The following is a 144179-nucleotide window of genomic DNA, read 5'->3' on the forward strand; positions in this document are numbered from 1 at the left end:
AAGGATCTGGTGGTGACCGACTTAATGTGGATTTTTCAAAGGTGGATTTTTCAAACAGACAGTTTGCAATGAAGGAAGTTGTTAAAATTTCAGGAGCGGGAGCGGGAGGGGGAGGTGTAACTAAGACACCGTTCTTATTATACTTTCTAAAACTATTTTACTGGAAACTGGTTCAGGAAACCAGTTTGGAAAATCGATTTGCTAGCGATCCCATTTGATCAACCGAAAGTGGTTTTCAAAACCACTTCCCATAAAGCAATATTGTTGCTTTCAATGTCACAAACTTCTTGCAAAGCCATCACCTTGTTCATATTTTATTTTACTGTGAAGAGGGGGGGGTTACAACACACAGAAGAGTGTTACACATGACATGATTCCTTCATCCACTGACCAAAAAAGAAGGTGAAAAAAAAACAGAAGCGATTTTTTTTTCATACAGGCTTATAGTATTAAGAGAAGTAGAAGAGAGGAGGGGTATTTATAAAAACACACAGTGAAGTACAATGTTTCATTGAGAAAAATAAACATCTATTCCTTTTCTTACTTATTTTTGTCAAATAAGACTTTAACAAAATTTTGTTTAATCCCACTCCAATGATTAGCTTATACCCTTTTTAGACAGGCTAAAATTTCCTTAACCCCGTACTATTGGTGGGGCTAAATGGCAATTTAGCCCCACCTATAGTACGGGGTTAAGCTTAGCCCACTTTCATATTTTATTTTACTGTGAAGAGGGGGGGGTACAACACACAGAAGAGTGTTACACATGACATGATTCCTTCATCCACTGACCAAAAAAGAAGGTGAAAAAAAAACAGAAGCGATTTTTTTTTCATACAGGCTTATAGTATTAAGAGAAGTAGAAGAGAGGAGGGGTATTTATAAAAACACACAGTAATGTGTAATCTTTAAATTGGAATTACCTTGAGACAGAAAGTATCTTATAAGATTTGCAACTTAGAGCCACAGGAGAGTAATGGAGGACAAATACAGGTGAATTTTGATGTCAGAATCAACTGTGATAATGACCAAAAGTATATGGGCTCACGAAAGTTATGTGAACTTTAATAAAAGAGGGGTGGACCGTGGTCAGCTTCAAGAATAGGGTGTATTTCCTACAGTATAAGACCAAGGGGGAGTTGCAAGAAAATATTTGCAATCAATTGCACATTTCTGTCGCTCATTTGTGGAGCGTTGTGGCCCAGAGGATTAGTCTCCGGACTTTGAAACAGAGGGTCGTGGGTTCGAATCCCAACCATGGCGTAATTTCCTTCGGCAAGAAATTTATCCACATTGTGCTGCACTCAACCCAGGTGAGGTGAATGGGTACCTGGCAGGAATTTATTCCTTGAAGTGCGGCTGCGCTGTAATCTTCGTAATTACAGCAATAATATCCAAGTCCTTAGGAAGCGCATAGAGACATTATTCATAATTGTGATATGCGCTACACAAGAGCTATATTATTATTATTATCAATTGATATATCAGGGCTCGACATTAGCAGTGGCCCAAGGCAACCAAAAATGAGAGACGGGCCACCAAAATTATGTAAAAGCCCACAATTGGGGGCCCAGCCAGGCTACCAAAGTTTTGATAAATTGTGAAGTTTTCTATTGTTTTAGGACCACCAAATTTGCATTTCGGGCCACCAAGAATATGAAATTGATGATTTTGGTGGACCGATCGGGCCATCAAGAAAAAAGTTCTAAGCAAACTGATTTTTACTATATTTTTTTCAAGATACGAAATAGACAGTCTGCATACTAGCATTTAAGAATGAATAATTTGCAATTAGCTGCTATACTTATGACTAAGTTTAGGATTAAAAATTGACTTGCAAATGAAAGCAAGTTTCTTGCAATACCCCAATGGAGTGATTGGACGTTGTCTGAATGAGGTAAGAATTACAAATGGGGGGGGGGGCTTATGTCAGCATATACAAGTACAATGTTTCATTGAGAAAAATAAACATCTACATGTATACCTTTTCTTACTTATTTTTGTCAAATAAGACTTTAACAAAATTTTGTTTAATCCCACTCCAATGATTAGCTTATATCCTTTTTAGACAGGCTAAAATTTCCTTAACCCCGTACTATTGGTGGGGCTAAATGGCAATTTAGCCCAACCTATAGTACGGGGTTAAGCTTAGCCCACTTTCGTTTTACACAGCGTTTTTGCAAAGTGGGCTAACCCCACCTATAGTACGGGATTATTTGGCCCTGCAAAAAAGCAGGGTTATCCCACCAATTGCGGTGCTAAGAGCAATAGTACGGGGTTAAGATCGCATGTGTAAAACGAAAGTGGGCTAAGCTTAACCCCGTACTATAGGTGGGGCTAAATGGCAATTTGGCCCCACCTATAGTACGGGTTAAGGAAATTGTAGCGTGTGTAAAAAGTGTACGAGTGAAGCACTTGTACTACGAATGATCGACAAAAACCACTAGTCCGGGGTTAGCGAGTTTCGTGTGTAAAAAGAAAGCATTCCTTATCCGGGGTTAGCAATAACAATTTGGCATGTGTGAAAAGGAAAAAAAATAGTACGGGGTTAAGGATAGTACGGGGTTAAGGATAGTACGGGGTTAGCGATAGTCCGGGGTTAAGAAAATCCTGTGTAAAAAGGGCAATAGTGTACAGTGGTGCTAAAAATTTGGTGAACCAACCAGAAAATGAACACATTTAAGTGTTCAAGTTCTGCCATGTTTTAGATAGTCAATTGTGAAGTCGGGTGATAAATTACCACATTGAACAGTTGAATGAAGTTTGTTTCTCCAGACTCACTGAAAATTGTAATGCTGTTGTCTATATTCAACACTTGGCATGGAGGTGTGCATTTTGTTGTGGAGTTCACTATTAACTTTTTTAGCACCACTGTAAGTATCATTCTATTACTTAAAGAAAACTTAATATTTCCCCTGTGTTTCCTACAATAAATCCTGAATGCAGGAGTGCCACTATTTCAGAGGAAATCATTCACCTGCATTGTATGACTACTGGTGTAGAAATATGGCAATACACAGGAAATCATAAAACTTCTTGCCATAACCCAGATCATAAAGCTTCAGTGTGAAATAATCCAAAGAACAAACAACCTAGGAGCAAAAGTTTCTATTCAAATATTGACCTGCTGTATATGGTGGATATTGAACAGAAGTAATAGTTAACAAAAAAAAATGGCATGAAACTTACTAAGAATGCTAAAAAAGATCACACATCAATCATTTGCCTATTACACTACTGACTCCTGGCACCTACACTGGTACTTCACTGCACAAATTGGACTGGAAAATATTTTCTAAAAATTATTTAGTTGTCATTGTTTCCATACTATTCATATCTGAAAGATATGACAAAGTAATGACATAATTTGTTTCAAAATACAATGTTATGGAGCCTATTTCTTGAGAACTTCTTTGTTCAATGTTCATTTACTTGATTTGAATAAAGGTGACTTTACTTTAAAGATAAATGAAAGTAGTTGCAGTAAACACTGATTTCACGAGATATTGTGAAAAAACAGGATTATTTGTCACTATATTATTGAAGATCTAGATCTGGTAGTTACATAAACATATCGAACTCTATGGGAAAGCCAAGGATAAAGAAACACTCTAATAAAAAAGAGGAAAAGGGTTGGAAAGGGCCAAGGAATGGCAGCATTTTCCAGTGCCCTATTATTTAAAAAGTACTGTCACTTCTCTGCCCTTTTAAAAGGTGATTTAGCCCCTTCCAACCCTTTCATTTTTTTTAAGTGCATGAAATAATTCACTTGGTTAACATAAGATCTTTCAAGAAATGAATAAAAGAGATTAAAATTATCTACCTTTGTAATGGTTTGTGACTCCTTGTGTATGGTCTACAAAATACATCTTGGCAGACTTATATGTGGATTACCTGAGGTGTGGATGAAGTAATCCTTATGGATTACATGAAGTATCAATAAAATCATTGGATTACATGAGGTACTATATATTAATGAAGTAATCTTTAAGGATTACATGAGATGACATTCTTGAAATAATCTATATGGATTGCATCATTTGCATGAGGCATACATCTATAGAATATTGTCTGGATTTGTTTGAGGTATCTACTGTATTCATGGACCTAGCATCAGTGGCAATTTTTTTTTTGCTTGTCAAATTTTCCGCGGACGACAAATACGTGAAAACCTTTTTTTTTCTTCTTAAATTTTATGACCTTTAATTGTAGGTGAAAACCATTATTTGTTTTGCTTGTCAAAGTTTCATTGGGAAAATGTGCCACCCCCCCCCTTGAAAAATCCTGGATCCGCCCCTGCCTCGCATAAAATTGATTTTATAATAAAACCCACTTTCTATGGACTCCATAAACAGGATGATTATAGGGATCAAGGGGTTTAATAGATTATTTTTCATGAATGAAAAAAAAAGTTTTACAGATTTACACAATTAATAAAAGCATAATCTTTATGGATTCTAAAGGGAGTGGGGAACAGAAATTTATACATATCTAAAGAGTATTTTGTATCTTATTTTCAAATATATTCAAAGATTATATTCCATTCAATGTTTTAGAAACGGGGGAAGGTCACTACAGAATATTTAATCCTGGCTCCTGGCAACTCTCATAAGCATCCATGATTAGTCCCCTTTCCGATAATAATTTATTCTATCCAGAATGACGGTTTTATCATGTCTCCAGGATAGAATGCTACAGACATGTTCTAATCAGTTCAATTAATTAACTATCTTTGTGATTCATCTACCAAGTCAAGTTATCTTGACAGGTGCAGACAAGCCAGCGTCACAATTTAGCCGTTTTACAATTCTGGATCTTCTTTCCATGATGTGAACACGATCACTTGAAGCATAGTTGTAAAAGCAAACAAAAAACTCAAATCCAATATATCTTGTTTTTGTTTGTTCTCTGGGACTCTACTTTTAGAAGATTGGTACCATTTTCTTCTGTATACTTTCTTCAGTCAACAAACAGAGGAAAGTCAATACCTGTACTGAAGTCAGTGTTTAGTCATTTCTCATTCCCTTAAATAGTAAACCACAGGCCAACATGTATGTTGTAAATGTAGCTCTCCTGAAAATTTAGCCTCCTATCATTTCTGATTTCATTGTACAATGATACACAACCATAGTTGCAGGTATATTTCACTACTTGAATTTTACTACTAAATTTCACAAACAATGCTTATGCCATGTAACAGAAATCCCGAAGTTCAGTGTTTCCCCTTTATTATAGAGTACAATCCACACGGGTAAATATGCACTTGGTCTTGAAGCAGTTGGCCTATTTCTCAGAAAGTCTAAATACCACTTGGGCTAAACTGAGTCTAAATACCACTTGGGCTTTTTGTTCTACTATCAATTTGGTCTAATATAGCTTTTTGGTCTACACTTTCCACTTGGTCTAACTGGAATTTAGAAATAATGGTATATGGACTAAATGGCAATAGTGCCATAGAATTAGACCATATGGGAATTGGGCAGCAGGTGCAGACCAAGTGGTAACTCACCATCCCTGGAGCAGGATGTATGTCCATGGTTTCAAGAAACCTTTACCAAACATCAATCACACCAATAATGTGGTAATCTTGTCATCTTGAAGAGGACCCATAAGAGGATTTCTTTACATGGATCAAGAAGAATCAATACAAGTGACACTATAGGGATAAGCACTTTATACCCCGAGAGCATCTAGACAGTTCAAACGCTCAACTTCTATGGACCATTCAAAGAGGTAATGATCATCCTTTCTGCCAACACCATCTGAAAGGGGGTCTTGCTTAATCTTCTGAGTCAGACAGACTTTCAACAATTTGTGGCACATCTGTGCGAGCAAGTTTATTATACGAGCCATGTCCACTCAATTTCTTCACTTATTACTTTTAAAAAAATTAATATTGAATACTGGATAAGTGTTAGTAGTCAACAGCTGGTTTATTTTTAATAGGAGCTGCTTACTATCATAATCTCTCTCCCCCTCCTCAACATGAGTCCAATTCTCCTTGTTTGTGAAAATTAATGAATAACTCTATTAAAAAAAATATTATTCAAATGACCTCTGGAGAGTCAATTTATTCACTCATTACTTCCCCCCCCCCAAAAAAAAGGGGGGAATAATTTTGAATAGTGGATACGTATTAGTATTCAGCAGCTGGCTTTAAGTTTAATAAAATAGGAGCTGATTACTATGATAATCTTCTTCCCCTTATTATTGTGAGGACTATTTCTCCTTGTTTGTGAAGATAAATGACTAACTCTGATAATGTTGCTAGATCTGATATTGGCTTATTAAATTTCAGACTTCTTTGCATGTGTCTTCTTTTTCTTTCATATTTCTTACATTGTAGTAAAAAATGTTTTATTGTCTCAGGAACCTGACAATGGGAACATAGACCATTTTCATGTTGATAACATTTATAAAGATTCAATTTTCATGGGGTGGAAATCAGAATGTTTATATTTCATGTAATGAAATACAAAAGAAATAGTGAGTGGATGACATCACCAATTCCCTCATTTTCATACCAAACAATGCAGGATGTGCAGATAGAAATCAAGCGAAACTTTGAAATGTCATTACTTTTCTTATTTTACATCCAATTTTGATGACATTTTCAGTGTTATGCTAGTTGCATTTTTCTCTTTTTATTTACAAATTGTTGGGGGTGGACTTGTCCTTTAAATATAGAATGCTGGAGAAACACTATTCACAAAATGCACTAACAGTTCATCATGTAGGCCTAAGTGATAAAGACTTGCAGTTCTTTTTCAAATATTGATAGACTTTGGCCGTGTTTATGCTTCCACTTTTCAGGCCAGAATCAGCGTTTCCAAACATGATTAGTCCAAAACACGGTTGCATCCATGCTTACTTTCATTTAAACGCTGTTTCAAAACGCCGATCGTAAACTCACAAAAAGGTGCGTTTGTAAACGTCGTTTGACCAGAATCAGGCTTTCTGGGGAAGTATAAACAGAACCACGATCGTAAACCTGTTTAAATAACGTCATTTGGTACATGCTTCCGGTGAGATGAAAATCCGCGGGCAAATACAGTCGTATTGCTCCGTGTTATCTCTACGTAATAACAACAATGGGAAAAAAACTTTCGAAAAAAAGGCGCGCCCAATTTGACCTCGCTTTACGATGTGAAGCCAGCTGGAGATCATGATTTGCTCTGAAAAGTGAAGCATAAACAGCACTCCCAGAACCACGTTTACGATCGGCGTTTTGAATCGACATTTGAAATCGCTGATTCTGTCCTCGCAATGGAAGCATAAACACACCCTTTTAAACATGAAGTGGGTGACCAAACGCCTTCTCCAACTGGTAGTAATTAGAAGAGCAACAAATTTAAATGAGGAGGAAATAAATAAAGGATGTTCCCTCTGACCAAAATGGCAACCACCCTTTCCCTCCAACAAGAACCAAATCAGTACTGGCATGTGGCAATATTCCCCGACAGTAGCCACATGTTGCGTGCTGAGAATATAAGCGGATGCGCAATGAAATATCAGAGTGCACCGACCAATGTGTCGGAAACGGCTTGTCCATAATCCATCAATCTCCATTCCTAGTTCTACTGAATTCAATTATAGCATCTAGAATGGGTTTTTAATGTTGTGAAAGGTTGCAAGGTCTATGGAGATGATGATACATAGTACACTCATTAGCTGAGAGGCAGTGATTGACTGCTTTCAATTTCCTGATTTTATTCCGAAATTTATCATAAATTTGATGAGGCAATTATGAAAAGTATAACCTTAAATTCATATTAAAACAAGAATGAAATAAAATTCAATTTTTTTTTGTATTCATGTTATAAAAAAATTCAAAAGTTGACTAAACATGAAAGATTTATGTATATTACTAACATAAAAGTTATGTTTTCAACATACTTTTACCAAAATATGAAATGAGCTGAGGAGAAAGGGCTTTGGCAATTTTTCACTCATAAATGATGAAAACAGAAAGTAGGCCTAAATGAGCTTTATTGAATAAATCCATGCATCAACAAATTTCCTGTAATTAAAACAGGTCATAATACAAGAGTAATTGTTACATTACACCACTCTACTGAATGATAAATATTATTAAGTATTACATGTATTTTACTTTAATTCCATAGAATATAAAACAAAAACCTCTAATTGTGGTTCAATAATATTATTAATCAAAACAACTCTGCATGCAACACAAGGAAGTGTATTTGGATGCATGATAAAGTGGACCATGTTGAATATTGAGTTTTTAACAGTGAAACCAATCTGCCAGGATAGTATGGTATAACGATTATATTGGCATTAAAAATCGGCCATAAACACTTGAAGATACTTGTTGAATTTTGTTGATCATGCACTCGTCTCAAACAAGAGGAAAGGGGGGAAGAAAGTGGAATATAAGGGGAGAGTGGGAGAAGGTGAAAGAGGAGAAGGTGGAGGAGAAGGTGGAGGAGGAGGTGGAGGAGGAGGAAAAGGTGGAGAAGGTGGAGGAGGAGGAGAAGGTGGAGGAGAAGGTGGAGGAGGAGGAGAAGGTGGAGGAGGAAAAGGTGGAGGTGGAGGAAAAGGTGAAGGTGGAGGAGGTGGAGGAAAAGGTGGAGAAGGTGGAGGAGGGGGAGGGGAGGAGGGAAGAAAAAGAGGAAGAAGAAGCAAGATGAGGAGGGGGAGGAGGGGGGGAAAGAAGAGGAGGTGGAGGAAGAGGAAATATAAAAGGAAGAAGAGGAGAGGGAGAAGAAAGGTGATGATGATGATGATGATGATGAAGGAAAACAAATGCAAACAAGAAGAATATCAAGATGAATAATAAAAAAGGATAAGGAGATTAGGAAGAAGCTAAAGAGGAGCTCACTACTCATGAAGAGGAATAAAGTAGGAACAGGGAAATATTAGAAAATAAAATCCAAAATTGAAAATTATATACTGATAGTGGTGTTGATCTATTAGAGTACTTAATCCTACCCATATCATATGTAAGTTTTTCCCTTGCAAAATATCATTACTGTTCAGATCTAGACTTAACATTTCTTTTTCCCTATGTGACAAGAGTAACACCTTTCACAAATTACCAGCATTTAATTACTGTAAATTTCTTTTAGTAAACTGAATGGGATACTTACAGCTATATCATGATCTTTGTATGTTGAATTAATCAGGTACAGTACACTCGCGAAGGCGGCAAGAAAAAGAGTGAAAAACCACAGTCGCTTCCTTCGAGGCATCCTAAATCTCTTGATCGTCCCTCCGCTCAAGATTTGATACCAAATCGGTCTCCAAATGATTCTCATAAAAACACACAGAGGATGCACCATTAAAAACATACGTTCTCTCTTAAAGATAAAGCACGAATATATCCATGAACAATCCAAAGTTTAGAAAACGATAAATAAACATTGCATTTGCTTCCAACAACATTATTATCGACCTCGCTAAATGTTCTGAAGTCCAAATAAGGCAAACACGATTAAGGGCCTCCACGCTGGTTGCTGAGCGAACGACCGACCATTGTTCCCCGCAGAACTCACGGCTAACGAAGTATTCGAACCTTCGCCTCTTTGTCAAGTTCACTAGAAATGAAGAACTTAGGCTTCAGAAACTTCAAAAGAAACTTGCCTGAAGTGTTTCCCATCACAGAGCACAACAGAAATATGCATATTCAAACTTCGGCAGAATTGACGAAGATTATTTAACGCAGAATATCCTACTCCGGCGGCAACGAAGCACTGAGAGGGATGCCTTTATCGTTACTGTTCTCGGCTAGCTCCGCTCCACCACCGAGAACACACGTGGTACTGGTGTAAACTGCATGAGGAGTGTATAATAATACAAGCTATCGCGACGCCGATCCACGTACGGTCAGCTGGAATGCGGTGCCATCGGGACATATCGCTGACCTGGGAATGCGGATAAGGGGGGTGGGTCTCTATTCTCATTGGATCAGTTCTTTCTGTTTAGAATTGCATCTTTCTAAGCAGATGGTATTACACTCAATAAAGGGAAATCGTCACTAGATATGGTGAAGGAAAATGAAGTGATTTAGGAATTTATTAAAGTCCACCCCAACAAAAACATGATTTGAATAAAAAGAGAAAAATTCAACAAGCATAACACTGAAAATTTCATCAAAATCGGATGTGAAATAAGAAAGTTATGACATTTTAAAGTTTCGCTTAATTTCACAAAACAGTTATATGCACATCTCGGTCGGTATGCAAATGAGGGAACTGATGACATCACTCACTCACTATTTCTTTTGTATTTTATTATATGAAATATGAAATATTTTTATTTTCTCGTCATTGTCTTGTGAAATGACGTTTCATTCCTCCCTGAACACGTGGAATTCCATTAATTTAACATTTTGTGCTTCAGGCAAGGAGGTCCTAATCATCGAATTCGTAAAAATTGAAATATTGTAGAATTCAAACAATGAAAAACAAAAGAAATAGTGAGTGAGTGACATCATCGACTCTCTCATTTGGGTGTAACTGGCACGTTCATATAACTATTTTGTTAAAAATAAGCGAAACTTTGAAATGTCATAACTTTCTTATTTTACATCCGATTTTGATGGAATTTTCAGCATTGTGCTTGTCTGATTTTTCTCTATTGATTCAAATCAACATTTTTCTGAAGTGGACTTGACCTTTAAATTTGTTTACTAAACTCTTATGCGAATATATATTTTTTTTTAAACATTATTTCTCTAATTCTGGGGCTTTTGTTTCTTACTTGTCTACTTTACCTCTGTCCCGTTTCTAATATATTGAATTATTCTCATGCAGCGACCTGTTTCACTTGATCTTATTTTAAACAGTCCTTGATTGAACTAACAGGCCTTTTTAAAAAAAAAAAGGTTGACTCGAGTCCATGTACCCAACACATTCATTGATCTGCCCAACCTGATACATCCATAACTGTGTTTTAAAGGTCTGTATACTGAAATTCACTTTTTTTTTATTGTTGTATTAAAATGCCCAAATAAGGTAGGCCTAATGACAAAAGTTGTTGCTGAAACATTGTCTACAGCGGGGTCGAAAATGGAAATAGATAATGAGTAGATGTCGTTTTAGTTTGTACACAACATCACACCATTGTTCAACAAGTGCCGATCTGCACTTTTTTCAGTTTTAGATTTCTTCGTATAAGAGGTCTGGTTTACATTTGAAATAATCTCGATCCTTTTCTTTTTTTCAATAAAGTACGGCTGATCAAAGTTTCGTCGTTTCATCAGCATCCACCCAGCATCAACGCATGCAGTGACACGAAGTAAACACCGAACGGGGTTTTTTTTGTCGTCTTTGTCTTTAATGTGTAAACGCTTTATAACAGTTACCATTATGGTAACTTTGCATGGAATCCTCGATTTTGATTGGCTATTGATCAGCGTTATCATGGTAGTTACCATTAGATTGCAAAGTTGCCATAATAGTAACTTTTATGCAGTGGGGCCTTGACTATTGATATCCTGCACGTGAGCCGTTTCATAAAGCTGTTCGTAAATCCTTTCTTGTAAATGATATTCACCATTAAATTTTTATTGGCGATTATTTAACCAGCCCGTCGTTCATAAAGTCATTCTTAACTTACCTGCTACGAACAGTTTTATGAAACACCCACCAGGAATATATCTATATTAAACAAGTTGGACAGAGGGTGCCACTCCCACTCTCCCTCACCTTTGCAATGATGCAAGTCCAACGATCCATGTGCGCTAGAGATCGAGAACATGGGGCCTAGCCTCAGACCGCCCTTTATACTCCGAACACCATCTTCTGTCAAACTTCACAGGAGCCGACTTTATGACCCCTTTATGACATCATAAACACCTAAAATGTAGGTCAAGGTCGAAGTGAAGAATACGCGCAATGTCGGTGTGACATCATAATAATGGAGGGGCAGCACGTGTCCTAAATCTTTTATTATGACATCATACTCAGCTTAAAATGTAGGTCAGGGTCGAGAGTCGAGATGATTAAGGGACGCTCTTTTGTGATAATCCACGCGCAAAGTCATTGTGACATCACAATAGGACATAATTGAAGCAGCTATGAATTCAATTCAGGCCAGGCGCACGCGCGCTACGGGGCCGGGGAGGGGGGTTCTTCTTTCTTGTCCACTGCACTAGGCCAAGGGCGTAGGCTAGGCTAGGCTGAGCCCCTCGAGGCTAGACAGAGGAGTTCCGACACTGGCAAGCAAAACTTCTTCTGCTTTCAACAGCTGATTTTCCAAACTTTAGTTCCATAGCACCTCCCCAAGATAAGCATCCCATACCCCTTTCGTTCAACACCCCCATGCTTAAACCAGCCTACGTCTGTGTAGGCCAAGGGGGAGGTTTCATGAAATGTCTTTGTCAAAAACTTCTACTGACAAATTGTACAATAATAACTGTCTTTTTCTGAGGACTTATTTAACAATTTCTGACATTTTACAATAGTCCCCGACTAGCAATGTAACTATCATCGATCAGCAGAATGACTTGTCCAGAGACTGTTGGTCTCTGACAAATCTGTTACAGCTTTCCCAGGTTCGATCGCAGGTAAGGTGTCTACTTTAAGGGTAGGCCTTTGACAACCTCTGTGGTTATTGAAACACTCTCGCTCTTCATCTACTTAAAATGACACAAATTTATAAAATCAGATTCTCTCACAAGACAATTCTATCTTATTAAAATAGGCCTACATTTTCAAATAATCAAACTAGTAACCACAGCAATAGATCAATAACTGATGGGGTACTTGAATTATTTTGTTATCAATTAAGGAGGGTTTTTTTCTCCTCAATATTGGCATTATCGACAATCTTTTCATGTTCTATCCATGAAAAACACCCAAATTTGTGTTTTTCTTGTTACAGATGCTGTCTGCTTTCCAATATAAGACAGTGACCCTCCCCCCCCCCCCCGGTAGAATCTGTAGAATTCAAAACACCATCAACAACTGGGCCCTGTTGTACAAAGAGTTACGATTGATCCGATCAATCATAACTCTATGGAAACCCATTAGTGTCATAATTTTTTCTACGAAAAATTCGCACAATGTCTTTTTATTCAAAGAGAAGCGCAGTGAATTTTCAAGAAAACAATGAATGCATGAATATACATCACAGCTAGAAAATATTTTGAACATGCATAATAGATGTTGACGTTGCTGGCCATCCATAGTTGCGACTGATCGGATCAATTGCAACTCTTTGTACAAAAGGGCCCAGGAGTGGTCGATCTGTATCACACCTAATTAAGTCATTGTAAATGGAAGTGTATACATGTAATTATCTGTGTAGTGCAGCCTCGGGAAATGGTGTATCAAATTACAATTTGAGTTTATACATATCTGAGGTACATATGAAAAAATAACACTTTTAGATTATGTTGTTTATCATATTTTTTTAATGAAATAGTTGTTTCAATAAAAAAAAGGAAAAAATTAACATTTTCATTGTTTTTACACCATGTACTCAAGATGAAAATTCACATACATATACAAGAACCGTTTTAAAACATACATCTTTAAGAAGATGTCAAACTTTAAAAACTTTTTCTGACGCTCAGAGAATTGTGACTGTAAAATAAGAACACAAGAGGGCGCACATCCACATTGGAGAGAAGCCCACATGAACAGGACCCTCTTCCTGGCTTTTGAAATGAGCAAATAGATATCTTTATACATGAAGCATAATATCCCCAAAGTATGTACAGTGCTCTGTTAATACACAGATGTACCAGTGTGATAAATCAAACAAATTTGGAGCAAAGGACTATTAACTTAGAAACAAAAAACACATAACGATTGATGAATGGGCTGATGACACAAAAGTGGTCTTGAAGAAAAAAAAATCTTGATCAAGTAGTACTGTCATTAAAGTTTGCTTGACCAATCTATACGTCCTGGTCATGTATTCTGATTTGAAAAAAAAACTAAAATAAGGAGATACAATTTTTTTGTGTTTTTTTTTTACAGCAAAGCAGTAAAACTTTCTGGAGACTTGTTTTTATGAAATAATTTTTTTCTTCTTCATAGATTATGCACCTATTGCTAATTGTAAATATATCTTCAGTTACTACTAAATATAAAAACGCACTTTACTAATATGATCTTTCACCAAATGACACATAAAACTACTTGAAAAATAGTCCGATATGGCTTTTACATATATATCTGAAAATGGAACTACTTAACAAGTCAAAACTAACTTTTTTAACAAGATCATGATTCTTCTCAGAATTTGCATGGTGAAATACACCTAATTCAAAGATGCAGACTCTAAAGAAAGGTTCTCATTTATGGGGGGGGAGGGCGTTTGTAGAACTTACAATGTCCCATGTGTATCAAATCACCAATAAGTGAATAGCTTCATGCATTATTTCATGATGATCCACAGCATTTATATTGCGCCACATTTCTGTTAAAAACATTCATACCACATTTGGAAATTAAGCGCAACGCTTGGTCACACTTAATATCTGTGAAACACCCTCCTGAATATCGCCAAACTCTACATTTCCTTCAAAAATTGAATGTAAAGGGCCATCTGCAACAGCCAGAGTTTTCAAATAATTGCGCTATTTCGGATATGGCAAATCATCCCGATTTGAACAAGCTTGAGATTATTTGTAATGGAGATGCAATTGCGATAGTTTGCTGAATTAATCTCGAGATTGCAATCCCAAGTCAACTTTGGATTATTTGCAAAATGATGCCATTTTCGAATTATCTCACTACTTCGCAGTTACAGACGCACTCGAGATTTGACTCAGGATTATTCATTCCCGGCGTCAGACCATAATGCATCAATGCCAGACTCGAGCACAAATTGCTCTTCTTGCGCTGGTGGAGATGGGGTTTCTTGAATCTCGAGAATAATCTCGAAGAGGGCTGATTAGGCTAAAATCTTGAGATTGAGCAAACTCGGGCTGGTGAAGCACCGCCTTAAATGAAAGATTTCAAAAGTATATTTCAGCTAAATATATTGATCACATTTGAGTGTCGGATAGGTAATCAGAGGTACAGATTAAAACCCAATACAGTAAAAGCTCCCATAAAGCCTGTGTAATATCTCATGAAAATGTTGAATGAGATATAAATGGCAAAGGGTATAATGGTAAGTCAGAAATTGCATTTACATACTTTGATTAGATTTCAGTGACGATCAAGCTTCTAGGCGATCTGATGAAATCATAATACTTATTCTTCAAAAACCTATTTTACAAGATCTTATTCCATGATGAGTTTGATGACTGATAAGCTTCAAAATCTAAAGGTTTTTATCTCCAGCAGACAAAGATTAAGGAGGCTTCCTTTCCTTTAGAAAACTTTGAATGAAAATGATGCAACAGATAACAAAATGACTAAATTTTAGATTGGAATAAATTTACTGTCTTTCTCCAGCAACCACAAATTAAGGAGGCGTCCTTTCCTTAATTGATGCAACAGAATATAATCAAACACACAAAAACTAAACCATCCATATATCCATCAACTATGAATGAAAAAATGTCAGCTGTATACCACCAAAGTTTCTTACTTTTAACAAACAAAACTACAAACATACACTTATATTTGCAGTATACGTAAAACAAAAAAATAAAAATCTCTTCCTAAAAGAGTTGGTACATTGTTATTCACTGGTCATATCTGATATTTTGTTCTCCCAAAATAAAAGGCGTATGCAAGAATCTGAGTAAAATGATACTTGCTAAATAAGTTAACAACTGACTAAGACAAGATTCCAAATAACTCTTCAATCACCTTGACACACAATGATAAAGTGATGTATTGTAAAGTCAAGAATTTTACGACTGCTAGGTCTAGTTCTACTTTATTTTCATGTTTTCCCACTTTAATCAGATTTCTGGGGGGTTTTCACACATTTTCTGCAAAGCAGGGACCCAACAAAAAAAAGAAAAGGGGTTATTTGTATTTTTTTAATCAATCCATCATTCCCTCATCCCACCCCCTCAAAAAAAATGTTAAGCAACAGCGGATGTTACATATCATATCTCACCTCAATTGTGCTTGTAATTGTAACAAAAATAATACAAGTAACACACAACACTGTGAAAACATAGCAACTCCATGATCAAAGCCTTTCAGTCAAATACAGCACAATACGATCTCAATCAAAGTTCCATCATCTTTTTTTTCATCATAAGTTGTAATCGAATGTTCAAAGTTTGGATGAGAAAATCTTGGATCCGCGTAGTCATCACTTAGCAGCTTGCTTCCTGAGCGTAAGATATATCTTCTCCTTGATCCAGTCTTTGTTCACTGGAACATACATGTTTGCAGTCGGTTGGAAGCTGAGATGAAATACAAACAAATGATGTATTCAATTATTATTGTCATATAAAAAATGGTGTCAGGTTAAAAGGCTGAATAAAGATAGACAGGGTTTATAAGAGGCATGAATTTTTGTTTTAATAAAAATAGCAAACATCCTAGCACAAAAGTTGAATACCGTATGTCTTTCAATTAGCATTTAATAACCAATATCGCGCTTTGGAGTGCCATAAGTAGGATACTCTTTGAAAACCACCAATATCAAATCTACATTATAGGGGTACTCCAGGCTGAAAATAATTATCAATATTATCTAAATAAATAAAGTAAAATTCAATGAGCAAAATGCTCAAAATTTTCATCAGAATCTGATTTTAAAAAATAAGTTATTGAATTCTTAAGTTTAGCAATATTTTGTAAGAGTTATCTGCATGTTGTTATGAATATTCATTTGGTGGGCTCATGATGTCACATTTCCACTATCCTTTTTCTTATGTTATTCCAAGAAATCATAATTATTTAATTTTTTTTTCATGCATGTGTCTCCCTTAGAATCAATAGGTTGCAGCAATGAATATCTAATGAGTTTAAATCAGTTATCAATGCAATCTTTTTTAGCTCTTGGAGGAAAAAAAATGACTAAACATAATTCAATTTAATAAAATACAAAAGAACAAGTTGGGATGTAACATAATCAGTTTGCTCATTGAATATTCATGAAGACATGCATAGAACTGTTTCACCGAAATAATGTGAATCTTCAAAATTCAATAATTTTGTTATTCATTGTCAGGTTTTGATAAATATTTCAGTATTTAGTTTGATTTCTTCCTATACTGTTATTGAACAATCATATTATTTTCAGCCTGTAGAACCCTCTTAATTTTTGGACAGTCTACAAGTAATGATACACTAGTCTTTCTGATGAGAGAAAGGATATTGGGGGATGGAAATGAATGTAATTTCCTTGCAACACCCCAAATGTCTTTGAAAGTGTGATGATTTTTAATTTGTTCTTCTAGTAATGGAAGACTGCTTAGCTACTTTGTATGTAAAATATTTAATTCCAGGGCTCGAATTAAGAATTTAAAGGGACAAGGCCTTTTTTAAAAGGGCACTTAAGGGAAAGGGCAGGCAGTTTTCACTTTATGGGACATCCAAGGCCACCAAAAAAAGGGCATCAATAATAAATGCACTTTTCAGTGGGGCACATGCACTGGATTACCGCAGGGCACCAAGGCCACAGCAAAAAAGGGCAGTTATTTTGGCCTTAAGTCTACAAATATTTGAAAGGGCATCAAGGCCATTTCTGAGGGCATCTAAGGCCATGGCCTTGGATGGCCTTGGATTAATTCGAGCCCTGTAATTCTTAACATGCATTAAAATTCATAAGAAATATACAACAGTGACATGAACTTTACATCACCAATGTTGTGGATATGAACATTTTGTGAAATTCAGTAAAATTTATGTCATAACCTTATTATTTCACATTTAATTTCAATGAAATTTTTAGTGTAATGTTTATTTTATTTTTCTCTAGTTTATTTAATCAATTGATAATTTTATGGCATTCTGAATAGCTTTTTGAAATTTTCATAATTCAGAATCAATCATGTTAAAGTCAATGTATGTCTTTTTTTCAAAACTGAAGGTTGACAGTATTTGCATCATTTTTATGTGATGACGTCAATAACTAAACGAATCATCAAATCCTGTGACATTTGCATGTCAGTGGATTTCTTGTTAGTGGATAAAATATTGTGGTGCAAACTTAAAAAAATTACCTATTTACGCACAGAGATTGAGGTTTTTGAAGTTCATAATTTCAATCACTATTGAGAATCATGCAAATAAACACAGAGAAATAAAAGGAGGAATGCTTTCCATCTCAAGACGTAAATTGCATTCAAACATGTATTGAAGTGGTTGATATATTGAACCCTGAATCTTTGAAAGTGATTTACTCTTTTGTTTCAAGCATTCAAATGTTACTTCGTGAAACAGGCACTAGTTTAGTCAACTTACACCAGGCAGCTTAGGTCTGTCAGGTTATCAATGAAATCAAAGAGTTCACTGATATCATATGTGATGGATGGGCTATTAGGATGCAATCTCTTCAGGTGTTCTTCAAAGATCCGACAAATTCCTGAATTGAAGATAAATACCAGTTGTGGTAAAAATATCAAAATAAGTTTGAGCAGAACCCCATGAAATTACCTCCAAAGTGTTTGTATGTACATGTATAAATGCAAAATATGTGCCAAATAGCTCTGGAAGAAAATGTGTAATTGCTTAGAAATTAGCAAAATAAGCACATTTTTGAAGCAATATTAACATATGTCCCACAAATTCTTTTCTGTGTTAGTGATCATCAGAATTATCGATTTTGAGCAAAGATTTTACGTTTTTACAAAGATAAGATTACATTAATGTACCAGATGTAAGTCAATGATGATATTGTGACCATTAACCTTGATTTAAAAAGACTTTCCTCACGAAATAATTGTTTGCTGCAACTACTTTCTGTCACCTTCAAAGTCAATAAAAAAAAAATGAAATTCCAGTTGAGGTAACGAACATAAAAAGAATTCAGAACACAGCAATTTTCTTACTGGTCAATCGCAGTCAAGATTTCCATGGTATTTACAAGAGTTGCAATGTTACCATCGTTACGTCTTTATGAATTGGCTCGGCATGAGATACTATGCTATAAATATCATGCAAAATCATTCTGTAATAAGAATAGTAATCGCTCAGTAATCATATTCAGCACAGCATTTTACTATTATATTGAGATGGATCATATTCCAAGCTATTATCAATGCACAAGCCCATGTATGTATGCCTGTGTTTACCCATGTTTTCAGCATATTCATGAGCTAATTTTCATTTGTCAACTTTTAGTTCAGCTATTTGTCAAAACAATGATTATATATCAGTAAAGATATATAATTCGACCTCATAAGATGAAAATGTTTGTAAATTTAATTTTTTCTCTCAACAAGCTCAGATACATAAAAGAAACATATACCTGTATACAGATTCTAACCAAACAATTATATTCATTCTCTAAAACCCCAAGTACTTTTGGACAAAATGAATATTGCTAAAAAATTATTATATTGAGTCTTATCCCCAGATACTTGAGGAATTCATGTATAACAGACTGAAGTTGAATTTTGTAATAACTGACAATTGACAGGACTGGGATCATAATAAAAATCACTGCTTTTCTCTATCCAATTTATCAGACGCATACTCACCTTCCATGCATTCTCTCACAGAATTGTAATCCGTGTAAGTTCTTGTGTCTGCTATCTCTCCTGGCTGGATCAATAGTATTGTGTGAGACTGCAATGAAAGTAAGAAACCATATCCAAACATGAGACAATCATACAGATATTCTTCAGCATACTTAAAGGTATTGTTTAACTTTGTGAGCAGCCGATTTAAAAAATTCTCAAAGATGAAACATGTGTACAAGTGCATGTATTAATAAACCCTGAAAACAACCATTATTGAGAATGAAAAGCTAAAACTACAAGGCAAACCCTGATTTTGTAAATAGGAGTCTTATAGACACCTAAATAGTACACATAAGTGTATGAGATGAAATTAAGATGGTGTTTCCGGTCACTTTATATTTCACTTTTTAAAGCACTAAATAATCATTTTCTAACTCAATTTTTTCTGGGCTTCATTTTTGGAACATATCACAGACACAGGTGACAAGAGTGACCTTCTAGCTCAGATTTTTTAAAAGTCAAACCAATGTTAACCAATCACTTTAACTATATTTTCCAAAATGATTTGGAAAAAAAGAGGAAAAATTGGTCAAAAATCTTAGTTTGTATAAGCAGAAATAATTTGTGGTGGCACAGCATTTGCTCCTGTGACAATTGCTCTGAGCTTAATTTCATCTTAGATGTAAGGTTAGTGTTGCAATAGGGTTCAATTTAGGGTTTAGGGTAGGATAGTGTTAAACCCAGGGTTGAAGGTGGGTCAGTTGATTAGTGACTGGAATTCAGAGAGGAGAAATTTTCACCACAGCAAATGTCATGGAACCTATTTGTTGTTTAATCAAGCAATTATTTTTTTTTGGGGGGGGGGGTGGATAGAGCACGATTTCATTTTCAATTGCCAAAATTAATCAAGAGTAATAATCAATGGTGTACCGTAAGTTCTGATTGGAGTCAAGTAAGCAGTGGAATTTCACACGGAAGTATTTTCGGACCCATTTCATTTGACATCTTTATTAATGATTGGAAAATTCTGTGTTCATTTCTGCTGATACCAAAATCTGCTGTCAAACTAGTCCTGTAGCTCGGATTGCTGGTTTACTGGACTGAATCCTGCCGAGTTGACATTGTCCGGCCTGGAACATTACGGGTCAGATTTCACTTTGCATCCTTCGATGATAAGATTTGAGGTGTCATCTGTCACCACAATAAAAGTTTAATACGTGATTATGAATAATTATTACTATTATTATCATAATTATTTATAATCACGTATTCACTTTTAGTATCTATAAATTGTTCTTCAAAACGGCATTTTGTAACATCGCTAATTCTAGCTACGTCATAACGAAGCCGTTCAAGGATCAGACCTATTTTATTTGCTTGTTGACAAACGGATCGAGGGATCTACACGAGATTGGTCTGGTATTAAAGAAACCTTCAATTTTTTGCCTTTTCAGTTACCGATTTTTTGGAAACCTTCATACCCGTCAGGCATATGAAGGTGTAAAAATAAATAAAACCACCATTTACGTGATTTTTATATTAAAAGATGGATTTCCTAGGGAAATCCATCTTTGTTTTGGTGAGCCTCTAATACATATATGGCAGGCTGTTCATGGCTCCATGATGTAGAAGTATATGTCAAAATATTTTTTAAAAAATCATCATGGAGTCCTCAAGGCTAGTCCAGAACTGAACCTTATGTAAACTGATGTAAAAATATTGTAAAATATCATCATGGAGTCCTCAACTCAAGGCTGGCCGCTAGGCATGATCTAGGTACATGTATGTTGCAAAATTGCCCTCTAGATGCATTCTGAATGAGGCATTGAGTGTGCTGCTTATAATCTCAGGGTGACTGTGGGGGCATTGCTTTGTATTGTTTGCATGTGCAAGGAAATGTTATTCCCAATGTTTTTACGTAGTTAAATGTTTATGGCAGCTGTCTAGACTTGAAAAAAAAATCTCAATCAGTGATCTTGCAACTCTGTGTGCTACTGGAACTTTGGCCTTGCTTTCAACCTCTTGCTATTCATATTTACAGATATCATCCCACTCTAAAAGTATTCATTCCGATAGAACATTTCAACGACATTATAATGACATTTGAAAGAAATCTACTGGCGACTGCCGCTAAGTGTGTTTTTATGTCCGTTTCGGCGATGTCTGTAATTTTGGGGAGTGTTATTGGGCACTTTCATATGCCAATGTATGCGCGTTGTTTTTTTCTATTAGTATTAGTGCACCTTGGTCCCAATTAGGGTCACAACTTTTTTGTTTTTAAAAAAATATCGGAATACATAAGAATTGAAGAGGCGATTTGTGCAAATTTAAAACTACCATAAATTTTGTTACTGGGGCTATTGAAATGTATGAGGTATTAAATGCAAGGTCTTGATGAGCTATAAATGATGCTACAAAGCAAACACATTATACACATTATTTCTCAAAATTATTTTTTTGCAACATACCTACAATTCCCAGTTCAGTTTGCTTCACCCCCCCCCCCCCCCCCCCCCCCCCCCCCCATTTAATTGCAGTAACATTGTACAGAGAAAAATAAAACAAAAACAAGTGGGCATTATCGTGATATTGCCTGGGAACCACCGTTCACTTCATATGTACAGCAGCGCTTTATTCAGTCACACGCACGGAGTATTTCCACTTCCATTCACTTTGTACACAAGTGCGCATACATGTATAGTACAAATCGACGAGTGGTTCCCAAAACCACGATTTGGCAAACAAGTGATATTCACTAGCAATATCGGCATTATCGTGATATTGGGAACCACCGTTCACGTCATACAGCAACGCTTTATTCAGTCACACGCACGGTTCCCTATTTCCACCTCCATTCACTTTGTACACAAGTGCGCGAATACAAATCGACGAGTGGTTCCCAAAACCACGATTTGGCCAACAAGTGATATTTACTAGCAATATCATACCATAATTATTATTAGGAACCTTCTGTTTGATTCTGATTAAGAAGATCCAACTGGCGAGTTGAGCGCGCGAGGTCCAGGTGCTGTATTGCCGATGCTGTAGGCTCAGATCCGACTGTGATGGCCCGTGTCGGCGGGGGTGAGTCTAGCCTAGGACAGGGTACCGTCGAGTACCGCCAGTTAAGTAGCCGAAGCCTCGCTGGAGTCAAGACAGTTGAAAAGAACCCAAGATGCAGGATCTCAAGTCGCAGGTTTCGATTCAGGTTCCGAGCTCGTATACTGTAAAATTATTATTTCAGCAATAATACAAACAAAACTAGTCAAATCTGTCCCAGGATGAGGTGGCTCACATACCATACCGCACGCACATCAAAACAACGTGGATTCACGAGTCTAGAGGGCAGCAACACTAACGAAGAACGAAGCAACGAAGCTCTCTTGCTCTCTGCGCGGCAGGAGCGTGCATGATGAGATAAAACAAGAAAATAATAATACCCATAGGCGGATCCAGGGGGGGCCCGAGGGGCCCCCTATTGGCGGAGCAAAAAAAAGAAAAAAGGGGAAAAGAAAGGAAAAAAGAAAAAGAAGGGAAAAGAGAGGAGAAAAGAAGGAAGACAAGCATAAGAGGAGGAAGATGAGTGAATAAAATACGACGAGGGGAAGACTTTGAAAATAATTTTTAACAAAATCTTTCATGTTGGGATATGAATTTTTCGCTCGCGCTTCGCGCTCGCATTGCCTTTTAGGTGATATCTTGCTCAATATGGACCTTAAACTATCAAATTTTGAAGTCAATATACAAAACATATTTCAGCTGGGAAATTGAACTTTCATTATTCTGTTTTATTTACAAATTGATTTTTCAAAAGTGTAAAAATTTCTGTTTTAATGGTCTGAATATTAACAATTTCTGCTTGCGCTGCGCGCTCGCAAAATTTGATTTGTCAGGTACCTATTATTTTCCTGTATTTCATAAAGTTCTCAAAAATCACGCTCGCATTTTGATTAGTGAGTTATGTATATCTCAATATTAATTCTAAAACAAACTACTTAAAATCACCATTTGATGACAATTAATCATAAATTTCTGCTCGCGATTTGCGCTCGCATTGATAGATATTAAACTCATGCATCTTATGCATAATACAAAAGTGCTTTAAATGTCCAGTTTTCAGGCCATAATACTGATAGATTTCGCGCTGTCATACTTAGGAAGATATTCATCATATTCTTATGATGACATAATGTCCTTATAGAATATCCCGGTCCTATGTCATAAACTCAAAGTAACAATAATGACAAATATCAGCTCTGTTTTAACTGTGATCCTTTTTCACCTCACAATTTTTCCACAAAGTGCTTGAAATACAGAGCTTAAAGTGACCCCTTTTCAGATCAGAATGTCATATATTTTAAGCTCGCGCTTTGCGCTCGCTTTATTGATTTTCATTATAAAAAAAAGGTATTTAGAATACCCAAAGTCTAGGTCGAAATCTGAAGCACACGTTTATTCAGATACACAGCTTGTTCTCCATTTAAATAATTATCCAGTTTTAGATCACAATATAAAAAAATTGTCTGCTCGCGCTTTTTGCTCGCATTATTAATGTATGAAAATTTCCAATAACTTAACCTTTTCATGATTTACAAAACATGAATAGAGTGTCCAAAATTTTTCCGCTCGCGCTTCGCTCTTGCATCAGTGTTAAGTTTTTGTCTTATCCTTTCCACGATTACAAAAAGTGCTTAAAATTTCCATTATTCAGGTAGAAATGTCAAAAATTTTCAGCTCGCGCTTCGCGCTCGCAATATTTGAATGTTGAAATATGTAACGTCTTTCATGGCTAAGTTCAAGCAGTCCATAACAGGTACGTTTTCGATCAACTCAAAACGTATATAAAAATTTCTGCTTGCGCTCTGCGCTCGCATTAATAATGTAAGGAAGATCCCCACTTCCTCATCCTTTTCATGATTTACAAAACTTGAATAGAGTGTCTCGTTCAGTAGGTCTAAATCTCGAAATTTTTTGCTCACGCTTCGCGCTCGCACCAATCGTTTAATTATATACCTATTCTGTTAAGTTACAAAAAAGTGCTTAGAATTCCATTCCTTAGGTAAAAATGGCAAAAAATTTCAGCTCGCGCTTCGCGCTCGCATTATTTGATTGGCTAACTGCAAGCAAGTCCTTTACAGTATCTTTTCTATCAGTTCATTTCTGCTCGCGCTTCACGTTCGTAATAATTATTCACTTGCATACACATCTTTTTCAGGATAACAAACATTGCCCAGAATGTTCAAAACTTTAGGAAAAAGTACATAAGATTCCCCCCCAAAAAAATGGCTCGCGCTTCGCGCTCGCATTATATAAATAAGGATAATGGTATTATATATGTTTATTCATAAGAATAAAGCTAAGAAGTGATTATTAGGACTACCCATTTAAAGAATCCAAAAATCCCGGCAAATATCATATTCGAGTGGCCGATCGGGGAAAATATGGCTGAAAAAAAATTCCGGCCCCCCCCCCTATTGGCGAAGGCTGGATCCGCCCCTGATACCGGTAATAATAATAAAAAAATGAGGGGCACATTATGGCACGTGTGGCAAAAATTTCTAAATGAAAGATTTTGATTGATTGATTTGATTTGATTTATTTTTTTCTTCTGCATTCATAACATTGGTACAATACAATTTTCATTACTTAACAAACATAATACATCGGTAATTGATTTTGGTATCATTAAGAAAAAAAAAACAAAATAAAAAAAGTCATAAACAAATATGATCTTCTTGTCTTGTCTTTCCGTTAATGCCCACAATCATTATATTGATTATTATGGCATATGAACGTCAAGATTGACTTGACTTACCAGGACCGGCAGGTGCAATACACCGGGTGAACACCTTATATACTCTTTGACGAATAGTGTATTGGTTTTAATGTGCATAGGTTGTGACTCTCCTATACACGGGACCAACATTTGCGTCCTTTCCGATGGACGGAGTGTTTTCCAACTGCATTCACACCTGCACTGAATACGTGGTGAGGCACGATAACACACAACGCTATAGCATCAGATTTTTTTTTGTTAGACGCGTTTCGGCATGAGCGGGACTCGAACCCCTCACGTCAACGATCTCATCCGAAACATGCGCTCTAACCGACTGAGCTACGCTGCCTCTAAAGAAATCTACTACCAACAAAGAAAATTCAACATTTACAGTTTGCAGGAGAAGGGTTGTGTTTATAAGCAGATTGCTTTAAAAAATGACAAATGACAAAGAGTCACGGGTGAGAGAATTGAGAGAGCTAATCCCATAGACAAATAAATATGTTATATGCAAATGTTATTTAAATGAGGCTTTTCCGCGGGTGCTACACCTTTCCGTCTACACATCAAATCTTACGCTTTTTCCTTTCCTTTATAGTCTTTTCTCCGTTTTTTAACTTTGATATATTTTTTTACATATATATTCAGTAAATAAAATGGTATCCTACACTTCTCTTATGCTTTTCTTTCCTCCTTTTTTCTGTTCAATTGTTCTTGGCCCTTGTAGAACTTTAGGGGGCCATGATAGTGCTATGCGGTTGGGCTCGGGGGGGGGAGCCCCTAGTCTACAAATGTAGACCCACATCTGCAGTGTGTGCACCTCAGCTGATTCAACGAGTCTGCATAGCAGACTAGGTCTACTGAGGCTCCAGAAATGGCTCGCTTCGCTCACCCTTTCAGGCTGGTTTGCTTCGCAAACCAGTAGCAGATCCCACCTCACGAGCCATTCAGAGTCTGCATAGCAGACTAGGGAGCCCCTGGAACTTCTTGTCATCAAAGCCATTTTAAACCTCGCAGATTGCCGCTTTTTTAATCAAATCGCGGGTATATAGCTTGAATACAACACATTTATTCAACTCATTTGCGCAACCAAATATTTTGAGGTGGCACAGCACAATGTGGGAAAATGTGTAAAAGTCACCAGTGAGCAAAGCGAGCTGGAAAAATTGCCTATTGAAATTAAATTCTAATTATGTGATATATTTTTCCATATATTCAGCAAATAACACATTTCATTGTTCTCCTATAATTTCTTTTATTTCCCCTTGCGTGTAGATCACCCAGTATACCCTCCTGTATATGCCAGTGATTGAATGAAAAAGCTTAATGTCGGAAGGGTCCCTATACAGGAGGCGTAATGAAGGTTGAAGATAAATAGCCCCTACTGCGTTGGGTCTGGGGCAGAGCCCCGGTATCTTAATTGTATAAAATTTAGCAAGCATTTAATATTATAACACAATGTTGCATGCAGTCCATCTTTCTTCCCGCTCTTTATCTTCAATCCTCGGCAGCCCAGTCTTGTAATTAAGTAATGGTTTTTCCTTGTCCCTTTTCTTCGTTTTCAAATCAAGCTTTTGGCTAACTCAATTCTACAGCAAGTTCATTTCCCGCTAATGTTTGCCATTTCGTCATCTTTTAATTTATTTCCCTTAGTCTACTAATCATGCTATTGCATTTCTTGGCCTATTTCGGAATGATTTGTTCCTTCTTAAATGTTCTTCTTTCATTTCTTTTCCCCCCAATTTTTATAAATATTCTTTTTTCGTGGCTTTTATCACTTTTCCCTTTCCTTTTCCTCCTTTCATTTTCTCCTTTCCTTCCCCTTTTCCTTTCTTTCTCCCTCTCTTTTCTCACTTTCCTGTTTTTATTTTCCCGGTGATATCCGCAGGGGCGCGGGGCTCCCCCTGCCCCCGCCTGTAATTACGCCACTGCTCATTGCTTTCTGGTTTTCTTCCCCCCCCCTCCATCTCTCCATTTTGCCATGCTTTAATTCATTTCCCCTGCATGTCTCACTCATTTATTATTATTTCGATTATTTTGATTAATTTTGTTCTTGATTCTCATAAGTTCCTTCCCTTTTCCCTATTTCCTCCTGTTCTCCCTTAGGCCTATTCTTTTCTTGACCCCTTTTTCATTCTTACCCCCTTGGAGGCCTTTTATTCCAACCTCTTTCCTATTTATTTCCTTTCTTTCACTTTCCCTTTCTTAATTCTTTCTCCTCGGTTCCCCTTTTTCCCCATTTCGTTTTTAATTTTCCGAATCCGAAATCCTCGGGGGGGGGGGGGGGCTGCACTAGCGTACCTAAGGGGGGGGGGCAAAGGTAGCAGTCTGCCCCCGGCCTGACGAGCTTGAAAACCTATTATGCCCCCCTGACGAGCTTGAATACATATTTTGCCCCTCCCCATGGCTGTTACGCCACTCGAAGGTGGGGCCGGGGAAGGGGGAGGTGTGTGGGGGAAGATAGGAACGTGAAGGACAAGGTTACAGTTTTGGTGTGTGGCATATGTGCGGGTGTATTCTTCTTTTTTTCACCTCTATTTTCTGTATTCACATTTCTTACTTCTTTCAGTGCATTGTAAAAATGAATGGATCAACTTACAAATTTATGTGTGTGTTTATGATTTACTTATTTTACTGATACCTTGATGTATTATTCATGCAAGTATGAAGTTATTATGATGTATTTTTTATGAAGTTATGAAATGAATGAAGTCAGTCCAATTCACTAGCTGGAAGAAGCAATAAAAGAATACTAAAAAGAAAAGAACTAAAAATTTCCTTTGGCCTTAATATGCTTGATTTCAAGTACTTTAAACATGATTTCATATATTTGTGTGTAATTGTCTCTGCCCTCGCTCCTTGATAATTCATCATCCTCCATAAGCATAATTCGCTTGAATCATAGAGATATATCAGAGAGATGTATACTAATTACGTAGGCCTATACATATACTCATCTCCGTGGCTTGGATTGTATTGGCATCATAGAGATATATACATGTTGTGTAGTTATAACAGAAAATACCATTGGTCAAAAACTCTATGTTTATAAAGCTTAGGCCAATCAGAGGAATCGATCTAAAACCTAATGATATTCTCACATTTTTTGTATGGAGCTCGCATCGTCAAGATCTGAGCGGCAGAGCTAGCCTAAGTTATGGATGAAAATCTGGATTTTACGTCTCAAAAAAGAGTGAGTTTTGTACTTTGCGATAGATTTGGGTTTATAATAACTATTTTAAGGTACAAACAATAAATTGTTCAGTGCTGTCTCTGCTCAGTCGTTTCGAGATGGCTAAGCTAAAAACCCACGGCCCGCTTAGCTACACCGACTAACCAGAAACCGGGGAGCTCCCCCGCCTGCGATGCCGGCGTCATTGAACCCTGTTCTCGATACCTATTCGTGGGTGCGACGGTCGACGGCGGAGCTCCCACTGAGCTGTGTGGGTGATTTTAAAGGTAAATTCCAGTTGTGGTAACGAAATCAAAATGAGTTCGTACAGAATCCAATGAAATGACGACCAAAGTGTCTGTGTTAATAAAACATAATTATGTGCCAAAGGATTCTGGAAGAAATTGTGTAATTGCTGAGAAATCAGCAAATAAGTACAGGATTCGAGTCAAACGTCGGGCACAACATTCAAGGCAATATACACTGTCCCACGTGCGCTTATCTGTGTTGATGATCTTCAGTGTGAACATTTTTCAGCGTATACATTTCATGATTTCACAAAGTTCAGCTTATGTAACTGTACCAGATCTAGAAGACTAGATCCTCGATATAGCCTTGTTTTACAGACTTTCTCATGAAATCAGTATTTACTGCAACTACTGGTATTTCTCTTAAGTCCGGTGTAGATCCTATTGGTGAGTGGAGCCAGCACAGTTCAGCGTACCTCGGGCGAAATTTGTGCTGGCTCGACTCCACTTCACTACCGCTACACTACGCTCCACCTACGTGAATTTCGGGACGGTGAACTCGATCGGATATCCGAGTCACAAAGGTGGGATGGAAATCATGTTTATTGTAAAATGAACGAAAAAAATATAACAAGAAAGATTAATAACTTAATATCTTACTCTACATCCGTATTTCACTCCTCGTCCAGCCTCCGGTTATCCTAAAAATTGGTGATTTTGGGCCAGTATCAATTTCCTTACACATATTACGGCCGATTTCAAAACATCGCATGCCAAGCGATGTCTTGAAAACGGCCGTGAGAACGCATACGATGGCCTGTGTGTGAGTGCAGTGAACCAGAAGTCTGAAACCCTGGGGTTAGTTGATTGTACATCACATCGCAGTAGGATACGGATGAATAGGATTTCTCCTGTAGATATCCTGTCTTAACGTCGAGGTTGATAGTAAGCTTTTTCGGTATTGATATTTTCAATACCGGTATTACTAATAGCTTCAATACCGGTATACCGACTAATACCGAGTAAATTCCCAATTTATTGTGCAAACAGTGTCCAATGTTTATTTAGCCCTGATATGGCCTCGGATAAAGAGGGGATGCTTGTGGTCAGCTGAGGAATGCTCAGCATGGTCCGTTCTCATTGACAAAAACTTTCTCTTTCTTTACCAAAAGTAAATACGATCATGCTCTCTCCCCAACGAGAGCTGTGAATTACCTGTGCATGGGTGCAAAATTATCTCAGCAAGCACATGGTACGAAATCAATAAGTCAAGTTGCCAAATGCTACACCGCACAAACTCACTGCTACTTACTTTGCTAAACGTGTGTAACATGCCCTAACTTCCAAGCACCAAAATTCCCTGCTAAAACTGTCAAGGATATATGCGTGATTTTCCCTTCACCGATCTGGCCCCACTCATTCACATTCAGATTCGCCCCTTTTGTTTACCACTCACATCAACACGTGTTCGTCGAAGGTTCAAAGTTTGTTGACCTCAAATTTTGACGTCTCGTACATAACTTTTCTTATAAATGTCCATTGTGTTGAACCCCCCCCCAAACTTCTTATCCCCCAGCTGCCTCTTTCTCACTCATTTTTTCTTGCTTTTGTTTTTCTTTATCTCCCCAGCCCCTTAATTCTTCACTCTCTCTCTCTTTCCCATCGGCCCATTCTCTCCCCGTAACCACCCTCTCTTACCACGAACAATCTACATCCTCTTCTCTGAATCTCGATCTTCCCCTCTTTTTTTGTCAATTTCATCTTTCACACATGCCAAATTTTAGTTGATCAACTTCTTATCACCCCACGAGACCATCATACAATCAATCCAATAGTTTATTTTATTTTATTCATGACAGGACATGCACAAAACGGATACAACACCCATCACAAATCACACAAATATTCTCAGCCACTTTCTTCCATTTACGATCACTTCACAGATCAAAATAAACAAAGAGGGATGGCGTAACATTTTTTTCCTGTTAATTTTATCAACATTTTCTGTCTTTTTTTATTTTCATATTTAATTTATTTATTCATTAATGTATCTATTTTTTTTGGGGGGGTCAGACGATTTTTGTAGCAGGCTTATAGTATAAAAGTAAACTTGTCATAATTGAAACAAGTCAAGAGCAGTCCAGAAAAAAACATTGCATAAAGAAAAAAAAGTGTTAATCCCTGTGGTTTGTCAATGCACAGCACCCCCCCAAAAAAAAAAAAAAAAAAAACTCAGTGGTCATTCCCATTGATACAAGTTAAGAGCAGTCCGAGAAAAAAAAAACTTGCATAAAGAAAAAACAATTGTTAATCCCTGTGGTTTGTCTGTCAACGCCCCAAGCCAAGGTTGATAGTTTGTCGAAGCCCACAATACACCACGTGGTCAAAAGGCAGGCTAGGGAGTGTTTCAAAAAGAGTTTTGTCAGTGATTTTGTTTGTGTAGAGGGATGTTACAAGCTAGCAAACCCTCGCATGTGATTGGCGGAAAGCAATCTGTTGTTGAAACCACTGAAAAAAACTCTTCATGAAATGCTCTCCTTCTCGGTCGACTTCGTTGTTTACTGTAGCTGTGTACACGAGTGCATGGAGCTGAGCCGACATGCACCCCAGTATCAGTAGCGGTGGGGCCGAGGCCTTATGCAGCGGCTAACGGAGCTCAGACAGTAGTTAAGGGGCGATGTATTCATTTCGAGGTTAGATTATTGGATTCTGATTTCATTAAATACGTTGAGAGAGCCAAAGAACTTATTGTTTTGACTTAATTTTACTGTAAAAATACCCATAAATGACAATACAGAAGAAAATACCGGTATGATATTTTCAACTTTTGGTATGACGGTATTTCGGTATTGAAATTTCAACGGCGGTATCCATACCGGTATGACTTTCATACCGAACGGTATTACTAATACCGGTATATCGAAAAAGCTTAGTTGATAGTAAACAAGGCTGCCTAATTCAAACTTGAGAATCTGCACCTGCCATCTGGAATTATAAATCTCATTCCACCAAAATTTGTCAGTCTGAGGATTTTTAAAACTTTCCAATGACTTTGCCTCTACCATTTCTCCAGGTACATTGTTCCAATCTCTTACAACTAATTGAGTAAAAAATTTACTCCCAAAAAGTAACATCCAAAATCTTAACATGAAAAGTTTTAGATTTTGTCCTATAGTTTGTAATGTTAGAACAGAATTCACCTAGTGTCGGGCTCGCTTGTTGGACGCATTACATTGAAACATTAGGATGAGGGAGAATGCACTGTTTACTATACCACTACCAGTCACAATTCTTTGACTCACTAATATTACATGTACATGTATCTGTTAAAACTGCTTAACTACAGCATCTAGCGCGTTGAGAAAAGGGTGATCTTTTCTACTGCACTCTTCGATTTCTCCTTAACTACCCCTTTTGACGGAGAAAACAAAGCGTGTGAATGAAAATTAACATCCGCATAATCTGCAGGTTGGATATCGAGTTGGAGGAGTTTCTCTAAACAAATATGATTAATTTTTAATTTTTGGTCTTCAGACTTCCCTAGACTTCCATGATCTGTATTTATTCTGTACAATTAGTTATTCTGCTGAACTGCGTTGGCTACACCCACAAGGCAGTACATTAGACTGATATATTTTTGGATGCCTATAACGTTATGACTGCGTTTAAAAGCAGAGGAAGATTTAGACGCTGCAGACTTTGTTTTCCTGGTATTGTTTACTTTATTCAGATCACTGGAATTTTGTGTAAAATTACATGTACGCTATTATAAGGAGAAATGATGATAAGCTTCAAATGACCTGAAACGTACTCTACTTTGATTAAAAAGTGATTTTGAGCATTTTAAAATTTTAATGCGCGCGTACATGTTTGTTGTGACCTGTACATGACCTTTGATGACATGGACAGTTGACCCTTGATCTGAAGTTAATTTGATGATAATATTGTTTATTTTTGATGATTGATGATGAAGATATGATTGATAATGTGATTTTACAAAATGGCGCGTAGATGACGTCACGATGACCATTTGACGTTGAACTTGTTTCGTACACATCGCATGATATTTAAATATTTTGATGAAAATTGATAGAGCACTTTTTCTGATTTTGGTGGAACAAGAAAAGGGTGGAAATAAGAAAAATAAATAATAAAAATAAATAAATAAAAAGAAAATTCGTAGAAACATAAGAGGTGATCTGTCATTAGACAGATCATCTAATTAAAACATCAATAACACAAATAATCTTTAAAAACAATATACCCTTACATGTACCTTGTCTCTGCCTTCAAAAATAATTAATGAATAGGTCACTGTACATACATGTACATTTGTGAAAAATAACTACACTGCATATACATGTATATGTACTTAATTTACTATAACTAGAATAAGGAATGATAGCATTAAAACATGCCTACTGATTAACTATGTGATTTGTCTACATATGTTAAAGTAGGTACATGTAACTGAAAGTGTGAAGAGATTATGATTTATGGTAAAAGGTACATTGTGGCAATCTCAAGAGCAATTTGTCTGAACTACGTGTTGTTCTTGTAGAAACATCGACAAAAGATTGTTTATCGTATAGAATGGCGGGCGATAATTTGTCAATGCGTTTATACATGAGAACACAGGAGGCTCTAGGGAAAAAGTTCTTGCGATGCAATTTTAAATTTGGACCATGTCATCCATGTGGGATTTAACACCAAGTACGGTATGCTGCCCATTTATGTAATCTGTTCAGCGTGTCATAATTTCCTTCTGATCTGCCATACCAAACAATAGAACAATGAAATATATATGGGGAAGGACATATTCCCATTAAAGTTTGTACTCTCGTTCACGTCACTCAGTTCTGTCACGTCATATGTCAGTTCTAGTTAATGCCAGGTTGAAGAGTGTTCTATATGGTTTGTGAATAATTATGTTGACGGAATTACATTTGCGTGCTGTTTTAGTTCCCATGAAGCATTTTTCGTGTATGTTGTCATGTGACTTTATTATTACTACCCCCCTCACATCATACTGAAGATGCTGAAGAAAATGATGAATTAGCATTCTTAGTTCAGAAAAGTGACATTTTTTAGAGAAAAAGAGTGAGAGAGAGGGGGGGGGGGTGAGGGGGTAAATATGATGAATAGAAGCGATTCAAGTGTCACAACAAAGAAGCAATAAAAGGGATATTGATATAGTCAATTGCTATACTTGTGTAAGGTTTCAATATGCGAATAATGTTTTCATATCGTTCAAATTGAAGCTTTGCCAGAGCTTTATTAACAAACTTTGAATGAAGAAATATCGAGATAGGGTTGCTATCGAAAAAAAAAACACTTGAAACTATGGATCATGGACATTGATGAATTAGATCGGTTGACAGAGGTGTCAGATTCCCACATGATGACACATTGAGTATACATTTATGTTCATTTATTCAGAAGTAAGAAAGACTTTCCATTTAAAATTTATACAATTCATTGATTTTAAGACATGATATGAACTTTAAAATGAAAAAGGTTAGACAAATATGTAGAAAGAAATTATTAATGTGCATTGTTTTTTCTAAATTTGACAGAGTGCCAAGCAGGGCCGCAGAGCACGCAAAGCAGCCCAAGAAGCAGCTCAATCTAATGGTGACATCGGAGGGGATGAATCGGCAGAAGATTTGGTAGGACATCCCCCTCCTCCACAGAATCAGGTAAACAGATCGGTCCTTACACCCCCCACCCATTTTAGGGGTTACTCAACTTTATTAATGTGCACCGGTGTAACAAGAAAGTGCGTTAAAGAGGTAGTTTTTGCTGATAAGATGCAGTGCAGACATGACAAACTAAAAAACGTTTGGATTTTCTTATTATCAGAAGAAAAAATAAATGTATCTGGAATTTGGGGGTTAAGTAATTCATTTTATAGGTTTTTCTTTTCTCCACACTAATGTGGATTTCCTTGTGGAACCAGAATTTCCTTGATTACCACTTGTGGTTTCTTCTATGAGCTAGTTTACACTCATTTTCTATTTATATTTTTATTTTATTTTATTGCTATTATTATTTTTATTTATGTTTTTTTTTTGGGGGGGATGGAATGTAAACAGAGGATACAGGAAACGTTTACCTACTGCTATGTATGATGTGTTTTGTTTGTGTACGTGCATGTGTTTCTGTGTGTGTGGGTAGAGTACAAACTTACACAACAATTCTTGCTGACAGATTTTTATTGGATGTTGAGATTTAAAATCAATCTTGTTTTCATCTTACATCCATCTGCTTTGTCACAAATGGATTTACGTACACATCCGGTAGCTGTATCACATATATGTAATTGCTTATACATGTAGCTGTTTGTCATATTTCAAGTATACATGACATTGTTAACGACTGAAATATACCAAGCTAAAACGTTCTTTAAACAAATATTTATCGTAATTGTTGAGCCAATTCAAAACATCTGGGGAATATTTCATGAAACAAAAGCTAACAAAATCCTTGCATCTGATTGGCTCAGATCACAATTTGTCAGTGTAACTGTAAATCACTATTTTGCTTTGTGAAACCCTCCCTACATGTAGGTGTTGATTTGAATTACAAATAGCCTTGAAACAGCAAACATTTGAGGGTTTAATGCATTCTATTAATTAATAAGTAATGAAATATTTTACTCTGTATGTATTATTTTTTTGTGAAGCATCCCCTCTTTCCTTTCTTGTTCCTTCTACTACCTAGAGTTAATTAACAACATTTTTGCCTGATCATAGGCTCACAGTAATCACAGTTATTTAAGTGCAAAGAAGCATTCTGCTTTTCACTGACACCTGTTATAATCTACTGAAATCCTTGAATCTGATGGCTCAGAACAAACAAGTCGATGCAAATCACTGACTGCTTGCTAATTTTGCTTCGTGAAACCAGGGAAGTGTTATGTAGACATAACACCTACATAACACTTCCCTGGTGAAACACTTCCCGTAATTGTGTTCATGAAGCTTCATATATGATCATGCAACCATTTTCACTTGGTAGTAAACAGCAAGGGGTCTCTTGACAGCAGAAGAATTCAGCTCTCATTAATCCTTTGAAGCAAGAACTTCTTTATACACTATCGGGAGCCATTGTATTTGCATGTCTTCTTTACATGCCTTATCTCATCAGTTTGATACAGGGTAGGCTTGTGTGTGCTTGTGTGTGTATTAAGGCAGTGATCTTACCAGGGTAATGTACATGTATGTAGATTTCCCTGGTTACACAATGCCAATCGCTCCAAGTTCTCTCTGCTACAGTCTGGTAAAATGTAGGTACAATGTTCAATCCAGCTTCATTTTTGCTGTTGCCGTGGTTTGAGGAAGCTGTTTCTGTTCAAGAATGCTCATTAGTGGTTTTGGAATGGAATGATTTCAGCATGTGGCCAGATTTTGAGACAGGTGGTGTTTCTGTTAATACAGGATGACATCAATCGACTTTTTCTTTCAGAAAGAATTTGCTAAACTCGCCAGGAAAAATGTAAGATAACATTAATGAGGTTATTAACCTATTTAAGAAGATATACATGTATGCACACTGTATTTGTATGTGTACCTAAAGTAGAGACAAACTTTTGTGTTAATCTAATGTAATGATGGTTTAATAAAAATGCGTATAATAATTGTAATAAAATGTTATTTACTTTGCAACTGTTAGTTTGAGACATGTGTATATATTTTTTGCTTGAGTTCAGGGGGGCGTTTCATGAAAGGACTTGTCAAATGTTTTATCCGACAAGTCCCATTTTATCCGACAGTTACCATAGGAACAGTGCCTCTCAGCCAGCCAAAATCATGGAAAGATGTCAGATCTGACAACTTGTCGCATGAAAATATTGATGAAATGCCCCCCAGTTTATATAATTGGTATTGACATTCAGATGAATGTAAATGAGTTTGCTTTCTGATTTTGGCAGTCAGCTGATGATTTGCTGATACCATAAAAATACTAAAGTTTCAGACTTCTTTGACAGACCCTCCTTGAGCTGCTATAAATCAGTTAGAAAAAAATTGAATATTCATATATATTTGATAAATTGTATATTGTTTTGTTTAGCCATTTTCTTCCCTCTTATTCTATATCCTGATCTCCCCCCCCATGCCCCATCCATCCCCCGTACAGGTTACATCTGAAGATGGTCCAGCACGTCCTCCTAGAAGACAGATGGGATGGGGTGATGACACCGCCAAACCTGTAAGAAGCCGGTAAGTCACGCACATTTTCAACCTTCAGCTTACTAGGAGTTGAACTTCCTTGCATATATTATTTTTGGTTGAATGTTGGATGGAAAAGGAAATATACATGTATGTATATGTAGGTGTCTAATTCAGATGTAATTAATAATTCCATTTGTCTCCCCTTGCTCAAATGTAATGAAAAGATTTGAATGACAGTTTATTTTACTTTGCCGAGTATGATATATCCTAGAGTTTGTCCTGAAATTTGATCAGTTATGCAAGCCTTTGAAATGGCTGTTGACATTTAAGATTAATGAAGAATCAAATACAAAACAATGCTGTGCACAGGTTGTATTGGTTCAGGTCTGTGCATGTTCCCCTTGAAGATCATCTTCTTTTTCCCTGGTCATATTGACCAAAGCACACATAAATGTAACAGGATCTACTTGACCATTTGATTGTTTAATATTAAGCATGTCATCCATTGTCTCGTGTCAGTATGTCATTTATGTATACCAATTAAATATAAGACATGTAACTCTTTTTAGAGTGAGTTATCACTTGGAGATGTTTAAAGGAAACGAGAGGAACAATTTTAAAAAAGTTTCATCAAAATCGGTCACGAAATAAGCAAGTTATGGACGATTAAAAAGTCTTGTTGTACTTACTATGTAGATCCTCAAATTGGCAAACGTGCTTCAAAATGGCTGATTTTTGTGGACAACTCTCCAATTGTTTTGTACACATATTTTCAGATTTTCCCCTTTATTTTACATATTGCACATGATCTCCTCCTGACCTTGTCATATATGGTGTGGATTATATTTTCCCATGACATATGTTGTGCTCAGAAGGAGGCAAGATGCAATTTGAAAGATAATGAGAAAAATCTGAAAATTTGTGTACAAAACAAATGGAGAGTTGTCCACAAAATCAGCAATTTTGAAGCACGAATGCCAATTTGAGGATGCCCATAGAAAGTAAAACAAGAGTTTTCAAACTCCCATAACTTGCTTATTTCATAACCGATTTTGATGAAACTTTTTTTAAATTGTTCCTCTCATTTTACTCTTTCCAATAAGATTACTTCTCTTCTTGGGTTTTGGTTTCCTTTAAAAAAAAGTGGTGACACCCATGTTTCATTTTAGCCATACTGACATTTTGTGTTTGTACAGTGTATCCTAGTAAGTGTGAATGTATTGTAAGTTAACAAAGATAGTCAAATGAAAATTATATCATTGATCCTGAGGAGACCTGTTTGTGATGTGCTCATTTTTAGTTCGCATGAATTTATTCGTTATTGAATGCTTGAATTTTACAACAACAAAAAACATCATAGTGGAAACGTTGATGAATTGGAAGCATTTTCAGCAAAGTAAGTTCATTTTATAGACGTGAGGACTACTGCTTCTGATTTCCAAAATGCTCTTTGTTGTGTGTGCTTATAATTCTAAATTATTTTTACTTTTGTTCACTGGCTTTTAACAATTTCCTGGATTGCTGTTGTGCTTTGTCTTCCTACATCTTCTCTTTTCTGCTCTTATTTTTCAACACATGAATTCACATCTACACCCCGATGGTTTTTACACTCATTAATGCTTCCTCTATGCACTTGTTTGTCATTTACTACACTTTCTCAAATTCATATTGCCATGGAAACGTGATATGAAAGACGTAAATAAGTGTGAGAGCTTCAAGGATCTATGAGCTATTCTCATATATTTGACCTTTTAATTTTTTTTTACAATATTGACAATATAAGGATTATAAACAAAGTGTAGTACTCCATGTTTGCAACTAATTTGATGTGATGTAATATATTTTTTGTCTATTTTGCATCTTGCCTCACGAGGTAGAATATTGCTGTGTCATGTGATAACTTTCTTTTATACCACAACTGGTGTATTATGCATTGAAAAAAGAAAAAGAAAATGAAAAGAAAGAATTAGGTATCACATGAAATACTCAGAAGATTTAGGCCTACTTTCTTTTCAACACCCTTGTAAAACATAACCTCATTCTTTTTTAGTGACAATATTAATATAAAATCCATTTTCTTATTTGACTTAAATACCCAATGACAAATACAAGTCGTTACTAATACCGTTTTTAGGGGGGCGGGTATAAACGATGCTAAAATGAGTTTAAAAAAAAAATATTTGTAAAAAAAATAATCAAGCACATCATTGAAGTGAAACTATTCTATGTGAATGTTATTCTTGATATCCCCTCCTGCATGACTTTTTTTTCTTCTGAATTATTCTCATTTCCTTTTCTCCTTGTATGAGGAATACCTTTCATGACTAACTTGATTCTCTAATGAGAGAAAGCCGTCTCCCTTTTTCCCATTTTTTCCTCTTATTTTCTAGTTGCAAATGAGATATTGTCTTTATGAAGGCTGGGATGTATTTTCTATTTTGTTTTTCATCCGAAATTAGAAAGTTCCGAATGATTCGCACTTATCATTATTTGGATTTTGAAGAGACATACCGTAGGTCTTCAAGAATACCATAGGTTTTATTTCTAACGGTTACCCGCGCTCTTTCGTTAACCGCGTCGCTAAGAAGAAGAGCGCCCCGTCCGAACAGCTTGCGCAATTTAAATCCGCTATAGTAATCCCGTTTGTTGATGGTATCGCGCATCTTCTCCGCCGGCGCTTGGAGAGGCATGGCATCCGAGTTATATTTAAGTCCGATAGCATCCGCAGCCAGCTAGTCCGTCCGAAAGACCGCCCGATCCCCGACAGACGCGATGGGGTTGTTTATAAGATCCCTTGCTCGACCTGCGACAAAGTCTACATCGGTGAGACTGGTAGACCTGTGGGGGAACGCATGAAGGAACATCGCCGTGATGTTCGGCTTAGGCGCACCGATAGCTCTGCTGTTGCAGAACATGCTTGGGACTCCGTTCATCTACCTAACTGGGATGAGGTCAGCTGCATCGCTAATGATAAGCATTGGTATACGCGGCGCATTAAGGAAGCGATCCAGATCCGTTTGCATCCGAGCAATATCAACAGGGACAGCGGCATTGAGATCCCTGATGAATGGTTACCTACCATCCGACGGCATACTGCATCCACAGTTCACAGCGCGCGGCGCCCGCACCAGCGGGTGCCTGACACCAGCGCGGACGCTGATTGGCCGGCTGCATCGGCCAATCACAGCGCGCGGTGCACGCCCGAGCGGGCACCAAGCACCAGCGCGGACCCTGATTGGCCAGCGGCTCCGGCCAATCACAGCGCGGCTCACGCCCGAGTGGAGCCAGACAATAGCTCCCGACGCTATATAACCCGTGCGCAGCAGCGTCTTTGCTCATTGCCTGACGAAGTCTAGCAGCTTGCAGACGAAACGTCGCTTTCCTACTACGTTTGCTACATCGTGAGACAACTGGTTATTTCTTCTACTCAATACCATAGGTGTTAAAACCTTTTTTTTTTCAAAATTGAGAAACCATTTTAGGAAACCTGAGAAAAAGCTGTACACGTATTTTAGAATGATGACATCCATGACAATAGTGGCCATTTCATATTATCTGAAACGTTCTCCGAAGTAATTTCTGTAGACAACTTTTTGTAGGTGAAAGAAGGTGTCCTATTATGTTGTAACTAGAACTGAGAGCTTTCCCCTAGCTGTCCTCAAAATATGAAAATACAATATATATTGTGTATTGATTGTTTTGCAGCGATAGAGTAGAGCAAGAATCAAAATCCAGGGCACAGGACTCGGACGATGGTAAGTTTGAAAATATCATCTTTTTTTGCTGAATAGTGTTTTTTATCGCATAACGTTGTTTATTTCAATACATGAACATTTCATACTGACTGGATATCATAATTGCACAAGGAAACAATCTTTATTATTAGGTTCTTTGTTTTAATAAATAATGCATTTATAAACATATATTGTCATTTTCTACCGATTTTATTTTTGCACATTTGTAAACCCCGACTAGTGAGGAGAGCTTCATAACAGAAACTAGTTTTTCTTTTAGTCATCCTCAGGCACTAGTCGGTGGTAATTTCTTCCTCTTGTACACATCTTGTTGTCTTTTGCCTGGAAAAAAAAATTAAAATGGCTGTAATTATAATGTATTAGAGTTGAGCTACATGTAGAACTTTTCATTTCCATAGTTGAATTTTCCTGTTTTAGCACTAAATCGAGTATCATTTGTGATGATGATAAAACATAAATTGATAATGATGATGTATGATAACAGTGATTAAATGGAGACAAACATTAAAATGTGAATATTGTGGATATGCGGAAAGTAAAATTATGTAAAACCTTGGTAACATTACTGAAAAATGTGTAATTGATGGCAGGATTAAATTCTTTGAATGCACTGAGCGCTGGAAGTGGCAGCTCGGGGTAATGATATTTGCAATTTGCATCCTCTGGAAAAGGCAGCTATTGGTAATATCTTTAAAGGGGAAGTTCACCCTGAAGAAAACTTTGTTGTAAAAATAGCAGAAAAAATAGTAAAAAATATTGGTGAAGGTTTGAGGAAAATCCGTTAAAGAGTAAGAAAATTATTAGAGTTCAAAGTTTTGGATTTGTGACGTCATAAACGAGCAGCTGCCCCATGCGTTATGTAATATAAAAGCGTGAATTTCAAATTTTGTATGGTTCCTGATGACTTCATTTTGTTTTCTATTCATGATCAGGTGTGAAATGATTTGTCTATTGATATACAAAAGGTACAGTAAAAGCTATTTTCAATTTTCTGAGAAAATGACATTTCATTTTTTTTTACCATTCGCTATGTAGGAATGCTGCTCGCATATGACGTCACAAATCAAATAATTGAAATTCTAATAACTTTTTAATTATTTGATGAATTTTTCTCAAACCTTTGGCAATATTTTTTAGTATTTTTCTGCTATTTTTACAATAAACTTTTTGTCAGGATGAACTTCCCCTTTAATGTGGTGTTTAACTGGTGTGATTATGGGGGTAAATATGAGATATAAATTAGATTCCTAGAAGATGATGAGAATCGATTAGTCTGTATGCTGTGGTCAATTTTCAGACATGCCGGTCATCCCAGATCTTGATGACGTCCAGGAGGAGGATATGGCCACTCAGATAGCCGCCCCACCGAGTGTACCGGTCAACAGGGTTATCACCTATCGAGAGCTAGATAATGACCTCCTAAAACATTCACAGCTACTCACACTGGTTAGTAAGATATACATAAATATTGAGGATAAAATTAGTTAGATATTGATGCACATAGCATATCACACCTCAAGGGGAAAGATGCCGTGGGGGCTTGAAACACAGAGTTTGCGATAAGTGTGGTCGATACGTTCAAATGATTCAGTGTATGGGTCATGGCTGCTTCTAATAATTTAGGGTTCAAAGGGTTCAGTAAAAAAAAAAAATGCCTGCCATAACACCGAGTCCAGGGCAATGGGATGATAACCTTCCATTGATGTGGATTAGTGACTTCAATTTTTTTATATTGATTTCTGGGATTTATATGAATAATTCCCTGGATTAATTTAATGTTAACTGCTCATATCAGCTTGAGACTAAATAATTAACATTATCAGTCCATATGATACACAGCATTGGACAGAAAAGATGGCTTCTATCTTCATGATGTTGTTAGCACTTCATCAAAATATCCTCGTTGATTTTTGAGGGTCAAAGTTCCTTTACTCATATCTTGAAACTTTTCAACTTTTTCATAGTTGATGATAAACAAAATTGTCTTGGACACATCATGAGATTAATTATATTGGGAGATAAATAGTATACAGTCTTTGTATCTGAAATTCAGAGGTTGTTTTATGACGTTGATTCTCTGAATGACAAATTCAGATCGTTCAAATGGGTATTAAGTCGGTTCAAAATGGGTATTAAGTTCAACTTACAGTTTGACTTGAATGACTGAATGCAGGGAATCGATCATCAGGAAGGCCTCAATGTTGGTTCTGGTGATGGTGATGCTCTGACATTGACTTTAACGTGCAGGGCAATCTAAATATGAGCTTTAAACTTCAAATTTCCAACCTCACTCTCAACCCATTGATCCATAGCTCCTGTCCTGTATGACTTCAGTGCAGATAGTGAAGCTGTACTGCTAGATAAGGCAACCCACCCAACACAAAAAAAATTATCCACCTGTTTATGTTGGGTAGAGTGCAGTGGAGCCTGACACGAGTGTATTCAATCCGAAATTCCCTGTGCGCATAACAATAGGGGGTATAGCGTTGAGGGGAAGTTTGAATTCTTAACATACATGAACAGCATTTTAAAAAGGGCCTCCTTTTGAATGAGATACTGAGCCATGGTAACAAAAGGAGGATTAAACTTCATAGATATTTTTATGAAGGGACTATCTGATCGTCCTGCAACCAGTCAAGCACATCTTATTCAGAGACTTGAAATTAGAAAACGTACCACATTCTAAAGATTAGGTTGGTGAGCATTAAATTTTTAGGGTGATTTTTTTTCCTTCAGATTCCCCCCCAAGTTTAAAGAATCCAGTAATATATTGAAAAAGAAAATTGTATTCTTCAATCAATATCTTTAGATTTCTGATGTGATTTTTCTGTTTTTATGGATGTGAATAGATGCGATTTTGTAAATTCCTAATTTCATAGATATATCTCCTTTTTTTGTATTTTGTGATTGCCAGGACAATGAGATAGACCTGAAGCTGCTGAGCAAATCATTATCAGCTGAAAGCGAAGTGATGGAAGAAGATAAACCCTGGGATTGGGATCATCTCTTTACGGAGGTATCATCTGAATTACAAACAGAGTGGGACCAGGCGCTTGCCTCACAGAAATCAGATACAAGTATTGTCAGCAAGTCATAATCACTATTAACACAGCTCTCTGAATAGGGCTAGCTCCCCTCCCTTCTCAAACTGAGATTATCAAACATACCGGCCAACTTGGCTTATACATTTCATTATCATTTTTGGTATGCGCAGAACTGCAAACAGTGTTGGACCAGTGACTCGCCTCACAGAAATCAGATACAAGTATTGTCAGTAAGTCATAATCACTAAACACACCTTGAAAGAAACGGAGCAAGTACAGATCATGTTTTAATGAAAAGAATTGCTTTAATGTATGATAGAAGGGCGGTGCAAATGCATCCTCTGAGATGCCGAAGCTGGCAATCGAACCGAGGGATTTTCCAGGTGCCCGAGACCACAGCAACTCCATCTGAAGGTTGCAGCCATTCGATAATCAACCTACACAAACTGCCCCCCTCGCAAATTCATATCAAAGATACAAGACCTTGCTATCAACTTGGCTTATACATTCCATAATGTGGAGCGTTGTGGCCCAGTGGATTAGTCTTCTGACTTTGAAACAGGGTCGTGGGTTCGAATCCCAGCCATGGCGTAATTTCCTTCGGCAAGAAATTTATCCACATTGTGCTGCACTCGACCCAGGTGAGGTGAATGGGTACCCGGCAGGATAAATTCCTTGAATGCATGAGCGCTGAAAGGCAGCTCGAGCAAATTCCGGAGTAATAATAATAACGACGCGCCTCGGAATAGAATATTTCTAGATAGATGGCGCTTTATAAATGCCTATTATTATAATCAATTTGGTGGTCATTCTCCTGTCCTTGCTTTCAGGAAGGGGTTTGACGAGACCAATTAGAGAATGATGTTCAGGAGCCTGTGGCATAAAACTGAAGGATTGATCATATAGTTGGTCTGTTTGCTTGAGTGTACGTTATGAAAATGGAAATCAAGCATACAAATCGGCCCTAGAATCGATCGCTTAGTTTCGAATGACAGGTCCCTAGGGCAACTACCATGGTAATAGGGCTCAGCAGCTAATCAAAATCAAAGCTTTTTATGGTAGTTGCCATAATGGCACAGTTATTGTGATTGTAATATGAAACGGGCTCCAGAATTATTCTATACTTAGCCAAATTTTAGGAGTCATTGTTACAACTTTTATCATGTCGATTTGACATGCAGTCAGCTTTTCCGTTGTCATGGTGTTTTTTAAATTGTTCATGGGATGCAAGTTCGATTCCAATTTTTTGTGTGTCTTTGTAATTTTTTCAGAACAATCATAAAATTGCATTTGATATATGATTGAGGCTAATATAATTATAAATCATATTTTGAGATCTAGGCAGGAAATATTGCACTTGTTTCACCCCAGTCAGACAATATACCCATATTTCAGATTATTATTGTAACTTTGTAATAGGAATCGCATTGATGATCGATAAACTTTCACTCGTGCAAAGTTTCATCTTGTTTACTTTTTTGAAAGATTGAAAGAAACAGGTGATCATAAATCTTGAAGGAGTCTATGAAAATTCCTCTTTATTTGAAGAGGACATAATATTCTCGTTTTCACTATTGTGCGATCCTTCATTAATGCCACGATTGATCTTTTGTTACTGACAGAAATTTTTTTTTGAACTGTTCAAAATTATTTTGAATGATATGATCTGATACTATCTCAGAGCTGCCAAGTAGAACGGATTTTCCGTATTTAGTTCTAAAAAATGAGAATACTGATGGTTAAATGCAAAATACTGATTTCTCGAGTTTCATTTTTATGTGTTCTATGGTATTTCTTTTAAAATACTGATTTCCTCACCAAAATACTATTTTTCAGCTTTAAAAATACTGAAAAGTTCTTGTTCAGGTTGGCAGCTCTGCTATCTGATACGATTCACTATAACTACTCCACGATTAAGATCAATGTTTAAATTGTGGCACAAATCGTAAGAGTAGGAACTAGGTATTAATTGGCAAAATGTTGAGGGATATCCATAATTTAACAGGACTGGGGTGTTGAAGATGTTTATATGATAGTCATGACTTGCGCAACTGGTACGCTTATCGATTGAGATATGATCTGTGTTGATTTAAATTTATGTTGTTCACAAGCATCTCAGTGCATTTTTGGCAAACTATAATGATGGTTACAAAATTCAGACCCACTTTTTAAAACCACAGAATATTTGGGATTTAATCTTTATAGGCACGAAGCACGTCAATATTTGTGTGATTTAATTTTTTTTTAGATATCATACATCTACATATTTGCTACCTTTTTCTCTTTTTTTATGCGGTAGTTTGTTTTATTGACATTAAAGTTTCTAAAAAACAATCATTTGTAAAATTTAAGAAGAAATAACTTAAAATCAAACTTTTGATTTGTGATCTTAGAATGAGGAGAGGAGAAACAGACTTAATTTGTACAGATGTAGATATTGTATGTTCTATTTCAAGCTTTGTATATATTGATCTGTATATGTATTCAGATTTTCCTTATTTAATGTACAATTGTGTGAAATAAGAGAAATATATTGATTAACCCACAACATTTAAGTACTTTGTGTTTTCCTTTTCTCTAGTTGCAATTTTCTGAGTGACATCCCATGATTTTTGTTCCATTCAGACATTTCTTACTGATTATAGTTCTCTCTGCTTTTCTCTCTCTAAATCTTACTCTTGTTTTTTCTCTCCTTTTGTCTGTCCAGCTATGGAAATAGGGCTTTATTGTGCTTCTCACTGGCATTCAATGTGATTTTGGGTTGTGATTACATGGTTTACATATAAAAAGATTGATTACTTTTGTTTTTCAGATTACTTATTCATTTAAAGAAAAATGAAGCGTGCTAATTTGAGAATTTCTAAGGCAAGATATTCGTCTTGCAAACGGTGATAATGCAGAAAACTTCATTGTTGCGCAACTTATTGGCTTTTGATAGTTAATATCACTCTTCACCACATTTTTTTTCTCCCTTGCCCTTCACTCCTCTCTTTCACATTCAAACCATACTGCATAAACAACACAAAACCAATAGTTTGAAAGGCATGAGGCAACCAGATTTATTTGGTGCTTCTCTACACAATGAGTTCAACGACACCTGGTCGCCCACATTTTTGAATATTTTTTATGTTTTTGTCATCAAATGATGTGTATAATACAATGGGAGTGAATCTGATCTTTTTTTCAGGTAGTATTACTATCACAATCTACAAATTAAAATTAAAAAAAGAAAGATACTGAAATAACATGAAAAAAAAATAATGAATGGCCCATAAATAGTAACTATATTGCATATTGATCATAAACTTAGCCCAACAAATAGAGCCTTCTACAACACCATTTACAAATTCCTTTGTACAACAGAGGGGGAAGAAGAGGAAACACTTGGTATCTAAGAGCATTTCAGTTGTAAATGCAAATTAAATTCAAGAAGATATATATCACACATCTCTCAAATGTTAATTTTCATTAATGATTGAGGAATATGCAAGGTTATTCACACCTTTACCGCTAATCGCAAGTGCATGTCCATCATTGTATTGTTAAAAGCCTTAAAAAATGAATACTACATATCGTGAAAAAACAAAAAGACAACACAAGGAAGCAGAACCAAACTTATCTTTAAAAAATGTAAAAATATAAATCAAAACATCTTTTTCTCCTCAATGGGTCATGTTAAGAAGTGTAATTAACAAAAGAAAATTAAAATCATTCTTCCAAAGAGAAACAAAGATATTATTGCTGGAATTATGTAGAAAAAAAAATCATGCCAGACAGAAGAAGGGGTTTAGTGAAGTAAAGTGATTAATTAACCTCTACCGAAATAGTAAGTTCATGTCATCATTTCATAGAAAGTAAATTCATGAAAAATTCAATTCAATTCCCAGATAATTGTGCCCACTGTATGGAACAAATCCACCCAAAATGTTGATCTGAATAAAAGGAGAAAATCCAACAAGCATAACGCTGAAAATGTCACCAAAATCGGAGGTGAAATAAGAAGGTTGTGATATTTTTAAGTTTCACTAAATTTCACAAAACGGTTCTCTGCACATCCTGGTCGGCATGTAAATGAGGGGACTGATGACCCACTCACTGTTTCTTTTGTATTTCATTATATGAAATAAAATATTTGAATTATCTTCTCATTGTAGTGTGAAAACAAAATATTTTTTCCTTCCTGAACATATGAAATTACCATTGTAGTTCAGTCATGTTGGTCGTTATAGTCGAATCTGTAAAAATTGGATAATTGTATAATTTAAACAGTAATTAAAATAGTGAGGGACATCATTGACCCTTGCATATCACTGAAAAATAAGTGAAACTTCAAAATGTAATAACTTTCTTTTTTTACTTTATGCTCGTTTGATCTATTTCTCAATTCAAACCAAACCAACATTTTTCTGGATTGGACTTCACCCTTAAAAAGTATTGACATTCATCTGGACTTCAAGAAAGTTTTCAGCACAGACAACGTCCTCGGCTGACAATTTGAGTGAAAACCTACGTTTTGATCGGCCGAGATGCACCGGGCCCAAAGACATAAAGCTGAGGGATCCAATCATGGGGCCGATCTCGTTGATTGCTAACATTGATTACTGCATTTGATAAATCACAAAACACAAAAATCAATCACTATGCCTTATGCTTATCAGTGCAGGCCGATTCCTGAACCTATGGCCTGGTTTATAATATGATGAGTTGTTGGTTCAGCTGGAGAGAGTAAAATCATTTACTATTAAAATCACATCTACTCAGAGAACAGAGACAGTGTTTAAGCTAATTACAGTACAAGACCATTGTGTTGAATGCAGGCAGTGCTTGTAATGCCGTCAAGGAGTAGAGGCTTATTATTAGCTGTCGTGTCACAGTGTAAATCATATACAAAATATTTCATTTATTTATTTAAAAAAAAACCCATCTCAAATAACAATTCCAACACCAACACTAAAACCAACCAACCAATCTACTGACAATATTCAACTATAAAAAAAAATACATTTCATAAATGTTAACAAAAAGATTTCAATTCATGTCAAGATAAAACTGTCAACAAGGCTTTTTTTTACACTGTTTTCACAATACATAAAAAAAAATTGGTTCGAAATAGTTGTAACAATAAAAAAGAACACAGAATAACAGACTCGATAATCTCTTGACGGTGAACATTACAAATAAAATGAACTGTACAAATTACTCATTCTCTCTCTTTCTCCCCCATGGAATGCCACTATGTGCTGCCACCTTCTAAAATTAGCACCATAACAAATAGTTTCCACTATTCAAATAATAATAAATAACGATGGTAACAACAGAAGAAAAACAGCTACAAATCACAATCCTCTCATTTTCACACTCTCCATGACTAAAATATTAATATGCGATGTGATCCGCTATCCTACCTGGAAAATGCCATGAGATTTGGCTGGGAAGCATGCCCAAATCATCAAAATGCTTTATTTTCACCGTAAGTACAGGTATTCAGAAAATCAGTCTTCATTATTCATTCATGATTATTTTTTACTTCAATTATAAAGCAATATTAGTGTATTCAATCTAATCCTTCTCCTGACACACTATTGAATGTTAATAAGAATCTCAACAATATTAGTATAACTTTTTTTTGGTTGCTCAAATGATTGGAGAAAAGAAAAATAAAGTTGTCAGTCACGGAAACCCCAGTTCATTTGTGCTGTTCCTTAAAGGACAAGTCCACCCCAACAAAAACTTGATTTGAATAAAAAGAGAATTCAACGAGCATAACACTGAAAATTTCATCAAAATCGGATGTAAAACAAGAAAGTTATGACATTTTAAAGTTTCGCTTCATTTCACAAAACAGTTATATGAACGAGCCAGTTACATCCAAATGAGAGAGTCGATGATGTCACTCACTATTTCTTTTGTTTTTTATTGTTTGAAATATGAAATATTTTGATTTTCTCGTCATTGTCATGTGAAATGAAGTTTCATTCCTCCCTGAACACGTGGAATTCCATTATTTTAACATTTTGTGCTTCAGGCAAGGAGGTCCTAATCATCAAATTCGTAAAAATTGGAATATTGTATAATTCAAACAATAAAAAACAAAAGAAATTGTGAGTGAGTGACATCATCGACTCTCTCATTTGGATGTAACTGGCTCGTTCATATCACTATTTTGTTAAAAATAAGCGAAACTTTGAAATGTCATAACTTTCTTATTTTACATCCGATTTTGATGAAATCTTCAGCATTGTGCTTGTCTGATTTTTCTCTATTGATTCAAATCAACATTTTTCCGAGGTGGACTTGACCTTTAAACTTTTAACAAAATATATCATGAGTAATAAAAATTAATGGAAATGAAGGTCATAAAAATTGTAGGGACATATATGATAAGAATTGAGCTATACTCTAAAGTACATGAAATACTAATAACCTGAGCTGGGGATCTGACAAATATTGTCATTGGTCAGAGAGAATATTCTGAGTAAAACGAGACACCAGGAATACTTGATAACTCCTATTCTTCAATAGAGTTGTATTAATTGCAATTGCAATAAGCTAAACAAGAATATACAAATTACTCTTCGCAAAAATGTTCAGAAATCATTAAATCAGTCAGTTCAAGCAATGAGGCAAACCTCAACTAAAACACCATCAGCTTTTGAGTTGAATAAGGGGAATTCTGCAGATCATTTAGCTAAATGAAAAAAAAAAACCTCAATGACATAGTTTTGCAGCAATATTTCTTGAAGAAAGGACAGAAAAATGGGAATTCAATCTGATTATCATACAATGTATCAATATCTTAATAATGAGCATCTATGACCCATCAACTATGCCTGTTAAAAGGCGCACTATATGTTACCCCGGCTTTTGAATTAGCATACAGCACTAAAAGTAGTCAGAAATGTGTATCAGTTTTATTCAAGTTTTGAACCTACAATCATAGGATAAGACATCTTTCCATGATTTTGATTGACTGAGAGGCACCATTCCTATGGTAACTGTCGGATAAAATGGGACTTGTCGGATAAAACATCCGACAAGTCCTTTCATGAAACGCCCCCCGGATCTCTAGTCCTGATATCATCATCATCGTTATGAGATGAAAATCTTATCCTCTGATTGTCTTCCATTTTTCATATAAAAGAATCATGTTCATTTACTAATGATTCACAGAAATATGCTAAAATAGCAAGAATTTGATAACATTTGGTGATTAATATATTTGGGAAAGTGTTACAGCCAGGGGAGTGATGATGAATTTTTGCTGTGACTTTCAGACGCATTTGCAATCGGCCAATCACATGCCAGGATTCAATGGCTTATAACCAGTGTCCGGAGAGATCACTGATATATTACACAAAACACCCCATCCATTTGAATCTGGTGCTATTAAAACAAAGAGGCAGCTATGCTTGGTTTTCTCAATGTTACATTGACCTGACATTACTTCAACCTCCCACCCAAAGCAATCAATTTAAAAAAAAAAACCTTTCGTAACTCTTAAAGATAAATTCCAGTATTGGTAACGATCTCAAAATGACTTTTTACAGAATCTAATATAATGACCACCCAAGTGTCTGTTTGTATGAATAAAAAATGTGTGCCAAAGGATTCTGGAAGAAATTGTGTAATTGCTGAGAAATAAGCAAAATAAGCGCGGATTCGGTCACTTCCGTCGGGTCTTTATTCCAGCAATAATAATACACTGTCCCACGTGTGCCTATCTGTGTTGGTGATCTTCAGTGTGAACATTTTTCAGCATAGATTTCAAGATTTCACAAAGTTCAGTTTATGTAACTGTACCAGATATAGATCCTCGATGATATACTGACAATTAAGCCTGGTTTTACAGACTTTCTCATGAAACCAGTGTTTACTGCAACTACTGGAATTTCTCTTTAAGTTGAGTCACATGAAAGAGCAGGTTGGGCTGTAAGATGCACCTGGAACTAAAAATCTCCCATTAGAATAACTGAATCTGTAGTCTGTAGAAAACAAACAAGTTCATTTGCAGTTACAAGAATAAGACCAACATCAGATCTGATAGTAACACTAATAGTGTATGCTTTGCCGATTGTAACCATCGATATAACAAAACTGGATAAGGTTAGTTGTACGATGTCTCACGCATGATCTGGAAGCTACTGGAAAATTACTCCACGACACAACGGTATATGGGGCCACACAAACATGCATGCTTTGCCGACTGTAACAGGCCAGGGAAAGATGCATCACATTCAATGCACACAGTCTAATATCACTGGAAAAAAAGCATCCTTGAAATACCGAGTGTTCTCCGCTTTCATGTGAATTATTCTTCACACGGGGAACAAGTTAGGTCCAAGAATGTTGCAATTAACATATTCCCTGAATTAGCATAGATATTGAAGTATCTCAAGAAAATCAGTATAGTGGTAAATAATGAGGGCCTTTCTGCATAAAAAAAAAATCAAGTTTTAACGGGACTTAGACAATTACCAACCCCTTTCTGTTGTTTCATGATTTTGATTTTGGCAGTTCTAAACTCTGCAGCATAAATATGGATAAATATATATTAATAGAAATATAGAATCTTGACTTTGAAATAGTATTTTATCCTCTGTCATCGTATTTCGTTCGCTTTAACGAGAGAATACACTTTCCTTTCGTTTGGACGATGATACGCCTCCCGTGGCACTTAAATACATACTTGCAAATAAAGCAATAAAAAGGAAATGTTTAGAAGCGTTGCTTCTAACACAATTATAGTAGTCCAACCCCATGACAAAACTGTTAATGTTCTATTATAGTCTAAATGTCTAAATGGCAAATGAATGTATCATGCAAATATATGTAAAGATTCATTCAACAAATATTTCTACATTGAGAAAATGAAGAAAAAACATAATCTGCAGGACGATTACTTCTGCTTTACTCCATCCATAAATTGACTCAGAGTAAGTATTTCACATCAAAATGAGACAATTGTGTATAAGAGATTAAACTCCTTTTAACAAGCACGAACTATACTCAACATAAACCATGGGTGCACACTTTCTATTCACTACTCAATGACACTTGACAAATTCAGACAAAACATCTTAGGCACCTCTGTGTCTTTTTTTTCTTAAGCCATTCTTTTCTTTGATCACATTTAACCACCTAATAAACATTAACATGAGTTGCATGAAATCTACTAGTGTAACTGTACCGCGTACTTGGTGCAGTCGATTTGGGTCTCTTGACCAAGACCCAAAGAATACATCTAATAATTAACCTGTTGTGGATAATAAGGTCATGTGAGGAAACCTTATATGCATCATTCATTCTCAGGTCAAAGGTCACATCCAGATTGCATACCGCGAATGGATCCATATGTCTCTTGGCACTTTACCAAAAGAGGCCCTCTCCCCTCAACGTAATCTTCCTGTCATCACAATAAACTGTCCATGTGCTCATTTGAACATAACTGGCTTATGTAAAATAATACACAGAATTATGACAACCAAAGGTCGATTGCGCTCCTTCAGTTTGTGCTGATCAAGTGACTGACAAATAATCTTCACAATGGCCGTTTGAGAGATTACAATGCATCCATATCCACATGGCAGTTTCATCCACCCTTCAGGCAAGTTTTAATGATGAATTTTCACACTCTATTCAAATAAGGTACCTCTCCATCCCAGCTATTTGCTTCGCTCGGACGAAGAAATCTTCCCCCAACTACATTGCATCGATCCAAATGATCCGTTGCGGGCAACAACACCGATGCCTGGCTACATTCCACTATGCACTCCGCGTTTCCCTCCACGGTCAACTCACAAACAAAACTTTGGCATGGAACAAACAAATACAGGAAACCAACGTCCGGTTAATCAATGTTTATCCTGGAAGAGTTCAGGGTTTCCGAACGCATCTCTCCTCCGAAACGAGTTCTCAGTTTGGTCTTGGTTAAGTCATTTGTTCAGTTGTGCATAGGTCTTGTCAGTTGACCATGAGTGTGTGTGATTCGATGGGCGCTGCTGAGTCGTATAGGGTATCCGTGTCCTTGGTTGGTTCTCCCGCGAGTTGGCATTGCAATGACAATGTTCCAGCTCCGCAATCACAGAAAAACCTGAAGGGAAGCAAAATCAAATTAAGATTTGGTAAGTAATGCGGTTTAAAATTCTTTGATTAGGGCTGTAACTGTTCCATGAACTGATGCTTTGGGATCTAAAATAGGAGACATCCCAGGGCCGGTGCTCGCGCTTGACAATTTTGGCAGGGTTGGAGAACCGAGATGTCTCGTAACAGGGTCTTGCGAGCACGGCTGGGCGACTTCTGAACTGAACTTTTGTCATTCGAGGTATCTAGAGAACTGGAAATTAGGTCTGAAAAAGGGGGTCATCAAAGCGGCACGTCCCCATACCACCAATACATGTGAGTGCCCCCCCCTCCCCCCGGAGACATCTATGAGGATTTATTTGTATCAGTTGTTAGTAATATGGTTTGAGAACTCATTAATGCAAGGGAATACACAATTAGGGGAAATTATTCTAATTGCACCATCTAAACTTCTTTTATCGATCACGAAAACTCTTGAAATATTGATTTTTTTTCTTTTTAAAGTAGTATTCTAACCTTTATAAGGAGATGCATTATCAACATGGACATTCCATAACGGCTTGCCCCTTTATTCTCCAACAAACCATGAAACCCATTTTCCCCAATATTTGTTTCAAATGTATGTTGAGGCACTTGTACTGTTAAAACAAATCAAACTTCAATGCAATGGCATTCTGTTATCGTAACCTAGAACCGAGTTCATTGTAGCTTTGAAGAGATGTGTTCTTACCTATCATGCGTGACAAATTCCACGTCATGACCAGCATGACACCTCCTGATACAGTTCACACAAATGGCATTCCTGTCTGTCGTGTTACACGTTTTACACCTGCAACAACAAACGTATGTATAAACCTTGGTCATTAAAAGCTTTCAGAAGCTAACACACGAACAGACCTGCCAACCTCTGGGAATGAAAAACTGTATTCTGTGATAAAAAAAAATCTATTTTTCCCCCAAAAGTGTGTTTCATAATAACATGCTTGGTGCACTCGCTCATCGCGGTGCTCAAGCTGCATGCAAGCTAAAATGCGCACTGCTCTTGCAGATGAACAAAAAAAATTGAAACATGTGCATATCTTCACCCTGGTTTTAACAAAATGATCCCAAAAAAACAAGTTACCTGAATTTACATTGACCTAATAACCATATTTGTGTAGGTTTTATGAAATAGAAACATATAGAGATGATTTTTGCTCAATAAATTAAAATTAAATTTGTTTTTTGACAAAAAAAGCATTTTTTAAAGAAAAAACGTACTGCCGTATTTTGGTTGCAAAAACGTAGTAACGTACTAAATAAGCCTAAAACGTACTAGTTGGCAGGTCTGCACGAATCAATACCAGGCATTTGTGCCTCATTCGACATATATAAGTGTTGCATGAAGCCAACCTGCAATTGATTGCAAGTATCAATTACATGTTTCAGATCGCTAGATCAATCTTAACTGGAGCAAATCAAGGTGTATTTTCTGTTGTAAGAAGCAGACTAGCAATCACTTGTGATATAAAAAATAATTGAATTGCCGTCAACTGCAATTTATTGCAATGCCCCCTTTTGACCAGCAAGGCTGGTAAAATAGAACACTAGAAGCAAGGACTTACTGTACAGTTGCAAAGATATGGCAAACATATGTAATCATTTTAGCATTAAAATGAAGAAAAGCACATATATAATTCATTTTTGTAACTAAAAAAAATCCCAAATAATTTCAATGTTCTAATTTGTCGTTCATGAAATTTAAATATTAATTTTGTTCTCTCCCTCAATTAGATGGATAAGGACGAAAAAGAAGATAGAAAAAAGTATCAAAGTATACAATTACATAGGACACAATGGGTATTTTCCCTCAACACTTTCTTTCTCTCTCCCCTCTCTCATTGCTGCCTCATACCCAAGATCAAATAGAATCAGAAGTGACAAAAAAAAATCACAAATGACACCAAGATGTGAAGAGAGTACAAAGTCATCAAGGAATATATGATTACATTATTTTAATTGAAAGGTGTGTCTTAAAATGAAATCCTGAGATGGGATATGGCATGAAGCTGGTAATTTACCTGTAGAAGTCATGCATGGGATAGCTTGTATAGCTGGAGATTTTGTACAGGCACCTTCCACACTTGACAGCTTTCTCAATGGCATTCTTATTACCGTGCACCTTGTTATCTGGGAAAGAAATCAAGAGAAAATTGATAGAAGAGAGATTATCCAACAATGATGATAAAGGGTATTTATATTACACACATATCCACCTTGTTAAGTGTTCAAGGCGCTCCTATATTACCCGGCTAAGCTAGGCGTTCTGAGCGCACACAGCTGTTTTAGGGATTACTTCCTACCGGTACCCATTTACCTCACCTGGGTTGAGTGCAGCACACTGTGGATCAGTTTCTTGCTGAAAGGAAATTATGCCATGGCTGGGATTCAAACCCACGACCCTCTTTTATGATCATATCCCAATGATCATATCCGCTCAACACAACGGACCTGTTTACTAAATGATTAAAATTTACAGATATTGCATTTTTAGGGACCTAATGGCCAGAACCAGCTGCACAGAAATATTGTTAGCACTAACAGAGACCCTGTTACAATTGTTGATGTCGCGGTGATGCCAAATGTCACAACAACACGTTTATCTACACCATGAATCTATGTTTGACATCATAATCCGAGAGATGTGACTGGGTCTAATGTCAGTGCTCTGTAAGCACTAACAATGTTTCTGTGTGGCTATTACAAGCATTCCATCAAACCGTTTGAATGAATGAACTGCAATACTTGGAGAGTCAATGAACATATATTACTTGTTGCTATGTCTGGCAAGCTGATCAGGTTATTGAGGACAATAATTCTCTTTTATTTTTGAACATCAAATTTCACCAAAATTTTCAGTGCTGTGCTTGCTGATTTCATCAATTTATTCAGATCAAATGAAAATCACCTAATTCTATGGACTTTGCTTTTGATAAATACTAGTACGCTTCAACAGGTGAGGTGAAGACTATTCACCTTGCATTACTGAGTAGGATCAATATCTCACCTTTCATTTCTGGATTGACACCTGTAGCGAGACAGATCCCGGCAAACTTATTGTTGAAGACAAGGTTTCCCTCCAGGTAGGCATTAGCATTGTTGGTAATCTCGATCCCCGCTGCCATGCCATCAAAGATCTTATTCCGCTTTAGCCTGGGATGGCTCTGGGAGCTGATCAGGACACCCGCTTGCGTGTTGCGGAAGATCTCATTCTCTTCCAGGATTCCTACATCGATTCAAACAAAACTCATTGCCAATTTATATTCATTAACATTCAATGAAGATTACAAAATATCTAAAAATACTCAATTAGATGACATGCTTTCCCTTTCAAGTTAATAATAATAATAATAATATAGGATATTTATATTGCGCACATATCCACCTTGTTAGGTGCTCAAGGCGCTCCTATATTACCCGGCTAAGCTAAGCATTCATAGCGCACACAGCTTCTTAAGGAATTACTTCCTACCGGTACCCATTTACCTCACCTGGGTCGAGTGCAGCACATCGTGGATCAGTTTCTTGCTGAAGGAAATTACGCCATGGCTGGGATTCGAACCCACGACCCTCTGTTTCAAAGTCCGAAGACTAATCCACTGGGCCACAACGCTCCACAAGTTAGAGTGTAATAAACAAATTCGAACAAAATGTTGACAGTAGGATTAAGTAGATCCTGTTATATTGTTTAAATTTTAGGTATTTCCTTTTTTCTCTACCTGAAGGTAACCCTTGTGTTAAAAAGCTTATTTTATATGTTATGCCTGTTTCATGTTTTCTTTTTAATAAAAAAAATATTATTTTAAAGTGATTCTGCCTGGTTTGAATACCCACCTGACAGATCATTGAATCTGCTTCTAGGATAATATTACTTCAATATATGAAATGCACAAAAGTATCATACACACCAAACTATATGAGTCTAGGTTAAAGGAATGGTCCGGGCTGAAAATATTTATATCTAAATAAATAAGAGTAAAATTCACAGAGCAAAATGCTGAAAATATCAACATCGATTAACAAATAACAAAGTTATTGAGAAGTTTATCAATATTTTGTGAAAACGGTTATATGCACATTGTCATGAATATTCATTAGGTGGGCTGATGTCACATCCCCACTTTCCTTTTTCTTATATTATTACATGAAATCATAAATATTTCATTTTTTCATACATGTGTAAATGATGCATCTCCATTCTGATGAAATAAGTTGCGACAATAAAGAAGTAATGCACTTCATCAGTTGTCAATCCAATTGTTTTAGTTCTTGGGAGAAAATTTTTTAATAAACCAAATCTCATATAATATAATACAAAAGAACAAGTGGGGATATAACATCATCAGCCAACCTAATAAATTTTCATGCCTAGACTTGTTTCGCCGGAACAATGCAAATCTTTGAAATTTAATAACTTTGCTATTTGCTATCCGGATTTGATCAAATTTTCAGCATTTTGCTTTGTGAAGTTTACTCTATTTATTAAGATATAAATATCTCAAGCCTGGAGCATCCCTTGAAGTTAAATTGAAGTTATCGCATTTACAAAGAAAATTTAAGGGATGGACACCAAGCGTGATACCATAATACGTCCCATAGGATCGGCGTATAAAAAGTTGAAATTTAAAAGTTTAAATTTAAAATTAATTTAAAAACACATACTCTATGACCAGTATATTGGACAGTATCGACAATACATGTTAAATTCAAGATGGCCGCCAACCTGTCTACAGTTCACATCTGCCGTTTCCCCTTGGTGGCCATTTTACACAGCTTTGATTGTACTTTGTGTGAAAGTTCCCTCTTACGTCTACAATGTTTCTTACCTCTACCACCATTGAATATACAGATACCACCATCCCGACCGTCGTGGATCTTGTTGTAACGAAGATGAGGATTGCTGTCCGTCTTGATCCACACACCAGCCATGGCATTGTCAAAGATCTCATTACGCTCTAATACACCAAGACCTAGTATAGACAAATACATTCATACTCGACATCAATCAATGTAAATATGTTTTCATCATCAAAGCTGAGTGATAGTTGTGAAATGAATCATGTACAACAGATGAATGTTGGAGCGACTTTGAAACAAAGGGTCATGGGTTAGAATCCCAGCCATGGCATAATTTCCTTCAGCAAGATATTATCCACATTGTGCTGCACTCAACCCAGGTGAGGTGAATGGGTACCTGGCAGGATAATGCATGAGCGCTGGAAGGCAGCTCAAGCTAAAGCCGGGGTAGTAATAATAATAACATTGCGCCTCGGAATAGAATATTTATAGATAGATGGTACTACATAAATGCCTATTATTATTATTATCATGTACAACGGATGAAATACAAAAGGGCTGAAAATGAGAGGATGGTATTCAGTTCGTCATTTCACAAACTGATTTCTTTCTTTCTTTCAACTGTACTGATAAACTAATCACATAAAAAAATTAGTATTATCCCAATCAACAGTCACTTTGCATTCAATCATGAAGATAGGTCATAGACTTCCTTCTTGGTTTAGGGAATTTTTTTTTCCAAAATAATTTTAGGAATTTCACAAAGATGATAAGACCACGTCTTAAACAGAGCTCAAATAGATTTATATCTATTATGACTGCACTTTCCAATAATTCAATCTTTAGTGAGAGTCTGGACTTATTACTATCTTCAAAATAAATTACTTGATTACCATTGACTTCAAAAGAATATCTAGCGTAATAATAAACATACCACTGCGTATGTGATTAAGTTTTTTTTTTCATTTTGTCAGGGGAAAAACTAAACATTTAAGTAATTATGTCTGCAGAGACCAAATCCAGCTGTTATATCTTTTATATTTACCTCCATTATAGACGAGGATACCACCATTCTGACCTCCCCAGATCTTATTCCTCTTGATGATGGGATTGCTACCGGTCCTGATCTGAACACCGGAGTACATGTGATTGAAGATATCATTATCTTCCAGCGTACCGTGGCCGTTGTCATAGAAGTACACACCAACCTACAACAGATGGAGGGAGAGAGAGAGCAGAGCGAGGCATATTAGTCTTGCAATGCAACAACTGAAAATATGATTTTGAGAATACACAGGTCAATTCTAACAATACCAAAGGCCAAAAGTCCCTGAAAAGAAAACTAATTTAACAGTACTATATTATGACATCACATAAAGAGAGAGAGAGATAAATGGATTCTCAATGGTTTTTCTGTGAAGACTCACACGCCTCTTGGGAAAAGAAATGTTTCACTTTTTGTGAGGCCTGGCCCAAGGATAACATTAATTTTTTTTTACTCTCTTATTATTTTCTTCTTTTTTAAAAACCAATTATAAATTATTTGATTTCTCTACGTTTTTTTTTAAAATCGTGTATGGCATCAAAAATGATAGTAATAAAAAAAGGAAAGAGAGAGAGGTAGGTGGAAAAGGTAGCGCAACATATTCAATGATTAGCTTATCAGGAAACTAACATAACATAGAATAACATAACATAGTCAACAAATTGAGCCACCATCAACTATACATGGGGATGTGAGTGACAACAAAAACTGTGAAAGCTCCTATATTTTTGTACAGAAAAAAGTTGAAAAAAAAGAAGCTGAAATCAGCTAAAAGGCTGAACACACAGACACCCCTAATTTACTGCAATACTGCATTTATACAGATTACACAAAAGAGCAATTCACACCTCTAATTAACGAAGTCAACCTATGTATTTCAGAAAGAAAGGATAGAAATTTTCTATAAGAAAAGCAAGAGGAAGTTCTACTGACCTGTTTACCACTGTGGATTCTGTTTCTTCTAAGCTCCGGACAGCTACCTGTAGTAACCCATACACCAGCCAATGTGTTGCTGTAAACCTCGTTCTCTATGATTAACCCCTTACCTTTCTCATGCTGTACAGAATTAAAAATAACAAAATGATTAAAAAAAATCAACATTCAATCATCAGATATTGTACAAGCCTTATTTTCTTTTGGTTCATATTTCCAGTCATTCATTTAGGAGTGAATAGTTCAGAATAAATCTATAGAGCATTTTTCATGGAACTAGTAGTATTTTTCTCTGATGATCATGATAAGCTACTGCAAATCCAAGGATGTCCGGAAGATTTATGCCAATGTAAATAAAGAACTATCATCATTACTACAATAATCTGTGATGTACGTACCACATAGATGCCGCCATGTTGACCGTCATGAATACGATTATTCCTAATGATGGGATTGCTGTTAGTGCGAATCTGGATTCCTGCCAGTGCGTTACTGTGAATGTCGTTGTGCTCGATCAGGCCACGCCCCTCTCCAAATATGTACACGCCTCCCTGGTGACCATTGAATATTTCATTGCCCCTAAATAAAAAAATAGCATTTTTTTTCATTTTTAGGTATTTTCAACGATTTGAATACAATGTACAACAAATCAATCATAATTCAAGGTAAATAATCATAGATGATAAAGAAAAATAAAAATCATAAACATTATCCATTTTCAATCACAATTTATTTCGGGGCGGGGATAGCTACTCTCAAATGAATGAAACATCACAGCCAATAAACACACATTACAAAAACATGTGTATTGCCTCTAAACTGCATGGCAATAAAACAGATAATGGCCTATATATTTAAGATTATCGTAAGTAGATTCAGTAAAGCCTAATTCCACAAAAAAGTCTTGAAAACCAAGACTAACTATCACTATATCATCATGGATCTAGATCTTGTACAGTTACATATGATCTTTGTGAAATCATGAAATTAAAGCTGCAAACGATTACACTCTAGATTGCAAACACAGATAAGCACAAGCAGGAGAGTTTATTATTATTGCTTAGGGCCATTTTGAAAAACCTATTCCTACAGTTCAATGTTCCTATCATGGACGGACTATTGGCTCTTTACTAGAATGTTTGTTGGCTGTAATGGAGAAAAAAATTGGATTGGTTGATATTTACTTACTCTGTTTTCAGGTTTGAAATGAAAGAGCTGATTGATCTATCTTTACATGGAGATCAAGGGTTGCTTATGCAAAAGTGTCATTTGATTATGATGTACAATGTTCTACTGTCATTTCCTATCTTTATTTTTATTATCTTTATTTTATTCAGATATATTGAGATAGGATAACTATCAGGACAGTGTTAAACAGCTTGGTTCTTTACCTGGAAAAAAATAAACATGAAGGAAAATGAGGGTCATCAAGCACATTTTTTGGTGGTCAAATATGAATTAAAGAATACTGAGTCTGCAGGTTTCACTGGGGTCGGTTTGGTTGGGCCAAACAAAGTTCAAACAAAGTTAATTTTTTTAAGGATGAGCAACGATCTTACCGTATCGTTGGATCGCTGTTGGACGTCACCCAGACTCCAGCAAAGGTATTGGAATGGATTTTATTCTCTATGAACTCTCCTCTACCGTTTTCATGTACGTAGATGCCACCGGTCTGACCGTGGTGGATCTCACAATGAACGACGGTTGGGTTAGCTCCGGCCTTCACCTCAAAGCCCGCGATACGATTGTGATGGATGTCGCACCGGTCAAAGTAACCCTGAAAATATCAAACAAAATAAATTCTATAAAGTATGTTAAGGATCAGAGCATTTAATTAAACAGGTCAGGAGTATGCGTTTATTGCACATTGATATGCGTTAGAATGCAACACAAGACCAGGAGGAACTCGCAACATTGCGTATGTTTCTAACATATAAAAGCCAATGCTCTGACAAGTACACAAAATAATGCAGAGGTTTTGTAAGACAAGACTATATGAGGTCAGGTTTTCGTGACCGCACACATAAGGCGCATACAATTCATCTTCATAGTAGTGATAATGTCATAAAGGAATGTTTGGCCTTGCCTAATAGGCCATGCAATACTTCAAAATCATACAATTTTTCAGCCTAAATAGCCAAATACATAATATCGCTAACCCATTTTATAAAACGTATCATGCAGAGGTTAAATGGCTATGCAGGAATCTTGGGTGCTTACATTGGTGCTAGAGGCACTCGGCAAGTCATGTGCTTCTTACATCATCGACAATATTCCTGTGCATTATTTGTACTATTTGTATCATATCAATTTCATACTCTCCAGTGATTTGAAATGTCAAGATAAAATCTTTGCAAACTGACAACTAATGAGTGAAAATAAGGGAATGCAACACGAGTAAAAAGTTGTTTTAGAGGGAAAAAAAGAATCGGACAAGTTGATAGGTGAAAGTTTGAATAATATCAGACCAACAAAGAGAAAGTTAAGAATTTTTAAAAGTTGTAAACACTGGCAATTACTATACCAATTGGAGACTTCAAATTGGCTGCATTATTCTGTCATAGTGATGTAAGGCAAGGAATACTCTTTCACTTATTTCAATACATAAAATGGCTAAAATGTCATTTTTTTCAAAAGTTTAATTTTAAATTTCATTTTTCTTTTAAGAGGACATAAAACAATATACTGCCTGGTTTATATTTTGATTACTGCCCCAGGGGAATAGGTACTAAGGAGAAAACCACAAAATCCCGATAAGTACATGGCCTACAAGGGAAAGTTGTGTTTGCCCCTTGTCATCATTTACTTACCCAGTTGCAAATTTGAAATCTACAGTCTTAGGGATCGCAACTTCAAAGCAGCCATATCGTTCTTATTGCTTGTCCGATTTCTTTCCAACTTTCACCAATCTAATTTTAGAATTTTTCTCTTTTCCAACACAACATTTGATTTACATCCAAGGTTGAATCCCCTTAAGTTCCATATTAAGCCATTTTTTTTTATTTAGGAATCTCAAGAGGTAGAGAAAGTCAAAACTAATGTTTGATTTTATATGATCTTCATGACATCTCAAAATGATCGAGGATGGACATCTAGAAACATGATCCTCCTTACCATGCCATTATCGAATGTGAAGACACCCACATCTCTACCGTGGTGAATGTGACTACGCCTGATGATAGGGTTTGCATAGTTCTTCACCCAGATCCCTGCCAATGCATTACCACTGATCTCGTTGTCAAGGTAGAGACCCTGAAACATAAATGATGGAGAAAACATGACGATAGTGATGATGATGATGGTGATAATGGTGTTGGTTGTTGTAATGATGATAATGATAGTGATGATGATGATGACGGTGGTGGTGGTAATGATGATGATGATAGTGATGATGATGGTGGTAATGATGATGATGATAGTGATGATGATGGTGGTAATGATGATGATGGTGGTAATGATGATGATTATTATAATGATGAAGGCGATGATGATGTGAATGATGATGGAGGTAATGATGGTGGTGGTAATGGTGGTGGTGGTGATGATGATGATGATAATGATGATAATGATGACATTGATAGTGATGAAGATGATAATGACAATCACAATAAAGATTACTCACCTGTATTAACAAGAGCAGTGAAATCATAATACATTCAGAATAAAATTGTAGCTGGGGTATCAAAACCTTCCAACCAAAGAAGCTTGATTTTAGACTTTTAACAGATTGAGAAGCAACGTTCTTTTGCCTAGAAAGAATTCTATCCAGATTTTTCTGACCCAATATCATTAAAAAAAAATTTAGATATCGTTTTGAGGTATGAGGTTTCAAAACTACTGCAACAAAAAACTAGCAATACACCATTATCATTACTCTCCAACAAAATAATTTCAATCAGTTTCTCATAAAAGGCATTTTTCAAATTGAATTTTCGATTTCAGGTCTGGTCTTGCAACATAAAGCTTGGAGATCAGTAGTGGGGCTGGTACCAGCGTATGATTGCATTGATTATCATGCATGATCAATCGTAAAAGCCAGCCTCAAGATCGATCTCTAAGCTGCATGATACTGGGTCCTGATATAAGATCTATGAACAGGATTCATTTACAGATGGACCTTCATCCCCCCCTTCTACTGCATGGCATTCAACATGAGTCATATCAATATGACAAAAGATACAAATGACAAGCCTGAATTGTGATGAATCTCTTCATAGGCCTTTAAGGTCTTTGAGAGCAGCTGCATCAAACATAGCATAGGGTTGCCATTTTATACAGTTTATCGCTGATAATTCCTCTGTTTATTTATAGAAACACTTAATTGAATTCATTACGGTCACAGTAACTACATGTACCATCGGCATGAAAAATGTTAAATGATGAAGACTAGGCTAGGATACGTTATAAATTGAACTACAGCTTAACACTTGAAATCTATAAACTCTGAAGTATTTTCACCTCTGCATGGTCGTTGATGAAGAGTCCCACATTTTCACAATCGCTGATGACGCAGTTCTTGATGGTAGGTGACGCTCTCCTGCCGCTCACACTTACTGCAGCACCCACTGTATGCAGAACAAATATGAACAATACTTGACAATGGGTTGTCATGTAAAAATGATTGCAATTCATGCGTTTCATATTACTCTACTTCTATGACAGGCACGTGGGACAACCAATTTTTTCCTAAGATTGACACAATAGAACTGGCATTGCATGAGAGTTGAAAAATTGAAGGAAAAAAAATAATTGATCGATGAATCCCAAGAATAATGAATACAGAGAAATCAGTAGAACTATGTACGAAAAAGATCTCAGGAGACTCTAGTGTTTAAATGAGGTTTGTGATCACATTTGAAAGATGTACAATCAATACATGGCGTTGAGTCCACTTTTACTTACGTAAACCAATTCATCAGGATTAATGTGGATAAGTGACATCACGATTTGCGCACATTTGTTTAATGAAAAGCACAAATCACAGCAAGATCACTGATCAATCAAGATTTCATATCAATTTTCTTCAATAATATTGCCAAAATACTGGGGAACATGAACAAATCATCTTTATGCTTGTGCCCCCATTTAAGAGAGAGCTTCCAAAGAGGGAGTGTTAAATGAAAGGGAAAGGAGAGCGAGATGGGGGTAGGGGAGGAAGAGAGGGGAAGGGGAGATGAGGGGTAGGGGAGGAAGAGAGGGGGAGGGGAGATGGGGTAGGGGGAGATGGAGGTAGGTAAAGAAGACAGGGGGAGGGGGAGATGGGGGTAGGGGAGGAAGAGACAGGGAGGGGAGGAAGAAAGGGGAAGGGGGAGATGGAGGTAGGTAAAGAAGAGAGGGGGAGGGGAGATGGGGGTAGGAAGAGTGGGGAAGGGGGAGATGGGGATAGGGGAGGAAGAGAGGGGGAGATGGGGGTAGGGGAGGAAGAGATGTGAAGAGGAGATGGGGGTAGGGGATGAATAGGGGGAGATGGAGGTAGAGGATGAGAGGGGGGATGGGGTAGGGGAGAAAGAGAGGGGGAGGAGATGGGGGTAGGGGAAGGGAGGAAGAGAGGGGAAGGGTAGACTGGGGTAGGGGAGGAAAAGAGGGGGAGGGGAGCCTGCAAGACAAGGTGTACAGAAGGACAAGTTGGAACTGTCAAGAGAGAACCTGAGACTAATGGCTAGTGACAAAACTGAGGTACAGCAGGTGAGAGAGGGCTCAAGTCTTTGAAATTAATCCCACAGCAGCTCAGTTGAGTGACTTGACAAATTTTGGAAGAATTACACCACAAATGGATGAAGAGAAATGACGCAGAGAACAACCACAACAAATTGCTTATTTAGATGTCAAATCTACCCAGAAAAAATGTTGAAATCGAACCAGCATTAACATTGAAAATTTTATCAAAATTGGATGTAAAATAAGTTATGACATTTTAAAGTTTCACTTATTTTTAACAAAGCAGTGAAATGCACAACTTAATGACATGCAAATGAGACATTTGATATGTCCCTCACTCATTATTTCTTTTGTATTTTATTGCTTGAATTATACAATATTTCATTTTTGACAGAATTGACAATAAGGACCAACTACTTGACTGAACCATATTGTATTACACAATGCAAATTCCACATGTTCAGAGAGGAATTAATCATTATTTTAATTGACAATGAAGAGAAAATTAGAATATTTCATATAATAAAATGCAAAAGAAATAGTGAGTGGATGACATCACCAGTCTCCTCATTTGCATACCAGCCAGGATGTGCATATTACTGTTTTGAGAAATTAAGCGAAACTTTAAAATGTCAATAAATTTCTTATTTTACATCAGATTTTGATTGTTGAAGTTTTCAGTATTATGCTTGTTGAATATTTCTCTTTTTATTCAAATCAACTATTTTTTGGGGTGGACTTGTCCTCTAAGGGTTGGTAAGATGTTGCCACTAACACCAACAAAATTGACTCCAAACCGACCTATCGGTATGCCATTGGTAATTAAGTAATAGCTTTTGTCTGTCTGGTGTTTGGTTCTGGTGTTAGTAACAAGAATTAAATCAGTCTTCCTATAGATTTTAGTAGAAATTATGTTGAGGTCATTTAGGAGGCATTAAAACAGGGAATTTGAGGTAGAATAGAATAGAAAATAAAAATATTTCATCATCATAAATAATCTAGAAACTGAGCAAAGAAAATGTATGTAATCTAAATCATATAGGGTCCCCCTCACTATCTTGTTATACATTTTACTTGGGCAGTAGAATAAAAGTCACACACACTTGTTACCGTTGGAACAGTCCAAAAGCCCTTGCCTTCACCTCAGGCATATTAGAAATGCTAAAGATACCTTTTGAATTTAATTCCTACTAACGCCCTATATGATGTGTATTATTGTATACTAAGTCCTTTTCATTGCATCTTGGTCCTTTCTTACACAGAGTTACGATTGATCCAATTAACCTCAATTTTATAGAAATCCATCAATAATTATATTCTCTACAGGAAATTTCAAAGCTGACTTTTCAGAAAGCAATGAATGTATAAATATACATCATAGTTAGAAAATATTTTGAACAAACATGCATTTCAGATGTTGACGTTGCTGGCTATCCATAGTTGTGATTGATTGGATCAATCGCAAATCTTTGTAAGACGTGGCCTCCGATCTATAATTTCATCATTCATTCCTTCCTACATTCAATTATCAATCCAATAAACATCATAAATATTTGCATACATGTAGTTTACTTCAATGTACTTCAAAAATTTGTCAGAATTAAATAATCCCCAACATGCTTTGAATTGTTCAAGAGCTTTTGTATGGAAGCCATTTTTTCATAAAGTTTAGAATCTGATATGCTTCCTATAATCACTGCTGATAGTATCACTTCCTGTAAATAAATAGAAACTGAGTATACAAGACAGGAAAGGCATGATCAAATGATCTTCACTCATTTCTATCACAACAAAATAACAAATACCCATAAATGATAATTAATACATATATTCATGCATAAATATTTATTTAGATATAATATAACTTTTGAAGGTTTCCATGGCGAAGAAGAATAGTGTAGTAGGTTTCACGGTACACCATGTATCTTACTTGGGCAAATGTTGGTCCTAAAAAGGACCACCCAATTATGCATAGGTGCATGTTAGGGGGCTACACAAAGTCATGAATATTTCAAAAACCTGTTCAAACCATTCTAAAAAAGCTTAAGATTTAGTTGTCAATATTAACCCATTATCAAATTTAGCAAAAAAAAAGTATAATTCTTAGGACTGATGACACTTGCAGAATTGCAAGTGAAAGCTTACTGAAAAAAAAGAGGTAAACTTTTCAGATTGTGTACCTGAATAAAATTTCAAATTTTCTGTAAAAGCAGTTGAACTACTACAATAAAAACAATATTACGAGTTGGTATGTGCATGTATGCTGCAGATAACATCGCATATCCCTAAGGGAGATAATTCCACAAATCTGGAATATCATGTGTAGTCTCAGATTCCAATGTGATTTTGTTCATTTGGGCATACTCCGGAAACAAGGAGTATGTAAAGATCAAACAGGAATGTACTAGTGTATTGAGAAGCAGATATAGTAAACAAGACAAGGTGGAAAAGAAAGAAAGACAAGAAGGGCAGGAAATACAAATGGGTTGCAGTTGTTGACTTGTAAACAAAAAGCTACTTGTGTTGACTTGTAAACCAAAAGCTACTTGTGTTGACTTGTAAACAAAAAGCTACTACAGTGTCAAAAATCTATAGCTTCTAATTTGTAGCTTTTTCTGTGACACAACATCACTATAGAATCATTGTACATTTCAGTATTTTGAAAGCTGAAAATCAGTATTTTAGTGAGGAAGTTGGTATTTTCAAAAAAATACCATAGGACAACACATAAAACTGAAACTTTAGATATCATTATTTTGCATGAACCCATCAGTAGGGTGGAGTGTGTTGATTTTCAACTACGAAGGTCACACTATTACAGAAGAGGAGTGTTATCATTTTTCAGTAATAAACACTGAAAATCAATACGACTTTGCAGAGCTCTCTGAGTACCCACTGTATATAAGCAATTTACCAGAATGTTTTACTAGGACCATTGTATTTCTTCCCATTTGGACATATATTCCACCTGTGAGAGTCAGCTACTATTGACTGAGCCATGTCTTCACTTTGTACGGTAGCAGCAAGAAATGAATGGTTTCTCGGAGTGTCAAATGGCTAGTTTGAGGGCAGGAGGAAATGGTTGATTTCCTGCCCTAGGTCTATGTACAATCATCAATGGTTCTTGATAGATACCGTGACGGCTTCTTCTCACCTTCACCTAAGTGTGTCACGCAAACCACCCACATAAAAAAATTGTTATTTTACTCAAGTTGCATACAAGATTATTTCCTGCAAGACAAGACTGTTTAACATAGTTTCTTCTGAATTAAATCTATTAAGAAATGAATCCTCTCGAGTCGTAATCTAATTTACAATCATTTGATCAAGCAAGGACGGAGTACTCTTTTAAGTGCTTTTGAGGTTCATAATGACCTTTCCTGTTTTTACCACTTTACAACAGGTTCTTTTCCTGGTCTCCAACCGCCATAAACTCTGCAAACTTGACAAATATATCATATTGTGAATGATTAAATTCCAAATAAACAAATACCCTTTTTAGACAGGCTAAAATTTCCTTAACCCCGTACTATTGGTGGGGCTAAATGGCAATTTAGCCCCACCTATAGTATGGGGTTAAGCTTAGCCCACTTTCGTTTTACACAGCGTTTTTGCAAAGTGGGCTAACCCCACCTATAGTACGGGATTATTTGGCCTTGCAAAAAAGCAGGGTTATCCCACCAATTGCGGTGCTAAGAGCAATAGTACGGGGTTAAGATCGCATGTGTAAAACGAAAGTGGGCTAAGCTTAACCCCGTACTATAGGTGGGGCTAAATGGCAATTTGGCCCCACCTATAGTACGGGGTTAAGGAAATTGTAGCGTGTGTAAAAAGTGTACGAGTGAAGCACTTGTACTACGAATGATCGACAAAAACCACTAGTCCGGGTTAGCGAGTTTCGTGTGTAAAAAGCAAGCATTCCTTATCCGGGGTTAGCAATAACAATTTGGCATGTGTGAAAAGGAAAAAAAAATAGTACGGGATTAAGGATAGTACGGGGTTAGCGATAGTCCGGGGTTAAGAAAATCCTGTGTTAAAAGGGCAAGAGAAAAACTATATGGATTATATATTTGGTGGGAATTTGTATGAGTAAGCATACTTTGCATGAATGGGTCAACAATGGAAACCTAGACATATCCAACAAACCGATTCAGATAAAAAAATTAATAAATGACCCTACCTTGTGATCTACTCCTTATATTACAGCTATCGATGGTTGGCGAGCAGTTGGCATCAACCTCTACACATGAGTGCTTGTGATGTGGTTGATTGGAGTTGCTTTCGGGATTAAACTGCAAAGAGAATGACCCATCCAAGAAGATACAGATTATACAGATTTCAAGAAAAGGCAATACTAATTCATGTCTTGATTCATTATGTTCACTCACTCTTGCATAATGTTCAATGCCTATTTGGTTGGTTGTACGCCAGCAAATACGAGACTGATAAACATTTTGAACCAATGCACACTGAGGCCCGTATTCTGAAGTCAGGTTTGACTTAGACCATGGTCTAACTCTGTGCTAAAATTATGGGAAGCCAAAGGTGTCAAAATTTCTATTAAGTTGTACGTTTCTCATGTTTACTGTGCTCTTTCCTGATTCATCGATGGTGAAGACAATCATTTATTTATACTTCCTGGACAATCATGAATGACTTGAGAGCCAAATGAGCTGAAATATGATATCTCTACCATTAGTGATTTATGTAGCAATTGACTATCCATACTTAAACCACACTTTTAAACCTGAGTTAAAGTTAAACCCGACTTCAGAATAAGGGCCATAACGTCCACTTAAACTTAATCTTAAAAACTGCACTCTACCCTATGGTGGACCCATGAACTCAAATCATCTACTACATAATGAAAGTCTGGGGTCCGTTGCAGAAAGAGTTGCGTTTAAACGCAAGTCAAAAAATCAATCGCAAGTCCCAAATGCGCGCTGTTGATTGGTTGAAAATCAAGTTGCGCGTGATTTTTAGAGTTGCGATTGATTGCAACTCTTTCTGCAACGGGCCCCAGATCAAATAATGAACATTGAGAAGCTGTCACTGAAGACGACTTAGTCCATCTAGATTGCGGTTATTGATCATGGTTTGATTTATAATTATTTAACAAAAATTAATAATCAATTACATGACACAAACTTGGGCAACCACCATTCGCATATCATACCATACTCTCCAAAATCAAACTCCTCCTTACTTAAAATATATTTTTTTTCCTGGTGACATAAAAGAGGGTATAATGATTAAACAAAAAAGTAAAATATAGAAGTATTGCATGCATGTACATCTGCATAAAAGGATTAACAACCATGTATGAACCATAATCCAGATACATCACATAATCTTTCTCATTTTCATTTCCTTACATAATTGAAGAGCTGATCAATAGATGTATATGGAATAGTCGAGCGTAGAAGATTAACATGAAGAATGCGCATTACTTGTGGCCGTTGTGGCCTAGTGGATAAGTCTTCTGAATTTGAAACAAAAAGGTCGTGGGTTCGAATCCCAGCCATGGCGTAATTTCCTTCAGCAAGAAATGTATCCACATTGTGCTGCACTCGACCCAGGTGAGGTAAATGGGTACCCGGCAGGATTAATTCCTTGAATGCATGAGCGCTGAGAGGCAGCTCGAGCTAAAGCCAGGGTAATAATAATAATAACGCACCTCGGAATAGAATATTTCTAGATAGATGGCGCTGTATAAATGCCTATTATTATTATTACTTACCCTAATACTAATATAACCAAGATATGCATCTTCACATCCTTCAATGAACCTAAACGTAGACTCTTTACTGTTCTCAACAATCACGCTGTCTGGAATGTGACCAGGAGCTGTAAAAACAAATAAAACAGATGAATATCAAGTTTACCATGGCGATCAGAAACATCTTCATAAAAAGGGAATGGGGAGCTTAGAAGGGGTGACAGAAGTGAAGGATCTGAGCATGCTCTGTCCACTGGGAATTTCATACTGAGCATGTGCAGAATCATTCTTTTTAAAAGGAAATCTTATGTACCCAATGCTTTCCATTGTGAGCTTTTGAATTATTTTCATATCATTTCGAAGAACAGGGCTCAGTCTTACAAAGATTTGACTGATCTGATCAACCTGAAGTATATGGAAATCTATCAATGTCATAATTTTTTTGTTGGGAAATGTACACAATGTCCTTTCTAAGCAAAGAGGAGCATACTGCATTGTCAAGAAACTATGAATATGAATAAACATCATATCTAGAGAATATTTTTAAAGGACAAGTCCACCCCAACAAAAACTTGATTTGAATAAAAAGAGAAAAATTCAACAAGCATAACACTGAAAATTTCATCAAAATCGGATGTAAAATAAGAAAGTTATGACATTTCAAAATTTCACTTCATTTCACAAAAACAGTTATATGAACAAGCCAGCTACCTCCAAATGAGAGAGTCGATGATGTCATTCACTCACTATTTCTTTTGTTTTTTATTGTTCGAAATATGAAATATTTTGATTTTCTCGTCATTGTCATGTGAAATGAAGTTTCATTCCTCCCTGAACACGTGGAATTCCATTTATTTTTAACATTTTGTGCTTCAGGCAAGGAGGTCCTAATCGTCAAATTCGTAAAAATTGAAATATTGTATAATTCAAACAATAAAAAACAAAAGAAATAGTGAGTGAGTGACATCATCAACTCTCTCATTTGGATGTAACTGGCTCGTTCATATAACTATTTTGTTAAAAATAAGCGAAACTTTGAAATGTCATAACTTTCTTATTTTACATCCGATTTTGATGAAATCTTCAGCATTGTGCTTGTCTGATTTTTCTCTATTGATTGAAATCAACATTTTTCTGAGGTGGACTTGACCTTCAAGAAACATACATTGTAGGTGTTGACATTGCGTAACTGAGTTGTGGTTGATTGGATCTCTCATAACTCTTTGTAAGATGGGGCCCAGGGGTCAACAGTAATGGTTTAACAGCTTCACAAAAATTTGCTTACTCGCATATCGCCGTGTTGCCCAATTAAGAGCTTGAAATGATTGGCTGAAACTATACATATATTCTTCAGGAAATTTTCCACACAATGCATTGGGGTTCGTATCAGTTCTCGCATATTTTTCTCTCTTTAATCATGATCCACATGATTAATTGCTAGAATTAAAGGATAATCAGGAACTGCAAAAGTGTAGAAGGAGCCACTTTTACCTGTATTACCCATCATTCAGGCGTGGATCCAGGGGGGGGGCACTTGCCTCTCTTTGAGAAGCAAAATTAAAAATTTGTAATGTAAAAATGGCATTAAAAGAGAGGTGTGCCCCCTCTCTTGAAATCGAAGACTTTTTTTTTGCTTGTCAAATTTTTCTGGTACAAACTATCCCTAAATTGTGGTTGAACCTTTTCTTTTTTGTCAAAAATTTTCCTCCGAAAAATTTGGCCCCCCCCTTCTTGGAAAATCCTGGATCCGCCCTTGCCATCATCAATAGTGGATACATACCAGCTCCTAATATACAGACGGGTGTGTCTATGTACAGCCACTCTCCGGTGTAAACACCCTCGTGAACCAAGATCAGGGTGTATTCGTTACCCTCCACCGATGACAGTGCCTCGTCTATCGTGTCGTAGTACTGGATATCACGGCCCTTGAATAGTTCAGGAGAATCATGCATGTAGGCGGCATAGCCTGGCTTGACGTGGACAGCTGAGTACTGAGAGTCGGGTAGAGAAAACATGGGATAAATGGCTACTCACATCTTAATGCAATTCGTATAATGAAATTCATTATTCACAAAATAATGTAAAGAATTTTTCGCATTTTGGTGTTAAGAGGAAAATCCAAATGCATCGTAAATCCAAATGCATCGTAAATTCAAATACTACGAAACTAACAAAAATCAAACAATATGTATTACTAAGGATATATATATGTAACTATGGCATACATGTATACCATTGGAATAGACAAAATTTTCAAAAGAAGGTTTTAGCATGTGTTTAAACTGATAGCAGGAATACATGTATGACTCGTCTTCTCCATGTCAAGTGCTATTAATTATATCAATGTTTGCCTCGACAATTGGTCAAACTCCATCAATCAGATATCTTTCTACACGATCATTCAGCAGTAAAAAGAAAACAGTTAAAGTTACTTTCATAAAATTAAATTTTAATTACTTTCATTTAAATAAATTTGTCAAATTACAGCAAATGAGCTTAAAAATTCCTATCAAATGAATAATAAGAAAAACATTGCTTCATTAAATTACATCTGTATATCTAATTCCACACTGTTTGATGAAAATATTTGACCCAAACACAAGTAGCTAATGTACGTAACATTATTTGAGAAACAGAGACTATCTTGCACTTCATTTCAGATGTAAAATCAAGCCCGGAGCAATTATTATAAGAACAAATGTTGTGTCACCTAAATTAAACACTATTTCAATTTCATTAAGCTTTCTTCTTTTTTTTAAATTTTCCTTTAGAAATTTGCATCATTAAAAGGCTAACGTTTAATCTAAAAATCTAAAGGGTTACACTCAGCACAAACTGAATGGCCTGGCTCAATAGAACAAAAATGAATACTTAACACTAAAACCCGACAACGTAACATAAAATGGATAACTAAATAATTTTGCAACTCCAAAAAGCCATTTACAATCTGATCGCCATTCAGTAACTGTTATCTTATAGACCTTATGAATGATGTCATGATCTCATAGCGCCCTCCCTCAGAGGATATAGGATCATGCGTAAACGGAGTTGTCAGAGATCAGCCAACTGTAGATCACCAACACATTCAAGGTAATGGTTTCAACCTCTAAGATGGCGGTACGATGAAGTCAATGGATCAAGGTCTATTACTCAAAATCATACAACATACAAAAATCCTTTTCAGTTAAAAGGGCAAGTTTTCACAAGTGCTCATTTTCTATGACTACCAAAAAACAATAGAACAAACGAAAATCAGTAGAGTGTTAGTAACATACGTATATACATACCAAAGTTTTAAAACTCTCTTTCCATATGTTTGGCACATCTAGCTTGTCTGGTTGGACAAATTTGAATTTGGTTGGCCCTGGTCGCAGAAGGGGAAGAGATAGCTCATATACAGACTGGTACAAACGTTTCCTACAATGAAAAAAAAAAAAAAAAATTTAAATGAACTGATACCGTGTTTACACATTGACTCGGCTTGGGTGTTGAATCCGCGAGCCGGGTTGAACACTGCGAAGAAGGGATCAGAGATCGCGTTTATATGTACATATAAAAAGGCTAGTTCAACACGGCTCGCGGATCTCGAACGGAAGAATTATGACGTCGCAAATTAAACGCGGGAAATTCAACGCCGGAATCGAATCTTGTCCGTGCGAACAACAATGCCAAAAGTGAAAGCGCGCGCAGTGACCTGGTCAAGAGAGTTCGACACGGCTTTCTGTTTACACACGAAACAATTGCCGAGTCTGACTCGGCTCGCGGGTTGAAACCTACGATTCTGGCGGATCAAAAAAGCCGTGTTCGACACGGCTCGCGGATCACACTGATCGCGTTTACACAGCATAAAATTGCCGTGTTGAGCATGGCTCGCGTGTCGAACCCCCGAGCCGTGTCACTGTGTAAACACGGTAGAAATGGCTCTGAAATTATCTTAGTCCTTGAGATTCTATCAAGGGGCCTTCTGGTGGGGGGAGGGGTGTTTAACAAAGGGATAGGTATGACTTAAGAGTCACAATTAAAAATCCGGTTTCATGTGCTGGTATATAAAGAATCGCTGCAGTGGTGAAATCAAGCTGAGAAGACTCACACTACTGGGTATTAATCAACATGATTGCGCGTTACATATCATTTGTGTGTCAGCGTTTGAGCACGACTCTGTGAAACACCCCCCTGATCTTTGCTGCAGTAAACTAGAGTCCAAGTTTCCTGCAACTAAAGCGAAAGAAAAATTCATGGAATCCAGGAAGAATGCAGAATTCACAGAATTTCATGGAAAATGCTCATTTTCAGGCAAACAAATAATGACAGGAAATACAGTGAAAATCATGAAAATCAAAGCAAAATCAATTAAAAATATACATAATTTATAAGTGAAAAATCTGCACATCATACCTGTTTGGAACATTAAGCATTTGTTTGTCATGCCGTATCTACATGGAAACTCTGTTTTTTTTTTACTATAGTTTTGTACAAGTCATCAAAGAACACAGACTGTTGTGTTTAGAATACTGTAGTACATTGAACTGGCAGTTTAGAAAACGAGGGCGGGGGGGCGGGGGGGGGGGACAGGGTTCTCTAGTTTAACAATGGGTTTAAGGGGCTCAAATGTTATTTTATTCTTTTTTTCCACATTTTTATTTTTTTTATTGTTTGAAATAGATATGAATTGAAATACTCCGAAAATTTGCTTTGCCCAATTGATCGTGGGCCTGGGAGCCGCTATACAGTGCCAGATCGACGAGGCTCTATCCCTTTAACCGTTGAACGCCAAACAGGGTAGCAGCAACTCCCATCTTCAAACATCTTTTGGTCTGATGCGGCAGGGCTTTATCCCCCGACCTCCCAGTTGTGAGACGGACGCTCTACCTACTGAGCCAACACACTGGTTGGAAGATGGAAATTACGGAGATGGCAAAGGTCCACAAGAACTGGGGAGTGTTTCATGAAGCATCCTGCCAGTGATTTTCACTAATTTGTTCTCAGCCAATCAGATGCAAGGATTTCAGTAGCTTATAACTAAAGTCAGTGAAAATCACAGAGGAATTGTTTTATGAATGCTCTCATGATGGTGATGGTCACGATAGTGATACATGAAATGGAAAATGTTCTTTGAAACTTTGTCAAGGGCATCTTTATGGTAATAAGGACTTTTTCTCACTCAAAAAGTGAAAGCTTTTGCCATCATTGCCTCTTAATAGTATTCTGAACTCAGGAATTATTTAATCATTAGTTTAAAATTGTGGTTTAACTATGGAATGCCAAATGTCATACAAATCTCTAGCAATACAAGTTTAATTCATCAACTAATTTGACACATAAATTATTAGTAACTGTTTGGGAACAATAACTTAAAATTGTTTTCTTCACTACCAATATTAAAGCTTGAGGAAAGATGGAAGTAAACATTAAAAATAACAATCTTTGACATTTTCTGCTTCCCATAATTTTAGCATAGAGTTTGTCCTTGGTCTAATAAAATGAAAGCAGACTTCAGAATATGAGCCTAAGTATTCAAATGCAAATTATTACAACTCTAACTGGGTGAGGTCCTACAAAAAATAGGTCACATAAACCTTGCTTTAAACTACTCTGTAAAATATTCAATCATGCTTTCCACTCAGACTGTACGACATTAGTTCATAATAGCCTGCAGCATTTCATAGTTCTAAAGCTGCAGCTATGGGAATTCTCGCTCACTTTTCAAATCATTCTTCATTTGATGGTATCAATCAAATGAAGACATGCCATTCTTATCAAGATTTGGCCAAGGGCCTTTTCACACTTGAATCTTGAATCATCATTGTAATGATGATTGCAATTCGTCTTTAGAATCATCGGACCTTTCACACAGAATACTCGTACCGTAATTTGAGTGAAACTGGAATTAACCTCCGTAGTAGAATTTGAATTCGTGATTAGCGTTCATGATTCTAGTTTGGTTTAGGGACAGTGATTTTCCGTTTCAAAAAATGGCCTTTTCCGTTTCAGAAAATCTCAAATTCCGTTTCAGCACGTCAGAAAACGGAAATTCCGTTTCCCCATAGACGTTGTACACACGGAAAAGTGACAATTCCGTTTACACATTGAATAGCAAAATAAAAGCACATACACTCGCACTGGCCAAAATTTGTATCTGCTAGTGTACCAACAACACAATAGAATCCGTTCTAATCGGATCTATGCTGGTGTATTTAATGATTTTTCAAACTGATTTAGCATGCATACATCCTCACCTTTCACATAATTAGCATTATTTTACGGTGAAATTAAATTTCATCGATAATTTTGGGTTTTTTTTGGACATCGTTATCATCAGTCAACGACTTTCGCCAATCCGCCATCTTGGATTTTAAGACCACGATATCGTGCTGTTACGTCTTCAAACGTAGAGGGCAGCAACACACGACCGTGCAGTTGAGCGATGTGAAGCTCAACCCGGCCGGCCGGGTAGCGGGTACGCGCGTTTCCGTTTTACACCCTGGCGAAGGCATTTTCCGGAAAAGTAGCCAAAAAGCGACTAGTGAAGAGTCTACATTTGTTTACATTATCAGCTGGGCGCGCGATCCAAAGTCCTCACCGAAGTTATCCGCAGAACATAACGTACTTGAATTGCAAATGCAGCTGAGCTTATACTTTCCAGGTTCAATACGAATGTTTGCCTTGATCATTTGCCTTGCCGATGTCTGTCTTTCTATCTGTCTATATATCTATCTCTATCTATCTATGTAACTGCAGTATCTATCTATCTAATAATCTTCTCTGTCTCTCTCACTCTTTATCTAACATCTATCTATCTCAAATTCTATCTCTCTCTATATATCCATCCATCTGTCTGTCTTTCTCTATTTCTCTCTCTCTCTACCTACCTATGTAACTACAGTATCTATCTGTTAATTTGTCGCTCTTCTCTCTCATTCTTGATCTATCTGACATCTATCTCTCAAATTCTCTATCCATCTATCTATCCATCTGTCTGTCTTTCTCTATTTCTCTCTATCTGTTAATTTGTTAATAATCTTCTCTGTCTCTCTCATTCTTTAATTATCTATTTAATATCTCTCTCTATCTATCTATCTATCCATCTGTCTGTCTTTCTCTTATTCTCTCTATTTTTTTAACTTATCTGTTAATTTGTTAATATTCTTTGTCTCTCTCCCTCTTTATCTATCTAACATCTATCTATCTCTCATCTATCTATCTATCTGTTAATTTGTCTATCTTCTCTGTCTCTCTCATTCTTTATCTTTCTATCTATCTAACATCTATCTATCTGTCTCTCAAATTCTCTATCTCTCTCCTTCTCTAGCATCTGTCTGTCTTTTTTCTCTCTCTCTCGTTGTCCGTCCATATTTCTATCTCCAACATCTCTCTCTCTCTCTATCTATCTATCTATCTATCCTTCTCTCTCTCCCTCTCTCCCCTCTCCCTCTATATATCGACCTCTCTGTCTCTCCCCCTCTCTCTGTTTATCTATCTATCCATCCATCTCTCCCTCTTTCTCTCTCTTTCTATCTATCTATCCACCTCTCTCTCTCTCTCTCCCTCTCTATTTCTATCTATCTATCTATCTATCTATCTATCTATCTATCTGTCTGTCTATCTTGTCTCTATCTATTTACCAGTCTTGTCTTTCCATTATAAGTATCTGTTTATTTTGATTTTGTCTGTCATTCTATTCATTTAGTTAATAATTTATTTTTAGAAAAAAAACTATCATAAACAACGCGACTGCAAAAGCATGTTCGGATTTCACTCCTGACTGCCGCTCTCTCTGTACATGAAGTGCCGAGGAACTCTGTGCTCTGATCAGTAACTGTGCAAATTGCATGCGGTGTGGTGGACTCGCCTGTGTCGCACGCTGCATGCAACCAGCGACGTGTGTAGACTCTTCACTAGTCGCTTTTTGGCTACTTTTCCGGAAAATGCCTTCGCCAGGGTGTAAAACGGAAACGCGCGGCCGGGTACGATCACGGGGTACTATCGAGTGTGCTGATGTCGAGAGCAATCACGATGTGTGAATTGTCATGATTGTAGCGAAGTGAGATCGTGTTTTCTGGGGTTTTGTGGCCATTTAATATTCTCATTTTGTTGTTATTTTGGAGTAATTCTGTTGCTATTCTGTGTGTTTTGAGGGAAAATACGTTTTCCGTGATTTTCCGTTTGAAATGCCACTTTCCGTTTCAAAAGGCCTTTTCCGTGAATTCCGTCCGTTTTCCGCGATTGCGGAAAATCACTGTCCCTATTGGTTTCACACATGCTAAAAATTCGTCATAAGCCTATTTTTCACTGGAATCATTATTCAAATTAAGATTTTTTTTTTACGGTGCGAAAGGGCGGATTGTCTCCTCACCTTAAGGTACACGTAGTATAATCAATATCACGGTAACCAGGTTAAAGGAGAATTAGAAAAACATGGTAATAGGGTGTTTGCTGGGGAAGTTGGCCCCTAGTTACACCTGAAAATTAAAGCTTCTGTCGGGTACTTATTGTCAAACATTCAACATACGATCAAATTGCAGTTGTGCATGGGGCGGCAAAAGGAACCATTTACTAAAAAGATATAGATGGTGTGCATATTACAAACCTCGCTCTAAAGATGATAATGACCAATAGGTAATAAGGCATAATAATTGAGTCTACAGGCTACTTACAAAGGTGTACCAACAATTATTAAAGCTGCTCTCTATTCATTTACGGTCTCAATATTCCACAACTACGCTAGATTAGCAATCATTATACCCCAAAATTAGAGTTCAAGGCTGAACCAGATGCATTTTCCTACAAAGACATTCATGTGGCCCGTCTGTGGACCATATATGTGGAACATCTGTCTTTGTTTCATCCTGTAGCTTTCAATTGAATAAAATTGAATATGGCACTTAAGAGGCCATGATTATTCAAACAAAAGCTGTGTAGAGCTGGATATCAAATACTGAATGTAACAATTGAACCAATCCTTGAACCAATGAATTGAACTGATTTCTACAATGACATTTTTTCATTATCTTGATATGTGGCATTACAGTGATGCAAGTCAGTTTTACCCATTGGGCCTGAAGAAGAAAAGAAGCCAGAACAAGCTCAAGCCTAGTACAGTTTTGCCCTTGTGAGAGGAAAGCTGCTTTTCAAAAGCATTAACAGAGGGAGACTCATAAAAACTACACTACCCCCCCCCCCCCCGCAAATCCTCTTCAGTAGCAGCCAACAATGAAATAAATTGGCGAGGGGGGGGGGGGTAAAGTGGCACAATGTGAGTCTCCCTCGATCTAGCTTTGGGTAATGTTGCTTCCCTCTCACAAGGGCCAAATTGGGTTGGCTAAAGCCCAATATGTATATTACAAAGTTGATCCTGAAAAAAAAGCATTAAAAGGTGAAGCAGTCAGGGCCTAAAGTAAGTCAAAGGCTTGAAGACTGACAGTTCTGAGTATTACCACTTAGAGAAATATATGTATTTGTAATAAAGGACATAGCTATGATTAGTGATATGTGGTGGGTCATTAAATGTGTTTTCAATGAATTTCACAAGCAACACAGAGGGTGGGCTACGTACCATAGAGTGAGATCGCTGGCAAGGGTGTTGAACCTCTTACATACACATGCCACATTGCATAGATCCTTCTCTAGGAGGTAGGAAAGGATTTTGATGAGGATCTCATCTGGCATCAACGACTCCAGGAAATTGTCATCTCCTGTCGTCCCTACAAAAGGTAAACATAGACAAAGAAGGGCTGCTCACTCTTCTGTTCATTGCTATCTTTCTACTGATATATATCGAACACTCTGTAAAACCAGAAACTTGACATGAACCCTTCAAAGAAATGATATTCAAAGTCTATGGTCTGACGATGGGAAATCCATTACTGTATTGAAATGTTGTTAGTTTTTAATTCTTCTGAAATACATGTAGTGAAAATTCAGACAAAAATGATGAGACTGGAAAAATCAACTTTGAAAATCATTTTTTTCCCTTCAAAATATTATTTTTGGTTTCTAATTCTTTCAAAACAACAGCAATTTAGACAACAAAAATCATGTGACTAGAATAAGAGATCTATACCCTCATCTATCTAGAGCTTTTTGGCTGGGCAAAGAGGTGGTCCAAGACTGACTAGGGTTCCTATTACATTGAGCCTTGTTATAATAACAAATGCACAATTTCTAAAAGAAATCTACTTTCAGCCAATCAGATTAGCAGATTTCGGTAGCTTTTAACTGTTACTGCAAATTGGTTAATATTATATTATGAAATTGGTCCCAGGGTGGACTTAACTTCAGATTATAAAGGGCACACAGCTTCAGCTGGACCTCATCTAAAGGTCACACTCACATGCCTACATACAGCAGTTGGGACATGATTTTAGGATGGAACAAATATTTATGACCATTTACATCATGATAAGACCAAATCTTGGTTAACATGGACAACTTAGATTGGGTAGATTTAGTCAGCCAAAATTTTGAGTTAAATGGGAAACACGGAGGAGAAAGACAAGAAGAAAAGAAAAAAAAAGAAAGGATTTCAAGACAACAACAAATGGTTGGTTAAATACTGTACCTCCTGATGCTTGAGTGTCTGTGTGACTGGAAAGCCTTGATCTCTTTGCTCTCGTCATGGGAGATGACCCAGGTGATGAACTCTGTAAAGACACATGACAACATGATGAGACTGAAGATCCATACAAATGTCATACTAGATACCCAAAATGCTGTGTTCAGGTGACATTTCATTCAAATCACATTCAGAGTCAATCAATGCTTTGTTGGCCTAATACGAATGCAAGCATGAAACATGAAATGTGGGAAAAGGTGTGCTTAGAACTAGGTACTTAGAAGGGTGATTACCCTGGCAAAGAACCATGGATGTCAATAGTTGATCTTAGGAAAGATCTTAATTGTGATTTTACCATAGGCAGTTACCATAGGCAGTCTTTGGTCACACAATCAAGGTCAAATGTCATTTAATGTAGGGTTAATGGACATAGCATATTATTATCATATGAATGGCAGTTTTTGTACATAATTATCCTCGTCATGTTCAAAGTCAGCATTGCTGCTATATAATCATGTAATGCAGGCGGGACTGCCAGAGGCACTCCACTAAAGCTATCCCCAAGTGTTATTAATGCATATGTGCATGCATCTTAACAGGATAATATCTGGGCCACCTGAAATTCCATTTGGCCGCCCGAACCTCCTAGTCAAGTGGCCCGGCTGGCCACCTAAAAAAAAGGTAGGTTTCGAATTCCTGACCACAATTCCTAGTCTACATGTATGATCAAAGACCATTGCTGATTAATTTACTTCATGGAATTTGAAAGAAGAAAAGCACAAGACCTGTCTACTGCGATGTCAATATGTTTGACCAACGTTTTTATACTCATAATCATACGTGTAGTAAACAAACTCTATTCAACTCTTTCTGGCTACTATTCAAGAGTCGGTCCTGCAGTCAGTTTGTGGCTGTACATGTACCTGTATGCCATGTTATGCGTACATGTATGGTACCTTCCATGCATTTAAATGGATGTGATTATTGGAACATAAATGGATGCAGCGAATGGTTGGCATTATGTGGAGAGCAGAAGTAAATCAGACTTTCCCAGAATGCACAAATTGGCAACTGTTTGACTGAATCCTAGCCTTGGCCTTATTTCATCTGTTTATCACACCTGTCTCATTTCAATGGGCACATTCACACTAACATAAAGTGCATGATCTGTCATGTTATAATACTAATGGTGACTGATGATGCAGATAGCAACATATATAAACTGGGGAAAAGGTAGGTATTCATGATTATTCCACTTTCAATATCAGAAGGAATGTTCCAACTGGATTTTGTGGAAAACCCTTGTTCGTATCAATCTACGACCCCGTTCTCAACACAATTTCAAAACTAGTTTACTAGAAATCGGTTCAGAAAACCAGTCTGGAAGATCACTTTGCTAGCATTCCCACTTGATACTTGAAAGTGGTTTTTAAAAAGCACTTTACGGTTGCTTCGCGGAAAGCGATCTTGTTCCTATGGGAACGCTCTCTGTAAGGTGACATGTTTCGTGCGAAATTCAAAACCGCAGCATCTACACAGTGTGTGGAGTAGCACGCTCAAAATGTACGAAGATCGCTTCCCGAAGAATGGTTGTGTCCTCACTTACGCTAAAACCAGTTTAACAAGGCAAAGTGATCTTCATAACTACATCGCTAGTAGGGACAGTGATTTTCCGCGATCGCGGAAAACGGACGGAATTCACGGAATCGGCTGTTTGAAACGGAAAGTGGCTTTTCAAACGGAAAATCACGGAAAACACGTTTTTTCTCAAAATGCACAAAAAAGCAACAGAAATTAATCCCAAATCCTCAACAAAATACTAATATCAACTGAAAAAACACGATCTCAATTTGCAACAATCGTGACAATCAACACATTGTAACTACACTCGAGCCTCTCCATCACTCGATCGTATCCAAGAAGGCAGAATCCGGCCGTGTGTTGCTGCCCTCTGCGTTCGGTCATAATATAATGATCACGGTGATTCATCAAATAAAAAATGGCGGATATTCGGAAGTCGTCGACTGCTCAAAACGATGTCCGAAAAGTCCCCAAATCAGCGATAAAATCCCATTTAACAATAAAATAATGCTAGTGTGTGTGCAGCGCTTTGTAACCGAAAGGAAAAGGCGCTATATCAAATGACTTTTGGATTGGATTGTATTATTATATGAAAGGTGAGAATATATTGTTGATTTTGTATCCCTAATTTTTATTTTAGCTCGAATCTCTTCGATCAAAATGGATTTTAAAGCAATGTTAGTACAATGGTAGATGCAAATTTTGAGCAGCGCTAGCATTTTGACATCGCTACTCGTTGCATATTGGTTTTCTATGTAAACGGAACTGTCAATTTTTCTTGTACACAAAGTCTATGGGGAAACGGAATTTCCGTTTCCAGACATGCTGAAACGGAATTTGAGATTTTCTGAAACGGAAAAGGCAATTTTTAGAAACGGAAAATCACTGTCCCTACGCTAGGTGGTTTTCTGAACCAGTTTGGAACATCTCTTCCAAGACCGCTTTGACCATTCTTATTACACGTTAAAACTAGTTTCCAGTAAACTAGTTTTAGGACAGTAGTGAGAACTGTGTCTATGTTGACTATCAAAACTGACACTCCCCTGTATGAATACTAAGAACTAGAGATACATGTAGCATGAGAATGATCAAAACAATACATTCAAACTCTACATGTAGGCCTACACGTATGATGTACATGCATTTTTGGCCAGACTAGCGAATCAATCAACCTAAAATAATGTGGCTTTTCCCCCCTAATCATTATCATCTTGACTTCACTGAAATAGGCATAGATGCATACTGTACTGACCAGATTTCATATTTTTTCTAAAGGCCCTACTTAAATAGCAAGTAACAAAATAAGTAGACCTAGGCCTAGCCATTTACGGGGGGGGGGGGGGGGGCACTCACATGTCTTGGTGGTACAGGGACGTGCCGCTTCGATGACCCCTTTTTCAGACCTAATTTTCAGTTCCCTAGATACTCCATATGACAAAAGTTCCGTTCACAAGCCGCACGCCCCGCTCTTAGTTCCCAAGACCTGTCTAAATTTTCCAGCTCGAGCATCGCAAAGCTTGCAGCTGCATGCATCGCTTCATATTTCCTCTATACCACGGCGCCATGCACACTAGTGCCCACATGCACAGCGCTCGCGTACATCACCATATACCTAGTAGCACAGTTCCGGGATCCCGCTCCTCAGACCGTTTTTCACACCTCCCGGCCTGGTATATAAATTTTTATAGTTCCCAAGGCCCCCTACTTTACCCTTCTAGTCAGTTCCTTACACCCCCATTTCAGGGTTTGTAAAGCACAATCCTATCAAAAAATAATTTGAGTGCCCCCCCCCTGCGGGCCCATATACTCATTAATGAATGAATTCCATTTGATGCAATATCAATATTATATATATGTAGTCTACTTGTCTACTTGAATAAATGTAAATATACGCATACATTAGTTCATGCAGCCATGTAAATTCATCAATCCCACGCACATTTGAATCAATAATTGATAGGCAAGTTTGACTGGAGTTTACAGGATTCCAATTTTTGGCCTAATAATATGGGTAACTGAAAAGGAAATTGGGATGAAGTATATGACCATATTAGCCTAAAGATGCAGGCTCAGAGTAATTTCATTATATACCTCACATAGGCCAATATGTAAGATAAAACATATAGGCTTACAGAGTACAGTGTTGCTATCAGCTGCATGTTCAGTATCATTCTTCTTGTCAATTAAATTCATTTTCTGATACAGACGAGTTGAGAAGTCGACCAAACCTCTCTGGAAAACAAGCATTGTCTGATGCATTTACACTGACCAAAATTATGTTATCATTGCACTAGATAATGAATGTAAAGTACATGTCTATCTTCTGCGGTATGAATGCACCCGAGAGCCTTCAACGACTATGACTGATACTTCCCTCCCGTGCGCCATTCGATAGTAATCACAGACTTTCCTGTGAGTGCTTCCCAACAAGTCAACCAATACAATTAAAAGATGCCCCCCCTGCCTCTCCCCCTTCGTAATTCTGACATCATGTGGGGGGATACATTCAGGCCTTCGTATTTTGATAATTTAAGTACAAGACCATTTTTCTATCATAGGGCACATTTTAAAGATCTATAGCTTAAATGTACAACACAAATGGGGAAAAGAAGGGGAAAAAGGGCACACAAAATATCTGAGGCCTCAGTCTGGCTTGGGCATTGAGTCAAGTCAATAAGGAATCCCTGATCATGGCTTCCGAAAGCTTAACACTAATTCAAGTCCTGGCAAATATGTACCATTATTTTTGTACTTCTTGAAAAATCATATTTCAGCTTTTAGGTCTACTATTTCCTGAAATAAAGCCTTCGTGGATACATACACATGTACATGTAGCGCCAGGAGAAAAAAACTATGATTTTATTAGATGAGAAAATTTCATTTTCACAATTTCACACAATAAAACTGGTCTGTAATACAGCCTTATATTCATTTACATGTACATGTGAGCAATAATATATTATATAGGCTTACAGATTTAGTTACCGGTAATAAAATGGTGACGTATTACATAAACACAAATAAAGCCTTCATAATTACACATGTTATACACAAGTACATGTAGGGCCAGGAGAAAAATTGATGATATTGAAAAAAAAACTTTTTCAAGGGCTACATTTTGAGCTCACTAACTAAAATTTGTTACATTGTGTTATTATTTGTGCTATGAGAATTTACAGGGCCCTTTTCAGTTATCTAGGGCTTTTTGAGGTATTCCAGGGATGAGCCCCCCCCCCCCGTAATATTTTCCCTCCGTCGGGCCTACATGAGAAATGAACCTTTCTACATGTATCTCACTAGACTGCGTCTACACACATGTACTCTAATACGCAATTACAAATTACTTGCACTTTCACAACCACCCCCCCTAAAAAAAATACAGGACTCACAATAAGATTGTTTCTATAAAGATTTGCTGCTTTCTTTGTTCAGACCTTGATACAGAATGAAACTTAAAGAGAAACTACATGTACTTGACCTAGAGGTTCTTGCCTCTAAATAAGAGAGTATGAAAGTTTTGGCTTGATGAAGTAGGGAGATAAGGAGTTTACACACACTGATTCACAGTGATTCAGCTTCTGGAATTCTTTCCTCTCCCATCACGCTGTTTCCTCAAATGGTTGAGATCATTCGCATCATTCTCAACATGCTGCCAAGATCATTTATTATTCTACAACAGATTGGATCGCACAATCTTGATGTGTGTTTACCTTTTATCAGCATAACAATTCAAACTGTTAACCTTGCAGAAACACCTCTTCCTCTACTGTTTTTTGTTTTCTTTTGTGGCTATCATATTAACTCTTAAATATTATAAGCAATAAGACCCACCTTCATATAGGTGGAATTTACTCGGTCCCTTTGCTCTCTCGCTTGCAATGGGGGAAATTAATGTGGGTTGTTGGTAAATTAGCCCCTGAAATACCCCTGTAGTATCCTACAAGTTTGAAAATGGCCCCCATAAATTACCACTGGGTTCTATACAAAATATTGAAGAAATAGAAGGAAAATAGGTACATGTAACTCCAATCCAACCCCAATTCAGAAAATTTAATATTTCTAAACATTTTAATTCATTTATCTCACCCCCCCCCAAAAAAAAGTCCTGCATGTGGCCATGCAAACATTTTTAGGCCAGGCACTTAATAGTAATCGCCAACAATGTATAATCTGCATTTAGCAAATTGTACATATGGCAAATTACATATATTCTGGATACATACATTTAAGAGAACATACAGCAGGCCCATGAGAATCCCTTAATGTTCGCAAGGTTAAAAGAGATGATCTGTCACGGCTGCTCAGCATGATTACATTATAAAAGCGACATATCTTACATTCATCATGATCCAATGGTTTGTCTCCCTCTATCACTGCCCAGCAGGTATACCCTTTCACATGCATTGCAATCTCATTTCATACATGCCATGCATGATGTCAAGTGCAATAAACTGATTCGTAGCTTTCATTTAAGGATGCTAATCTATCCTCAACCCATGAATTGAAGATTTGAGGGTGCTTTGTGCATGAAACATGGTACTGTGTCTATCATGTACAATGCAAATCATGCAACCATGATAAGTTTGAATTCCATGTCTGTCAAAAGCATCATTATTTCATGTAACTTCTCAATTGTTCTTGTACATGAGTATGGATTTAGACTATTACAGTTATCCAGTGAAATATATTTTTTTAAAAGAATCTACAGCAGCTTGCATTGTTTCTCTGTTAAATAAACACGATCACATCACTCCTGTTCTTAAAAGCCTACATTGGTTGCCCATATCCTTTTTTTTCTTCAATGGGTAAATAAGGAGACATAAGGTGCAATGAATTTGGCATGGATTTGGTGCTGATACCTAGTATCAATACCTGGGGAACGTTTCATGAAGGACCTGTCGAAAGATTTATCCAACAAGTCCTGTTTTATCCGACCGTTACCATAGTTTCTCAGCCAATCAAAATCAAGGAAAGTTGTCAGATCTGACAACTTGTGGGACAATAATGTTGATGAAACACTCCCCAAGGGTCAATACATGTAACTGGGGCCATGTCTTGAAGATTTACAAGTAAATACTATGCGATTATAACAACTACCATGGTAACAGGGCTCAGCGGCCAATCACAATCAAGGGTTTCATGGAAGGGACAATAATGGGAAATTTACAAATAAGTCTTTCGGAAATAGGACCCTGGTGCTCCTCCAAGCAGCGGTAAACTAGAGGGGAGAAACAAGAATCACAAATCAAAACATGGCTTCTTGTGCAGAGAGCTTTTGATCACAGTAATGCCCTCTTTTTAAAGCCCACCCACCACACATAGCAAGATCAGTGAATGCAAGAAGTATAGGTCAACCTTGAAGTGTATCCCATACATGTCTGAAGAAAATCTGTGGTAAGATCATACTTGAGATCTCCATTCCGTTCATTAGATTCTAATACCCCTTTCATAAACCTATCCTCCAATTAGCCGCCTAAGAGTAATGCGGATAAATCAATAAAAATTGCATTCATAAACTCCGAAAATAATCCCCACTATTTTTACCAGCGCCCGTCCTGAAAAAGGAGGATAATCGTCATGGCAACCGCACACAGCCCCTCCGATGCGGTTGCGTTGGAAAAGGGTGACCTTGTGACCTCACCATGGCAATTATCCGTATTATTTTGAAATGCGTTCATAAAGTCAAAATCTGGTCCCGATGCTGCCATTATGCGGATAATAGCAGCATCAAAATAATGCGGATAACTCTGGTCCTCCTTCGATTTTACGACCAAATTATGCTGCTATTAGCCGCATAATTGGGTTTATGAAAGGGGTATAAGCATCCATGGTTCTTCAGAATCACCTTTAAAAATGACAGATTGACTGAACGAAACTGTGATTTGAACTTAAAGTTTTAAAAAACATTAATTCTAGGATACAGATGTGTCAGTCAAATGCAGCTCAAATAGAGCATCATTAAACAGGCACAAAATAATTCTGAACACTGCATCGACTATCAGATGTAAAATATGAAAGTTGCCAAAAGTACTGACATCTTCAGGGATATGCTTGTCTTGTATTTCTATTTTTGTTTTAAATTTGATGTTCGGACGGATTAAGGGTGTGTTTATGCTTCCATTGCGAGGACAGAATCAGCAATTTCAAACGTCGATTCAAAACGCCGATCGTAAACGTGGTTCTGGGAGTGCTGTTTATGCTAAACTTTTCAGAGCAAATCATGATCTCCAGCTGGCTTCGCATCATAAAGCGAGGTCGAATTGGGTGCGCCTTTTTTCGAAAGTTTTTTTTCCGATTGTTATTACGTGGAGATAACATGGAGCAATACGACTGTATTTGCCCGCGGATTTTCATCTCACCGGAAGCATATACCAAATGACGTCATTTAAACACGTTTACGATCGTGGTTCTGTTTATACTTCCCCAGAAAGCCTGATTCTGGTCAACGGACGTTTACAAACGCAACTTTTTTTTAGTTTACGATCGGCGTTTTGAAACAGCGTTCAAATGAAAGTAAGCATGGACGCAACCGTGTTTTGGACTAATCACGTTTGGAAACGCTGATTCTGGCCTGAAAAGCGGAAGCATAAACACGGCCTAAAATCAATCAGTAAACGAAGGGTAGGCTGACATAGGGGACATGTAACAATGATGGGGTTTACATGTAGCTTACCAAGTCCCATCTGCCAGAGCACAGAGTTGATGCCTTTCGCCTCAGGCTGTAGGGCTGCTGTGATTGGTCGTGGTGCGGGCAAGATGTGCGGATTTTGGAGTTGCTGCCTAATTCTGTGGAAAAGGTAAAAGAGACATGCATATTAGTTCAGACATGTGCATTAAATTTACCTTGTATTTGATATATTCAACAAGATGATAATATTACCAGGGTAGCCACTTCAGCTGTTAGCTTTCTTCCAGCATGCCATTAACATTACCCTTCTCCATTATTTACATCAAGCGCCTGACAAGAAGGCAGATACCAATTCGCATAGCATAGGATCATGAAAACAACATCTTGAGATGGTCTTGTGAGCAAGTTCATTTCATGAGAGGGCGCCCTTGCCCACTCGAACATTCAGTCAAGTTAAACCGAACGTCTTGAAAAAGGTTTGGTGTAAAATCCGGTTCAGTAGAGCGACAATGAGCAGGTTCTTCCTTCAGTATGAAATAACAAAAGTCACTCAAATATCAGAGCAAAAGTGAATTTTTGTTGTGACAATAATCTGTGTGTATTTCAATTATTCAGAGTGGGTGGTGTTAAAATTTTCCACTAATAATGATACGCTACAGCTAGGGAATGATGGTACAAAGTAAAAATCACAGTCTAAGAAAACAGGTTAAGAGAATGTAATTTTATAGTGCATGCACTGAAAGCAGTAATGTGGTGTAAATGTTAATATTCGTATGTAAAGGAAACTGCGCACATTTGCGGAGACAGATGGGGGCAAACTTGCTTTCATTGGGACAGCCAGGTATCTTGTGAACGTGTTTTTCTTTGAATCAGACACAAGAGCTTGGGAATGAGATGTGTCAGGAGAAAGTAAGTAAGAATGAAACGTATGAGGTAGGAGATCCCAAACAGGGGTCATCAAAATGCACATCCCATAGTAAATACATGCACTTGATTGCTCCCACCATGGACCTACATGTAGTACGTCCATGCTCCCACATGAAATCTACTACACTGTATGTTACATCAGAGTTTTTTCTTCTTTCAAATTGTTTATATTGCATAACAGTATGACATGCTTTAGGCAAGGTCAGTCATATTGACCTTGTCTGAGAACAAAGTGATAAAAACACCCAGCCTTGGCAATGCATGGAATTAATGCACGAAAAATCTCAATACTGCCGTCTGTTGGGATGTACTTGTCCAGGTAGGATATGGCCACTCAGATAGTGCCTTGTGTTCCCTGCTGCAGTTTACATTCATTACAGTGCACATGCTGTACTTGGTATACAGGCCTATATCATCCACAAGGTCAATGAACTGTACTTGAAAAATTATCTCTGAAAAGAGGAACACTATTCTAAATATCTTTCAAAAAACGAACCCAACAGTTGTCATTGAATATCAATGAAATTTAATACACGTACATGTATATTACTGGCAGCATGGGAAAAAGCCTACATAGAGAGGGATGGGCAATTTTAACATGTCACAACACTCAGTGCCCCTAAAATTCCACCAAATAGCAATGCTTTGAGGTGACCACCTTTCCTGGAGTTGCCCATAAACTATATTCAAGATTAAAGAATATTCAGAAAATCAATATCCTAGTCTACATGTAAAAATTATACATGTACATATATATGCTACAATAAAAAAAAATCTTCATAATTAAGAAGTGAAAGAAATAACCCCCAAAATACAGCAATCCCCCCCAATGTGAGAAAAAAATATATTTTATATCGTGTTTACTGTTTTTTTAATATTGGCCCTAGAGGAGAGTGGGGTAATCCCGAGCGCGGGGTAATCCCTAACACCTCAATATATATGAGGAGAGGTAAGGTGGTGCTGTCACAACACAATAGCCGTAACATAGAATGCTGTCTGACTTCCCATGCAGGGATCTCTTGACTGGTCTCTTCTGTTGAAAAACTTTTTAAAAAATGTAAATGAAGGATTTTCACTTTTCTCTTCTAGTCATCCCCATTTCCTTCATTGAAGAATGAAGAGTGGGGGAACCGCGAACAACTCAGTATCTACTATGAGAGATGGGGTGGCGCTACCAAAATATAACAGCCATAAAACAAAACATTGTCTGAATTTTTATGTTGAGTTGACTCTTCTCTTCCGATGGAACAAAAATCGAAAAAAATGCAAATAACAAAATCTTCACTTTTTTATGTTTCCTTGAATGACATACCTGTGTTTTGTACTATAACTTCTATAGGAATGCTTGATGTTGAATAAAGACGTTGTTACGGTCAACATATAAATTATGATTAGTCTTGGAATAAGGCTCACTTGGAATCTTGCTATCGCTCTGATTAAAGAGGTGTTCAGAATTCTCCCACTTCCCCCTATACATATAGGTCTGTATATATATATATATATATATATATATTTTTTTATTTAATTATGTACCAACATACATGTATATGTATCTCAAAATAGTCTCAATTTTTTTCCCCAGATATGCTTTGCATGTCCACACCAAGTGTACTTTATGGTAATAATGGTATCAGAGAAATACAAGTGAAGTGTAAGCAATCTTTTCCAATGTACATGTATCATGAAAGTTCACCCCCTGAACTACGAAAAATAATTAGTGAATTCCCTTATCTGTGAAGATTACTTTGAGCTACTATATTTATTTGTTTAATATTCTATACTTTATTTCAAAATACTTGTAATACTAATAGCAAGCCCCCACATTATCAATAATCACAAGGACAATCTGGTTATGTGTTTATGGTGATTGCCATGGTTACGACCATTGTCATTACAGCTGCCTATGAGGAAGTACCAATAATCACTACCGTAGTGTTTACACAAAAAATACAGTGATAATTACATGTTCATGTCTATTATACATGGACAAGCATGAAATGTGAATTGTCCATTTGTTGTTGTTGATGGCACGCCTTTTAATCTTAATTGTATTAAATTGCATGTATGTGGACATTGGACATGTATGTTATAAGAAGCATATTGATAACATCCTGCTGTCCCTATTATAGCTTTGTGTTACCTTGGAAAGCCATTTTCCATAGCAAATGATTTATTCATTATTTCAATGCATTTTTACAGAAAATCATATCGTATAACATTGATTACCAAACCGTTAGCTTTTTTTCAATCACGCCTGAAAAGATACCCTTTTCAAGTGCTATAAACCTTGTTTCCACATGCTCACTAGGTGGTTTCAGACTGCCTCAAAGTTCATCAGTTCCAAGTATTCTATTATCGGGAAATTTAACCCCAACAGAAAATACCAGTTATTTTGGTAATGTGAAAGCAAACTACGAATAATTTCCCCGAAAGATTACGAGAACTTTCGCATGGAATTTTTCCAAGGTCGCAAGTATTTTGGCAATGTGAAAGCAATTTATGGGAACTTTAAGCCCAGTGTGTCATTGGGCGCGGGCACCATGGGTGGCTGCTGGGCTAGTGATTTTGAATCTCGCGCCTTGCCTGCTTATCAGACCATACTGCGCATGCCCGTAACTTCAGGAACTTATCCCGAAGGATATGTTTTGGGGCGGTGTGAATGCAGGAATAATTAATGTGTATTTTTTTAGCCTAAACAAGTTCTCATAATTTAACAGGGATTCTTATGATCGAAGCGGTTTGAAACCACCTACTGTGTAAGTTTTGGCAATGTACAGTACTTTACAACAGTACACCATGAAAAACTTGAAAGCTATCAACATGCATTTTATTTCACCATACTTGTTTGGAGTTTTCTTTGTCTTCCAAAGTAATAGCAGCTAAAGGATTAGCCAATGTTAATGCCACAAGTAATACCCTACATGGCCTGAGTCATATCGATTATTTTGAAAACCGGTGTTCGACAGCTCTAATTCGATCGAACATCGATGCATCGAATATTGAAGGCGGGGAAAATTTAGTCTTTTGTTTTTGCGTCGATGCGATGCGCTTTGCATATGCACTACGCACTGACGGTATGCGCTGGCGTTGGCCGGGTGAGCGTTGCACAAGCAGATGACAGAGCAAAGTTCGTTTGTATTTTCCATGATCACAAAACACACAAAAAAGGCCGGGACCAAAGCAGAATTCTTCCCAAAATATCTTCAACAATGATATTTGCAGATGACAACATATAAGTTTAAAATGAAACAATAATAAAGACATGAATCACGCAGAGTCGATCCGAATGATTTTCGGTCGACTAGCATTCGCAGTCCATTCACCAGCCCCGTCCGCTAGCTCCGTACACTCACTCTCCCGAAACGACAGGCGTGCTTGACGTCAGCGCCAGCAAACAAGTGCAATCAACGGAGAGCGCTGTAACTTGCCTGAGATTGTGTAGTTGGATCCAAAATGAGCTCCAAATAAATTTATGGGAATAAATACGCAATTTTCTCTGGATGGTCATTTGAATTGCTATTCAATGCTGATATAACGATTGTGAGGAAAGATTGTGGAATATGAGTTATGACGATGTTCGAGAATTAATCCTGATAATGACAATCCAGTTTTTTAGACGCAATTGAGCATGCGATCAAAATAAATACGAATGTTTCGAATCGAGCCCTAAATTCATCTAAATTATTACGATTTAACAAGATTTTATGGTCATACTAAGAATATTGACGATGTCAGCAAAGTATGTTATGTTCATATGGAAGAAATAATACTGGGATTATTTCTATTGTTATTCCATCTCTGGACGTCTCCTCCAAGCTCCGAGAAAATAAGCACAATGCGCATGCGTATTTGATGACGTATGACATATTTTCCCATTCATGAAATCAGAGCCCAAAGTTGGGCACAAACTAGCTTCAAATTGATGGGAAAAATATCAAACGCAATTTTCTCTGTTTTGTCATGTAAAAAATGTTATTATATGGTGATATTACGAACTTGAACAGAGTTTTTGCATGTAGACAATGTTCGAGAATCAATCCTGACATGATGATTATTTTTTTTAGACAAGTGCACTAGCTCGACTCAAGAAGTCAAGTCGATCGTCATGAGATGTCCGCCATTGAAAATTGAAACGAAATACAAACGTTTCACATCAAGCTCTAAATTCATATTAATGATTATCATATGCAAATTATTGTTAAATATTACGATTTAATAATGTTCTATGGTCATGATTTTAATATTGTTCATGAAAGCAAGATTTATTTTACGTTGATCGCGTCAATTTCCGGCCATTTTCTGGGTTGATTAAAGAACAGTACTGCGCATGCACGATCGATGGCCATGACTTCCATTCATGAATTCATCGTGCATAAATTATCTCGGCACGAGCAGACGAGTAAGACTCGAACTATGATCGAAATAAACTTCAAATTAATGGTGAATAGCATCATAATTACTCATTCGGTTTCATTTTGGGGGCAACAGAAATCAAGTAAGTAGTAGTAAAGTTGGACATTACTGATATTTTGATGATTGATTGTGTAAACCAAACGAATCGGCCGGCCGACGTATTTTTTTTTTTTTCGATGCACCGATTTTGCAAAATCTGCACCGGTGTTCGATGACATCGATCGAACACCGATTTTAAAATCGATTCGACTCAGGCTTAGCCACAAGTATTTAATTTTCACGACAGTATACATTTTTAACGTACCCAGGGTGTTAAAATACGATTTTACCGCTATTTTAATTTGGCAGGGAAAGAGGGAGGGGGGAGGGCCAATTTGATATCCTTTTCACTGTTACAGAATACATTGCTGGACCATCACTAACTACTTTTTTTGTGTATGAGCATTTTTTTTAACGCATTCTTTTATTTCTTCTTCGGGTGAATACAAACATAAACTGGCTTCATAATAACTTCATATATGATACACCATAATAACTTCATAAATAATACATCAAGGTACCAGTAAATAAATAAGTAATTCCTAAACATACAGTATACATACATTTATGAATTCATTCATTCATGTTCCAAATCACTGAAAGAATTTAAGAAGTACAATACAGAAAAAAAGGTGTCCTACATGTTATTGTAATGGCAATGCCTGCTACCCCCCCCCCACATGCCCTCCAGACTTGAATGACACATCTACATGTATAGACAACATATTCACCAAAATTATCAACAACCACAAGGAAACTATCAATTTTATTTTGATACCTTTCATAGCAAAATACAAAAATTACACAGAAACAAAATAAGAATTTTTTTTCATATGCATTTAAATATTTTTTTCAAAATATCTTGGCCTATACATATACTTTCATGTGCTATTATGCTTTGCAAGGTTTCAAAGAAACTGTGATTAAAAGTACTGAAGTGGGAAAAGGGAGATAGAGGAATCAACTACATGTATAAAGGTATTCTATTCAGTTATTCTAGAAAAATGAACATGAATAGGAAGGAAAAACACAACCTGATGCAAGTAACAAAGAACCAAATAATTTGGGCACACAGTCAACCTAATAGACTGGTACAATGTATGAATATGGTGTGGAGTGGAGCAACACGCAAACTGTGCAAATGCAGAGTGCGTACGTACATGAAGGGCCGGCAAACATGTATGCTAGCGCTAGCTAACTTGGGATTCACCGCTCCACAGTACATACATGTACATGCCTGCTCGTAGGCTGCAGTAGTGTATTATGCATGATGCTCTCTCTCTCTCAATATGCTGCTGCTGCGTGAAATATTCATGCAGGAGAGATTGATAGAAGGAGCAAACGCAAACGCTTGGACACCACCAATTAATAACATTAGTGGGTAGTCTGGCAAGCTCACCAAACCAAACACGCTTTTGTTCGACAAAGACGTTGCTGCACCAAGCAGGTTTCATGGAAGAAATCATGAGAAAATAAAGGATGATTGTACATGATTTCGTGTGACTGCAGATACATGTAGAGGGACAGGGCACCTGCTTGATATACATAGACATGTTTTAATGTAGACTTCATACATGTATAATTTTCAACTCCAAGAAGCCACAGGAGACAACAAACCCTAAAAGGAATACATGTATTCCTGTTACTTGCGTGAAAACAATAAATGTAGGTCATTTAATTATTTTCAAATATAAAAAACATGTAAATAAACAACCAGCATTGATTAACTTCAAACAAGACAAAGGCCAAGATAGATGTGTTTAATAGCTAAATGTAATTCAACTACACACATGTACAGTGGTGCCTACAGGTATGGTAAAATTAATATTATTACTAGTAATATTGATATCAAGACTTCAAAAAAAGAGAGAAAGAAATGTTTACTTTTAAATCAATTATACTTGGCTCTCTGAATTGAATGAATTATCAACTTAATAGTACATATTGAAATTAAAGATATGCCAGTATTTTCCCAACACAAGTCCATACTTATAACATGCTTTTCTTTCACACAAATCGTAGCCTATTAATTCTAAGAAATTACCCAAAACTATACTTTTTTAAATATAGAACAAAAATCTCAAGGATTTAAAATAATTGCTTTTGCAAAATAAAACCAAGTAATCACACTAACAGTGCTTTAATAATGTTTTTCAATGAGTATCAGTGATTGGGCATGTTATTATTTATAATAGGTGTGTACATTTAGCCTTGGTAGGACATGGCAAAGCACTATATAAATGATAACAATATGTAGATTTAAAAGCCACACAAGAGCAGGTGTAGGTGGGACTTGACACAAAGAAAGCTCAGCAAGTGTAACTAACTGAATAGCACTTATGTAGATTGGCTTCCTAATCAACATTCACACGGTAAACATATGAGTTTCACTGCTTCACTCCAATCAGGACAAAGGATGCTATTACCGTAAACCATTTGACAAGGGCATGTAGCCTACATATTGTCCATGTTCGTCCAAACCGTCATATCAGTCAATTTTGGTTTTAAAAAATTGATTTTGAGATTTTTGCAGAAAATGAAAGTACAAATCCAACTCTATGCATGAATTTCTGGGCAGCAATTTATTTTTAGTTTCTGAGATTTTCTCTGATACGTGTTTTGCACTGTCGTATCGTGATAAAACGGTTTGGATGACCGCCGCAATATATTTGTACAGTGTAGCGTCACTCATCATTTCCTTCTGTTTTCAGCTTGCCCAGAAGCATATCACAGAGTGTACATGTACCTTTTAAGATAAACTGTTATTTGTTGCTTATGAATATCCATTAATCAACCTGCATATTAAATTATAATTTGAATAATAACATCAATGTGTGGTCATTTCAAGTTGACCTTTGATATGTATACATGTAGGCCTATAATCTTACATGGAGGCCAGTGTAAACAAGCAACGGTGTGAAATGAACATTTTGTACAATATCGGATTTATAAAACAGCGTGTCTCCAGATGCTTGCATTTTATTGGAATTCCTTACAAGAGAAGTCTATTGTTGATTTGGGTGGAAGTATTCACTTTTCAAAAAGAGAAATGATTGCTATTCATTAGGCTCCTCTGCCTGATCTTAATGCAAAGGTCATTTGACACAAGGGCCAGCTACAAACTACTGACCGCACAAAAACGTTGTTAGCGCTAACAAAGGCCCTGTTACAATTGGTATGTGGCAGCGATGCCTAATGTTGCAACAATGCATTACGACACATTGAAATAAAAAGTTTTGACAATAACAATCTGAAAGATGTGACTGGGCTTACTGTTTGTGCACTATTAGGCTAACAATGTTTTGGCAGTCAAATGTATTGCTGTACCCACGCGTGGCCAAATTATTTCCAAACACCCCCTAAACAAGTTTTTCTCTGTGTGCAAAGTACACCCTGAAGTTTTTCACAGGCTTTATTTACATATTTTGGCCCCTAAATAAGTTGTTGCCAGAATATGCCCCTGGGGAGAAAAATACCCTAAACAAGTTTGGTTAGTCTTTAAAAAAAAGCTTTGGAAAAAAAAAACATACCCTAATTCCTAAATGCATTTTACCCTGCAATTGACCATTGACCAGTCTTTCAAAAAAAAATATATATACCCCTTTCTTTAAAATCTGTGTTTTTGATACATTTAATGAGTGCACCACTAGCGTACCTACGGGGGAGGGGGGGGGCAGATGGGGCATTCTGCCCCCCCCTGACGAGTCACAACCCATACAAAAGACATATCCCTGCCCCCCCCCTTTGTGATTGGGTCGGTTTTGCCCCCCCCCCTGTAGAAAATCCAAGGTACGCCACTGGAGTGCACCCGCTGCCCGCGTCCAAAACTGAGAAGAAAAAAAACGCCCCTTTTTGGGTCACGCGTGTATACAGCAATATATTTTACCTCCCCCCCCCGGGAGACGAAGGTCGGTTATCGTTTAATACCTTCAACTTCATCATTGGGTTGAGTACGGCCCCACCTCCCACACCTCCTGCAAATCGCACTCTGAACGTGTTGTGTTGACTCTTGGGGTAATTAGAAAACTTTCAGTTTTTTTTTGCATACCCTCACAAATTTGACCCTTAACACGTATAGCTTTCCTCGCGAAATAGATACCCTTTTTTTTCATTATTTTTTCATTATTTTAGTGTTGTTGACACCCTTATTACATTACGTACGTAACGTGCCCTATCTTGAAAAAGACATCCTTTTTACGTTTTTTTTTTTGTTTTTTTAGTCACGCATGGAATCCACTCGTCAATGCAAGTGGCCCCCCCCCCCACGGGTTATACTGGAGCATAGCAATTACATATGACATGACAAAAGAAAAATACATTTGGCAATGAAGTGCATCAATGCTATGAATGTCTTCTATCACAGCTTTACAAGTCTATGGACACACAAACATTGACATGTTATAGATTATGATTGGCAACGCTTCCTACCCTTTCTAATATCCTCTATTCAGATGAATTTCAGAGATTAATTCATTCTGAAAATATGACATATCGATTCTAAATCCACTTCATTTTAATTACTGAATTGACTCCTCCCACTAATTTGTACACTAATGGTAATAGATGTATATTGGAATATTTCCAAGTGATAGTAAGTTCTAATGCTATGTGATGTATAAATGTACACCAAAGTACATCTGCAGAAGTGCATCCTTTTTGCCTCCATGATTATACCACGTTGCGTTCAGGTTTGTGCTGTGATCGTTGGGAAATGTTTAAATAGGTTTTGTCGGGATTTTTGAATCTGTCAACATTTTACCTTTTTTTCAAATTATATTTCTTTTGATTATAGATGGAAAACGATATGAAAATAAAAGAAAACAAAATACAAGCATAGCTATACCAACCAAGTAGGTCTACATGTAGCATGTTCATGTAAGTTGACATATAGGCCTATACATGTATATACCAAGCAACTATTAGGTTCTGTTTACAAATACATGTACATGTGTACATATCACATGTATAATCATTGTTTATCCATAATGGACTTATATGTATTTGAATATTTGACGTAAATAGCGTACACACAGTCATAGGCAACATGACAGCTTTTAAAAATATGAAAATAATGCAACCCTATTCTGGCATACATTAGGGCTTATGCATGCCATCATTGATAAGCAGAGGTACTAGACAAATTCCCTGTACACTGGGCCCCCATATATCTGTCACAAATACTCGATGCCGCAAGATCAAAGTTGACTAATACTCTCTCTCTCTGGTCATGTAGCTATACTCACCCCGAGCAGTTTTCTCTGAAGTAGATGATTTTCCCATTGCATTCCTCCGATCAAGTTGATCAAACAAAAACCAAACCTGAGATTGTCAAAAATGTGCATGTGTACCCAGTGGCATTATATATGTGCAAGAGTTACGCTGTCAAGAGAGGTAATGCATGAAATAGAGAGAAAAATCCAACTCAAAATGGATGAAAGCCAAGCTCGCAGAGCAAGAGAGAGAGAGAGGCAGTCAGCGTGAATACAGGGTTCCTGAACAAGTGCCAGACAGGGTCATACGAGGAGAGTCCCATTTTTATACTTCTCTCAGTCACTCTGCCCCTTTCATGTATACCATTGCACCTTTCTACATGGTACATGTATGCAGTAAAACCTGTTTTGATTTCTATTGGAGAGGACCAATGGAAACCGAGTGTTTGGAAAGCCTTGAACCTTGTCTATACCTGGGGAATATCAAGACTTGGAATGATATGTGTGGGCAAAAGCAAGCCAAAATACTGAGAATTATATAGGATATCTAGAAAGGCCTACATGTACATGTATACAAATTTCACATGTCTAGTACACTGTACATGGAAAACGTTTGTGTAGGAGCAAAACATTACACTATTCCCGGGGGGGGGGGGGGGGGGGCTACTTTTCACAATCTGCAGTTAATACAGATTTTCTGGGGCTCTCTTGATCATCGGGAGGACAAAATTGCTCAAACCACCTTGTAACTTTTCCCCCCGATACAGTCACGCATCAGCACCAGAGCTCGTTCACGATCAATTATTTATTTCAATCAGTGGCATACCCCTAAATATTTATTCAAGCATATAATTTGGAACCCTGTACTTACATCTTCAGAAAGTACTTAACCTTGTACCACTCAGAATTTGTACGTTGTAATTCAATTTTAAATAAATGCATTTGCATCTAAGTATGTTAATTCATTCTGCAACATAAAGGTTTCACGCAAATTTCACACAAGTGCAACATAACATGTCATGGGTGCGTCGTGGTCTAGTGGTTCTGACTCTAGCCTTTCAAACAGAGGGTCGAGGGTTCGATATCAAAGCCATGGCGTGTTTTCCTTCAGCTAGAAATTTTATCCACTCTGTGCTGCACTTGACCCAGGTGAGGTAAATGGGCACCGGCAGGAAGAAATCCCTCAAAAAGCTGTGCGCATCAGAATCAGTAGACTAGCTTAGCCATGTAATATGGGAGTGCCTTAAAGGGGAAGTTCACCCTGAAGAAAACTTTGTTGTAAAAATAGCAGAAAAAATAGTAATAAATATTGGTGAAGGTTTGAGGAAAATCCGTTAAAGGGTAAGAAAGTTATTAGAGTTCAAAGTTTTGGATTTGTGACGTCATAAACGAGCAGCTGCCTCATGTGTTATGTAATATAAAATGCATGAATTTCAAATTTTGCATGGTTCCTGATGACTTAATTTTGTTTTCTATTCATGATCGGGGTGAAATGATTTGTCTTTTGATATACAAAAGTTACAGTGACAACCATTTTCAATTTTCTGAGAAAATGACATTTCATTGATTTTTTACCATTCGCTATGTAGGAATGCTGCTCGCATATGACGTCACAAATCAAATAATTGAAATTCTAATAACTTTTTAATTATTTGATGAAATTTTCTCAAACCTTCGGCAATATTTTTTATTATTTTTTCTGCTATTTTTACAATAAACTTTTTATCAGGGTGAACTTCCCCTTTAAGCACCTAGCAAGGTGGATACGTGTGCCACACAAATCCTATATTATTATTATTATTATTTCAATGTAGTCAATTCAAATGGCCCATTCTCATGGCCTGTGATAAAAGCATCATACACTGTAGAGCGACAAAGGGGGGGGGGGGCATGCTCTTCACCCATCTCATATTCACTACTTTGAGATGATACACTCTATTATTGCAGGGTAGACTTTTTTCATATCATCATGAGCAGAAACAAATAATTGAAAAATTTGAAATACATACTCTGTACATGTACGTTTATATCGATATGTATCTCTCCAAGCGTATCATAGACACATGTACATGTATGTCAGCATGAAATAATTATGATTTCGAGTAATAACATAATATTAAAGTGGGGTCAGGGGACACGACTTAAATCAGCCTATGAGCCTTCATGTACCGTACCTACAAATTATCAAATATTCATGGCAGTGTGCATATAACTTTCACAATATATAATTAGCAAAATAAAAAATTCAATAACTTCCTTTAATACTTTTCATCAGATTTTGATGAAACTTTCAGCATTTTGCTAGGTGGATTTTACTCCATTTATTTAGATATTATTATTCTGAGCCTGGAGTACCCCAAGAGGATAAAATTTCTTCAACTTTCCAAAGTTAGTAAGGTGTTGACATCTCTTTTTTTATTTGTTAAAAATATGCCTGATCTCACAGACTAGCAGCAGAGAGACCTTTCATAGAAGAACAACTTGCTTCATTCCGTCTTCATGGTCAATATCACCAAAAGTATGTAGGGTCACATAGGGTCACAGGTACAGGGTAAACACAACACAACCCTGGCTCTTTTCACTAGGCTTTTTACAGCCTCTTCATTCAAAATCAAATTGGAATAACAGTAAGGTTAAATTTATTACAGGAAACCAAAACCCAAGAAGAGAAACAATCTTATTAGAAAGAGTAAAATGAGAGGAACAATTTTACAATTTTTTAAAAAGTTTCGTCAAAATCGGTTATGAAATAAGCAAGTTATGGACGTCTAAATAGTCTTGTACCTTCTATGGGGATCCTCAAATTGGCAAATGTGCTTCAGAATGGCTGATTTTGTGGACAACTCCATTTGTTTTGTACACAAATTTTCAGATTTTCCTCATTATCTTTCAAATTGCATCTTGCCTCCTTCTGAGCACTGCATATGTCATGGGAAAATATAATTCACACCACATTCATGTATGTCAGGGTCACGAGGAGATAATGAAAAATATATAGAATAAAGGGGAAAATCTGAAAATTTGTAAGAAGAGTTGTTCAAACTGTAGCTTAAATTTTTTTCTGAACTGTCTACAATTTCTCTGCTCTCGAGTTTCAAACTTTGCCACATTTTCCGTGTTCAAGATTAGCCATTTAAACAAAGTATTACCCTTCTCCATACAGTATTTGTCTCTTAGCTATCTTTAGAATCATTTTAAAAGCAATTACTTGCAATACCCACGTTTATTCAAATACCTTAACCTGCAGGCCCATTCATTAATGTGCGTGCCCTTTCTTAACCAATCAGGCAAAAAAAAGTTGTTTTTTTTTACAATTTTGCAGTGATTCTTTCACAAATTACTGCCTACATGTAAATCTGCCCCCCAAAAATCAGCTTTTAATAGCATTTCAGTGAATGGGGGATTTCTTGGGCTCTTTTGAGCACTTTGGGGGCAAAACCTCCCTGAACCCCTTTTTTTCCCTGATTACAGTACAATATCCATATTTTATCTTTCTTTCTGTCTTCTTCCGCATACATGTATTTCAAAAGAGTTTTTTTCAAGGCAAGCCATAGTGCATTCCTACTGTCAAAATTTTTTTTTTAAATCATTATCATTAAATCTGGCTTTCTAGATTGTATTTTCATATCCAGCATTTTCTAATGATGATTTTACGTTATTCTTCAGCCGATGGATAAAATTGTATCAACACAAACAATTCCATTCAACAATACATGCCTAAAACTGAGTATGTTGTATATCCTGACATTTTAGACAATATACTACATGTACATGTCATAGGAGTGTCTTATAAAATGTCTGCTGAAATATAACTGTTCTTCATCCTGACATGTTTTGCATTCGGAGTACTATTGACGGCACAATCTATTCGTACATAGGTTGACCCTGGAGGGAAGGAATTTAGGCAAGGATCTGCATGTCATGATGAGTCAAGAGGTGAACCCTCTTAGTTTAATGACTAGAATTTGCATTTTACTGGCTCATGCCATCTTGCCAAAAAAAAAAAAAATGTCTGAAAGGGTGGTTTCAAACCGCCCCGATCATAAAAATTTGTTAAATTACGAGAACTTTTTTAGGCTAGAAAATACCCATTAATTATTCCTCCATTCACACCGCCCCGAAACATACCCTTCGGGATAAGTTCCTAAAGTTGCGAGCATGTGCAGTATGGTCTGATAAGCAGGCAAGGCGCGAGATTCAAAATCACTAACTCAGCAACCAGCCACGGTGCCCGCACCCAACTACACGCTGGGCTAAAAGTTCTGGTAAATTACTTTCACATTGCCAAAATAACTGCGACCTTGGAAAAATTTCCCCGCGAAAGTTCTCGTAATTTTGACAAGTACCTTCTATTTAGTGGGTACATGTATTTTCTTTTGGGGAGATTACGTGTAATTTGCTTTCACATTGCCAATATTACCTGGTATTTTCTGATCGGGGTAAATTTCCCAAATCAGAAAATACCTGGAACTGACGAACTTCAAGGCGGTCTGAAACCACCTAATATAATCTAAACGATAGTTGTATCTTTAAGGGGAAGCTACTCTTGTGGAAAAGACTGAATCAATAATTGAGAGGTTTTCGAATTCTTTTTGTGTAGTATACCTATATGGAAAATGTTGAATGTTAATTCAAAGAGATCATGAAGTGAAGGAAAAAACCTACCAAAATCTCTTTGTAATTCCTTCTTACAGAAACACAATCTTCACAGAAACATGTTACAGAATATTGCTATATAACTCTCTGATCCTCTATCAGCCTTGATCCTGTATATCTTGACAGTTTGTTGCCTAGCTATACATTTCCCATTAGCCCCACAGAGGCTGTACCACAAATTACAGAGGATATTATACTCGGGCGCCAATATGGCCAGTTTCCTGCCAACGCACACAGAATCACTGCAAAATGTGGATCCCTGCCGAAAGGGAGACATTTTAAACATACTTCATAGAGTACACTGCTTGAAGAATTTTCATCACATACTGTAAAGGGACTGAAATGTTGAGAGGCTTTTTAAAAATTGCACTGGAGTAATGCACATATATGTATTTGCTTCTGTTTGTATATCAAAATCAAATTAACTACATGTATAATGCCTCTCTTTTAAAAAAGAGTACATGTAGTAGTACTAACAAGTAGTAATAGTAGTAGCTGATTCAGTAGTAATAGCAGTAATTGTAGTAGCAGCAGCAGTAGCAGATGTAGTAGAAGCGGTAATAGTAGTAGTAGTAGTAGTAGTAGTAGTAGTAGTAGTAGAAGTAGTAGTAATAGTAGAAGTAGTAGTAGTAGTAGTAGTAGTAGTAGTAGTAGTAGTAGTAGTAGTAGTAGTAGTAGTAGTAGTAGTAGTAGTAGTAGTAGTAGTAGTAGTAGTAGAGTGTAGTAGTAGTAGTAGTAGTAGTAGTAGTAGTGGTACGTAGTAGTAGAAGTAGTAGTAGTAGTAGGGTGTAGTAGTAGAAGTAGTCGTAGTAGTAGTCATAGTAGTATAGCAGTAGAAGTAACAGTAGTAGTAGTAGTAGTAGTAGTAGTAGTAGAGTAGAAGCAGTAGTAGTAGTTAATAGTAGTAGGAGTAGTAAAAGTAGTAATAGTAGAAGTATTAATTAGTAGTAGTAGGAGAATAGAAGTACATGTAGTTGTAATCTGTCGATTCATCCATTGCCAACTCGTCCACTCATCACATGGTCTACCTTTATTTAAGTCTAATGCCATTCCGTCCAACATTTCATTCCTAACAACCATTTGGTACAATAATCACTTTGTCTAATCACCAGTTCATCTTTGACCATTTCGTCTAATACCAAATTTCTTTACATTCATTTCACCCAATTAAACACTTGCTCTTTACAAATCTCGTGCATTACTATTATTATTATCTATTTGAGAAGAATCACATATGTATTCTTTTAATTTCTAGTCAGTTACACATATACTTTCTGTACAAGGCACCAGACAGCATCTTTCTGTTTTAATAGTTCTACATACATGTAGAAACATATAAGGTCTTCATGTTAACTACTTTACTGTAGGCCTACATGTAGAACATTAATACAGCATTACACTTCACAGCGAAAACATTTGTGAGCAAGAGAGAGAGAGAGAAAGGTCATTGTATCAGAATTGTATTCTAACAAGAACTGAACCCTGAGGCCCAAACAGACCCGGATGGCTACATGTATCTATTGACATGACGAAGGCAAAGATCATGGACCTACTCGGAGCAAATAATCTGTACATGGATGCATGCAAAGAGCAATACCAGTACGCCTATGACGTCTGGGCCCTATGAACATGTACCACATGCACTTGTAACAGGGTGCCTACGAAACCGCTGAACACTGCAAACAAAAAACTAGCCAAAGAATATTTAACTCCAAATTGTTTTATTGCTTCAACATCATCAGCACCTCCAATAACATAATAATAGGCATTTAAAGGGATTTAAAGGGATGGTCTGGGCTGAAAATCTTAAAGGGGAAGTTCACCCTGAAGAAAACTTTGTTGTAAAAATAGCAGAAAAAATAGTAAAAAATATTGGTGAAGGTTTGAGGAAAATCTGTTAAAGAGTAAGAAAGTTATTAGAGTTTAAAATTTGGGATTTGTGACGTCATAAACGAGCAGCTGCCCCATGTGTTATGTAATATAAAATGTATGAATTTCAAATTTTGTATGGTTCCTGATGACTTAATTTTGTTTTCTTTTCATGATCGGGTGTGAAATGATTTGTCTATTGATATACAAAAGTTACAGTGAAAACCATTTTCAATTTTCTGAGAAAATGACATTTCATTGATTTTTTACCATTCGCTATGTAGGAATGCTGCTCGCATATGACGTCACAAATCAAATAATTGAAATTCTAATAACTTTTTAATTATTTGATGAATTTTTCTCAAACCTTCGGCAATATTTTTTATTATTTTTTCTGCTATTTTTATAATAAACTTTTTGTCAGGGTGAACTTCCCCTTTAATACATATGTACATGTAGAATTAACTAAGCAAAATGCCTAAAATTTTATCAAAATCGGATACCCAATAATGTTATTGAAGTTTAAAGTTTAGTAATATTTTGTGAAAACAGTCGTCATGAATATTCATTAGGTGGACTGATGATGTCACATCTTCACTTTCTGTTTTCTCATGTTATTACATAAAATCATAATTTTTTCATTATTTCATACTTGTGTGAATAATATGTCTCCCTTATAATGAAATATGTTGCAGCAATAAATATATAATGCACTAAATCAGTTGTCAATCCAATTTATCTAGTTCTTGGAGGAAAAAAAATTGAATAAACCTAATTTCATATAATAAAATACAAAAGAACACGTGGGGATGTGACATCATCAGCCCACCTAATGAATATTCATGACGACTGTTTTCACAAAATATTGCTTAACTTTAATAAAATTCAATAACTTTCTTATTTGTTATTCGATTTTGATGAAGTTTTCGGCATTTTGCTCAGTGAATTCTAGTCTTTTTATTAAGCTAAATACTTTCAGCCTGGACCATCCCTTTAAACACCAAGTATGAGAATTCAATTCTGATTATATTGTATGCAGGGTGCTACATACATGTAACTTTTAGATGAACTTGCCCAGTTGGGCAAGTAAATTTCTAAATAGTTGGAATATACTTGCCTGAAATCTATTTCACTTGCTCTAAAGAAATCCTTGAAAAAAGCTTTTGACATGAACTGATGTGCCTCGTCCTTGCATTTTTTTTACAAAGTGATTTTATCTTCCCCGCCATGACCAAATTTAGGGTCGGCATATCATATCGACCCTAATTTTGCTTGCCCAATTCGGGCAAGTAGTTTTGGTCTTTTCTTCAAATCACTTGCCCGACTATAACTTTTACTAGCCCCGGGCAATTGGGCAAGTGCTTATGTAACACACTGCTGTATGTTATTCAGCTTCAAGTTTGAGAGTAGATTTTCATCTAGAGTCTCATATTAAAATGGAAATGGATAATGAACAAGATTCAATATAACATGTAAATGTAAGCTCTGTAATCTATCTGAAGACCTGAGTACAATGTTGCATGTAACCCCAGTAAAAGTCCTGGATCTTGTGTTGTCTACACAAATAATAGTGCCAGACAAGTCAACTGTACGTACATGTACATGTAAATGCAATCAACACATTAAAAAAAAAGAACCACTGGGACAACAAACCCCCACATCTCACATTTTGAAGGAAATCAGCTTCTTTCTTTAAATGTCTGGATAAAGTTTTGATAAATCTAAAGGTTATTGAAGGCCATGTCTATCCCAACAAGTTGATCAAAAATAGTAAAATTTTTTTTTTTAATTGAAATCACATGCAGGGCTTACATAGTAGGCCTATAAAATAAGTGACCTAAAATTGACTGACCGTCTTATACCCAGAAATGGCAGTGGCATCATCAACTGACCGTATTTTACCCAAGAAAAACGATGGCGTGCTGTACACACAATAACGCATATTGAATTGACAAGATGATCCAAAAACAAAATATATGACATTGTCCAACTCTTCATATGATATCGGATTGCCTGAACCTTGATTATTTTTCGTTAACTTTTCTGCTACAGTATTTAAAAAAAGAAAATTGCTTTAACAATATAAACCAGAATTTCTTCATACAAGTCAAGTACATATATGACTATTTTTTTTTCATTACATGTATGTTGCATTCAGACAGGCTCCCATTGAGTACATGTACAATGTGCACTCAACAATCTAATCTTGGGTCTTTCTCTGTCCTTAAACAAAGACTTCCAAGTTTAGTCAGGGCAGCTGTTGATTAGTCAAGCTTGCTCATTGTAATGGAGATACATGTACATGTATGCACAAAAAGCAAGTCAACATATACACACTGACAACTAGGATATTGTAAAAAGCTGAATCAGTTTAGTCAGTGAAGTCAGAACCCGGTTTGACTTTGCAAGAACCAGTGCACTGAAGATGAATTGTTTAAAAGACTTAAATTGGTTTAGATCTCAGAAATTTAACCAAATGATATTACACATGATAAAAACTTTTAAACACTGCATTTTCCATTTTGGAAAATCTAAAATTCTGTTTCAGTATGTCTAAAAATGGAAATTCTGTTTACTCATAGACTTTGAGTGACAATTCTATTAATATAGAAAATCAATAAGCAACGAGTAGCAATGTCAAAATGCTCGCAGTGGTCAAACTTTATCTGCAACTGTACTAACAACGCTTTATCAATTTGAATCAATGAGATTCGAAAACAAAAACTACCAGTATTTAAAGAAACATAATTAACATTAACACATCCTCACCTTTCACATTATTAGCATTATTTTGTGGTTAATGGAGATTTTCCTCGACCAAAAATGTGGTATAAATAGTGAGTGCCCTCCCCCCCTCCGAGACAAAAAAGGGAGCTTTGAAGCGGGCTTATTGTAAAAAGGAGGGTCCTCAGAACAGGCTTCGAATCTACAAATGTTTGTGAGAAGGGTACTTGGAACGGATCGTCTGCGTGTGAGTGCGTATGTATCCCTATGGAACGGGCTTACGTGCATGCAGCTAGCCCGGCGGCACGGGCACCAGGTGCGCTCGCCCGGAGGCAATGGTCGGACAGCGCTCTGCGGCCACTTTTCACCAAAATTGCAACTCATTGTAGCGAATCAATGGGTCAGGAATGGCATTACAAAAAATATGCGAAGCTTTGTAATGGATTTCTTCTTTTTTCTTGCTAAGAAGAAAATGCTATGCTTTGGAGCGGTTTTCTTTGTTCTTTTTCTCAATGAAATAAAATTCTATGCCTTGGAACACAAATTTGAGTGTAAAAATGGGGTCCCCCTCTGAGGCACATACCCACCACGCATTATATACTGAGTGCCCCTCCCCCCCCCCCCCCCCGGCATATAGAGAATTTTTTAACAAAACTGCAGAATACAAATTACATTTTTTTTAGCATTTCTTGAAATCTATTTTTAAAGATATTCATTTTCAGGAATTATCTTGAACAAGATTGGTTATGAACAAGACATTTAAAATTGAACATATACATGTATGGATTTTAAAATGCTTGGGACAATATCTGGTTTAGCCTTCCAAATGACAGTCAATCGTGTTTCACCTGGTCACCTAGACATGTACATTCGGCCTACATATCAATCAATTGAAGTTACATGTGAATTTCAGCGTGTTCATTTCCTACACCCACACATAATAGTGCAAGGACACAATGTAAATGTCAATGAAAGGAATGTATTCACAGCACCCCTCTGCCCACTCATCACAGGACAATGCCAGTAATACTAGATCCAACTAAGGGGAACCCACATACATGTAGGCCTATATGTAAATGTACAAAAAAAAGCATACTTTGTAGAGCTTCTTCAAACTTGCTCAAGCCTACAGATACACCAAAGTGGGTGTCCTGATCCCCATTCTGCAAACATGGTAATACCATTCTGGGAGAGTCACCAGAAACATGACAATACTCCTCCACTCCTACACAATAACTTCAATGGCAACGGGGACGGTGCTCTAAACCTTTATGGACACATGCTGGCAGTAGAGCTCCCGAGGAGAGAGAGGCTGTGGAAGAAAAGTTCACCAAAGGGACGTCCCCTTGAACATCAAATTTGTGCTTCCTGTCACAAAATCTGAGCTGATTGATTTTTGTCCATATATATGCCAGCTGAAATATTACTAGTGTAAATAACCTGACATTTAAAATATTCTCTGTTTCAGACATGATGAACATGAACATGTCCATGTACATGTTGGCCTACACAACGAAGTGAGTGCTAAATGCACACACAGTAACATATTAATGCTCATTACAGTTTTGATCAGACCCCACAAATGAGTTTCTTGCCTTTTACACGTACATGTATAGCTGGTTAGACTCAGAAGCAACTCATGCAACAAAGTGTAATTCCACATTTAAAAAAAAGTTTCTTCCTCATAAACCTCTCTGAAAAAAAGTTAAAGAAGAGATGAAATAGTCTATTCTGATAATATTAATCATTTGGCCAAAGATTGAAACCCTGAATAGTGAATTCAAGTAAAACTAATGATGAAAGGACTACATGTATTACATGGACATCCCTCACAAAAAAAACCTAACCAATAAAGATCTACTTCACCAAGTACATGTTTGGAGCTTAATTGTAACTATCATGCTAATGATATCAGGCCTCGAAATAGGGTTGGGGGGGGGCAAGGGCACTTTTTTGAGGGGCACTTTTTCACTGAGGCCAGGCAGCAGAGGGCACCAAGGCCATACAGAGGGGCACCAAGGCCACTTTTTAAGGGGCATGTAATAAATTATTTGTAGGTGTTACAGTTTCGCGGCGTGGGGGGGGGGGGGGCTTTCCATAGTCGATGTTATACATCAGATTCATTACCAAACCACATTATTTACTTAAGAAAAAATGAACTTTACGCACGACTGGTGATACCTTCTTGAGCTACATGTAATTAAATGTGAATCTGATTAGCACCCAAGAAAGTATCACCGGTCGTTCGTAAGTTGTTCGTAACTGACGAACAGCTTTATGAAACACTCCCATTCAAAGTACTGTACTTACGCATCGCGCGCGCTCGCCAGGACAGTACAGCGCGCGCGACATTTGTGTAGTACACATACGGAGCTCGCGCTCGTCCATTCTTATGCTGCAGCTTACATAGCATATGTAAAGCGCGCTAGCGGCCGGCCGGCCGGCCAGCTGTGTATAGCTAGCTCATCGTTCGGCGCGGCTTCGGACTAGACTGCATACATGCACTGGACGTCGCTGGTAAAGCTAAGGTATTGAATACTTTTTGAGATCGGAGAAAAGTTTTCCTCGCTCAGAAAAAAAGGTGCAGACTTTCAAAAGGGGCACATTATATATCAGAAAAAGGGCACATTTATGAGAAAAAGGGCACCACGGCCATATAAAAAAGGGCACATTTTTAGTGGCCGTAACTTTTAGCAAAAAGAAGAAGGGCATGACGGCCAGTAATGGGGGCATCGACGGCCATGGCCGGCGATGGCCGTCGATTATTTCGAGGCCTGTGATATATTTTCTTACGTTGCATCAATCAAAGTCTACCATTCTTATGTGTTATACCACCTAATCTCAAAATAAGAAAAGAAACAAAAATGTACTGAAATAAAAAATCCAAGTGAAAATTATGACTACGTAAGGTAGTTTAATTTTGACATAATTTATACAAATTCCACAAAATGCAAAGTCTGTGTATCATGAATATAGAGAATATTTAGGATTCAATAATCAAAATGGTATGTCAAGTCTCATTTCTTCGAAAATACCAAATAAACAGCAAGATAGTCTTGATGTGACCAATTTATACCTCCAGGTGCGAACTGAGCTCATATTTATTCCCAAAAACTTCAGCCACATGAAGCATCGGAAAAGGCTGTATTTTGGCTTTAATCTTGGCATGGTCATTCAAATTCTTAGGTCAGATTTTGCCAAATGAAGGAAGAGGGCAGCAACACGTTCATTGACTTCGCCTATGCCATATGTAGTCGCTAACTTCAGCCCATATCAGACAGAGTACAAAGAGAATGTGACTCTTAACTACTAAGTCTGAGAATTTGAACATTGAAATTAAGAACGAAGCAGAAATAAGGCTGTTCTTTATGCTCGATGTGGTTGAAAATCAGGTTACGGATGTATACTTGGGAAGTGATTCAGAAATATACATGTATTAGGTGATATTAGTTTGCGAATATCTCTGGAGCGCGAAAGAGCACGAGCGAGCAGGCGAGAACTGAGCAAGGCTAGGCTTAATCTAGCACCTGGAAGTGTTGTGCAGAGGTTCTGTGTTCCAGGCCAATCCTGGACCCAGAAAAGAATCTTGCAAAGCCCTTCAGTATTTTTTTTTATTGTATAAAAATGAGCTATGCCTATGTACAGGATGAAACATCCCTTTTAAGTCCAACTTTAGGTGTGTAGGCATAAAGAGACTGAATTTTTTGGTCATAAAATTAGCACTTATTAATAAGACTTTTTTTATAACAAGCCCCAAATGGCATTTTTCCAATTTTTTTGCTGAGAACTTTATTAGCTCAATTGTTCTATCATCTATACAAGTGGAGCGTCTCTCGCAGTCTCACCTGCATTTCACAATAAAATATAGCAGCAGTGCTGACTTTGAAAACTACTATTTTATTCAATATTCATTCATAAAAAACAACATTCATATACATGTAATGCAAGGCTCGACATTAGCGGTGGCCCGGGGCCACCAAAAATTAATCTCGGGCAACCATTATTGAAAAAATGTTAAGTTTTGGTGGCCCGAATCGGGCAACCAATAATTTTCAAAGTAGCCCAATTTTTCTCCCGATTTTGCATACATTTATCAACTTTCTACAGTTCAATTTGCAAGTCAATTCGTCATGCGCCTTTTTTGTCAATCTACACACAAATACACACACAAAGATTGCACAGTCATGACAGTATGTAGGCCTACCGCTAGCATACAGCAACTATTATTCAGCCGGCTGTCTGGCTGAGCTTTTCATGCATGCGTGAAACCACTGCAGCTGGCTGTGCGCTAGCAGACTATTCAGACTCAGGGAGCTGCGATGCGAAATGTTACTGCTAAGAAATCTTCCCCAGAACTTTGAAAATCTACGTAAAAGTCACATTTTACACCAATGACATGCCCTTCTACAGTCCATATTACTGAAACCTGATAATTCGCAAGCATTAAAAGGAGGAATTATGACCTCTATTTTGACTCAAAAAGACCGATTTCCAAATGCATTAATACACATAAAACACATAGGTGAATACATCACAGTCCCACATGTGCATTTGTATGTATGTTGATATTTGGTTTATTTTCGAAGCTGTCTTGAATAGACAGCTTCTTTCTTTCTTGTTTATAAATGACTTCTTAAACCACTCTTAAGGAAGTAAATACTTGGGAAGGCATTTTATTGATATGAAATGTGAATTTTTTCCATCATTTTGTCAAAAATAGGGAAGGAATTTTCTCACTGTTTTTTCCAGATACATTGCCGTTTTCTTATTTTTTCTGTCATTTTTTTACAGTGATTAAACCATTTATACCGCTTCCCATTGAATATACCTGATTAAAGAACATGTTTCTACTTAATAATAATAATAATTTTCCCCATTTTTTCTGATAATTTTGTCTTATTCATTTTTCTTACATTTTTTTTTTTTTAATTCTTTACAATCATTTCATATTCACAATGATAGAACAATTTATATATTACCACAAAATAACAGCAAGCACAATTTACATACAAGATGTACAAAGAAGAGTGGTACGTGGTAGTGACTGCAGAATATTTCAGTTTGTTTTATTCATTTTTAATTAATGTTTTTCTTTATATTTTTCGGGCCACCAAACTTTACTAATGGGCCACCAAAAAAAATTATTTGAAGGTTTTGGTGGCCCGAACGGGCCACCACCAAAAAAGTTAATGTGGAGCCTTGTGTAATGATACAATACTACGTTCATTGACCCTAAATAACATTTGACCTCGATCATGTGACCTAAGACTTGTCAGTGATACATGTACTTAATTACCCCTATCCATAAACTTTGAAAGTTATGACAGCAATTTAAAAATTACCTCCAACATTGCCAAAATTCATTGGCCTAAATGACCTCTGACCTTGGTCATGTGTCCTGATACTCGCACAGGATGTTCAGTGATACTTAATTACTCTTATTTCCAAGTTTTATAAACTTGACCAATATAATTTCAGAGCTATGGTAATTCAAAAAATACCCCCAAAATGGCCAAACTTCATTGACCTTATATTACCTTTCACCTTGGTCATGTGATTAGAAAATTGCACAGGATGTTCAGTGATACCTGATTACTCAAAGTTTTATGAATTACATGTAGATCAATACACTTTCTAAGTAATGATGGTACATGTAATTCAACAAATATCCTGAACTTGGTCAAAGTTCATTGACCTTAAACCCCTCAGGATATTCAGTGATACTTGATTACTCTTACATGTATGTCCAAGTTTTATGAATTTCATCCATAAACTTTCAAAGTCATGATGGTAATTCAACAAATACCCCCAACTTGGCCAAAGTTCATCGACCTTAAATGACCTTTGACCTTGTTCATGTGACCTGAAACTCCACAACACGTTTAGTAATATTTAATTACCCTTATGGCCAAGTTTCATGAACTAGATCCATGTACATTTCAAAAACTTAACTTGACATTTCAAAAACTTAACTTTAAGTTAAGATTTCAATATTGACTCCCCCAACATGGTCTAAGTTCATTGACCCTAAATGACCTTTAATCTTGGTCATGTGACCTGAAACTCAGGCAGGATGTTCAATAATATTTGATTAACCTTATGTGACTGTCTAAGTTTCATGAACTAGGTCCATATACTTACTAAGTTATGCTGTCATTTAAAAAACTTGCACCTTTGATTAAGATTTGATGTTGACGCCGCCGCTGCCATAGGAAATGCTGCACCTATAGTCGAAGGGTGTGTTTTTCAAACGTCGATTCAAAACGCCGATCGTAAACATGGTTCTGGGAGTGTTCTGTATGCTTTACTTTTCAGAGGCGAAATCACAATCTCCAGCTGGCTTCGCATCATAATTTTCATTGAGCAGGAAAGCGAGGTCAAATTGGGAGCGCCATTTTTGCGAAAGTTTTTTTTTTCCGAGTGTTGTTATTACGTGGAGATAACATGCGACCATATGGTGCAATGTGACTGTATTTGCCACAGATTTTCATCTCATCGGATGAATGTACCAAATGACGTCATTTAAAACGATCGTGGTTCTGTTTATACTTCTCCAGAAAGCCTGATTCTGGTCAAACAACGTTTACAAACGCACCTTTTTGTGAGTTTGCGATCGGCATTTTGAAATGTCGTTTAAAGAGAAATGCCAGTAGTTGCAGTAAACACGGATTTCATGAGAAAGTCTGTAAAACCAGGCTTAATCATCAGTATATCATCGAGGATCTAGATCTGGTACAGTTATATAAACTGAACTTTGTGAAATCTTGAAATCTACGCTGAAAAAGTTCACACTGAAGATCACAAACACAGATAGGCACACGTGGGACAGTGTTTTATTATTGCTGGAATAAGACTGCCAACTTGGATTTAAAAAAATACTTGCATCTGCCGATAGATATCAGGAATCGCAAAAATATTTTTTTTAATCGATAAATATCATATAACTTTATATTTATCAACCGAAACAAATATTTCACGAATCATGATTTTTATTGACAAATGCAAGTATTTTTTAAATCTAAGTTGCAGCTCTGCACATGTGTTACTGCGTGTGTATCTAGGTATCAATATCAAAAGCAATAAAAATGGAGTAAACAGACAGGGTAAGTGAACGCTCTTGCTCTTAACTTCTTTCAATTTGTATCATTATTAGAAAACGGAAAGTGAAAAAATAATTAACCAAAAGGGAGTAAACATAAAACTTGCCCATGTACATAACTTTGGGCGAAAAACTAAAACTAAAATTGATGATTTAGGTCTATGTTCAACAAGGGTTATCCTGTCCGATACGGAAAGGCATGTACAGTAAATCCAGGCATTAGTGGGGAGTGACTCCATACGTACAGTATATAACTTTCACTCTCCAAAACGCCCCAGGCTACGAAGTCCCTGGCTCCGTGGAGATTAAACATGATAGTGGAATGACTTTAATCTAAAGGAGCACAGACTCCTGGCTAGGACAGCCTCCCCCCCATTTTTCGGCATCGCCGGTGCAAATAGAATTACAATTTACATTTTCATTTTCAATTGAATTTACCGCCCCAAATCATCCAGTTCATGCTGTTTGTCTGTTATGTTATTTACGACCAAGAAATACTAGTTTTGATACACAAGAGGATGCATAGTTTGTGTCAAACCTTTCTTACATTCGAATTTCGCTGCTTGTTAATGTAGGCCCTAGATCCTCAATTTTATTTTTAATTATTGACTGTTTGAGGATCGAGAATTACATGCAGGAAAGCACACAGATTAGTTAGGAATGGGGACCAAACAGACAAAGAGCCTTACCATTCGACAAAGAACTGCTTGGTTTCTTCTCAATCAATCGTGCTGATCTTCTCACTGTAGTTCCAGATGATCTTTTCTCAGGCGTCGACATCGTCAGAAAGAAGAAAAAGTGCAAATTTCTCACGTAATTTGGACGAAAATCTCCTCCTTACCAGGCATTATTCGGAAGGTCACCCTGTTCAGCCTAGCCTGCGCTGCGCCAGCGTACCGGTTCCGCATACACTCTCTCTACGTTACACACGCGTATTGCATTGCATACCCGTACCCGCACAGCTTTAATACGGTACCGTACATAAACAATAGACAAATTCAAGCTGCTCATGAACTGCAGATCCATCTGCGCAGCTTGAAAATGCGTTGTACACACAAATTCTGCATAATAATTCCATTTTATACAACGATAGCTGGCAGCATACACATTCTCTTTCTGCTTCAAGTTGAAAAACCCTCTGTCATGGAGAATTTATCTGATCGGAAAATTGCCCATGTTTATCTTGTTTTACCATTTTTTTTTCTCTTATAAGCCTAGTGTCACTTCGGCTCTTTTTCAAAAAAAAAAATCATCTTTCGATCCCTGATTTGTCTTCACTCAACAAAACTTTTTCTTGTTGTGACATTGCAGATTGGGAGTTCGAACTTGTTTTGGGCACTGTATATAATGCCACATTTTCCGTTTAGATTTCTGAAAAAAATCCCTGCATCAAAACTCCTTATTTTTGCGATTCTTAGCAATTATCATGGACCTTTGAGATGGGTCCATGGAGTATTATACAGCATTATTTATAATTTTATAATTTTGAGCATTTTTGTGTAGGCCCTCCAGAATCTATTGTTGGAAAATAAGATTTCAAGAACATTGTTATTTTTCAATCTCTATTTTTAATTTAAAAAAAAATAATTACAAGAACTCAATTTACTTAAGAGCCAAGTAACATGATAAATAGTTGTAATGGAAACTGACTGTAAAAGAATCAAGCATTTGTCCCCAAGAACAAATAGCCAAACACTGCTAACCTTAATTTGCCACGCAGGGAGAAGCAACAGAGAAAAAGGTTGTATCATAACTTTGTTCTCTGAATCAGTGATCTAGATCTAGAGCTTGATTCTCTAAATTTTCTGGTCCAGTATCAGGCCATGTAGAATAGATCTAGGTCTATTCCGACGGGTTTTGACTCTGTTATGAAATGTCGAGGGGCGAAGGTCTATATCACAGCTACTATTTTCATGCTAGTATAATTTTACACACTTGTGTATAAGACATCACTTGAATTAACAATATTTATCATTCAAAATGACTAAGTTTGTTTAGTCATTCAGACCAAGAAATATTAGTCTGATTGACTAAGTTTGTTTAGTCATCTCTGACTGACTAAAAGAGAAAGTCGCTTGACTAGCAATGAAAGTCCCTTGACTACAGATTAGTCCTATAAGACATCGCTTGAATTACTAATATTTATTAGTCGAGATCACTAATATATGTTAGTCATGATAAGTGGCTGCATGACTAATCAAAATTGATCCTATTAGAGATTCCATATGACCAATTTTTTTTAGTCAAATTGACAAACTTTTTTTTACAGTGTACAGGCCTACTGACCTGAAAAAAGAGATAATTTCAGAGCTTTCTGAATTAGAGAAGAGTAAGCCTACACATAGGACACTATATTGTCTCGCTGTAGTCAAATAATGCGAACGCGTAGCGCGAGCTAAACATTTTTATTCGGAAACTTTTCCTTATCATGAACAGGATAGGGCCTACAAAATCTCGCTGAATAAAAACCAATGAAACCCAAGTCGCGGGCATATTTTATGCATTACTTAGAGGGGAATCCAACCCAAATAAAAACTTGTTTTTAGAGGAAAAAGAAAAATCAGACAAGCTGACAGGTGAAAGTTTGAACAATATCGGACAAACATTAAGAAACTTATGATTTTTCAAAACTTGTAAATTATTTGTAATCACTATACCCATGGAGACTTCAAATTGGCCACATCTAGGATGTCATAGTGATGTAAGGCAAGGACTATATACTCTTCCATTTAAAATGGCTAAAATGTAATCATTTTCAAAAATTTTACTTCAAACTGTGATTTCTTTCATGAGCACATATAAAATAATATACCTGGGTTATATTTAGATATACCCCAGGGGAAATGGTACTTAGGAGAAAACCACAAATCCCTCATAATTAAGTACATGGCCTATGAGAAAGTTGTCCTGTCCCTTGTAATAATTTAATTACTCACTTGCCAATTTGAAATTTACATAGTATTAGGGATCTCGATTTTAAAACAGTCATATTTTTCTTATTGCTTATCCAATTTCTTTCAAACTTTCACCAATCTTTTTTTTTCTATTTTTTTCCAACACAACATCTAATATGACCAAGGATGGATTTCCCTTTAATTGGAACGAGATACTTTAAGTCCTCTGTTCTTCTTGAGAATGCAGATTAGGTAAAGTGAGGGCCGCCGAAGGGCGAGAGATTTTTAATTTAGGTTAAAATAATGACATGAAAGTTTTTTTTTATTTTCCAATTATTCCCCTCCCTTTGAATTTTTAATTTATGAACAAACTTCATTCACTTTTCGCAATTCTTTTCAGCCTGTGCTTAGCGCTCGCAACGATCGTTAAGTGCGATATTGCATACTTCGAAAAAAAATCAGGTCGCCAATCGTGCTTGTATTATTCTGTAGACCTACTTTGTTAAAAACCTGGCTCTCCAATGTTTGATAAAAAGATATTAGCTTGGGCTTTGAGCTCACATGATTTTTTTTAGTTAAGTTCTCACCCTGTTAGTGGTTTAATAAGCTTCGTGCTTGCATTGATAGCATTAAATGTGTAACCTGTTAATGGGTCAACTGCAAACAGTCCCAAAGAGACCCATTTTCAAGTCAGTACCTATAACAAAACTGAGCCCGCGCTTGTATTGATTCTTTGAGCTTAGTTTATTATTATGCATCTTAATTTTGCTTGCAAAAATTGTTCAGGTTGAATTTTCAAATTGGAGCTCACACGTGAGGCTCATATTTATTTGTGTTTTATTTTTCTTGTATTAAAAAATATATATCAAATCTAGTCTTTTTTAGTTGGAGCTATAGGCCTATACCCCCACAAAAAAGCAACAATAACAAGCTTTTATCAGACGATCGGGGAATTTTTCCCCCGCTTCCTCTCCTATTTGCGAAAGCTGGATACGCCCCTAATAAGTTGAAATGTCTTATGCCAAGTGTAATGCTTTCACAGGGATTTTATAAAGCTTTCTTTCATCATAAGCAGCATAATCATCATCATCATCATCATCATTCACTATCATCAACACGCTAATCAACACCATCGTCACAACCGCATAGCCAGGACTTAATTTGGAGGGGGTGGTAAATGCACGCAAAGCGTGCCAACACTTACAGAACGCGCGAAGCGCGCTCCCTAGGGAGGGGGGGGGGGTGATATCTCATCTCATCAAGAAGTCTCCTCTTGCGTCTCTAGTACTCTTATCAACTCGAATATCGACTTGCTAGCTGTGATCATGGACATATCGCAATTGTATTCGAAAGAAATTTTGAGCGCCCCCAAAACTTTGGGAAAAGACTGAAGAATTTGAAATAATTCCTCTTACCGCGAGAAGCGCAGAAGCTTAAAACGATTTATAAAAATAGAGAACAGAAATGACACAATTATGCGTACCTAGGTCACATCAGATTTTGTTGCAAAAACTTTATCCACATTAAATTTTGTTAACTCGATCAAGTCGCCAAACAGAGTATAGAAGACGGGTATACACAAAAAAAAAAAGAAATATTCCTTCACGCGAATGGCGTTGTTCGAAGCTCTGAATTTTAGAAATTTTCTCAGAAACTTAAACCTGTTTTAATTTTGATATTTCTTAGAGTATTATATAACTCGATAAAGAAGAAAACGAGCTCAAATGTGAAAGGGATGATGCAAGCTATATAGAAGAAGGATTTTTATTTTCTCCATACTCGCGAAGCATGGAAACCTCTGTGATTTCTTTTAGAAGAAAATTTCACTCATAAGCACTTCCTCTTGTTTAATTAAGAACCTTCAGTGATATTCAAAAATTCAAATCGATGGCGCAAAACAGAACATGAGATGGATGTACAGCGCTAAAGTTAATATCATAGAGCTATTATATCTGCATTAGCTCTATGTTAATATAAATAAGTTTTGCATATATATATATATAGCACGGCACGAATTTATTGCCACCCCCTTTGAGCAGATACCTTGCCAAAAATTACTTCCTGAAAAGCGAAAGAATAGCATTTGGGGACTCGGGGAGTGATGGTAATGTTTACCCGCTCCGAACAGAAGAGCCATATGCCCTAATTTTGTGTCAATGCATGATAATAATAATAATATACTTTTTACATCCATATGTATACTTTATAATTTCTGGCAACGATTCCCGCAGCCATCAAGGGAAAAACGGATTAAAAACAAAAAGGAGTGGGAAAAAAGCGAATGGCAATTCTGATATTTTCCTGCGCGGAGCGCGAGAGTAAAATTTTGTATGAAGAGAGAAGAACGTCTCGTTATATAAGTTTTTATTCATTTGACCCAAAAGAAGGAAAAAATCAACAAAGCTATTTACCTTTCTTTCCTTTCCTCCTTTCCTTTTTCTTTTTCTCACCTTTCCCTTCTTTTGTTCAAGTTTTTTCGGGAGTGCTTTTTTTTTTTTGGCTACGCGCGTGCATCGTCACCAATTTACCATCATTAACCCCCTATAGCAGCCCATGCACCGCCACCATTCGCTGCCACTCGCGGGTCAAGGAGTTTTTAAAGGGGTACTTTCGCCTTCCCCCAAAATTGAAATTCCGGGGGGGGGGAATGGAAAAAAAATAGACCACTGAAAAGGAAGGTCGTTTGGTCTCCATAAGAATTGAGTGACATAAAAAAAATCCATCAGTTGAGTTTGGTCAGATGCGAACTTTAACTTTACTATACAGTAATACATCCGAAATCAATTTGTGATGAATTTAAAAATATATATATATATATATTGATGGAAATTCTTGATGTGCCTAAGTTATGAATGAGTAAAGTGCATATTATCTTTTATACGAGAAATAGTTAACATTTTTCTCTTTTGATTGGGGGAAGGTGGGGTAAGTTGTGACACTTTTTGCATTTTGCATGTTAGAATTGATGTGACTAATAATATTGAAAAAATAAGTATCTAGCGTTTAGATTTGATTCTTGGGAAACATTTCATTGTGACCTTTGAAAAAAAAAACGATGTCAAATGGCTCAACTTTCCCCATCTATGAGGTAAATTGTGCCACCTTCTGGGGTAAGTTGAGCCACAAAAACTATGTACAAAATGTATGCGGGAAGAGCCATCATGTCATTTTTTTTCATTTCAAGTCTTTTCACTTGCTAATTCTCTATAGATACTAACATCCTCTAAAAGTAAAAGGATTGTTATGTAAATTGGCTCCTTTCTGCCTGCATATCAATGGCTTAGTGTTTTTTTTTTTTTTCAAATTATCATTACTATGTTGGCTGGCTCAAATTACCCCATTCCGAACTTAATGCGATATTTTCAATCTCCACATCATCTAAAAGACTATGGCAAGAATGAGAATTCATACCTGGATTAACAATATTGTTCTTTTTTCTTTATTATATTAAAAGACGTGCACAGGTAAAAAAAACATCGATTTCACACCTTTTTTTATTTCTCTTTGCTGAAATATGTATTTTTCCCTCTAAAAAAATACGTTTGTTTCAAAGACGAAAACAACGCGGTGGGGTTTGGGATTATGTAATGGATCATCAATACATGTCACACCACCACAATGTCTGACTTATTCATTATTGGCCTGGGCCGTGGTGGCTCAACTCGCCACTATGCTCAACTTACCTCGCCTTCCCCTATCCGAGAAAGTCCCAAGGGGGGGGGGGGGGCAAAGGGACTCCACGAAAGCTAATTTCAGGGTAACCCCCTTGAGCGACCGACCGTACCCGCACCGGTATCCGACGCGACGTGCATGACATTGTGCTGATTCATAACACGTGGGAATACCGGTGCGGTATACAGCTACAGTCACAGTTCAGTTTTTATACGCGACGTGAATTACGGTTTCCGAGAATAAAAATGGCTCAATTTCTCAACACTTTTACCAGTAACCGCCACTATTTTGTGGGAGCTGCATTATTAGCAACGTCGAGCATTGCTGCTTATTCAACCTACAAACTTTTGAGTCATGATGACAGTCGTTTAGAAGTAGAAAATAAGTATGAAACTGAAAAACTTGTCAACGAATATTTAGTATTTCATTACGGCGCTCCCGAGGAGGTACTTCGCTACAGTTTCGGCCCCAGGGATGCCCTGGACTTCCCTCGCAGAGTTGCGGACGAAGCCCTGCACGGCCTTCTCACAACAGACAAGGTAAATCTGATAACAAATCATGAAAAGGTGCCATATTATGCACAATAATCAATATGGTGGATATTTCTTCGCCTAAAATCGTAGCCATGAGGACTCCATGATGATTTTTAAAATATTGTAACAAAAAACTTCTTCATCAAAAATCTGATTCAAAATGGTGGAAAAATAATGAATTTTGTGAATTTCTTGTGATGGCCTCTAAATGCAGCCTTTCTCATCAATATCCCTGAATCGAATGCAAAGTGAATGGGTGCGCAGGCTTGGGGCACCATTTTTTGTTCAATCTGAAAATGACTGCCTGAGGTTTTTCCAAGAAAATCATATTTTTCTTTCAAATTTTTGAGAGATATTTGGCACACTAACCAATAGTGATGTAAGGAACATTATCAACTGAAAGATTTTGTGAAATAAAAAGAAATTCATGTTAATCATAAATCAAATCGTTATGTCCGCAGACTTGGGGACCACTATCATACTCCACGTCTGTTATAAAATAATAAAAAGAAATTAAATAATTGAACAAACTTTGGATGGCAGATGCCTGTTCTATGAACTTGTTTCAAACTGCATCATCAGTAAGTAAGCAATTGGTTTGACTGGCTAATGCCATGGTAAACATGTTATTTGTTATTATGACATGGTTGTATGAAAACGGATCCAGGAATCAAATTGACAATGCACGTTGAAATATGTATTCCATTTTGATTGCAGAGCACAATACCAAACAGAGCTCTTGACATCGGCTGTGCTGTTGGAAGGACCTCTTTTGAGCTGGCGAGAGAATTTGAACAAGTTGTTGGTATTGATTTCAGTCATGCCTTCATAGACACATGTAATCTTCTCAAGGATCATGGTTCTTTGCAGTACTCTGTCACGGATGAGGGAGACCTATGTACACACCTGACTGCTGTCGTAGATTCAACAATAGTAAGTAGTCTTTGTTTCATTTGGAAAGTTCATTAGAGGACTGTATGGGAAGCCAAAACAGCTCAAAGATATGAAGAAGCAGAATGCAACAATACGGCCCAAATTCACAAAGGTGGTTTTGAAAACCAACGGTTTGAACCTATGGTTCATGCATTTCCTGTACAAATTACGCTTAATTTACAACTTACAAGGTATACTGAAAAGTGTCCAATACTGATGCGCGCCTTTGTCACATTGCGCCTAATTGACGCATGTTGTCATGGTTAAGTATGCTCTTTTATTCATGAGTCCACTGTTTGAAGAGTGGACTCATTCAAAACAGTGAACTCATGAATAAAATGCGTACTTAACCATGGCAACAGGCGTCAATTTAGCGCGCTGTGACAAAAGTACGCATCAGCATTAGACATTTTTTAATATATATGCGGTAAATAGGCATCAATATACAGGAAATCTACATAAACCATGGGTTCAACCGATGGTATGTGGGGCCTGCAACTGTGAAATCTGTGTATCATCTGAATTTCAGAATTTCTGATCGTATGAAATAGTTTTGTATAACATAGCAGCGATACCCACATAAGAGGCAAACAAAGAAATTAGAAAAAATATGGCTAAGAGCTGGTTCACATCCATCTAAATATTTCTCTCTGGAAAGTTCCTGACTCACATTGGTAGGCTATTCCAAAGTCTGGTGACTGCAAAACCAATATTCCGTTTCTTTCCCAACATTTCCTTTTTTTTGAGTTAGCACTATATTGAAGACCATTTGAGTGGAGAGTAGACCAACTTATTACTGGTATTATGTCTGTCTAAATCTTGAATATTGTGTTCTGTAATCCGAGTATTTCTGACTACATTGGAGACAATAAAAAAAACTGTGATTGTCAGCTAATTATGTACTAAGATTATTTTTCTCATGTTCAATCTAGGATCGAAAAAGATGTCACTTTCAGCAGGGCGATGCATGTAACCTACCCCTGGATTTGGGCTTGTTTGGCTGTGTGGTGGGGGCTAATCTTATATGTAGATTACCAGATCCGATGGACTTTCTGAATAGGGTTCCTGGTCTCGTTGCTTCAGGTGGATTACTAGTACTCACGACACCAGCTTCTTGGGACACTGAATTTACACCAAAGGTATAGGATTCAAGTTAGCCCTCGTATCTTGTTTTCCATCATTATCTTCCCTGAAAACTTTTCTCTTCTAGAAAGCATACTACATACCATATAAAGTAAGGACTTCATATTCCTTTTCTTCTCTCTCTATGCACTGAAAAGATAATACAAGTGAATGAAATCACTATATTATATTATTAAAACTCTGAGCAGATTGAGTTTGAGATCTAGAGAGAAGTCAATGTCAATCCAACCATCAAGTCTGATTTTCTTTGAGCTTTTTGCAATACCTCATCATTCAAAATTATTTCCCTTTCTAATGCTCCCTATAACACCATCATTTCTAATATCTGAATGTACTCTGTGGCCAGAGTCTACTACTCTCCCCCTCTAACGTTTGTATTTGAGCATGAATTTTGCAACTGAAGTGAAAAGTTAAATGTGAAGTATAACTTTAATGAACTGAGTTCTCTTTCATGAGGACTTGTTAAATAACAAAAAAAATGCAAAATTTCTATGTCAAATTTACTGTCAGTCATTCAATTCAAATGATTTCAGTGGCTTTAAACTGTTAGCCCAAATTCATTATAATATTGAAAATAAGAAGTTTTATGAAACCTGCCCATGGAAAAGTTTCAGTCTGAAATTGTGATTTTCCCTTTGCATGCCAAAAATTCATGCTGGTTAGATATGCATTCATGTATTGAATTGGTAATTAAATCATTAATTGCAATTTGCATTGACCTCAAATTTGAGATTCCAGTTCTGGTAACGATCTCAAAATTACTTTTTACAGTATCTAATGTAATGACCACCCAAGTGTCTGTTTGTATGAATAAAGAATATGTGCCAAAGGATTCTGGAAGAAATTGTGTAATTGCCGAGAAATAAGCAAAATAAGGGCGGATTTCGGTCAATTCTGTTGGGTCTTTATTCCAGCAATAATAATACACTGTCCCACGTGTGCCTATCTGTGTTGGCGATCTTCAGTGTGATCGTATTTCAGCTTAGATTTTAGGATTTCACATAGTTCAGTTTATGTAACTGTACCAGATCTAGATACATGATTATATAGTCATACTTAACCTTGGTTTTACAGACTTTCTCACGAAATTAGTGTTTTACTGCAACTGCTATCATTTAGCTTTAAAGAAACATTGTTTTATTCTAGACCGAATGATGATTGTACTTTGAACTCTGAACAGGCAAAGTGGCTCGGAGGCTTCAGGGACAAAGATGGCAAACCTGTTACCACTTTGGACTCGTTAAAACGGATTCTAGGGCCCGATTTCACTCTGATGGACGACAGAGGCCTACCCATGTTCATCCGGGAAACTGCGAGGAAAAACCAATGGACAGTGCCGCAACTTAGCGTTTGGAGACGGAAATGATGTCAAGGATCCTTTCCAATGAAGTGAGGTTTCGGCCCGTATTCTGAAGTCGGGTTTAACTTAAACTCAGGTTTAAAGTTGTGGTTTGAGTATGGGAAGCCAAAAGTATCAAATTTTTTTTATTCAGTTGTATGTTACTTACGTTTACTGTGCTCTTTCCTGATTCATCTGTGGGGAAGACAATCATCTGTTTATGCTTCCAAGACAATTGTGAATGATTTGAGAGCCAAATGAGCTGAAGTATGATATCTCTACTGTTAGTGATTTATGTAACAATTGGCTGTCCATACTTAGACCACAACTTTAAACCTGAGTTAAAGTTAAACCCGAATACAGGCCTATGAGTTTTGGTGTGTATCAAGGAATATACCCTTTCCTAGTATCAAATACCATCGCATCGGTTCTTCTTTCCTTTCCTTTCCATCCGGAAGCTGAAATCTTCATATAGAAAGTTAAGTTTCTTTCTGCATATGCTTTGACTTTGCTCAATTCTCTGCTTAAACAGCTTCATTTCGGTAGTCAGGAGTAAAAAACGTTTTAAATCTGGTTTGTCCCTGTTGAATTGGAGTGGCTGGATTCACCTTACACATGTAGTAATCACCCTTACCCCCTTCCCTTCAGTGCGCCCTCTTCTTTGTGCTTTCTTCTTTGGCTGTCCTGGGGTCCGTTGCAGAAAGAGTTACGTTTAAACGCAAGTAAAAAAATCAATCACAAGTCCCAAATGCGCGCTGTTGATTGGTTGAAAATCAAGTTGCACATGAATTTTAGAGTTGCAATTGATTGCAACTCTTTCTGCAACGGGCTCCCTGTTCTGGTTGAAACATTTTTTTTTGTATTGATACAAGTTAACAGTGCGTAACCATCACTTCTAATTCATATTGCATGGACGATGGCCGAGATCACAAGGAAGAGGGGGGGGTGCTGCTGTGTATAAACTGAGAATAGCATCCAGTCATTACAGTCATAAACATAGGTTTCAATGTATGTAGTTAAAAAATGATTAACTCTTCATCTCTCACCCTGCAGTGTAACATGTGGTTATAGTCTATTTTTGTAGTTTGAGACATTGGCCCATATTCTGAAGTCAAGTTTAACTTAAAGGGGAAGTTCACCCTGACAAAAAGTTTATCGTAAAAATAGCAGAAAAAATAATAAAAAATATTGCCGAAGGTTTGAGAAAAATTCATCAAATAATTAAAAAGTTATTAGAATTTCAATGATTTGATTTGTGACGTCATATGTGAGCAGCATTCCTACATAGTACATGGTTAGAAATAAATGAAATGTCATTTTCTCAGAAAACTGATAATGGTTTTCACTGTACCTTTTGTATATCAATAGACAAATCATTTCACACCCGATCATGAATAGAAAACAAAATTAAGTCATCAGGAACCATACAAAATTTGAAATTCATGCATTTTATATTACATAACAAATGGGGCAGCTGCTCGTTTATGACGTCACAAATCCAAAACTTTGAACTCTAATAACTTTCTTACTCTTTAACGGATTTTCCTCAAACCTTCACCAATATTTTTTATTATTTTTTCTGCTATTTTTACAACAAAGTTTTTTTCAAGGTGAACTTCCCCTTTAAACTCAGGTTTAAAGTTGTGGTTTAAGTATGGATAGCCAATTGTTACATTAATCACTAAATGTAAAGATATCATATTTCAGCTCATTTGGCTCTGAAATCATTCATAATTGTCTAGGAATTATAAATAGATGATTGTCTTCACCATTGAAGAATCAGGAAAGAGAACAGTAAATTGTAAGAAACATACAACTTAATAAAATTTTGACACTTTTGGCTTCCCATAATTTTAGCACAGAATTAGACCATGGTCTTAAGTTAAACCTGACTTCAGAATACGGGTCTATGTTTAAGAAAATTTCTATAATAAAGAGTTTTTAACATTCTCCAGGAGTAAAATTATTGAACTAGATTTTCAGTGTATTATCACTATATTTATTTTCTGTACATGATAGATAAATGTATGAAGAACTTGAAATTCATGTCCGTTTAGAGAATTGTCAATCCATATTATAATGTGATCTAATCACTTTAATTTACGGTAAGCTTAATTGACTTGGTAGTCTTGTTTTCTAAAATGATGAATTAAACATATTATGCAAGTGGCATTACAGTGTGTGAGTTAAATTGTAAGTTTTCACTTACTGTATTAATTGGAGACCAAAATTAAAGGTCAAGTCCACCCCATAAAAATGTTGATTTGAATAAACAGAGAAAAATCAAACCAACATAATGATGAAAATTTGATCAAAATCGGATGTAAAATAAGAAAGTTATAATATTTTAAAGTTCGCTTATTTTTCACAAAACGGTTATAGGCACAACTCAGTGGCATGTTATACAATATATAAAATTTTACTAATTTGACATCAAGGACCAACTTAACAACTTAACCATAAAATGTTTTATTATTGGTAATGCCACATGTTCAGGGAGGAATAACACTTTGTTTCACTGGACAATGAGAAAATTTGAATATTTCATATAATAAAGTACAAAAGAAATAGTTAGTGATGTCATCAGTCCCCTCATTTGCACCAGGATGTGGATGTAACTGTTTTGTAAAATGAAGTGAAACTTTAAAATGTCAACTTTCTTATTTTACATCCAATTTTGATGAAATTTTCAGTGTTATAAATGCTTGTTGGATTTTTCTCATTTTATTCAAATCAACTTTTTGTTGGGGTGGACTTGTCCTTCAAACATTTTAGGCATTTCCTGTTTTATTTGGTAATGGTTTGGTCTGAAGTGTGGATGTTAATTGATTTAGCTGAATTTAATACCCGTCATCAAACTTTAGCAGTGGGACTGTTAACAAGTGTGAATGTATTTCATATTGCCAAGAATCATGATTTAGTAATGAAGTATTGATCAGTAGATCATATGTCCTTTTCAAATTGGCAACATGGTTAAAAAGCACTTTGTGGCTGGATGGGTATCTACAAGTTGGAACCATCACTCAAAAGCAATGGTGAATAAAGCTATTGCTATAGTGAAAGTATTGTCACACTGAAACTGACTTAAAACCGACCAATCGCAATGATTTGCAATTCAAAATAATGTAATAGCTTTGCCTGGTCTTGGCTTACAAAGAGTTATGATTGATCTTATTAACCTCAATTATGGAAAGCCAGTAACGCTCACATCTAAAATTACCCATTCAAAATATTTTCGAAAAATGATGTTTATCCATAAATTCTGTGTGCTTCTCTGTTTTCAAAGGACATTGAGCAGATTTTCTAAAGAAAAGAATTATGACATTGATGGATTTCCATATGTTGGAGATTGATTGGATCAATCGGAACTCTTTGTAAGACAGGGCCCAGCAGTCGGTTTCATTGGTGTGATTGTAGCAGGTGGGTGTTTCATATACATTACAGCTGTTCGTAAAGTTACGAACAGCTTTATGAAACACCCACCATGATTTTTTAAAAGAAAATATATTTAGAGTACTGGGAGACTTTTGCAAACTAATGAATCATGAAAAAATGCACCTGGCTTCCTGTTGCGTAAAACTTTTTACCATAGAAAAAAAAGTCTGGTAAGGATTAAAAACTTGGTTTAATAGTGCTCATGCTTCTGCCATTGACTTTCGATAGATGGAAAGAGGTGGTAAAATTTACCCATTTTTATCTTGTAAAAGGTTTTATGCAACAGGGCCCTGCGCCTTGTAAGGTTTAGGAGTTGATCTTTGAGCCGATTTCTACAATAGATTATATTGATTCATTGTTATAAATGATTAATCACTTAGCTTTTCTTTGTATGTTACAGCACTGATGTGTGTTTTGTATAAATTTACCTGAGTTAAAGCTAGTGATAATCAAACAATCTCACATGGAATGATGTGCACCCGTGTAACAATTAGATAGAATCAACTCATCAAGTTGATTTTTAATCAATATTGTTTTGCATTGCACCATGTATTTATGGCTCTGTTCTTAGTAATAACTCTCTGAATCGATGTTAAAGAGGTGCTCCAGCCTGGAATTAATTTGGATTGAGTAAATGGAGTAATATAAACAAGCAAAACACAATTTTATTGAAATTTGTATGAAAACGAAGGAATTATGGCATTTTAGAATTTTCAGATATTTGTAATAATGTAATATCCCCACTTGTTAATTGAATTTGAAGAAATAGGGTTTTTGTTTTGTGTATGATTATCATTATGCTAAATGAACAATTAAAATTTGATATATTGATAAGTTATAAAATAAAAAGTATGGTGGTTAAACTGTTGCATCATTATCTTGATCATTGTATATTCATGGTGATATTACTTACAAAAATGATGTAAAACTTGCAATTCTTTAACTTCATTACTTTGCATCTGATTTCAATGAAATTTCCTGTTTAATTTGACAATTTTTTTCATACATTTCACTTTCAGGGAAGAGTAAACCTCTTCAGGAAAGCAGGTATTCAACTTTATGTATGATGGAAAATGTAATATGAGCAATAAATATATATAGATATCATGAAACATTCATTGTGCATTTGGTGCTGATCATTATATGTAGTTAGAAAAAAATTCTAGTGAGGCCTAAAGTTTTTAATGCAAAAAAAAAGTTCTGTAACAAATTTGTTAGAGCCCATCCTAATTTAATTAAAGCACATGAAAGTAAATGCAAACAAGCACACTCATTCGGCAGTTTTGTTTAGTGCAAGGTTGGGAATCTCTCCCCAGAGGTAGGGGGACCAGGGGCTGGAAAATTTTGACAAGCAAAAAAAAAAAGTTAGATCATCTCGTCCAGAATACAGGTTTTATTTCAATTTTAAATGATGTATTTTCTTTCCATCATGAATAGTAGGGGGATGATATTGTGTCCCCTCTATTATTTTGGGTAGGGGAGACACGTCCCCCCCCCCCAGATTTCCGCCCATGATTTAGTGTGGGGATTTTTTGTATGGATCTACATGTAATTAATTAAAGATGGTATTTCTTTATGGTCAAATATTGATGCAGCCTCTGAAGAGCCTTTTATGTCAAGTTTCATAAGTGCTTTTCACAGACAATTTTGCTCTCAGCCAATCAAATCCAAGGATTTCAGTAGCTTTTTACCAACTATTTGTTTGATGAAATGCTCCCCTGATCTACATGTACAGTCATCCGATGAATATTACAGACCTGCCAACCTCTGGGAATGAAAAACTGTATTCCGTGATAAAAAAACCCAGTATTTTCCCCAAAAAGTGTATTTCATAATAAAATGCTTGGCGCACTCGCTCATCGCGGCGCTCAAGCTGCATGCAAGCTAAAATGCTCACTGCTCTTGCAGATGAAAAAAAAACCCATTGAAACATGTGCATATCTTCACCCTGGTTTCAACAAAATGATTGAAAAAAAAAACAAGTTACCCGAAATTACATTGATCTAATAACCATATTTGTGTACGTTTTATGAAATAGAGACATATAGAGATGATTTTTCTCTATAAATTACGATTTTGGAATTTTTTCTTTCTTCAAAAAAACATATTTTTAAAAGAAAAAATGTTCTGCCGTATTTTGGTTGCAAAAACGTACTAAATACACCTAAAACGTACTGGTTAGCAGGTCTGTTATTATGGTGCAGTCACATTTCCCCTATGCCGGCCGTACGGTGAGTAAAAAAACGGCCGTTTTATTAGTTTTTGTCTCACCTGCGAAGCAAAGTGAGACTATAGGCGCCGCTTTTCCGACGGCGGCGGCGTCAACATCAAATCTTAACCTGAGGTTAAGTTTTTGAAATGACGTCATAACTTAAAAAGTATATGGACCTAGTTAATAAAACTTGGCCATAAGGTTAATCAAGTATTACTGAACATCCTATTAGAGTTTCATGTCACATGACCAAGGTCAAAGGTCATTTAGGGTCAATGAACTTAGACCATGTTGGAGGAATCAACATCGAAATCTTAACCTGAGGTTAAGTTTTTGAAATGTCATCATAACTTGAAAAATATATGGACCTAGTTCATGAAACTGGGACATAAGCTTAATCAAGTATCACTGAACATCCTGCATGAGTTTCACGTCACATGACCAAGGTCAAAGGTCATTTAGGGTCAATGAACTTTGGCCGAATTGGGGATATCTGTTGAATTCCCATCATAACTTTGAAAGGTTATGGATCTGATTCATGAAACTTGGACATAATAGTAATCAAGCATCACTGAAAATTTTGTGCAAGTTTCAGGTCTCATGATTAAGGTCAAAGGTCATTTAGGGTCAATGAACTTTGGCCGAATCGGGGGTATCTGTTGAATTACCATCATAACTTTGAAAGTTTATTGGTCTAGTTCATTAAACTTGGACATTAGAGTAATCAAGTATCACTGAACATCCTGTGCGCGTTTCAGGTCACATGACCAAGGTCAAAGGTCAATGAACTTTGGCCGAATGGGGTGTATCTGTTGAATTACCATCATAACTTTGAAAGTTTATGGATCTGATTCATGAAACTTGTACATAAGAGTAATCAAGTATCACTGAACATCCTGTTCGAGTTTCAGGTCACATGATCAAGGTCAAAGGTCATGTAAGGTCAATGAACTTTGGCCATGTTGGGGTTTTTTGTTGAATAACCATCATATCTCTGTAAGTTTATTGGTCTAGTTCATAAAAAAGGGAAATAAGAGTAACCATGTATCACTGAACATCTTGTGCGAGTTAGAGTAGTATTCAAAGTGAGCACTGCTGCTATATTGAACCGCGTGATGCAGGTGAGACGGCCAGAGGCATTCCACTTGTTATTCAAACCACCTACAGCTGATACAAAAATGTTATGACTGCTGTTTTTGACTCACCGTAGGGAAAATGTAACCATGTCATAATAAATGCCTGGCTTTTTCAAAGCTTTGCACACTCCTTTTTCTGTTTTGGCCATTTGAAGATGGACATATTATTTGTGAGCTATGAAATTACTGTAGGTTTGTGGTATTGCATTCAAACCAGTCGTTTTTTTTTTAAAGTAGTAGATTTTACCATTAATTTTCACTTATTCAGTACATTCATGAGTTGTCAAGATGTGCAAGTTTGGACTACAGAAATTCGCCAAAAAGACAAACACGCACACAAATACAAATGCAGTGGAAATTCAATCAGATTACCAATATCATATTTATTATATAGTATTAAACTTGCACTTCTGTTCCCATTATTTACATGGTATTCCAGGTATACATCTCTACCAGACCAACAACAACATCAACAAAAAATAAGAGTACATCATTTTACAAGAACAAATTAATTAATTTGCACACATTGAATTGCATGAAGATTGTTAAAGGTATGGTTTAACTTTGTGAGCAGCCGATTTAAAAAATTCTCAAACCAAGATGAAACATGTGTAAAAGTGCATGTATTAGAACTAATAAACCCTGAAAACAACCATTATTGAGAACAAAAAGCTAAAACTACAAGGCAAACCCCCATTTTGTAAATAGGTGTCTTATAGACGCCTACATGTAAATAGTACACATAAGTGTATGGGATGAAATTAAGATGGTGTTTCCGGTCACTTTATATTTCAATTTTTGAAGCACTAAATAATTATTTTCGAATGCAATTTTTTCTGGGCTTCATTTTTGTAACATATCACAGACATAGGTGACAAGTGTGACCTTCTAGCTCAGATTTTTTGAAAGTCAAACCAATGTTAACCAATCACTTTAATATAATTCAGTATCAAAATAGAGGAATCATAAGGATGAACCCAGGTCGAAATGATACAGTGCCGTATTAGAAAAGTAACAATATGATTGAAGATTAAAGTAGCTTTGATTAAGACCTCACAAAGGAATGTACATGTACACCCTTACGTCTTTCTTAGCACAAAAAAATTGTGCTTGTGAGTTGTAAGAAAAGGGCAAAATTAAGATGCTGTGATTTCTCCACATCATAATTTATAAGATTTATAACAAGAGGTGAAAATAGGCCAGGGCTAATTTAGATTATATAGTGTACACCCTTTTATAAGCAAGCATGAAATACATGTACCTGTGATCCTTATCATATATTCTGTCTGTATTACCAATCCCATCCTAAAAATCATAATGTGTTGATATATATACATAAAATAGACACTAAATATAATTTGTCTGTACACTTTACATATTTGATTTCTTATTGAATTTTCCTGTAAAAAATATATACAATAAAATATCAATTTGTCATTGAGGCTTTATGCAAAATAAAAGGTCTAAAGTCTACTGCAAAGCATATGTGAAGAATCATTTTATGCCAGGGAGAGAGCTTCAGAAGTTAGTTTATTAATTCGCTTGGACTTTATTTAGATCTACATGTTTAAGTTGTAATAGAAATGGCTTGTAACTTGGAGACTATACATGCATTTTTCAAATAAGACAAGATTTTTTCCAATATTATTATTATTGCAATTAAAATACATGATTTTAAGATATACAATGGTGAGAACAAGACATTCCCAGGACAAATTTATACGTTGGGCACTCTGCCGAGTGGATTTGGCGCATTACAAATCCCATACATTATTATTATATTATATGTCTCCTCTTCTGTTTTGGAAAAAAAAAATGGAAAATGCCTCATTTCCATTTTCCCCATCATCACTATCCTGTTGACAAGGCCTTGTGACTTGGCTATATAATTTGTCAAATAGTGGCTTAAATGAGAATAGCGGTAGAAGAGAGTTGCGAGACCCGGTTGAACTTTGGTGACTTCAGTCGCGAGGCCTTTTGGATTCTTGCAGAGACATAAAGTTATGTATTATTCATGAGCATGCAGATGCGCCAATCTGCACCGTCGATGCTGACGACATCATCAGACTGGTTACTTTGACATTCACTGTAGTACTGCATTATGGGATTCATTGTTTCATCGCTCTTTGATTGGCTTCTTCCTCTCAAAAAGCGGAATCAAGCAAGGAACAAAGAGTGATTTTAAGACCGATGCTGGTGATGGAAGCAAAATTCCCAGGCTCCGAAACCTAATCTCCGTTTACACAAGTAATACAAAACTGACAGCTCAACACCTAGTGAGTTCCTTTACAGGACCATCTTCATTCTATGTTATACTCCTGTAAAAACTGACCTAACACCAACACTAAAACGTCAACACTGCATTGAAATCACCCAGTTATGGTTACAAAGATATCCAAGTCAGGTTCCTTAATGTTCTGTGGCTGGCTCGTCCACCTGGGTTTGAATGATTAGTCTCTCTTTCTTATTTTACTAGTCCCTTGGTTTCTGACATATATGTAATGATAGACGTGGGGCCTTTCCTACAGGCCCCACGTCTGGTTTGCTGCCAATAAGTGACAAAGAAATATAAAGGAAAAGAATGCACCAATCCCTCCGGTAGGCTTCATATCAATCAGCTTGCAGAAGAAAGTATTTAGCGAGATACTGACCGCCTATTTGATCTTGTAGCTTCATATTCTTCTCTCATCTTTCGGAAGTCGCTCACAAAGTTGTATTGCTGTAAGTCAAATAATATAAAGGAAGAAAATGTGAAGAATGTGATTACGACGTGGGGGAACTGGAATGGAATCATTCTCATCATTCTTAAGTGAGCATTTAGTTGCTCGCACAGCAGTACCAGAATCTTTTAGTGATAGAAAATATTTATATTTCATATACAGGGGTATTTCATTTCTTTGTAATGAAAGTAGTATAATACCCGAAAGCAAAGCATGAACAATTTCAAAAGTACATACATAATTTATATTATTATATACTATTGATATTACTCTGCAACATCTTTGTTACCCCATATTTTCAGGAATGCAATTAATCAAAGTACATGTAGACCGTTTCTTCGTGCTTCTATTGGCAAGCATTGCAGGGATATAAAACAAAAATATTTGTTTCATTTCGTTTTAATTTCATACACAGGCATGTTAAGGTTTCTTTAAAAAAATGTATTCCATCTTGTTGCTTTCACGGAAAGAGGACTTTAATCAGTCCCGTTTAATGTTTCCAACTCTGTTCCACCAGCATGCAAGCAAAACTGCTGGGCCCCGCCTCACAACGAGTTACGATTGATCCAATCAACCGCAACTATACAGAAAGCCAGCAATATCAACATCTAAAATACACGTTTGTTCAAAATATTTTTTGGCTATTCATCCATTCATCCATTTCTTGACAATTCAGAGTGCTTTTCTTTGTTGTCAAAGGACATTGAGCAAATTTCCGAAAGAAAAAATGGTGACATTGAAGGATTTCCATTGTACTTGATTGGATCAATATAATAATAACTAGAATTTAATTCGTCATGCGGACGAATTAGGTGGTCTGTCATGATTTGTCATTCAGTGTCGGCTGATGTATGAAATAAATCATTTAGATATCATTGATAATCTTGATCGTAGACATCCTAAGAATAAGTTTTGACCATTACTAAATGTGATTATTGATGTGGTGATGACAATCGTCAGACATACATCTTCAAACAGATTCATACAAGATAGATGATTATACCTCACGGATCAACACGGCAATGCCGGCATGATCCGGGGAGGTCCGGGATAGTTTTGCCCCAGATGACTGTGAACACGGCATCAACACGGCAGCTTCACACGGATCTACACGGATCATGCCGGCAGAGCACGTCGTCAACACGGACCAATACGTCAGCAACACGGACCTACACGTCAGCTACACGGACCACCACGTCAGCAACATGGACCTACACGTCAGCAATACGGACGAACACGTCAAATGCGTTATCCATTGAGCTAGCATATTCCCCATAGAGATTACACGTAAGCAAATTTGAGAATTACAATTCCAATTTTGCAAGCGAAATACGGGCATGATCCCGGCATCTGATCAAAAAATAGAGGCGTATTTTCGAAAGCTTAGAATCTCGGCTACAACATACTAAAAGCTCAGGGAAAACTGACAAGAAACAATGGAGATATAGCTCACGAAATAGAGGAATGTCGAATCTAGTTTTGAGAAAAGGTCATGTCCCATAGAGATTACACGCAAAATACATGTGATATGAAAAAAAGTAATTATAATCTGTTTTATCTTGCTAAATTTAAACTTTTATACCTTTAAATTATCATAAAGGATCATGTAAGAAGTGGCAAAAAGAAAAAAAAAGTGAAAAAAAAATTCATCTTGTTCACCCCAGGACTCGAACCCGCGCCCTTTAAGAAGCAGTCAAAGCCACGATATTCCCCATAGAGAATACACGTAAGCAATTTTGAGAATTACAAGTCCAATTTTGCAAGTGAAATACGGGCATGATCTCGGCATCTGATCAAAAAATGAAGGGCACATTCGCGAAAGCTTAGAATCTCAGCTACAACATACTAAAAGCTTAAAGAAAACTGACAAGAAAAAATGGAGATATGGCTCACGAAATAGAGGAATGTCGAATCTGGTTTTGAGAAAAAGTCATGTCCCATAGAGATTACACGCAAAATGAGGAAAAATGACATGCCTCTTTTCATCGCTGTTTTACGCAATGATGCGTTTCTCAAAACGAATATTCATGTTAACTAAGGAGAAAGAGTACATTCTAACCTACAACATATCGAAATCTGGGCGAAAAACGATCTATATTCGAGAAGTTACAACCAAATTTGCATAAATTTGATGACGTCATTTTTGAAAAAATGAAATTTTTAGTTTAGGCGCCATTTTGATGACGTCATGATCAAATTGAGGGACAATGGTGACATGAAATCAAATCTACAACTCATACTCTATCGATATATGAAAAAAAAATTGGGGGTCAACGGACTATTTAAAGAGCTACAGTGAATTTACAATAGGCATGTTTTTGCCCATATATGGCCTGTAGTGAGAGCTCGCGCGCACACGTGCTGCAAACTTTAACGGGTGTTAATTTCGTTATTAATGGTCGTAGAAGGTTGATCAAGGTATCAAATTGTTCAGAATTTTATTATCAATGAAATGATGTAAAAAAAACGGTGTTTCTGCGTTGCGTTATGGCGTTACGCGCGGAAACGCGCACGCATGCGTGCGCGCGCGCAAATTTTTGAAATGCTTAGAATGACCTGAAACGTACTCTCGTTCGGTCAAAAAGTGATTTTGAGCATTTTGAAATTTTGACGCACGCGTCGTGACCTCTAGGTGACCTTTAATGACATGACCTGATGACCCTTGACCTGAAGTTGATGTGATGTAAATTTGATTGATTTTTGATAATTGATAATGGAGATGTGATTGATAATGTGATTTTACAAAATGGCGCCTAGATGACGTCATCATGACCTGTTGACCTTGAAAAGCTTATTTTGACGTGTCCATGACAGAACCTATAGATGACATGAAATTCAATGAAATTGACCATGTCCATTTTGAGAAAACTTGGCGACAAGAAAATCCGTAAAAATAAATAATAAAAAGAAAATTCTGACGAAATTAAGAGGTGATCTGTCATAAATGACAGACCACCTAATAATATTCCGCATTTATATAGCGCTTAATACATCGGAGCGACGTCTCTAAGCGCTTTACAGACATATTATTACCCCGGTCATCGCATCCTTGCATGCCCGCATACAATGTATGCACCTTCTCCACTCCCTGGGGAGCATTCCAACAAGAGTTCCAAGACTCAAATGCTAGGCATACTACATATAGGCTTTCACATCCTACTGGGTAGCCATTTAACACCTGGGTGTGGAGAGTGGCAAAGTGTGGATTAACGCCTTGCCAAAGGACGCTAGGCCATGGTGGGATTCGAACACACGACCCTCTGATTACAAGGCGAGAGTCAGAACCGCTACATCAGTTGTAACTCTTTGTAAGAAGGGGCCCTGATTGGTGTGCATTCGCTTCATCTGCTTGCTGTTCAGTCTCATTCCGTTTTTTTCAATCCTATTTTGTCTCCAACCAGTTCGTCTTGTAATAATTGGACTATTGCCCGTTTGTCTTGGTCTCATTCAGGCTATACCTATTTCATCTAATATCCACTTGGTTTAACATTGGACAGAGTGGTAATTTGACCAACTGAGCATTAGACCAAATGAGAATTACGCTAAGTGGGTATCAGACCGAATGGTCTTAACTCAAGCGTTAGCAGATTACCAAAGTAGTAGACCAACGGCTTGTGTCAGACCTAGTGAATATAAAACAACATAGATCCAATACCTTGACTGTCTGAATAGCCCGTGAACCTTTGATCTGGCGAATCTTGTTGATTGTATCTTTCTACTCTATGTAGTCATCGACCCTCAGCAGTGGTAATTTGACCAACTAAGCATTGGACCAACTGAGCATTAGACCAAATGAGAATTACACTCAGTGTAGTGTCTCAGTGGGTATCAGACCACACACTTTTAACTCAAGTGGTAGGAGATTACCTAAGTAGTAGACCAACGGCTTGTGTCGGACCTAGTGAATATAAAACATCCAATACCTTGACTGTCTAAATAGCCCGTGAACCTTTGATCTGGCGAATGTTGATGATTGCATCTTTCTACTCTATGTAGTCATCGACCCTCAGCAGTGGTAATTTGACCAACTAAGCATTGGACCAAATGAGAATTATGCTAAGTGGGTATAAGATCGAATGGTCTTAACTCAAGCGGTAGTAGATTACCTAAGTAGCAGACCAACGGCTTGTGTCAGACCTAGTGAATATAAAACAACATAGATCCAATACCTTGACTGTCTGAATAGCCCGTGAACCTTTGATCTGGCGAATCTTGTTGATTGCATCTTTCTACTCTATGTAGTCATCGACCCTCAGCAGTGGTAATTTGACCAACTAAGCATTAGACCAAATGAGAATTACACTAAGTGGGTATAAGACCAAACGGTTTTAACTCAAGCGGTAGTAGATTACCTAAGTAGCAGACCAACGGCTTGTGTCAGACCTAGTGAATATAAAACAACATAGATCCAATACCTTGACTGTCTGAATAGCCCGTGAACCTTTGATCTGGCGAATCTTGTTGATTGTATCTTTCTACTCTATGTAGTCATCGACCCTCAGCAGCAGGCAGGCAGCGATGAGAGACGACCGGCCGATCCCGCCAAAGCAATGCACCAACGTGCCTGTTCCAGCATTGAGGTTGATCCGTATCTCCTCCAGCATCTTCATGCAGTTCGCCGGAGACGGGACCAGACCAGACGGGAAGGGGTAATGGTGGACGTTCAACCCTGCCGTAGTGTACTCCTGCATCAGACCACGCACCCGGTACTTGTTGAGTTCTCCTCTCGTACACAGCACAAAGACGTCCTCCACACCTTGTGATATCAGACCATCTGTTGTGAAAGAAGGCATCATAATCATTTGTATCACAGAACGTTGTCATTACAAGGGGATGCAAGTCCAGATCTATGGGGAAATTGAATCGTATGCAATCCTACCAAGCCATTTTTATTTACAAATAAATGTGAGACCATCGGACAAATGTGATTAAAAACAAAAGGAAAGCATGAATGTGACTGAACTCAGAAGGGTTATTTACTTTGGGTTGCCTGGGTTCTCAACAATCCTACAGAGCTACCAAGTCTCACGCATTATGCGTGAGACTCAAGCATTTTGGACTCTTGTTCATCCCCTCAAATTTCTGTCTCACGCAACTATCACAGCCTATCCCCATATACATTGTACACAATGTCTGTGATCTCACTCAGATTCACAGAAAATCTCACGCATAGCTGGTCTTTGAACTTGGCATCTCTGATCCTAAGTTCCAGACTCTTAACAGGTCTCACATGTTAAATCCAACAAACATATCCTATCAAACCTATTGCAAGATGCATATATTGAAATTTAAAACAGTTCTTTCTGGTTTTTATGTGATGACATAATTGAAAGCATACAAGGTTCTTTTGAACACACATCTTTGAATTCAGCATTTGCATATCCCTATCAAAGAGCTAACATTTAAGATTATATCCTGATAAGTTCATTCATTGCTTAAACAAAGAAGTGATTTAACCCTCCCCCTCCACACAGAAAGGTACTTATTCTCATTTTGCCCAATATTCTAAACATAAATTTTCAAAAATCTCCAAATGCATTCACTAAAACAAGTTTTTATTTCATATCATCCAAATGATAAGAGATGTTTCATGACATAAAACTTTGAAGAGTCACTTACTGATATCACTCTCCAAGCTCCTCCATATATCATCAAATCTACAGCCTAGAATAAAAAAAAATAATCAATTAGTACTGCAGATATACAGTTGAGGCCAAAGTTTACATACTTCCCAGGAATTCATCGAAATTTGTTCGCTTGCCAAACATTATAAAATTTACTATATCTTCAGAAATATAAATACTCCCATCATACCACGGTATCAAATGAAAGAGTGTATTAGCTCTTTCACATTGGGATTAAATGTATTCTATTGTTTGTTATAATATTTTCAAACATAGTTTCATAGAAATATATCAATGTCAAATCTATGATTCATATTACTCTATCACGTCACAACTGAACAAATCAGTGTAATCTGAAATGTTTGTGTTGAGAAGTAACTAGCACAAATATGAAGTGTTTCTGTCAAGTGTTTATTTTTTATTTGTCTAAAATATGAAGATTTTAGGGGAAAAAATGGCACCTAAATATGTTCCAGCTCCTGACGGCAAAGAAATGTGACAAAGGGGCATGACATACTCATTTGTTTGATACCAAATTCGTCATGATAGCATAAATATTTTATAAGATAGAGTAAATTTTATGTTTGGAAAATGTCAACATTTCTTTGAATTTCCTATGTGTATGTAACTTCTGGCCTTAACTGTAGATGCATCACTGAATTTAAAGGTCTTATCGAATTTGAATGTCAATCTCACGAGCAAGGTGAAATCTACCGGGGGCCCCGTTTCATAAGACTTAAAAACAATAGTAACTTTGCCATTATTGTAGCTACCATGGAATCCTTGGTCATGATTGGTTGCTGAGCCCTGTTACCACTAGTGTACCTACGGCCCGGGGGGCCACTTCCATTCACGAGTGGATAGTGGATACCATGCGCGAC

The 144179-nt window shown here is 36.7% G+C and overlaps 5 protein-coding genes across 8 annotated transcripts in view; 2 read left to right on the plus strand and 3 right to left on the minus strand.

Moving 5' to 3' along the window:
- Nucleotides 1–13638: 13638 nt before the first annotated feature.
- On the minus strand, nucleotides 13639–22773 carry LOC121418272 (enhancer of rudimentary homolog). Its single transcript, XM_041612050.1, has 4 exons — nucleotides 22468–22773; nucleotides 19538–19625; nucleotides 18300–18420; nucleotides 13639–16291 (listed from the first exon to the last, which is right to left on the minus strand). Exons 1-4 carry the CDS (start codon nucleotides 22468–22470, stop codon nucleotides 16198–16200), a joined length of 306 nt encoding a protein of 101 aa, XP_041467984.1. The 5' UTR covers nucleotides 22471–22773; the 3' UTR covers nucleotides 13639–16197.
- A 5606-nt stretch (nucleotides 22774–28379) lies between these two features.
- On the plus strand, nucleotides 28380–44277 carry LOC121418271 (intraflagellar transport protein 43 homolog). 3 transcript variants are annotated; one of them, XM_041612047.1, is made up of 7 exons: nucleotides 28380–28488; nucleotides 34292–34414; nucleotides 36855–36937; nucleotides 38250–38285; nucleotides 40595–40644; nucleotides 41942–42090; nucleotides 43559–44277. In XM_041612047.1, exons 1-7 carry the CDS (start codon nucleotides 28453–28455, stop codon nucleotides 43739–43741), a joined length of 660 nt encoding a protein of 219 aa, XP_041467981.1. In that variant the 5' UTR covers nucleotides 28380–28452; the 3' UTR covers nucleotides 43742–44277. The 3 variants fall into 3 exon arrangements, with proteins under 3 accessions (XP_041467981.1, XP_041467982.1, XP_041467983.1); XM_041612048.1 differs by lacking the exon at nucleotides 38250–38285; XM_041612049.1 differs by lacking the exons at nucleotides 28380–28488; nucleotides 34292–34414 and adding an exon at nucleotides 36010–36212.
- Nucleotides 44278–51585: 7308 nt separating this feature from the next.
- Nucleotides 51586–118700, minus strand: LOC121418273 (F-box only protein 11-like). Of its 2 annotated transcripts, none has more exons than XM_041612051.1 (19): nucleotides 118347–118700; nucleotides 90766–90878; nucleotides 82518–82599; nucleotides 81513–81660; nucleotides 75247–75376; nucleotides 73740–73950; nucleotides 71981–72087; nucleotides 70421–70532; nucleotides 65041–65147; nucleotides 63697–63834; nucleotides 62142–62359; nucleotides 60981–61161; nucleotides 60583–60705; nucleotides 59650–59812; nucleotides 58634–58777; nucleotides 56815–57033; nucleotides 55829–55937; nucleotides 54499–54597; nucleotides 51586–53778 (listed from the first exon to the last, which is right to left on the minus strand). In XM_041612051.1, exons 1-19 carry the CDS (start codon nucleotides 118435–118437, stop codon nucleotides 53649–53651), a joined length of 2625 nt encoding a protein of 874 aa, XP_041467985.1. In that variant the 5' UTR covers nucleotides 118438–118700; the 3' UTR covers nucleotides 51586–53648. The 2 variants fall into 2 exon arrangements, with proteins under 2 accessions (XP_041467985.1, XP_041467986.1); XM_041612052.1 differs by lacking the exon at nucleotides 118347–118700 and adding an exon at nucleotides 101343–101704.
- Nucleotides 118701–124340: 5640 nt separating this feature from the next.
- On the plus strand, nucleotides 124341–129333 carry LOC121418274. Its single transcript, XM_041612053.1, has 4 exons — nucleotides 124341–124762; nucleotides 125474–125689; nucleotides 126622–126828; nucleotides 128013–129333. Exons 1-4 carry the CDS (start codon nucleotides 124469–124471, stop codon nucleotides 128196–128198), a joined length of 903 nt encoding a protein of 300 aa, XP_041467987.1. The 5' UTR covers nucleotides 124341–124468; the 3' UTR covers nucleotides 128199–129333.
- Nucleotides 129334–135868: 6535 nt separating this feature from the next.
- LOC121418275 (cyclin-dependent kinase inhibitor 3-like) overlaps nucleotides 135869–144179 on the minus strand; it is a 15082-nt gene continuing 6771 nt past the window's right edge. Inside the window, 3 exon segments of the mRNA XM_041612054.1 lie at nucleotides 135869–137673; nucleotides 142090–142448; nucleotides 143294–143338. Of these exon segments, the coding sequence (XP_041467988.1) occupies nucleotides 137590–137673; nucleotides 142090–142448; nucleotides 143294–143338 (488 nt within the window). The 3' untranslated portion in view covers nucleotides 135869–137589.

The sequence above is a fragment of the Lytechinus variegatus genome, chromosome 7, assembly GCF_018143015.1.
Source record: "Lytechinus variegatus isolate NC3 chromosome 7, Lvar_3.0, whole genome shotgun sequence".
Lineage (NCBI taxonomy): Eukaryota > Metazoa > Echinodermata > Echinoidea > Temnopleuroida > Toxopneustidae > Lytechinus > Lytechinus variegatus.

Bases quoted from the DNA above. Each gene is read 5' to 3' on its own strand.
- LOC121418274 (XM_041612053.1), top strand. From the start codon at position 124,469: ATGGCTCAATTTCTCAACACTTTTACCAGTAACCGCCACTATTTTGTG. The intron at 124,763-125,473 runs GTAAATCTGATA...TTTTGATTGCAG, and splicing joins GCCTTCTCACAACAGACAAG to AGCACAATACCAAACAGAGC. The intron at 125,690-126,621 runs GTAAGTAGTCTT...TGTTCAATCTAG, and splicing joins CTGTCGTAGATTCAACAATA to GATCGAAAAAGATGTCACTT.
- LOC121418273 (XM_041612051.1), bottom strand. From the start codon at position 118,437: ATGTCGACGCCTGAGAAAAGATCATCTGGAACTACAGTGAGAAGATCA. The intron at 72,088-73,739 runs GTATGTATCCAC...TTGTTTTTACAG, and splicing joins CGTCTGTATATTAGGAGCTG to CTCCTGGTCACATTCCAGAC. The intron at 65,148-70,420 runs GTAGGGTCATTT...TTCTGCATACAG, and splicing joins TATAAGGAGTAGATCACAAG to TGGGTGCTGCAGTAAGTGTG.
- LOC121418272 (XM_041612050.1), bottom strand. The intron at 18,421-19,537 runs GTGAGTATGCGT...TCTTCAATTCAG, and splicing joins TGTGAGAGAATGCATGGAAG to GAATTTGTCGGATCTTTGAA. The intron at 16,292-18,299 runs GTAAGTTGACTA...ATTTCATCTCAG, and splicing joins ACAGACCTAAGCTGCCTGGT to CTTCCAACCGACTGCAAACA.
- LOC121418271 (XM_041612047.1), top strand. From the start codon at position 28,453: ATGGATGAAAATCTGGATTTTACGTCTCAAAAAAGA. The intron at 28,489-34,291 runs GTGAGTTTTGTA...TAAATTTGACAG, and splicing joins ATTTTACGTCTCAAAAAAGA to AGTGCCAAGCAGGGCCGCAG. The intron at 42,091-43,558 runs GTTAGTAAGATA...TGTGATTGCCAG, and splicing joins ATTCACAGCTACTCACACTG to GACAATGAGATAGACCTGAA.